This window comes from Ictalurus furcatus, chromosome 16 (genome assembly GCF_023375685.1).
Source record: "Ictalurus furcatus strain D&B chromosome 16, Billie_1.0, whole genome shotgun sequence".
Lineage (NCBI taxonomy): Eukaryota > Metazoa > Chordata > Actinopteri > Siluriformes > Ictaluridae > Ictalurus > Ictalurus furcatus.
Genome location: NC_071270.1, coordinates 7420053 through 7543605, shown reverse-complemented (window position 1 = coordinate 7543605; position 123553 = coordinate 7420053). Strand labels below are relative to the sequence as shown.

The 123553-nt window shown below is 40.9% G+C and overlaps 2 protein-coding genes across 7 annotated transcripts; both read left to right on the top strand.

Moving 5' to 3' along the window:
• Positions 1–19366: 19366 nt before the first annotated feature.
• Positions 19367–72436, top strand: slc4a5b (solute carrier family 4 member 5b). Its single transcript, XM_053645147.1, has 24 exons — positions 19367–20043; positions 21775–21901; positions 23806–23966; positions 24259–24408; positions 27939–28034; positions 38937–38992; positions 40918–41075; positions 41186–41273; positions 41393–41547; positions 41650–41778; positions 42317–42491; positions 43009–43142; positions 43347–43618; positions 43936–44000; positions 44261–44452; positions 47765–47878; positions 48485–48646; positions 50040–50218; positions 50344–50416; positions 61464–61532; positions 61886–62059; positions 63050–63220; positions 63538–63622; positions 70158–72436. The coding sequence occupies exons 1-24, from the start codon at positions 19950–19952 to the stop codon at positions 70172–70174; spliced, it is 3096 nt and encodes a 1031-aa protein (XP_053501122.1). The 5' UTR covers positions 19367–19949; the 3' UTR covers positions 70175–72436.
• A 7532-nt stretch (positions 72437–79968) lies between these two features.
• Positions 79969–106164, top strand: vps37bb (VPS37B subunit of ESCRT-I b). Of its 6 annotated transcripts, none has more exons than XR_008388131.1 (5): positions 80353–80489; positions 81190–81411; positions 86099–87672; positions 87757–89137; positions 89217–91859. XR_008388131.1 is itself a non-coding variant. In XM_053645339.1 (5 exons), exons 2-5 carry the CDS (start codon positions 81409–81411, stop codon positions 102063–102065), a joined length of 681 nt encoding a protein of 226 aa, XP_053501314.1. In that variant the 5' UTR covers positions 80353–80489; positions 81190–81408; the 3' UTR covers positions 102066–106164. The 6 variants fall into 6 exon arrangements, 3 of the variants coding, with proteins under 3 accessions (XP_053501313.1, XP_053501314.1, XP_053501312.1); XR_008388132.1 differs by having other exon boundaries at positions 86099–88242; positions 88449–89137; XM_053645339.1 differs by lacking the exons at positions 86099–87672; positions 87757–89137; positions 89217–91859 and adding exons at positions 93334–93505; positions 98896–98978; positions 101643–106164.
• Positions 106165–123553: the final 17389 nt, after the last annotated feature.

Here is a 123553-nt window from a genome sequence, read left to right as displayed (position 1 = left end):
GACCATATTGGTCAATCAACACTATGTTGTTCTAAATGGAAATTCCTTTTAGCCTTTACAGTCTAAGTACACTTAACTAAAGCCAAGCTGTTAGCCTGGACTCTAAGATTTCAGTCGGCATGCCCCAATGCTCCACCTAAACCTGGATTTTAGCCTGTACTAACCTGGTCGCAGATTTGTGGTAACATGGACTTCATGTAATCTACTAGAGCCAATAATTTCAGGGTACGTCAGAATGAATTCAAACATAACAATTTATTAACCAGGTAATTCCAATAATAATTCTTAATCCAATTCAAAAGATAACAAGCTGTCATAAAAAAAATATAAAAACATCACATAAAACACAAACAAGAGAATTAGAGATGTTTATCTGGCAATGAAACTACACACAACAATTGTGCAGGAGATCTGCCTACACATTCCCTGAATATTTGGCCAGCTCTCTCTAAATACCCAGATACTCTGTATGTCCACCAAATAGTGTTGCTTGTGATTAGAATTTGGGTCACTATTCAGGGGGTCAGTTGGCATTTGGCATGCAATATTTTCCTACCCCAGTTGGCAAAATACATTCGGGCCAGTTCCCGTTAGATTCTCACCTCCCGGAGACTTTCCACTCAGCCCACTTACATCTGCCATGCTTGACACGGATGCCTGTGGACTCACTGCCTGATTCTGGCCCGAATCAATCAGGCCAGATGCGGCAGTCGGTAACTGGCCGACACTGCCACAGTCACGCCGGAATCGGCCCGTCAATAATGCGCACAGGGCACCGGAGCTGGCACGATTTTTTTTTTGGTAGAATTAAATTTATACCTTCATTATTTTTTTTAATAACCTGTGTAACTACTTGTGTTGTATTACAGTAAATGTATAATGTCAACCTGTATATATTCCGGCATCAGGTGAAAAAATTAACATATATATACACACATGTATATACACATATATATGTATATATATACAGTATCTCACAAAAGTGAGTACACCCCTCATATTTTTTAAAATATTTGATTATATCTTTTAATGTGACAACACTCAAGAAATGACACTTTGCTACAATGTAAAGTAGTGAGTGTACAGCTTGTATAGCAGTGTACATTTGCTGTCCCCTCAAAATAACTCAACACACAATCATTAATGTCTAAACCGCTGGCAACAAAAGTGAGTACACCCTTGTGAAAATGTCCAAATTGGGCACAAAGTGTCAATATTTTGTGTGGCCATCATTATTTTCCAGCACTGCCTTAACCCTCTTTGGCATGGAGTTCACCAGAGCTTCACAGGAGCTGGTGGATGTTAGAGACCTTGTACTCCTCCACCTTCTGTTTGAGGATGCCCCACAGATGCTCAATAGGCTTTAGGTCTGGAGACATGCTTGGCCAGTCAATCACCTTCACCCTCAGCTTCTTTAGCAAGGCAGTGGTCTTCTTGGAGGTGTGTTTGGGGTCGTTATCATGCTGGAATATTGCATAATGATCATGCTCTGCTTCAGTATGTCACAGTACATGTTGGTATTCATGGTTTCCTCAATGAACTGTAGCTCTCCAGTGCCGGCAGCACTCATGCAGCCACAGACCATGACAGTCCCACCACCATGCTTGACTGTAGGCAAGACACACTTGTCTTTGTACTCCTCACCTGGTTGCCGCAACACACGCTTGACAACATCTGAACCAAATAACTTTATCTTGGTCTCATCAGACCACAGGTCATGGTTCTAGTAATCCATGTCCTTAGTTTTGTTATCTTCAGCAAACTGTTTGCGGGCTTTCCTGTGCATCATCTTTAGAAGAGGCTTCCTTCTTGGAAGACATCCATGCAGACCAATTTGATGCAGTGTGCGGCGTATGGTCTGAGCACTGCCAAGCTGACCCCCCACCCCTTCAACCTCTGCAGCAATGCTGGCAGCACTCATATGTCTATTTCCCAAAGCCAACCTCTGGATATGATGCTGAGCACGTGCACTCAACTTCTTTGGTCGACTATGGCAAGGCCTTTTCTGAGTGGAACCTGCTCTGTTAAACCGCTGTATGGTCTTAGCCACCGTGCTGCAGCTCAGTATCAGGGTCTTGGCAATCTTGTTATAGCCTAGGCCATCTTTATGTAGAGCAACAATTCTTTTTTTCAGATCCTCAGAGAGTTGTTTGCCATGAGGTGCCATGTTGAACTTCCAGTGACCAGTATGAGGGAGTGTGAGAGCGATGACACCAAATGTAACACACCTGCTCCCCATTCACACCTGAGACCTTGTAACACTAACTAAGTCACATGACACCGGGAGGGAAAATGGTTAATTGGGCCCAATTTGGACATTTTCACTTAGGGGTGTACTCACTTTTGTTGCCAGTGGTTTAGATATTAATGTCTGTGTGTTGAGTTACTTTGAGGGGACAGCAAATTTACACTGTTACACAAGCTGTACAATCACTACTTTACAGTGTAGCAAAGTGTCATTTCCTCAGTGTTGTCACATGAAAAGTTATAATCAAATATTTACAAAAATGTGAGGGGTGTACTCACTTTTGTGAGATACTATATATATATATATATATATATATATATATATATATATATATATATATATATATATACACACACAGTGGGGGACTAAGTTCTAAAGATGCTTGCCATGAAGGGGTTGAATAATCTGGAAACTGGAGAAATCATTATAATTTGCATTTTCAGTTGAATTTGGGGAAACCACTTGAAACATTTGTTGTGTTGAATAATTTAAATTGCTTTTGATTGATTTGTTCTTTGCAAACAGCTGAAAGTCTGTAAATTTTAACAATAAACCTGATTTGCAATGGGGTCGAATAATTTTGATTGCAACTCATTTTATATATATATATATATATATATATATATATATATATATATATATGTATATATATATACATATATATATATATAGTGGGGCAAATAAGTATTGAACGTGTCAACATTTTTTTCAGAAAATATATTTCCAATGAGGCTATTCACATGAAATTTTCACCAGACATCAGTATTAACTCAAGAAATCCGGAAATATAAAGAATTCACAACATTAAAGTCCATAAATAAAGTTATGTGTAATAAAGTGGAAATATATTTAATGATAATGATAATGAGTCTTTATTGGTCACATATTCATATGCAAAATTATTTTCTTCGCATATCCCAGCATGTTAGGAAGCTGGGGTCAGAGCACAGGGTCAGCCATGATACAGCACCCCTGGAGCAGAGAGGATTAAGGGCCTTGCTCAAGGGCCCAACAGCGGAAGCTTGGCAGTGCTGGGGCTTGAACCCCCAGCCTTCCGATCAGTAACCGCCAAGCCACCACAGAAAAAAATGTTGACGTGTCCGATACTTATTTCTCCCACTGTATTAGCGGTGTAACGATTCGATACGGATCACGATACTGGATTCACGAACCGATATGCATCACAATATTTTGAACAAATTTTAAAAATTGAAACTGAAATTCAAATAACAAATTTATTTCCAAAACATTAAGGGTTTGTTTGCATGTGTGTGTGTGTGTGTGTGTGTGTGTGTGTGTGTGTATATATATATATATATATATATATATATATATATATATATATATATATATATATATATATATATATATATATACACAGTATCTCACAAAAGTGAGTACACCCCTCACATTTTTGTAAATATTTGATTATATCTTTTCATGTGACAACACTGAAGAAATGACACTTTGCTACAATGTAAAGTAGTGAGTGTACAGCTTGTATAGCAGTGTACATTTGCTGTCCCCTCAAAATAACTCAACACACAATCATTAATGTCTAAACCGCTGGCAACAAAAGTGAGTACACCCTTGTGAAAATGTCCAAATTGGGCACAAAGTGTCAATATTTTGTGTGGCCATCATTATTTTCCAGCACTGCCTTAACCCTCTTTGGCATGGAGTTCACCAGAGCTTCACAGGTTGCCACTGGAGTCCTCTTCCACTCCTCCATGACGACATCACGGAGCTGGTGGATGTTAGAGACCTTGTGCTCCTCCACCTTCCATTTGAGAATGCCCCACAGATGCTCAATAGGGTTTAGGTCTGGAGACATGCTTGGCCGGTCCATCACCTTCACCCTCAGCTTCTTTAGCAAGGCAGTGGTCATCTTGGAGGTGTGTTTGGGGTCGTTATCATGCTGGAATACTGCATACTGATCATGCTCTGATTCAGTATATCACAGTACATGTTGGCATTCATGGTTCCCTCAATGAACTGTAGCTCCCCAGTGCCGGCAGCACTCATGCAGCCCCAGACCATGACACTCCCACCACCATGCTTGACTGTAGGCAAGACACACTTGTTTGTACTCCTCACCTGGTTGCCGTCACATACGCTTGACACCATCTGAACCAAATAAGTTTATCTTGGTCTCATCAGACCACAGGACATGGTTCCAGTAATCCATGTCCTTAGTCTGCTCGTCTTCAGCAAACTGTTTGTGGGCTTTCTTGTGCATCATCTTTAGAAGAGGATTCCTTCTGGGACGACAGCCATGCAGACCAATTTGATGCAGTGTGCGGCGTATGGTCTGAGCATTGACAGGCTGACCCCCCACCCCTTCAACCTCTGCAGCAATGCTGGCAGCACTCATACGTCTATTTCCCAAAGACAACCTCTGGATATGACGCTGAGCACGTGCACTCAACTTCTTGGCGAGGCCTGTTTGGAGTGGAACCTGTCCTGTTAAACCGCTGTATGGTCTTGGCCACCGTGCTGCAGCTCAGTGTCAGGGTCTTGGCAATCTTCTTATAGCCTAGGCCATCTTTATGTAGAGCAACAATTCTTTTTTTCAGATCCTCAGAGAGTTCTTTGCCATGAGGTGCCATGTTGAACTTCCAGTGACCAGTATGAGGGAGTGTGAGCGCGATGACACCAAATTTAACACACCTGCTCCCCATTCACACCTGAGACCTTGTAACACTAACAAGTCACATGACACTGGGGAGGGAAAATGGCTAATTGGGCCCAATTTGGACATTTTCACTTAGGGGTGTACTCACTTTTGTTGCCAGCGGTTTAGACATTAATGGCTGTGTTGAGTTATTTTGAGGGGACAGCAAATTTACACTGTTACACAAGCTGTACACTCACTACTTTACATTGTAGCAAAGTGTCATTTCTTCAGTGTTGTCACATGAAAAGTTATAATCAAATATTTACAAAAATGTGAGGGGTGTACTCACTTTTGTGAGATGTAATTATATATATATATATATATAATTTTTGGTATTTTCCATCTCATCCTTCTGCATCCCACTACAAGTGTTAAAGGGCTAAAGTCTGGAATCATCCTATCACCGTTGTCATCCCATTTTCTACAGTGGAAATGGATTCTGTATCCTAATCCAGCTCTAATCCAACATATGTATACCAAATGATTAGATGAACTGATCAATTTGAGTGAGAGAGAGAGAAATTACACCACCAGAATAAAGATGTATATTTGTAGAAATCTCTTGGACATCTACTGCCACGAGCTATTATATACAATAGTTTCAACAGACTATTCATTTTTTAAATGGTGGGGACAAAATCAGGGTTAGGGACCCCTGCATTCTCACACCAATTTGTACCTATGATCAGAAGTATATTACATTTACAATATTTTATTACTATTTGAATAATACATTGACATTTTCATTATAATTCCTTTTCACAATATTTTCAGTAAACTGTCCTAACAATTGCAAGGGTACAAAAGCAAGTATAAAAGCATCACTGCAACAAGGCAGTGCAGTGTGCATGCCACTTGTTGTGACTCATATAGACTATCTGCCCCAATCATCTTTTGTTATCCAGACCGCAGGCATTTGACCATTCACACACTGCTAGGGCTGCGAGTATTCATGGTTTACCAGGCTTTACAGTAGTGCATTGTTCATAATCTTGTTTTCCTCTTATAGATATCAATGCTTGTTGCACTTCTTATCTGTAACATGTCAGCTCTCTTCCAACTGTGAGTTAATGCTTCTTGGTTTTTAAGGTAAGGCTTTCTCTTATAAAATATAAATATGATATATTGGTTATTGAATTCCCCTGTACATTCAAATAGATTTTATTATTTATAATTTGGTTGGTCACTTTGAGTGATTGAGCTAGCTCAGCTCAATCACAAAAACTTATAGTAGAGCTACAAAATATTTTGTTATATTGTAACACAGGGAATGATTATTCAGGAACTATTCAAAATAAAACAAAATCTCCCAATCATGTATTTATAGAAAAACAAGAGATGAGTTAACACTTATAGTTGTGAATTGTGAACCTCTACAATGTTCATGTAAGTCCAGCTGAAAATGAGTAAACACTGTAAGAGTTAAATGAAATAGAAGAAGAAACCTTTTTTGTCATACATACATTACAGTACAGTGGAATTATTTTCTTTGCATATCCCAGCTTGTTAGGGATGCTCTATAATAAGGATGTTCTTATAAATTCTGAATGGGAATAATATAAAGTTATAGTTTAATAGTTTATCTGGGTGCAAAGTCTAAATTGTTACACCTTTTTGAAAATATCAGCTGCTTAGTAAAATAGCACTTGGTCATCATTGAATATTCAAAAAGGGTGTTACTACTTAAATCTCTTGGGGTAGATGACTCATCTCTGATCAGAGGAGATTCAGAGGCTTCAGTTACACTGTGTGCAATTCAGTAAGATGTAATGGTGTAATTAAGGTACTGTCCTTAATGTAAATTAAATTCATGCATAGTTTGAATTTGAAAATGGCATCCTGAAGTACATGCTTTATATCAATAAAATTTGACAGATAGTGAGAGATATGAAGATAAAGTGTGAAGCTGTGTGCATTTCCTAGTGGTTTGCAGGGTAATCAATAATACTGTCAGTGCTGTTTATTGACTTCCCCAAGAGCTGCTGTTCATTCAGCATGAAGGACGGTGATCTGATGATATTGAGGATACACATGTAATATTGTCTCATAGGAATGCCTGCATGTGAGTGCTCTTTTCTATAGAAAAATCTCTACTTTGTTTATTGTATTTGTTCTTGGTTTTATTATTTTAAAGGGACCATATTCTTTAATTCATTTATATTTCATTGTCTGAATGAGCTGTACTGATTATTTGCTATGTAAGGCAAGACATCCTATGTGGGTGGGGGGTTGGGGGGGGTTATATGACAGTGGGAGCCCTGTTTTAATTACATATTCATTGGCTTTTCCTCACATTGATCTGGTGATGTCCACATGCTGCTCGGCGTGGTCACAACGCAGTTATTTCTGAGCCTGTCTGAGACTTTACATCATAGAAGCAGATTTGCCATGAGATTTCCCACTTAAATTCCTTTTTGCCTACACAACCTCCATGTAACATTTCTCCTAGGTTCTTTGGGTTCGCTGTGAGTCCCGCCAGCCTCAGCTATCTCAGGACAGCCCTCAAATGCTGCATGTGCCGCTGCCAATCATTACTAGATGATAATGTCATCCCAATAAGCAGCAGCATAAGCAGCGTCTTAGCAAACATGTCCGTGCGGGCTCACAATAGGTAGGTGTGGGTTTATGTGGAGCAGTGTGGACACGGATAACCCATACTAATCCCACATGTGGGTTAGCCCAAGCAGGGCCTGCCGCAGTTTTCCCTTTCATGTTCAGCTGTGCATAACAGAAAAGATAATTCCCTTTATCTTCATTATAATGTCACAATTTGTCAACATTATTTTGCACTGCACAAGTACTCACAATTGTGTAGTCAAAAGAGGCATCCACCGCTAGGTAAAATGCAGGCTATAAATGGGGGAAAAAAATAGTATGAGGATCAAATACTGCCAGGAATTATAAACAATTAAAGATATATCTTACCATTAACACACTCTGCTCCACACTCCCACACAATGCTGGGTTATTTTTTCTACCCAAATGCTGGGTTGAGTCTTTTGGGTCATTTAGTTGGGTTATTTTCTCAGTCTTATTTGGGTAGTTTTGTGTAACCCAACTGCTGGGTTAGTGGCTGGGTCATTTTCACTGACAGTTTAATCAACACTTCTCCCCCACCCCAACACATCAGCCCAGATCCTTGAGTCAAATCAACTCAGCTCGGCTGTTGAATTCACCTCAGGTGGAGGTAGCGGTTTTCACACAGACAGACTGTTAGATATTTTTGGAGAAACACACTCAGAAAGGATGTGTTTATGAATACACTCAGAAAGGACCCTACACACTTTTGTGTTATTACTATTTCAACACATGTTGTGTTAAATTATCCAATAAATGTGTTAAAATAGAAAAAAAAAATTCACACCAGTGACCAACACAACATGTGTTAAATTATTTTCCAAACACGTTGCAGACTGCGCTGCCAACATCATCATCCAAATCTTAATATGCCTCAAAGTGAACGTTCGCTGCTTTGACCTTTTGATTGTCACCGCGGAGTCGGGAGTCCTGATGTGAGGAAACCAAATGACCACAGGTATGCTAGCGTTCATCACTATTTAGCGTTAATGCTGCTGAAAATGCCTGGCCGAGTTTGTGATATTTAGGCAGGGAGCTCTCGAAAATGTATTCATTGGAAAACAGTAACTCAGCAAGTGATAATTAACTTTACCTATCGCGACGGTTTCAAAAGTGAATACCATGTACTACTTCCTCAGTGTTGGCGTTACACGACTAGTGTCGTGTGTTTATGTTGACTGTGAAATATGGACTGAGGTTATTTTATAATTCTCTGGGTCTGCATCTTGGGGTCTGCATCTGGGTCTGCATCTTATCTGAGGCTCTGAGTTAGGGTTAGCTAGGTGGATGCTGTCACCATTGCTTTCACCAGTAGGGATGAGTGATGCTAACCTAGACGCACCTGAGGTAATAACATTACTTTAGCATACAGCTTGTGGTAATGTTAGACATTCCCATTCCCTTTTTGAAAGTTAACAATAACCTTGCATTACAGCTGTTCATAATGATGCAAGTCTTTTGGACAAGGCAAGCTGTAGTAATTAGCATTAGAAGGATGGCTAGGGCCTCATTTCTTCATGTATTCAGCAAATGTTAGTACTGGTTAACAAGTGCAGAATGTCAGTGGCATATGGAATTAGCTAGCTCAGTAATGTCAAAGCAAAAAATTCTTCACAAAGTTAACTTTACAAAAAGAGAGGCTGGGGGTTACAGTAGGTTGTAATGCTTTCCATTATCTCTATAATGTTGGTTGACCTAATTAGGTTATGCAAAAAAAATGGCTGTGAGGTGTTAAAGGCTGGAAAATAAATATTCACAAGTTAGCTAGATTTTCCTGGTGAGTCTACAGCACCATTTTGTTCACTGGGAGAGTGGAAGTTACATCTCACACAATTTAAGATTCTGTAATGCAATTTCTCATTTAAAGCCCAAAGGTATTTGTCCATATTTTCTGGCTAACATCTAACCAACATTTTTTGCTCTTTCACAGCTTTTCAAATGGAAGGGAGTGGGTCTTTTCTTCACAGATGGCAGGGAGGTTTGTAAGAAGCAAAACCAACACCAATTCTTACAATCTGTCAAATGTTTTAATGATTTTAATAAATGTCACCTGAATTTCATGCAATTGTCCGTTTATTTTGTGAGTATTTTAGTAGAATTTTAGCATACAAACAAATTGCATTTTAGGATGATTGTAAGGAGAAAAGTATAAACAACACATCTGTGTTATTTTTGTGTTATTTTTTTAACACATCTTTGTGTGGAATTGTGTACTAATACACTGATTGTGTTAAAAGCAACACAAAATGTGTTGTCCTTAACTAAACACGCAGGTGTTTTAAAAATTAACACATGATTGAGTGAAGGTTCGTATCAATATATTTATCCATAAAACCATCACTACACTGGAAAAAGCTAAATGTGCAATAACAGTCCAGTTTACATGACACTAAATGCAACGCTATCTTTGTTAGCTTTGGCTAACTTGGTTGTAATGCCCACTGGATAGTAAGTTGGTTACTCAGTTTTCTGAATGTTTTAAACATCTCCTTTTGATCAAAATCTGACATTTTCGTCTTAAATATATGACTTATTTGAGTCATTTACTTCAAAGTCTATATATAAACACCACTTTAGAAGCTCTAGCAATACATTTCTGAACACCTTCTTGTGTATAAATAAAGGAGATACCATGTTGACATATTTGTTTATAATGTGGTATATTTGACATTCTCAAAGGGTACAAATAACCCGGAAAATATTAACCCATTTATGAAATAAAATGAATCCAGCATTTTTGTAAAAATTAAACCTTTGAGTTAAAAAACAACCCATTTGCTGGGTTAAAATTAACAACCCAAATTGATGGGTTAGTTTAGCCCAAACTGTTTTTAACCCAGTGTTTTTTAGAGTGTAATGATGTTTATACTCAAGTTCCTTTTAATATACTTGGAACTGCTTGGTGGCCATGGCACTGACCCTGGCCTCTGGGAGAACAGACCCTGGCCCGGGAGCCTCCACTTCTCCCCGGGACGAACCTGGTGACCGCGGCAAAAGCCCTAACCCTAAGCCTAACCCTGGCCTCTGGGAGAACTGACCCCAGACCGGGAGGACACAGTTATAGAAGAGAAATGATTTATAATCACACTATCCAGTGTCACCAGGCCCAGACTGGCCATCGGTAGCACCAGGACAATTCCTGTTGGCCTGATGACTGATATGGCCTGCTGCCATGCTGTTTTTTTTATTTTATTTTTTAATTAACCAATTCATTTATGTATTTAATCATTATTGTTCTATATTATTGGTGTCGGATGTACTCAAATTATCTTTTCTGAATTCAGCACTCGATAATAAATCAATAATAAACCATGAATCTGTTAGTCTTGACTTGCAACACTACCATTCGTCTCAGCTCTGGCAAACAGTTCGAACAGAGTCAACAATGCACAGGATGGAGAGGAAGAGGCCAGGTGCTGCAGAGAGGAAAAGGGCACACAAAAGGAAACTTAGCGAATCAAGTATTAACCACAATTTCACTACTAGATTGAAAGTTTAATTTTTATAACTCCTCATACACTGTTCATCGAACTCTAACCAAAAACATGTCACAAAGCTTTTGCTGATCATGGGGCCGAAATTGGCTTGACCCCGGTATTGCTGCTTGCAGCTATATTTATTAGGGGTCAAGCCTCGAAGAGGCGAAGACCCCTATTGTTTTTGTTAGTTTTCTTCTTCTTCTTCTTCTTCTTCTTCTTTTTCTTCTTCTTCTTTTTTTTCTTGAAAAAGATTCATCTACTGGACCTTTCTGTAAATTACATCATTAATTGTTGTTACGTGCGAAAAGTGAGCGTCTTTTTTGTGCATTGTGAATGACTCATGGAATCATTTACTCAACCAATTCGCTCAAACATTGAATCATTCACAACTAAAACATATCTTATTATCCTTAAATGAGCATGCCTATGTACATGTCTACTAAAAGAGTGTTTAAGCAGTATGTTTTCCCACTCAATGCAGATCTACCATTTTGCAAATAAATGTTGTCAGGTACATAACCTGCAGAATTATTTTTTTCAGAAAATAAAATGTTATCCTGCAGGACAGATTAAGTGCTTGGGAACTTAATTTCTGCAGGAGGTCCTTCAGGATTTATAAAATCCTGCAGGATTTTCCCCTTGTGCAGCTAGTGTGCTGGAAATTCCTGCATGTTTCTATTGTACTGAAGGCTCCATCCTAAAACCTATAGGAATATCCTGGTCAGGTTTTTTGTAAGCTGGGTATGTTGGTGATGTCACTTGCAACCATAAAGCCTATTATATTAAAAACTTATAATAGGCTACCGATTAAGGTCAAATTAATTATGCTTCAACAAAAGCGTACAAACATGTAGTGCCCCCTACTGACCGGCATGTGCAGCTGCATGTCAGTGTCGAATTTTGCACGGGTAAGCACCACTTACATTTTCTTCAGAAAATATCAATTCTATTTCTTCTTCTTCTTCTTCTTCTTCTTCTTCTTCTTCTTCTTATTATTATTATTATTATTATTATTATTATTATTATTATTATTATTATTATAGACAATGATAAAATTAGTTTAAGGGCAGTTATAATTACCACTTATATATGTGCCAGTTTATGGAGGACTGTCATTTATATCTCTGTCTTTTTTGTCTCTCTTGTTCTCCATCTTGACAGAATGGACTATGAATATCATCACAGCAGCAAAAGAAGCAGATGCGGTAAAGACAATGATGGTGGGATGCCCTATTGCACCTTTTACTGTAGTGTAATATATTAAGATGTTTTGGATTTCCATTGTATTCAAGGGTAATAAAACTGACTATATTGACTGTCAAGTGCAATAACTATATAGTGCTGGTATAAGTACAGGATTAAAGTTGATCAGTTGTTGCAACTTGCTGCGGCTGTGAGCAGAACATAGACAAGGCAGAGACAGGATTGGTGCAAAAAGAGTGAATTTATTGAAGTGAGGGAAAAATGGCACAGTGTGGGTGTAGGTAGTGTGAGAAGTGCTAGCTTGGAGGGTCATGGGCCATGTTGGGGCACTAAGGAGACGTGTGTCAATGGGCGCTGCATGCCAGGTGTAGTGGAGTGGGCTGAGGGTGGCGGTGTCAAGAGGTCTGGGGCTTTCCCGTGGGTGCCGGGGATGAGAGCTCTTGGCACGGCACAGGTGGCGAATGTGGCTGTTGTTGCTGTCATTGGTCTCTGTAATAAAAAGACAGTCGCTGTTAGTAGAGACAAAGAAATTGCTCACCTCGCTGCAGTTGCAGGGCCCTTTTATACTCTCATGTCATCTCTGTGAGAGTGATGAGCCACCACAGTCACCCCTTTTTGGTTTTAGCTCTATTACATCACCCCGCCCCTTAGCCATGTGCTCACTCACCATCCACAACAGTGGTGTTGAAGTGCCACTGTCCTTTCAGCGCCCAGTTGACTATTGTGCGAGGAGTGTATATATATATATATATATATATATATATATATACACAGTATCTCACAAAAGTGAGTACACCCCTCACATTTTTGTAAATTTTCAATTATATCTTTTCATGTGACAACACTGAAGAAATGATACTTTGCTACAATGTAAAGTAATGAGTGTACAGCCTGTATAACAGTGTAAATTTACTGTCCCCTCAAAATAACTCAACACACAGCCATTAATGTCTAAACCAATGTTTGTGCCCTCCACTAATATTGGTACCCTTGGTAAATATGAGCAAAGAAGTCTGTAAAAAATTGCTTTTATTATTTAATCTTTCGATCTTTTGTTAAAATAATTCACAAAAATATTCTGCTCTCATGAATATCAAACAATTACAATCAAAACACAGTGTTATCAAAAAAATATATTTGTTAAATATAGGTGTGCAACAATTAATGGCACCCTTTTAGTCAATACTTTGTGCTACCTCTGCCAAGATAACAGCTCTGAGTCTTCTCCTATCATGGCTGATGAGGTTGGAGAATACATGGCAAAGGTTCTGAGACCATTTCTCCATACAGAATCTCTCTAGATCCTTCAAATTTCAAGGTCCATGCTGGTGGATTCTCCTCTTCAGGTCACCCCACAGGTTTTTTATGGGGTTCAAGTCAGGGGACTGGGATGGCCATGGCAGGACCTTGATTTTTGTGGTCAGTAAATCATTTTTGTCTTGATTTTGATCTATATTTTGGATCACTGTCCAACCACGGCCCTTTTTAAGCTTTCTGGCAGAGGCAGTCAGGTTTTCATTTAATGTCTATTGATATTTGATAGCGTCCATGATGCAATGTATCCTAACAAAATGTCCAGGTCCTCTGTCAGAAAAACAGCCCCAAAACATTAAAGAGCCACCACCATATTTAGTCGTGGGAATGACGTACTTTTCCATATGGCTACCTCTCTGTGTGCGCCAAAACCACCTATTGTGTTTATTTGCAAAAAGCTCTATTTTGGTTTCATCTGACCATAGAACGGATCCCATTTGATGTTCCAGTAGTGTCTGGCAAACTGAAGATGCTTGATTTTGTTTTTGGATGATAGTAGAGGCTTTTGTCTTGAAACCCTTCCAAACAACCTGTAGTGATGTAGGTGACTTCGGATTGTAGTTTTGGAGACTTTCTGACCCGATGAAGCAACTAACTTCTGCAATTCTCCAGCTGTGATCCTTGGAGATTTTTTGGCAACTCAAACCATCCTCTTCACAATGTGTTGAGACAATATAGACACAAGTCCAATTGCAGGTTGATTCATAACATTGACTGGAACTTCTTAATTATTGCCCTGATGGTGGAAATGGGCATTTTCAATGCTTTTGCAATTTTCTTGTAGCCACATTCCATTTTGTGAAGCTCAACAACATTTTACCGCACTTCACGGCTATATTACATGAACTTAAACATTGTAATGTTTAACCACAACTACTAGTCCAGGCTATTGTTATCTCAAAACTGGACTGCTGCAACTCACTACTCTCGGGCCTCCCAGCCAGCTCCATAAAACCCCTTCAAATGATTCAGAATGCAGCAGCACGCCTCGTCTTCAACCAGCCCAAGAGAACCCATGTCACACCCATCTTCATCTCCCTCTACAGGCTTCCTGTAGCCACCCGCATCAAATTCAAGGCCTTGATGCTCACCTACAAGACCTTGTCTGGAACAGCACCCTCCTACCTCAACTCTCTCCTGAAGGCTTACGTTCCCTCATGCAATCTGCGATCAATCAACGACCGATGCTGTAGAACCTACTCAACGTGGCTCAAGGTCCCTTTTAAGAACCTTCAAACTAACTGTTCCTCAGTGGTAGAATGAACTTCCAACCTCAATCCGGACCACAGAATCTGTCACCATCTTCAGGAAACAGCTAAAGACCCACCTCTTCTGTGAACACCTAACCAACCCATAAATAAATAAATAAATAAATAAATAAATAAATAACCCTTAGTCTGGCCCTTACAACTCTACTCTGTGCACTTTGTTTCTTCTGGAACTCAGTTAAAGATTTTGTGTGGTAGCACTACTTGTATTGTTCTCTGCTTGATACCACTTTGCTAGTATTATCTCATTTGTAAGTTGCTTTGGATGAAAGCGCCTGCTAAATGAATAAATATAAATGAATAAATGTGATGAATGACTAAGGGAATTTGGCCTATGTGTTACCTCACATTTATACCCCTGTGAAACAATTTCCTGATCGTAGTCACCCAGTTCTACTAAAAAATATGTAAAATATTAATGGGAACATATTTCAAATATATTTTTCTCATATGAATTCATATAATTCCAATAATTGTTGCACACCTATATTCAACAAAGATATTTTTTTGATAAATCTTTGTTGTGTTTGCAATTGTTTGAGATCCATGACAGCAAAGTATTTTTGTAAATTTTTTGAACAAAAGGTCAAAAGGTTAAACAACAAAGTAATAGCTTTTTTCTATTTTTTATTTTTTTATTTAAGTTTCTTGCTCTTCATCTTGCAAATCCAAAGTAATACACTGGATCGACAAGACATCTATTGTTTGAGTTTTTTTTTATTTGTTTGTTTGTTTGTTTCTTTAACATGCTTTTACAGTCTTTGTTTTCTTCCTCTCTCTTGGCTCAGAGCACCAGTCTGTTTACAGTGGTGTTCCAATGTCCCGAGGTTACAGAAAGAAGCAGTGCCAACGCAGACACACAACACGGCATGACCATGGGAGTCATGAAAGGCATGATCGTGAGTGCCACGAGCAAGTGGTAAAGTATGATCTATACAATGAAGGACATGATTCAGATGAACAGCTCTCAGATGTGAACTCTAACAGTAAGTTAAATGCTTAATTTTTCAGAAATGTTTTGCTTAATTTAATTTTAATTATAGCTTGAAATTTTGATCACTTGATGTAAGATCATTATACATGTCCTACTGGGGTCCTAACAAGACCTATATGCAACCTATATCAATCATGTGGCCACACGTCTGATTACTTGAATAAAATCCACTTTGGACTTCATTCACCACAAGCTTTCCTATGACTAGTCCCAACTGGCTTAACTGTTAAAAATGCAAGTATAGTTTAACACAATAGTTGATAAGAAAAAATATATTCTGACACGCCAAAACACAGCTTCACAAATAGTGTGTTGATCTTCACAAAATGGTAAGTGGCTATAAGAATACAGCAAAAGCATTGAAAATGCCCTTTTCCACCATCCGGGCAATAATTAAGAAGTTCCAGTCGACTGGAAATGTTATGAATCAACCTGGAATTGGACATGTGCGCACACAGAGAGATAGCTATATGGAAAAGTACCTCATGCCCACGGTTAAATATGGTGGTGGCTCTTTAATGTTTTGGGGCTGTTTTTCTGCCAGAGGACCTGTACATTTTGTTAGGATACATGACATCATGGACTCTATCAAATATCAACAGACATTAAATGAAAACCTGACTGCCTCTGCCAGAAAGCTTAAAATGTGCCATGGTTGAGTCTTCCACCAGGACACTCGTCCAAAACATACATCAAAATCAACACAAAAATGTTTTTAATACCCCATAAAAAACCTGTGGGGTGAACTGAAGAGGAGAATCCACCAGCATGGACCTTGAAATTTGAAGGATCTAGAGAGATTCTGTATGGAGAAATGGTCTCAGAACCGTTGTCATGTATTCTCCAACCTCATCAGGTACTATAGGAGAAGACTCAGAGCTGTTATCTTGGCAGAGGTAGCACAAAGTATTGACTAAAAGGGTGCCATTAATTGTTGCACACCTATATTTAACAAATATATTTTTTTTATAACACTGTGTTTTGTTATAAAGAGGGACTCGTTATTCCATTTATTTTCATCATATGTCTGTGAAACTTGTACCCATTAAAAGGGAACTCAGCATTGCATGAGTGCCATGCTTTGGGAAGAGCCCTCATGCATGACCAGTATCTAAAGCTTGTGTAACATCATGCCTATTTATAGGCCTACCGTGATCAGGTGGCATAGCAATTAAGCGTGCCGCATGATATAAAAACGGCACCGATGAACCACGCCATCAGCCTTATTATCTTCAGCGAGACTGCATGTCGGTCGTTTTTGTAATGCTTGCAAAAAGACTCTTCATTTCCTCTCTGTCTTTTCAAAAAAAAAAAAAAAGAAAAATCTCTTTACTTTTCTGTTCCTTTAAAAAAAAGAGAAAAGTATGAGTGAGAGAGAATTCAGGAAGTGTGTTACGCCTTGCTCTCGTTTCATCACGGGGGGGGGTTGGTACGACAACAACTTTCTGTGTGAAGTGTCTAGGAGTCTAATGGTGGAGCAAGCCAGGGCAGCCCTCGAGAGGTCTGACTGTGCGCATTGTGAACTCCATACAATTAGGCTTTCTCTCTTCTCGGCCGAAGGCAGTTGAGTTTCAAGGCATCGTGGATCTGGGCCTGGGGATCTCGTATGGATCTGGAAGACGAGCCAGAGATGAGTGCTGCTCTATCTCTTGCTCTGTCCTCCGGGTCAGGCTCTCTGCCTGATTTTGGAGCTCGCGTCGCAATTCCTCCTTCCGCTACGGAAAGCCAATAAATAAATAAATAAATAAATTCTTCTACTTGAAATGATTATTAAGGCTGGATAAGCTTTTTTCTCCCTAGTGAAAAGAAATCTCCCTCACACTGCAGAAAACTCCCCTTTTTTCCCAGAAGTGCATGACAAAATAACACGCTTCTGGGGAGAACCATACATTATAACCCTGTGATGTCTGATTATTCGGCCATCATGAATGAATGGCTTGGCTATTTAGCTATGCTGAAGATGGAGGAGGCGCTTGTGAGCTACCTCTCTCCATCAATGGCAGGTAATTTAGGGGGGCCGGCTTTGCCATCCAAGCCATGTAAGGCCACCTTGGCACTGGTGAGCAAGGCCTATGTGGCAGTGGGCCTTGCTTGTGGGTTTCTGCATACAATTGCAGTATTTCAGGCCTACCAAGCAGACCTGCTGAGTGAGCTTGATACTTCCTTCGCTTTCACCAGTTTCTTCCCCATCATGTTGAGTTTGCTCGGGCATCGAGTGTAGCTGCTATTGAGAGGGAGGCACACACAAGGCGAGTGTGGCAGCCCACCTCCCCCCGCGGAGAGCCAGGGGAATGGTCATAAATGGTCATGAGAATGGTCATAAAGGCCAAGCAGACAAAGAATGGGGCCAAGACAAAGTACTGAGGGGCCGCGGAGGGACGTATCAGGGAACATGAGGTTGTTAGGGCAGTTAGCCCTCAGTACTACTGTAGGGCCTCCCCTAGCCAAGGCTGTCAAAAGTTTTCAGTCTTCTCTGGTCAGCAAGCTGTCACAGGGCAATGACAATCTGATGCTTTCCCTCCAATAGAATGTGGAAAAGTTAACGTCATTAAAAGTCGTTAAGCATGGAAACTACTGCCAAATGTGTCTCCATGGGTTCTGTCTTCCGTAGAAAAGGGTTACCAGGTTCAGTTCCGTGCTCGACCCCCCCAGTTCAGAGGTGTGCTCATCACAGTAGTCATCACAGAGCAGAGCCCAACGTTAGCACAGGAAGTAGGATCCCTCTTGGACAAAGAGGCCATAGAACATGTACCCCATTCCCTGAGGAAGGGAGGTTTCTACAGCCGTTATTTCCTGGTCTGCACAAAAGGTGGGAGTATGCGGCCAATTTTATATCTGCGTCATCTCAACCATGCTCTTCGGACATACATACGGACATCTTATCGTTCCACAGATTCAGTTTGAGTAGTGGTTTGTGACAATAGATCTAAAAGATGCATATTTCTACATAGAAATATCGCCCTGTCACAGGAAGTTCTTGAGGATCACGTTTGGAGGCAATGCGTACCAATACAACCAGGATATACATTCCACCCCGGGCTCAAGTGTCTTGCAGTGACCCTCGGGCTCGGACCTTTTGAACAGGCCATGCTCTCAGTATGACGGCGTGGATATTCTCACGCAACAGTGAGTTCCATTTGAAATGGAACGTTTGGGTTAACACTGTTCCCTGAGAAGGGAACAAAACGCTGCGTAGCTTTGTCATACTGGGTCATGCCTGTGAACTGCGTCTTCGCTTCAGATAATAGAGGCTGACCTGATCATGGCAGGCCTATAAATAGGCATGATGTTAGACAAGCTTCAGATACCAGTCATGCAGGAAGGTGCTTCCCACAGCATAGAGCTCCCGTTCCCTACTCAGGGAACAGGGCTACATGCGTAACCCAGACGTTCAATTTATTTCTCAGTTGTTGAATATTTTTATTTTAAGTACAAATATTTACACATGTTAAGAAATTTGCTGGAAATTAAAGCAGTTGAATGTGAGAGAGTTTATATATATATATATATATATATATATATATATATATATATATATATATATATATATATATATATACATGTGTGTGTGTGTGTGTGTGTGTGTGTGTGTGTGTGTGTATACAGTGAGGGTAATAATTATTGAACACGCCTACATTTTTTTCAGTAAATATATTTCCAGTGAGGCTATTCACATAAAATTTCACCAGATATCAGTACTACAGCATTAAAGTCCATAAATAAAGTTATAAAGTGGGATGACACAGGAAAAAGTTTTATATATATTCTTTACATATATTTATATATGTTTTACTGGCAACAGTAAAATATTTCAGTTAGTTCATAGTAGTTACTGTTTATTTTAGCTGTGGATTATGACTCAGGAGGGGAATAGGAAAAATCAAGAGGAGGACTCACTGGAGGTGGAGCAGAAGAACACTTGCTAGGTCTTTCATGCATAAGGCACTTTATTTTGCTCTCGACTTTAGCTTTGCTTAGGCTTATACAAAAGTACTGGAGCACAAATCAACCAGCAAGATGTGTGGAAATGTTGCAGAACAAGGCACTGAATAATGAACTGGACAAGAAAGAAGAAAAGGTGAAAAGTAACAGTCAAGAGGAACAAAGGAGTTGAAGAAACCATAAGTTCACAGGAGATCTTTCTCTACACTCATGGTATTTCCTTAAAAATTGGTGAGATAACTTTAAAATGGATCAGAGAAGCTCAAATATTCCACTAGCATCTGTTCAAGTTTCAGTTCAGTCTTTTACCTCTGGTCTGGATGCCTGCACTTCTCTGTCAGGTAAAGCCATTACTTTACACACCATCTTGATTTCTCAGTGTCTTCATTTCAATCCCCTACACTGTTCTTCAAATACAGTAGCATGAATTGTCAAAATAAGATGTCTAGATGAGGCATGCTTTGTTTTATACTTGTGATATTTTGTTGGGAATTATTCTACTTGCTCCAGTGTTTTAGGGCACTGAGTCTCAACATTTCTTTAAAGTTCTTTTCCAGTCATATAGTAGTTCATGTAAAGTGCCTTACTCACAAAACCTAACTGAAGCTTGAGTTTAGTGCAATCAGAACAAAATGAGTCTCTTAATTTCCTCCCTAAAGTGTTTGATCACTCATTTCAATCAACTAAATTTAAGAATGCTGCTATCATGCAAGCAAGAATAATTACATTTCATTTAGTCAAGCTGCTGTAACTAAAGACTTTCATCCAATTCAAAATGAAAAGCACAGCAACACTTAAAGATAAGCTGTAATTTTCCATTCGGAAAATAGCATTCCACTGGCAGATATGGCTTTGGTTGAGCCAAAGGATCAGTAGGATTACTTGGTGGTTAACAACTAGAGAAAAACAACCACGTGCTAATAATCCTCTGGACCATGATGGCAGGGTGCCATGGGGTGGAAAAATAAGAAACTTGTGCTCACCAAAAATTCGGAGGACTTTTACAGCACACGTTTATATGCTATATTTTGCGATGTCATTATTATTTTAGTCTTTATTAATGATGGATAGGTTTCACTGATCTGGTTTAAAGATCAACTGTAACATAGATAAACTGTAGTTCACTGTCCAGGATAATAAATTCAAAGCTTTCAGTTAATGTTAGGCTTGTATAAGACTGATAGAAGGGATAGGGTTTTTGGGGCCCTTGAGTATTGGAATGGCTCAGCTGAATAGTCTAGCATTCCATATTCTAGTTAAAAATTTGAATGGTCATAAGACACATTCAGACAATACACGTATAATATTTTTTTGATGACGAGCATGCATGTTAACAAGGAAATATATGTCAGCCAAAATCTAAAATTTTTTGTGGCATAAACTTATATTACTTGCTGTGAAATATAAAGTATGGGTGTGTCAGAATAAATTTAACTATTCAAATAATTCAAATTACTTTCATAATATTGATGTGAACCTATATCTATTTGAGATCCTGTTTTCTACTTTGACCTCCTTACATAAAAGACTTCTTGTGCTAATGAGCATTGTCCCTTTATGTAGGAAGGCTCTGAATTAATGAGCTGGTCTGATTAAATTATGTTGTCTCCTCATCCATCCATCCATTTTCTGTACCGCTTATCCTGCACAGGGTCACGGGGAGCCTGGAACCTATCCTAGGGGAATCAGGGCACGAGGCGGGGGACACCATGGACGGGGTGCCCACCCACCACAGGGCACAATCACACACTCATTCACATACCCATTCACATGCTACAGACAATTTGGAAATGCCAATCACTGCCTACAACATGTTAGTTGTACTCGTACATTACCCGGAGGAGACCCTGAAGCACAGGGAGAACATGCAAACTCAGCACACATAGGGCGGATACGGGAATCAAACCCCCAACCCCGGAGGTGCGAGGCAAATGTGGTAACCACTAAGCCACCGTTATGTTGTCTCCTCATAATATTCCTTGATTTTTAAGTTATTTACTTCAGTAATGTTTTTAGCTAGCCTAACCACTTCTGGTTACGTGTGTGTGTGTGTGTGTCTGTCTGTCTGTCAGTGTCACCAGCTGCACAGAGACTGCGCTGTATCCTTGGAGAGGAAGATAACGCCACACCAACACTCTTCACAGAGATGGACACACTGTACCATGAAGGTGGAGAACTAGAGTGGAAGGAATCAGCAAGGTAGCTCACACACATCATTTTCATACACACAATCAGAGCCACAGTCATTTACACACACCTACTTACAACTTACTCTGAAATCTTAAAGGGTCTATACTGTGACCTTGTTTCTGTATTTTGGGAGTTTATACACAAAATCATCTTTGACATTGATTTGACTTTTTTGACATTGTCACTGTTAGAAACTGTTACTAGTCCAGGCTCTTGTTATCTCAAAACTGGACTACTGCAACTCACTACTCTTAGGCCTCCCGGCCAGCTCTATCAAACCCCTTCTTCAACCAGCCCAAGAGAACCCATGTCACACCCCTCTTCATCTCCCTCCACTGGCTTCCTGTAGCCGCCTGCATCAAATTCAAGGCCTTGATGCTCACCTACAAGACCTTGTCTGGAACAGCACCCTCCTACCTCAACTCTCTCCTGAAGGCTAATGTTCCCTCACGCAATCTGCGATCAATCAATGACTGACGCTTAGCAGAGCCAACTCAGCGTGGCTCAAGGTCTCTTTCAAGAACCTTCAATCTTACTGTTCCTCAGTGGTGGAATGAACTTCCAAAGACCCAGCTCTTCCGTGAACTTGTATTGTTCTCTGCTTGATATATCGCTTTGCTTGTATTTGCTCATTTGTAAGTCGCTTTGGATAAAAGCGTCTGCTAAATGTATGAATGTAAATGTAAATGTAGAGACAAGTGCCAATGGCTTTTTTTTCATGTCTGTCTGGAGAAGATCTTGTCTGAATGGTATTAGTAGAAGTAGTGCCCATGAAAGACCAGGGGAAAGGGCCAGCTGGAAATTCTACTGAACCTTGGTGAAGGTATCGACAAGATAGCTGAGTGCAATCTCTGCACAGATCATCGTCCAATTCCAATACCATGTCACATGCTGATCTGGGCATCTGATTTGTACAAGATCTGCCACTACTGTATTATTTCTTCAGGGGCAGAAATAAAGTCCTCCAAATCTTCTGCCCTGGACTATAATGCAGTCCAGGACTCACTTGAAGAGTCTTTGTTATCTGATTACTTCATATTGCTTCGATCATGCTGTGACATGAACAAATTGCTGCAATATGATAGTAAAGAATAATTTTTTCCCACACAGCATAAGAAACATTACATCAAATTACAAGGCTAGTAATACAAATCATAACATTTACCCCATGAGCAAACAGGCAATTAAGATAGTTGTCAGCTGAGCGTAGTGAAGAAACAAAAGTCTGGCATCATCGGTCTTGTTCATCAGTCTTTGCTTCTGGTAGTAGAGTAGCATTTATGAAGAATGTCAAGTTAGTCACAGCAATTATTTGTAGTCATTGCCTACACTCCTAGCTGATGACAAGTAAATTAAAACACACAACTCTTTCAGATGCTTGGGTTTAGTTGTGCATGCAGGCCAATTTTTGACAAGAGGAAAAATAACGAGAATTTAAAATCCCAATTCCAAAAAAGTTGGGATGCTGTGTAAAATGTAAATAAAAACAGAATGCAATGATGTGCAAATCTCATAAACCCATATGTTATTCACAATAGAACATAGAAAACACAAAATGTTATCAAAACTTTTCCAGCCTTTTGTGGCCCCGTCTCAGCTTTGAGATGTGTTGCAGCCATCAAATTCAAAATTACCTTATTTTCTCCTTAAAATGGTACATTTAATCAGTTTAAACATGTGATATGTTTTCTATATTCTATTGTGAATAACATATGGGTTTAAGAGATTTGCAAATCAATGCATTCTGTTTTATTTAGATTTTACAACGTCCCAACTTTTTTAGAATTGTGGTTGTAAACCATAATGTATGTTTAAAAAGAATTTTTTATGTTGATGAAAAATATATTAGTGAAAAGATACAATGCATAATTTTGATCTGACAGAAAGTGTTTATTAAGTGTGTGTTTTCACAGGTGGGTGAAGTTTGAGGAGAAAGTGGAGAAGGGAGGAGAACGATGGAGCAAGCCACATGTTTCCACACTGTCACTGCATAGTCTGTTTGAGCTGCGTACATGTTTACAGACTGGTAGCATCCTGTTGGACTTGGAGGGCTACTCTCTGCCTCAAATAGTTGGTGAGTTTAACCAGTGTGTGTGTGTGTGTGTGTGTGTGTGTGTGTGTGTGTGTTTTTTTAACTGTGAGTGTGTGTTTTTTTTAACTGTGTGTGAGTCTTTAACTTAAATTTGTAGTAGTAAGTCAAGGCAACTGATCTATTTCATCAGTATGACATCTATCACCATCACCATCAGACTTCGTGTAGTTGACTTGCCTCTAGGCATTCAATATGACCTGGATGAATAACCCACTTCATCTGCTTGTTTCCCTTAAGCGTTATAACTGGGTATCTGTATAATCTTCATGTTCAGATGAAATAGTGGACAAGCATATGCAGGATGGCCTGATAGACTCTGAGCTCAGAGAGAAGATCAGTTTCATCTTGCTGAGGAAGCATCGACACCAGACCAAGAAGCCCATCCATCGCTCACTGGCTGACATTGGAAAACCCAGTCCTTTAAGTAAAGGTCTTGACCTCTAATTTTTCAATGAATTGTGTTACTGATTTCCTGATGTGGGTCCCAGAATGGAATAAAAAAATATTGCCACCTTTGGAAAACCAAAAAAAGCTATGGAACCAATGCTTAGTTTTTCATTTGGCAGGCACTTTTGTCTAAAGTGTCTTACTGGTAGTGCAAAATGCATTGCAATCCAGTAATATGCTATAAGAATCTAAAATCAATGATACAGTGGTGCTCAAAAGTTTGTGAACCCTTTAGAATTTTCTGTATCTCTTATGAATACAGTGCCCTCCACTAATACTGCAACCCTTGGAAAATATGAGCAAAGAAGGCTGTGAAAAATTGTCTTTATTGTTTAACCTTTTGATATTTTGTTCAAAGAAGTCTGATCTCATGGATATCAAACAACTGCAAACAAAGCACAAGTTTATTAAAAAAAAATGTAAGTAAAATATAGATGTGCAAGTTATTGGCACCCCTATGAATTCATATGAGAAAAATATATTTGATGTATATTTCCATTGATATTTAATTTTTTTTTTTTAGTACTCCTGGGTGATTAAGAACAGGAAATTGTTTAACCATGACTTCCTCTTTCACAGGGTATAAATATGAGGTAACACATAGGCCAAATTTCCTTAGTCATTCATAACAGTGGGATAGACCAAGGAATATAGCTGTGATGTGTATCAAAAGGTTGTTGAGCTTCATAAAATGGCAACTGGCTATAAGAAAATAGCACAAGCATTGAAAATGCCCATTTCCACAATCAGGGTAATAATTAAGAAGTTCCAGTCAACTACAAATTATATGAATCAACCTGGAATTGGTCTATATTGTCTCAACGCACTGTGAAAAGGATGGGTTGAGTGGCCAAAAAATCTCCAAGGATCACATTTTGGGGAATTACAGAAGTTAGTTGCATCTTGTTGTCAAAAAGTCTCCAAAACTACAATCCGAAGTCACCTACATCACCACAAGTTGTTTGGAAAAGTTTCAAGATAAAAGCCTCTATCCAAAAACAAAGTCAAGCGTCTTCAGTTTGCCAGACACTACTGAAACTTCAAATGGGATCGGGTTCTATGGTCAGATGGAACCAAAATAGAACTTTTTGCCAATAAACACCAGAGGTGGTTTTGACTCACACAGAGAGGTAGACATATGGAAAAGTACCACATGCCCATGGTTAAATATGGTGGTGGCTCTTTAATGTTTTGGGGCTGTTTTTCTGACAGAGGACCTGTACATTTTGTTAGGATACATTGCATCATGGACTCTATTAAATATCTACAGATATTAAATGAAAACCTGACTGCCACTGCCAGAAAGTTTAAAATGGGCCATGGTTGGATCTTCCAGCAGGACAATGATCCAAAGCATGCATCAAAAAATGGTTTACTGACCGCAAAATCAAGGTTCTGCCATGGCCATCCCAGACCCCTGACTTGAACCCCATAGAAAACCTGTGCGGTGAATTGAAGAGAAGAGTCCACCAAGGACCTCGAAATGTGAAGGATGTGGAGAGATTCTATATGGAGGAATGGTCTCAGGTCCCTTGCCATGTATTCTCCAACCTCATCAGGCATTATAGGAGAAGACTCAGAGCTGTTATCTTGGCAAAGGGAGAAAGCACAAAGTATTGACTAAATTTGACTAAATTTAAAGTACTGACCTATATTTAACAGATATTTTTTGGATAAACCTGTGTTTTGTTTGCAATTGTTTAATATCCATGAGAGCAGAGTATTTTTTAAACAAAAGATCAAAAGGTTAAACAACAGAGACAATTTTTCACAGCCTTCTTTACTCATATTTACCAAGGGTGCCAACATTAGTGGAGGGAAATGTATATGACAAAAAATATTATATATAATAATATTATAATATTACTTGTTATACTGATATTATACTCATTTATTTATTGACGAAAATTATCCAATATTACATATCTGTGAGTGGCAAAAGTATGTGAAACTAGGATTAGCAGTTTAATTTGAAGGTGAAATTACATTCAGGTGATTTCAATCAATAGGATGATAGTCAGGTGTGAGTGAGCACCTTGTTTTATTTAAAGAAAAGGGATCTTTCAAAGTCTGATCTTCACAACACATGTTTGTAGAAGTGTATCATGGCACGAACAAATGAGATTTTGGAGGACCTCAGAAAGAGTTGTCGAAACTTATGAGGCTAGAAAAGGTTACAAAACCATCTCTAAATAGTTTGGACTCCACCATTCCACAATCTGACAGATTGTGTACAAATGGAAGAAATTTAAGACCATTGTTAACTTCCCCAGGAGTGGTCAACCAACAACGATCACTCCAAGAGCAAGACGTGCTCACTCCTGGAGAGGGTAACGATGTTCTTGAATTTCCTCCATTTGTACACAATCTGTCTGACTGTGCATTAGTGGAGTTCAAATTCTTTGGAGATGGCTTTGTAATGTTTTCCAGTCTGATGAGCATCAACAACTCTTTTAATGAGCTCCTCAGAAATCTCCTTTCTTTGTGCCATGATACACTTCCACAAACATGTGTTGTGAAGATCAGACTTTAACAGATTCCTGAACTTTAAATAAAACAGGGCACTTACTCACACCTGATTGTCATTTCATTGGTTGAAAAGGCCTGACACTAATTTCACCTTCAAATTAAACTACTAATCCTAGAGGTTTATATACTTTTCCACTGACAGATATGTAATATTGGAAAATTTTCCTCAATAAATAAATGGCCAAGTATAATATTTTTGTCTCATTTGTTTAATTGGGTTCTTTTTGTCTACTTTTAGGACATGCGTGAAAATCTGAAAATATATATGATATTCTGGGTCAAATTTATGCAGATATATAGACAATTATAAAGGGTGCACAAACTTTCAAGCACCACTGTATGCTACAATATGAGCGTAACCTTTCAGTGATGCTACATTATTTTTAAAAAATCCTTTTAAAATAGATATCTTATCCATAAAAATAATTATGTGACAAAATTGTTGTTCGTTAGTTATTTAGCACAGCCTTCCTTTGGTCAATTCTGGATGCATATAGGGAACATACAAAAGGATCTGTCAAGTCAAATCAATCCGATACATTTGCCTAGGCAAAATCTCTTTACATCCTTCATAGTTCAAGATCCTTACAGTTTTTCAGCAACTTCTCACAGGTTTTAGAAGGAATTCAGCTCAAGAGTCTGGCAAAACTGCAGTAAAACTTGTAGGACTTTTTTCATAACCTTTTAACACATCTTTACTAAGAGTGAAAAGAATTCTGAAGGTCAGTATATCCATCTTATATTAGTTTTAATATACTTTGAACCTCATTAAAAAAAAAAAACTCTGATTCTTCCATGCTATCTTATGTGTACTTTTGTGCAGTATGATGTGTTCTCATCTCACCCTTCTCTTCTTCTCTGCAGTGTCCTTTCTAATTTCTAATGTAACCTACACTCTGCAACCTCTCAATTTGTCTCTTGAGCTCTCTTTCTCTTTTCTTTTTTTTCCACTCTTCCCTATTTCCCTGGGTCTGTCAGATCGAAGTCCAAGTTGTAGCCATAGCTCCATGTATAACTTGCATCACTCCACTGAGGACTTGCAAGGTCACCAGAGTGGAACTGTGGGGAAACTATGTGAGTCTAGGTTTCTCACCCTAATGTAGTCTACTTCGTCACTAAAAATCTATATAAGGTTCTAAAAGTCATAAATGTCAATTGTACATGACAATGTATGCTTTGACGCTTCTATGGTAGCCTTTACAACATCATATCACACTTATGCATCTTATTTTGATGTGTGTAACATATGGAGATGTACAGAATTTAAAACATTGCACAGCAATGGTCCTAAATTTGTTCTTACACATAAATGCAAAATTATCGTATGCACAAATTATGATTCATCAACTTTTATAGGCAGTTTATATTTTATATATACAGTATCTCACAAAAGTGAGTACACCCCTCACATTTTTGTAAATATTTGATTATATCTTTTCATGTGACAACACTGAAGAAATGACACTTTGCTACAATGTAAAGTAGTGAGTGTACAGCTTGTAAAACAGTATAAATTTGCTGTCCCCTCAAAATAATTCAACACATAGCCATTAATGTCTAAACTGCTGGCAACAAAAGTGAGTACACCCCTAAGTGAAAATTGGGCCCAATTTGGGACCAATTAGCCATTTTCCCCTCCCCAGTGTCATGTGACTTGTTAGTGTTACAAGGTCTCAGGTGTGAATGGGGAGCAGGTGTGTTAAATTTGGTGTCATCGCTCTCACAGTCCCTCATACTGGTCACTGGAAGTTCAACAGGCACCTCATGGCAAAGAACTCTCTGAGGATCTGAAAAAATGAATTGTTGCTCTACATAAAGATGGCCTAGGCTATAAGAAGATTGCCAAGACCCTGACACTGAGCTGCAGCATGGTGGCCAAGACCATACAGCAGTTTAACAGGACAGGTTCCACTAAGAACAGGCCTTGCCATGGTTGACCAAAGAAGTTGAGTGCACGTGCTCAGCGTCATATCCAGAGGTTGTCTTTGGGAAATAGACGTATGAGTGCTGCCAGCATTGCTGCAGAGGTTGAAGGGGTGGGGGGTCAGCCTGTCAGTGCTCAGACCATACGCCGCACACTGCATCAAATTGGTCTGCATGGCTGTCATCCCAGAAGGAAGCCTCTTCTAAAGATGATGCACAAGAAAGCCTGCAAACAGTTTGCTGAAGACAAGCAGACTAAGGACATGGATTACTGGAACCATGTCCTGTGGTCTGATGAGACCAAGATAAACTTATTTCGTTCAGATGGTGCCAAGTGGGTGTGGCGGCAACCAGGTGAGGAGTACAAAGACAAGTGTGTCTTGCCTACAGTCAAGCATGGTGGTGGGAGTGTCATGGTCTGGGGCTGCATGAGTGCGACTAGCACTGGGGAGCTACAGTTCATTGAGGGAACCATGAATGCCAACATATACTGTGACATACTGAAGCAGAGCATGATCAGTATGCAGTATTCCAGCATGATAACGACCCCAAACACACCTCCAAGACAACCACTACCTTGCTAAAGAAGATGAGGGTGAAGGTGATGGACTGGCCAAGCATGTCTCCAGACCTAAACCCTATTGAGCATCTGTGGGGCATCCTCAAACGGAATGTGGAGGAGCACAAGGTCTCTAACATCCACCAGCTCTGTGATGTCGTCATGGAGGAGTGGAAGAGGACTTATATATATATTATATATATATATATATATATATATATATAAAAGCTGCTTTATGAAAAATAAATAAATTAATAATAATAATAATAATAATAATAATAATAATAATAATTGTGCACTCTTCCTTTACTTTAATTTAATCTCATGGCTGCAAGTGGCAAAAGGCAATACACATTCTGATAGAATCATGACACCAGTGGTTATTAAAATAGGGGAAGCACAACTTATATATCGACTATATATATTAGCATATTATGCTAATCTAAGACTAACAATAAACACAGATAATCCATTTTACTTTACAAAAACAGTTAAAAACTGGGACCTTTTGAATTAAAATCGTGGGTGTTGGTTTGCCCAGTATAGAGATACTTTTTCCTGTGCAAAACTGAGGTTAAAATTTTTTCATAATTCCAAATAAATCCACAAATAAATGTAGCGAGATTCACAAAAATTGTGAAATGAATAGAATAAGATCCACAAATATATGTTAGAAGTTTCACAAAAATGAATTACATTCACATTAAATAAAATGAGATTTGCATATATATATATATATATAAATTTAACAAATATGTTTTTATTTCACAAACACAACACATCTTGTGCAATTGTCCTGTGCAGGTGTGGATTCTTGCATGCATTTGTGGATTTTAAAACATTTCTAACAAATAAAGCAAACAAATAAAAACATCCATCATTTTCTGTACCGCTTATCCTATACAGGGTAGCGAAGAGCCTGGAGCCTATCCCAGGGAACTCGAGACACAAGGTTGCAAACCCACTACAGGGCACCAGAGCACACACACTCACACACTACGGACAATTTCAAATCAGCCTACAATGCATGTCTTTAGACTGGGGAGGGAAAACAGTACCCGTAGGAAACCCCCAAAGCACGAGGAGAACATGTAAACTCCATGCTCACATGGCAGAGGCAGGAATCAGACTCCCAACCCCGCAGGTACAGTGCCCTCCACTAATATTGGTCCCTTAGTAAATCTGAGCAAAGAATTCTGTGAAAATTGTCTTTATTGTTTAACCTTTTGATCTTTTGTTCAAAACATTAAAAAAAAATACTCTGCTCTCATGGATATCAAACAATTGCAAACAAAAATTTTTGTTAAATATATGTGTGCAACAAGTATTGGCACCCCTATGAATTCATATGAGAAATATATTTGAAGTATATTCCCATTGATATTTAAAAAAAAATAGTACAACTGGGTGACTAGGGATAGGAAATTGTTCAACCATGACTTCCTGTTTCACAGGGGTATAAATATGAGGTAACACACAGGCCAAATTCCCTTAGTCATTCATAAAAATGGGTAAGATCAAGGAATATAGCGGTGATGTGCAGCAAAAGTTTGTTGATCTTCACAAAATGGTAAGTGGCTATAAGAATATAGCAAAAGCATTGAAAATGCCCTTTTCCACCATCAGGGCAATAATTAAGAAGTTCCAGTCGACTGGAAATGTTATGAATCAACCTGGAATTGGACATGTGTGCACACAGAGAGGTAGCCATATGGAAAAGTACCACATGCCCAACGTTAAATATGGTGGTGGCTCTTTAATGTTTTGGGGCTGTTTTTCTGCCAGAGTACCTCGACAATTTGTTAGGATACATGGCATTATGGACTTTATGGACAGCTTTGAAATAAAAACCTGACTGCCTCCGCCAGAAAGCTTAAAATGGCTCAATGATTCAATACATGCACCGAAATCAACACAAAAATGGTTTACTAAACACAAAACCAAGGTCCTGCCATGGCCATCCCAGTCCCCTGACCATAGAAACCTTGAGGGGTGAATTGAAAAGGGGAATTCATCAGCATGGACCTTGAAATTTGAAGGATCTAGACAGATTCTTTGTGTAGGAATATTCTCAGATCCCTTGCCATGTATTCTCCAACCTCATCAGGCATTATAGGAGAAGACTCCGAGCTGTTATCTTGGCAAAGGGAGGTAGTATTGACTAAAAGCTGCCAATAATTGTTGGCACACCTATATTTAGCAAAGATATATATATATATTTTTTGATAAACCTATGTTTCATTTGCAATTGTTTGATATCCATGAGAGCAGAGTATTTTTGTGAATTTTTTAAACAAAAGATCTAAAGGTTTAACAGTAAAGACAAATGTTTCCAGCCTTCCTTGCTCATATTTTCCAAGGGTGCGAATATTAGTGGAGGGCACTGTACGAGGCAAATGTGCTAACCACTTAGCCCCCTAAATAAACTAATTAATAAATAAACCTTCCAGCATAGACCACTCCCACTTTAAAGCCATATAAGAAAACAGATACAACTATTTTGAATACAAAATAGATACAAATACAGATAATGCCACTGTGTGATACCCGTAATATGTAGTGAACTATAGGAAATTATGGTATCCAAAACTGAGGGCATAATCCTACTCAAACCACAAAGTGGTTTCAGTAATCAGTACTGGTAAGTCCAACATCTTTCATATCAATGAATAATAAGTGACCAGCTGTAATTCCAAAACTGCAATTAATGTGCACAAATTATATTTATATTGCATCATTTATGTGTTATGTTACTATGTGAGTTATGAATCTGTTATTGTGTAGGACAAATTTGCCTCATGTGGAACGTTTAGTCCATCAGACCTGTTATTTAGAGTGCTTCTTGAAAGTTTGTGAACCCTTTAGAATTTTCTACATTTATGCATAAAAATGACCTAAAATAAGTCCTAAAAGTACAACCCCAATTCCAAAAAAGTTGGGATGTTATGTAAAATGTAAATAAAAACAGAATGCAATGATTTGCAAATTTCATAAACCAATATGTTATTCACAATAGAAAATATTAAACATATCAAATGTTTAAACTGAGGAAATGTACCACTGTAAGAAAAAAATAAGGTAATTTTTAATTTGATGGCCACAACATGAGTCAAAAAAGTTAAGGGCAGGGGCAGCAAAAGGTTGGAAAAGTAAGTGTTACTAAAAAGAAATGTCTGGGTTACGCATATAACCCTGTTCCCTGAGAAGGCAACGAGACTTTGCGTGAGCTCCTTGTTGTGGGAAGCGTCCTCGAGCGTGATCAATATCTGAAACTTCTGTAACATCATGCCTATTTATAGGCCTGCCGTGATCAGGTGACATGGCAATTAAGCGTCTCGCATGATATTTAATTGACACTTGTGAACCGCGCCTTCAGTCTCTATTATCTGAAGTGAAGACGCAATTCACAGGCATGCCCCAGTATTTAAAAGCTATGCAACATCTCATTCCCTTCTCAGGGAACAGGGTAACCCAGACGTTCCCTTTCAAAGGGAACTCCTTTGACCTTAGTGCAGCTTTTGATACTATAGATCACACTATTCTCCTTGATAGATTAGAAAATGTTGTTGGTATTAAGGGAACAGTCCTCTCCTGGCTCAGGTCTTATCTGACCGATCGTTATCAGTTCGTAGATGTAAATGGTGAATTCTCCATGCGTACTGAGGTTACTTTTGGAGTTCCACAGGGTTCTGTTTTAGGCCCACTGCTCTTTACTTTATATATGCTACCCCTAGGTCAAATTATTCGTAAACATGGAATTAGCTTCCACTGTTATGCTGATGATACACAGTTGTATGTTTCAGCGAAGCCAGAGGACAGACAGAAGCTTAGTACAGCTGAGGATTGTGTAAAGGACATTAGACATTGGATGTTAACTAACTTCCTTCTACTTAATTCTGATAAAACAGAAATACTTTTATTAGGCCCACGTGTAGCTAGAAGTAATCTTTCTGATCACATGGTTACTCTGGGTGGTCTTTCTGTTTCATCATGTGCAGCAGTTAAAGACCTTGGAGTGATTATTGACTCCAGCCTATCATTTGATGCTCATGTAGATAATATTACTAGGATAGCCTTCTTTCATCTCAGAAATATTTCTAAAATAAGAAACATATTGTCACTACATGATGCGGAAATACTAGTTCATGCATTCGTCACCTCTAGATTAGATTACTGTAATGCCTTACTGTCTGGATGTTCCAGTAGGAATATAAATAAGCTCCAGTTAGTCCAGAATGCAGCTGCTAGAGTCCTAACTAGAACTAGAAGGTACGACCATATCACACCGATATTATCAATACTGCATTGGCTCCCAGTAAAATCTCGCATTAACTATAAAATACTTTTATTAACCTATAAAGCACTAAATGGTCTCGCGCCACAATATCTAAGCGACCTTTTGGTTTTATATAATCCGCCACGCCTACTTAGATCAAAAGATGCAGGCTATTTGACGGTACCTCGAATAGTGAAGGCTACAGCAGGGGGAAGAGCTTTCTCTTATAGAGCCCCACAGTTATGGAACAGTCTTCCTATTAGTGTTCGGGACTCAGACACAGTCTCAGTGTTTAAGTCTAGGCTTAAAACGTATTTGTTTACTCAAGCCTACCCTGACTAGATTCTGTTCTACTACTTCGCAGTCATAATTATCTTTTTTCTCCCTCTCTCCTTTCGCCGAGCCCCACATGAATTTATGGAGATACTAGAGATCCAGATCCTTTCTGCCTCTGGATGGAGCTCAAATCTTCTCTAATTCCAGACTGCTGGGACTACGGCTGCTCCTAAGGCCATACAGACTTCATATAAATCCATAATGAACTTTTTCACACTATCTGTTGTTACCCAGATGAGGATGGGTTCCCTTCTGAGTCGGGTTCCTCTCAAGGTTTCTTCCTCTTAAAACATCTTAGGGAGTTTTTCCTTGCCACCGTCGCCACTCAGTGGCTTGCTCAGTTGGGATAAATTCGCACCTTTAATATCTGTATACCATGTTGATATTTCTGTAAAGCTGCTTTGAGACAATGTCTATTGTAAAAAGCGCTATACAAATAAAATTGAATTGAATTGAATTGAAACTCCACGTTGCATTAGCTGAAGTCTGTGGGAACGAGAATACTCACTCCATCATACTGAAGGTATGGCCTGTTCTAAAAGATCCGAGCCCGAGGGTCACTGCAAGACACTCGAGCCGGGGGCCGGAATGTATATCCAGGCTGTAAAATCGAATGAATGTGTGCAACGTAGACCACCTTGCCACAGCACACACATCCTGTAAGGATATACCTTTGGACAAAGCCTTCGAGGAAGTAACCCCCGTAGTGGAATGAGCCCTTATGCCCAGAGGCATAGCAAGACCGCGCGCATCATAAGCAATAGAGATAGCTTCCACTATCCAATTAGAGATACGCTGCTTCAACACATCACCCCTACTGTCACCGCCAAAGCCAACCAGCAGCTGCTCTGACACATCACTGGCCGGACCGGTGGACGTTAGTACAGAGAGCCTTTACTGGACACAGTCAGTGCAATTTCTCTTGTTCTGGTATGAGGAACGGAGGAGGGCAGAAAGCCTGCAACACTACTAGCTGGGCGGCACATGTAAGAATATAATCCGGCCTAGGATACAGGAAGGCCTTGGCTAATCCAGGGGTAAAGTCAAGGCAGGAAGGGGCAACCGAGAGCTTGTAGATCTCCTACTTGCTTGAGAGATGTCAGGGACAGCAGAAGAGCCACCTTTAGAGTCAGAAGTTTCTCAGAGGCTGACTCTAAAAACTCAAATGCGGCACCTGACAGATCTTCCAGGACCACAGCAAGGTCCCAGGAAGGTATGCATGGTCTGCAGATGTGCTTCAGCTGCCTGACACCACACATAACCCTCGAAGTTAGAGGATGTTGCCCCACAGAGGCTCCATCAATAGGGGTGTGGCTGGCTGAAATGGCGGCCACATAGACCCTGATTGTAGGAGGAGGCAACCCCGCTGAGAAACGTCCTTTAAGAACTCCAGGACTGTAGCTATTGCGCAGTTCGCTGGGTCTAGCTATCGTTCCTCACACCACGAGACAAAAAGTTGCCACTTGAGCACATACAATTTCGTCATGGATGGTGTTCTAGCATTGTACATGGTCTCTACAACCTCAGTTGTGAGACCAGAATCTATGAGCTGGTGCCCCTCAGGGGCCAGACGCACAGTTTCCATAGTTCCGACCGAGGGTGATAAATCAGCCCTCCGGCTTGAGACAGTAGATCCCTGCAGATGGAAATCTCTGAAGGATCGCCATCTAGCAGGGATATTGTCTCTGAGAACTAAATTTGAGCTGGGCAATAAGGTGCTACTAGCAGCAGACGTAGACAGTCTTGGCAAACTCTCGCTAGAACTTGTGGGAGCAGAGCGATTAGGGAAAAGCATATAGATGTGACCTCGGCCATATGTGCACCATGGCGTCCAGCCCTAATGGTGCGGGAGGAGTGAGGGTGAATCACAGTGGGCAGTATGTTGTCTCCTCGGAGGCGAACACATCCACTTCTGCTTGACCAAACCTCCACCACATGGACCTCAGCCCCTGCCTCAGCAGGATGTCCCCAAGCTCTTCATGTGGGCAAGAACAACATCTCGATGTTGAACCGCCAGTTCCGGATCATGCTAGAATTAACCAGTCATCCAGGTAGTTTAGTACACGGATTCCCTGGAGTCACAATGGAGCCAGAATGACATCCAGGCACTTTGTGAAGGTGCGAGGGGATAAAGCTAGCCCAAAGGGAAGCACCCGATATTGGTATCCGTTGCCTCCAATGCAAACCTCAGGAAGTTCTTGTGACTAGGCAATATTTCTATGTGGAAATATGCACCTTTTAGATCTATCGTCACAAACCAGTCCTCAAACTGAATCTGTGGAACGATAAGTGCATAACGATAAGGGCATCAGCATCTTGAACCTGTATGTCCGAAGAGTACGGTTCAGATGACGCAGATTTAAAATTGGCTGCATACTCCTCTCTTTATTACGGACCAGGAAATAATGGCTGTAAAAACCTCCCTCTCTCAAGGAATGGGGTACATGTTCTATGGCTCCTTTGTCCAAGAGGGATCTTACTTCCCACGCTAATGTTGGGCTCTGCTATGTGCTGACTACTGTGATGAGCACACCTCTGAACCGGGGGGATCGAGCTCTGAACTCAGAACCCATGGAAACACATTTGGCAGTAGTTTCCATGCTGCCAGACGGTCTTTTAATGATGTTAACTTTTCCACGTTCTAATGGAGAGAAAGCATCAGATTTTTGTTGCCCTGTGACAGATTGCTGACCAGAGAACATTGAAAACTTGGGACAGCAAAATTTTAAATTCTTTTCAGAAACCATGGACACCGCATCCTCTAAACTAAAGAGGACTAAAGAGGAGAGGGACCATCTGGCTTTTTATCTCACTCAGTTCAAAAGCCTGCATCTCTGATGGTATGGGGGTGCATTAGTGCCTGTTGAATGGGCAGTTTGCACATCTGGAAATCCACCATCAATGGTGAAAGGTATAGAGCATATAAAGGTTTTAGAGCAACAAATGCTTCCATCCAGATTCCATCCCATCTTTACTTCTGAGAGACTGTGCCTTTTTAAGATACTCTTTTTATACCCAATAATGTTACTGACTTATTGCCAGTTAACCTAATTAGTTTCAAAATGTTCCTCTAGTTGTTTCTTTTTAGTAACACTTTCTTTTCCAGCCTTTTGTTGCCCCTGTCCCAAGTTTTTTAATATGGTTTGCAGCCATCAAATTCAAAATGACCTTATTTTTTTCCTTTAAATGGTACAATTCCTCAGTTTGATATGTAATAAAAAATAATAAAAACATTTGATATGTTTTCTATGTTCTCTTGTGAATAACATATGGGTTTATGAGATTTGCAAATCATTGCATTCTGTTTTTATTCACATTTTACACAGTGTCCCAACTTTTTTGGAATTGAGGTTGTACATAAAGAGAACCCAGTTAAACAAATGAGAAAAATATTATACTTGGTCATTTATTTATTGCGGAAAATGATCCAATATTACATATCTGTGAGTGGCAAAAGTATGTGAACCTTTGCTTTCAGTATCTGGTGTGACCCCCTTGTGCAGCAATAACTGCAACTAAATCTTTCTGGTAACTGTTGATCAGTCCTGCACATCGACTTGGAGGAATTTTAGCCCATTCTCCAGTACAGAACAGCTTCAACGGGATGTTGGTGTGTTTCCTCACATGAACTGCTTGCTTCAGGTTCTTCCACAACATTTCTATTGGATGAAGGTCAGGACTTTGACTTGGCCATTCCAAAACATTAACTTTAATCTTCTTTAACCATTCTTTGGTAGAAAGATTTCCTGACGTTTTCCTTTAGAATTTGCTCGTATAATTCAGAATTCATTGCTCCATCAAACTGTCCTAGCCCAGATGCAGCAAAACAGGACCAAATCATGTTACCACTACCCAAATCATGTTACTACATGATTCACAGATCAAATAAGGTTCTTATGCTGGAAAGCTGTTTTCCTTTCTCAAAACATAATGGTTCTCATTTTCAAACAAAAAGTTATATTTTGGTCTCATCTGTACACATTTTTTCCCAATAGTCTTCTGGCTTGTATAAGTTATCGTTATCAAACTGCAGACAGGCAGCAATGTTCTTTTTTAAGAGTAGTGACTTTCTCATTGCAACCCTGCCATGCACACCATTGTTCCATAAATCCATCCAGCCATCTTCCATTCCGCTTATCCTTTTCAAGGTCACGGGGAACCTGGAGCCTATCCCAGGGAGCCACACCATTGTTGTTCAGTATTATTCTGATAGTGGACTCATGAACATTAACATTATCCAATGCGCGAGAGGCCTTTAGTTGCTTAAAAGTTAACCTGGGTTCCTTTGTGACCTTGTAGACTATTACACGACTTGGTCTTTGAGTGATATTTGTTGGTTGACCACTCCTGGGGAGGGTAACAATGGTCTTGAATGGTCTTGAATCTGTCTGATCTATCTGACTGTGGATTGGTGGAGTCCAAACTCTTTAGAGATGGTTTTGTAACCTTTTCCAGCCTGATGAGCATCAACAACTCTTTTTCTGAGGTCCTCAGAAATCTCTTTTGCTCATTTCATGATATACTTCCACAAACATATATTGTGAAGATCAGACACACACACACTGATTGTCATCACATTGATTGAAAACACCTGACTCCAATTTCACTTTCAAATTAAAGTGCTAATACTAGAGGTTCACATACTTTTGCCACTCACAGATATGTAATATTGGATCATTTTCCTCAATCAATAAATGACCAAGTATTATATTTTTGTCTCATTTGTTTAACTGGGTTCTCTTTGTCTACTGTAGGACTTGAAAATCTGATTACATTTAGCTGATATATCTGAAGGGTTCACAAACTTTCAAGCACCATTGTACACTTAATTTAAATGACTTTTATAATCAAGTGAGTGATGTTTGTATTTCTTGTCTTTCAGATCATGTTCAGAGCCGTAGTTTGAATGATATCTCAATTACTCCAAGTTCTGACCAGGTGTGTTTTTTTTCTGTTTTGAAGGAACGTCTATGCTTTCAATGTGTCTGCACTGTTTAATGAATTAATTAAATAACTAGAAGAAATTTGAGAAGTGCTCCAATCTCACCAATGTCTTGGTTGGCATGATAGATATTGTAGAGGTTTTGGTAACAGTAGCACTGAACAGTTTTGAGTAACATGCCTGAGGTGGAATGTTCTTTTTTATAATTTTTATTTCATTCAAATTGAGTTGTAAGGCTCACTAGTGGTGGACTGGAAGTGTTTGCCAATTTGAATCCTGATGATGCCACAGCCATCCATGGCAGGAAGCCAAGGGAGAAAAATTGACCATCCTCTCTGGTTGCAAGGGACTGCATACTCACTCTTCCTTGTCAATCACATCCACACTAGCCAATTGTGTGAATCTGTGAGCTCATTATGAAGAACAGGACAAAAAGCACTTGCCTCCGAGTGTGTAACACTGCCTTGAGATGCCCTCTACCTGGTTTCTAGTGGTCACAAATTTATTGTGCTGAATCACATAAATCTTTATAGAGGCAAGGCTACATGGATGGATTACAACCCTAGTAACCACAGCTAGAAATATGGACTCCAACACACAAGACATTTCTGGCACTGCTTCCTGAAGGGAGGGTATGTCCACTGGGCCAAGGGGTCCCCCAGAGTGCTACTTTCATTAGTCAAAAATATACCAGGCAGGTCTAACTGTGCTCATACAAAGAGATACAAACAGATTCAGAGGAACAGAGGGATGTCCTCAGCAGAACAACGAGGCAGAGCAACATCCTTAGTAGGGCATCAAGGTTGGGAGATGGCCCCAGCCTGGTCAGAAGCCTGCTGAATTTTTTTTCAACGGGGCGTATAATTTGAGCCATGCCACTATGGCATTGATCCATTTATTATTTTCTTGTCGCTCCAACATCAGGCAGTTCTCTTGTAGGAGTCCCTGCTGAGATAAGAAAAAATCAGGCTGCATCTATTTTTCAGTCTGCCATTCTCTTAGCCAATCCATCTACTGGCATGCTGGAGGATGGTGGAATAAACCTAGAGAAAGGAAACCCATGCGGACACGGAAGTGACATGCAGAGAAACTTCACATAGACAGTAACCTGAGATCAAGATCAGGATGCCTGGTTTTAAGGCATTCAATCAGTTTTTTTGTTAAACCTTGTTTGACTATATACAGTAGGTAGAAATAATATCTTTGATGCTTGAGTCTTGGCTATCATAGATTCCCAAGCCACCGCCCCATAGCATTTGCTATCTGCTACAACAAAAATTCTTCAATAGTTTTTAATCCAAACAGTTTGCAACCTTCAACATTCTGAAACTTGATCTGAGACTATGACTGCCGTGCTTATTAACCAGTGTTAGATGCTGAGGTTTTGCAGTATTCATTTTTACTCCTCATATTCTTAGTTGTGTACTGGGGGCACTGAAACAAACAAATGTAAAAAACAGACTGAGAAATGTGTTTTAAATGTGGAAAAGTATGTGGCTTTTTGAAACTGGGTTCCAAGGAAACATGTCTTTCATGTGCTAGCACTTAGCGCTTATTGCTCCTGTAAGTATGTATGCTCTTAAATAAGTTCAGTGATTGCATAACAACATTGATCCACTCTTAGTCAACCACTGGAAGGATTTGGCCACATATGCAGAACCATCCGTCACTGATAATTAAATTATTAATTATACTTACTCTCAATGACCTACATGTGCACTATGGATAAAGCTCTGTGTTTTCTGATGATGAGATTAGATATACCTACTAAACGTGTAAGAAATCTAATGTAATTCCTATTTCTTTTTTTTATAGGTTATTTTTGACTAGGATACTAATAAACTGAGAAACACAGATTATGTGCTTCATGATCTTACTTTTAACCAATAATGGCTCACTATGTTGAAATGTTACCCACCAGCTCAAAAACAAGTTTATGAAGAAAATTCCTAGAGATGCTGAGGCATCCAATGTGTTGATTGGAGAGGTGGACTTCCTGGACAAGCCTTTTGTGGCCTTCGTCCGTCTTGCTCAAGCCACAACATTGGGTGGACTGACTGAAGTCCCTGTACCAACCAGGTAAAATATATATACTGTTGGTTTTATAGTTACATGTTTTTTCTATTTTTAAATCTTGAGTACTTAAAATGCTTTGTATTTCCTCAGCAATTTTATTGTTTTTTTCCTAGGTTTCTCTTCGTTTTGCTTGGCCCTCATGGCAAAGTCAAGTCCTACACTGAAATTGGCCGTGCCATTGCCACCCTTATGGTTGATGATGTACGAATAAATGGATAAAAGTTTTATAGTTTTAAATGATTTTGTGCCCCAAATTGTACGTAATGAATTAGGGAAATAATATATATATAATGTCATTATTTATTTAACTGTCTCTCCAGCTCTTCAGCAGTGTAGCCTATAAGGCCAAACACCGTGAAGACTTGATTGCAGGACTTGATGAGTTTTTGAATGAGGTGACAATTCTCCCACCAGGAGAGTGGGACCCAAAGATTCGTATTGAACCACCAAAGAAAGTTCCTTCAGCAGAGATGAGGTATGAGGATGTGAATCATGTGCAATGGACATGATTTTGAATATCTGTATTGATAAATAGGAATCAAAAAGTTAAATGAATTTGTTTTCTATTTTGCTGCAGAAAGTCAGTGTTTTCACTAAATGAACTGGCGCAAGCAAATGGAACTGCAGGAAGAGGAGGAACAGCTGATGATGATGAAGAGATGCCTGCCACTCATGAGCTGGGAGAGGAACTGAGCTTCACTGGGAGGTAACATTACCCAGTATACTATGACCCTAAATAGTCTTCTTGTAGATTTGGTCCTAGAAAAAAAAAAACAGCTAGGCATCATATGCATAGCTGTGTGAACTAGTGTTGCCAGTGGAGTGCTTCAACACTCTCTAAGGAGCTGATGGTATTAATTTATAAAATTATAAATCAATATTGGTACGTTCCAATTAGGATTAAGCTATAATACTGCATTTATTGTATTTAATGTTTCAAATATTGGTCAAAACAGAGGCATTTTGGAAAAACTGTTTTTATTCCAGGTTGTCCATGTTCAAAAAATTCTATGTTTGTGTGCTTATTTGTGCAAAGGAAATTTGATCAGTCTGGTAAAAAAAAAAAAAAAAAAGAAAAGAAAAGAAAAAAAAATACAGTATAAAACATTGTCTTGTAATTCAACATGTACTTCAACGGATTTTAACCATTTACTTGTTTTTTTGCGAGAAATATTATGAGCTGGCAGACTTAAATTATTTCTGCAGCATATTTTCTTTGACTTTGTGTATTGTGTATGTAACAGATTTTGTGGAGGTCTTTGGCTTGACATCAAACGAAAACTACCATGGCTGCTGAGTGACTTCTATGAGGGCTTTCACATCCAGTCTATCTCAGCTGTGCTCTTCATATACCTGGGATGCATCACTAATGCCATCACATTTGGAGGACTCTTAGGAGATGCCACCGACAACTACCAAGTACCGTTATTTCTTACAAAGCAGTACCAAGCTCATTCTAGTTCTTCCCACTCTCTGCATCTTATTTTTGCCTTTACTTAATTAATAATTGATCCATTTATTTTACCACAAGCAGGAGCTCCCAAATAGCTCCACTGGCTATGGCTTTTTATAAGTATTGACTGTTGCTGATGCCACATTAAAATATCAGCAGTGCCTTAGCCATACAATTTCTTTTGGAAAAGATGGCTTACAGAGAATATTCTTTCTCTCTCTCTCTCCCTCTCTCTCTCACTCTCTCTTTCTGTTGTTATGGAAAGACCCTAGGGGTTTTTGGTAACATACACAAGAAGTAATCTTTTTTTCTATGAGAGAACATGAAAAGCATTTTAAAATATTATAATCTTGTTATCATAATAGGACATACTCTCCCAGACTAGTGCAAGCATTAGGGGAAAAATTGGGTCTTAAGGTTATTTTAAAGAAATGTCTGGAATAACCTGATCTATAAGTTCTGAATTATTATTGTGTCCTCTAGGGTGTGATGGAGAGCTTTCTTGGCACAGCTCTAGCAGGAATGGTCTTCTGCTTTTTTGGCGGCCAACCCCTCATTATCCTGAGCTCCACAGGACCTATACTGGTCTTTGAAAAGCTGCTCTATGAATTCTGCAAGTTAGTTCAAAAAGCTATTACCACTACTACCACTGCTTCATATTTGTTGTTTTATTCATGTATGTCTACTGATTAATATGGATTACCTTTTCTATTCATCTGTAATTGGATATCAGTCATTAAAGACAGCCATTATGGCAAACAGCCTTATGTCCCTGACAGAGGTTTATTCTTTGAGTTCAGTTATATGTTTTCCATAATCAGGACTAATGGCATTGACTATATGGAGCTGCGCTTGTGGATTGGACTGCACTCCTGCCTTCAGTGTCTCATCCTTGTGGCCTCAGACGCTAGCTACATCATCAAGTACATGACCCGTTTTACTGAAGAGGGCTTCTCCAGCCTCATCTCCTTTATCTTCATCTCTGATGCTGTAAAGAAGATGGTGGGAACCTTTCAGTACTACCCTATTAACATGAACTTCAAGCCTGACTACATCACTACATACAAGTGTGAATGTCTGGCTCCAGACCAAGGTGAGCATCACTGAAGTATAAATTGACCTTACAGTTTATGGCCTTTTCGGTGCAGGAAAGGCTGGTTCTTGAAGTTCATCACCAGTTTACTGTAAGCTATTTGTGTATGGTTGTACTCCATATATTACATTTGTTGCATACATTACATACCTCTGTCTTATTTCCATATCAACTGATAGAAAGCCACAAGCTTTGTTTTCCTGTTTGTCATGTAGGTTCCATGTAGTGATTTACATGGGCAATGAAGACACAATTTTAAGTTGCATTCATGATTTCTTTTCATGCTGTAGTCTTATTTTTTGTTATTTTTGTAATAGGTGCTTCAATGGTTTTTAATTCATCTGCTCTACTTGGTCCAGACAACTTTACCGATTACTCTTTGGTAAGAGCAAGCTGGAAAACCATGAAGATTGCAATGTTCCTATTTTGTGGGGGTTTTTTGCTACAAATTTATGCTATGAAACATACTGTATCAACAATTGATAAGGTAGAATTAAATAATGTGGTTTGATTAATGGCTATACATTCCAGATAATTGATTTTTCATTTATTTGGCACGTTTTTACTCATTCAGTTTATCTCTTTTTCCATTTCCCTATATTTATTCCATGTATCATTGTATATGCTCTTTCTTCTACATAGTACAATTTCACAGTTCTGGACTGGAGTCAGCTGAGCAAAAATGAGTGTCTAAAGTATGGTGGATCTCTGGTGGGAAAATCCTGCAAGTATGTTCCTGACCTGGCTCTCATGTGCTTCGTCCTGTTTTTTGGCACCTATTCTATGACCATTTCACTCAAGAAGTTTAAGTCCAGCCGCTACTTCCCTACCAAGGTTTGAAGGAGCCAGCCAGAATATTGTAATATTATGACTTGAAGGTGACATAAGAGTTAAAAATAACTGGTATTTGTACAACCCCAGTTCCAAAAAATTTGGGACAGTATGGAAAATGCAAAAATACAAACAAAAATTCATTTTGAAAATTCAATTCACCCTGACTATATTGAAAACACATTAATAACAACATTATTTGATGTTTTACTTGTCAATTTAATTTATTTTTGAAAATATACACTCATTTCAAATCTGATGACTGCAACACACTCCAAAAACATTGGGACAGTCGACTGTGTAACATCACGGTCATGGATTTCACAGAGGCTGCGCTGGACTACAGCTCCCAGCAGCCACTGCACTACATCATGGTCACATGACCACCTGCACCTGAATCATATTCTAGTTAATGAGCACTATATACAGTATCTCACAAAAGTGAGTACACCCCTCACATTTTTGTAAATATTTGATTATATCATTTCATGTGACAACACTGAAGAAATGACACTTTGCTACAATGAAAAGTAGTGAGTGTACAGCTTGTGTAACAGTGTAAATTTGCTGTCCCCTCAAAATAACTCAACACACAGCCATTAATGTCTAAAGCACCGGCAACAAAAGTGAATACACCCCTAAGTGAAAATGTCCAAATTGGGCCAATTTAGCCATTTTCCTCTCCCCGGTGTCATGTGACTTATTAGTGTTACAAGGTCTCAGGTATGAATGGGGAGCAGGTGTGTTAAATTTGGTGTCATCGCTCTCACACTCCCTCATACTGGTCACTGGAATTTCAACATGGCACCTCATGGCAAAGAACTCTCTGAGGATCTGAAAAAAGAATTGTTGCTCTACATAAAGATGGCCTAGGCTATAAGAAGATTGCCAAGATCCTGACACTGAGCTGCAGCACGGTGGCCAAGACCATACAGCAGTTTAACAGGACAGGTTCCACTCAGAACAGGCCTCGCCATGGTTGACCAAAGAAGTTGAGTGCACATGCTCAGCGTCATATCCAGAGGTTGTCTTTGGCAACCAGGTGAGGAGTACAAAGACACGTGTGTCTTGCCTACAGTCAAGCATGGTGGTAGGAGTGTCATGGTCTGGGGCTGCATGAGTGCTGCCGGCACTGGGGAGCTACAGTTCATTGAGGGAACCATGAATGCCAACATGTACTGTGACATACTGAAGCAGGGCATGATCGGTATGCAGTATTCCAGCATGATAACGACCCCAAACACACTTCTAAGATGACCACTGCCTTGCTAAAGAAGCTGAGGGTGAAGGTGATGGACTGGCCAAGCATGTCTCCAGACCTAAACCCTATTGAGCATCTGTGGGGCATCCTCAAATGGAAGGTGGAGGAGCACAAGGTCTCTAACATCCACCAGCTCCGTGATGTCGTCATGGAGGAGTGGAAGAGGACTCCAGTGGCAACCTGTGAAGCTCTGGTGAACTCCATGCCCAAGAGGGTTAAGGCAGTGCTGGAAAATAATGGTGGTCACACAAAATATTGACACTTTGGGCTCAATTTGGACATTTTCACTTAGGGGTGTACTCACTTTTGTTGTCAGCGGTTTAGACATTAATGGCTGTGTGTTGAGTTATTTTGAGGGGACAGCAAATTTACACTGTTATGCAAGCTGCACACTCACTACTTTACATTGTAGCAAAGTGTCATTTCTTCAGTGTTGTCACATGAAAAGATATAATAAAATATTTACAAAAAATGTGAGGGGTGTACTCACTTTTGTGAGATACTGTGTATATATATATATATATATAATATATATATACTGCACTTTCGTCTTGCATTAATTGTCTCCTTGTGTCATTTTTATTCCACGTGTTTTTGCCACGTATTTATAGCTTCTTTTGTGTTTGTTTTGAGTATTATTAAACCTTTATCTGCATTTGCATCCGTCTACGCCTCAAAATCAGGACAGAAAGCAAGACCTTAACATGGATGCAGCAGTTCAAGAAGCCCTGTATGAAAGGGAAAAGCCGAGGTGGGAGAAGGAGGGGAAATTCTCCCTAATTCAAGCCAACCGGGAGTGGCTTGACATGATGTACTCCATCATGGGGCATGTCAAGGAGGAGCCTTCCAACCAGGCTGGAACCATCTCCCACCCTCCCTCCCCCACGGTGGATCTCGTCCAGCCTGCCGTGTCAACGGAGAATATTGTTCAGCCTCCCTGCACGTCTGAGGATGTTGCTCAGCATTCCTGTTTAGCTGAGGATGCCGGGCAGTCTCCCTGTTCAGCCGAAGATGTTGCTCTGCCTCCCGGTATGGCCAAGAGCTCCGATTTTCTCCCCTGCTCTGCCTCGGACGTCACTATGCCAGGCTCCGCTTGGGACATCGATCTGCCTTCCTACTCCACTGAGGATGTCGCTCCACCTTCCTGCTCAGTTAAGGACATCACTCTGAATTCATGCTTGGCTGAGGACGTTGCACTGCCATCCTGCTCCACTGAGGACCTTGCTGTGCCTCCGTGCTCCGCTGAAGACGTCCTTTTCTTTGCTTTGTGCTGTATGTCACTCAACCTTCCTGCTTCACGGAGAGCATCACTCCTCCCTCAGTCCTCATAGAGAGCGTTGCTCCTCCCTCTAGCTTCATGGGGAACGTCGCTTCCCCCTCAGGCTCCGCCTTGAGTTTCGTTCCTCCTGCTCGCTGTGCAGTAGTGATTGCTCCGCATTCAAGAAAGGCCTGGGATATCATGTCATCTCTCTACAATGCGGAAGAGACCGCCCCACACCTGAACCTCAGAGAGCATGCCAAGTTCCTGTCTTAGGTTGATGAAATGGCCTCTCAAGCCAAGTTCCTGTCCAAGGTCAACAATACGGCCTCCCAAACCCTGTACCTGTCTGAGGTTGACGTCACAACCGACAACGTTATTCTTGCACCCGAGTCTACTGACACGGCCAACCAAATTCTGCTCATGCCTGAGTCTGCCAACACAGCCAACCTAGTTTTGCTCAGGCCAGAGTCTGCTGACAAGGCCAACCAAGTTCTGCCATCCTGTTCCGCTGAGTCCTAAACTTTTTTGGAATGTGTTGCATCAATTTCAAAATAAACATTTACCTTCAAAATAATTTGCAGTTGATTAGGTAAAACAACAAACACATTGTCTTTATACGTTTTTTGTTTAAATACAGGTCAAAGTAAGTTTACAAATCATATTGGATATTAATGATACTAGGTGACATTTACTGTGAAAACCATGAGACCCATTCCTTTTCCTGCCTATCATATTTACATCATTTTTTATGTTTACCTTTTTTGACCCCTTAAATCCCAACCTCATCCCTCAGTGGCGTACCTTGATTGCAGATTTTGCCATTATTATATCCATTATGGTCTTCTGTGCCCTGGATTACCTGATGTCCCTGGAAACTCCCAAACTGCATGTACCCACTGAGATCAAGGTCACACAACTGTCCTTCTGTGTCATAATCATAATCTTAAAGAAAAGATTTTCTTTAATCACACTTCCTCTTTTAGAATGGATTTGAGATCATATCAAGTGCATAATTTACTACTGCAATGTTGTAGTGTGTGTTCTAAATGCTTTTTTCTTCTCTTACTTTAACTCCTTTTGTATGATTGTATGTCTGCTATTTATATTTCTTTCTTATTCCTTTCTATAAATGTGTAGCTTCGGAAACTCATCAGTGATTTTGCCATCTTCACATCAATCATGACTTTTGTTGGTCTTGATATTTTAATGGGGCTTGAAACACCTAAACTTATTGTACCTACAGAGTTTAAGGTATGATCTTGATTAGCTAACTGTGCTAAGTCAAGGGCTATTATTGGTGTACAATTTTGTATTTAATGCACACTATTTTCATTGCTGTGAATCTATAAAGATTGGTTTCTGATGCAGTTTAAAATACCCTTTAACTAAATTACATGTCTAAAAGCATGGGCTAACTTTAATGTCGGAAAAAAAACAGACTAGCCTTTCTTAACTACCTTTTTAAAACACAGCTTACCCTACTTCTCACTTGTGTCTATCTCTGTCACTATAGCCCACTCGGCCAGACCGTGGTTGGGTGGTCATGCCCATTGGGAAGAACCCTTGGTGGCTGTATTTAGGTAGCTTTGTGCCTGCACTTCTTGTTACCATCCTTATTTTCATGGATCAGCAGATCACTGCTGTTATTGTCAACCGCAAGGAGAACAAACTTAAGGTACAGTATAGTAATAGTCACTCTCGTTCTCTTATACATACATATACATCTCATATGAGTTGTACATCTCATATACTCATACAAATTGGTTATATTTGTGGATAAAATATAACCTGAAACCAGTGTGTTTGTAGAGCTGCAACAACTAATCAATAAAATCACTAATAATCGATTATGCAAATTGTTGTCTATGAATCTCATTATCGATTAGTTGGTCTGCGTGCGGCATAGGGTGTTTACTCATTACGTTACTTCTGTTCCGAAAACATACATCCTAGAATACAGACCAAAATTGTGTCCCAAATGCCGTACTATACATTTACACTATGTACTATATACTCTACCATATATTGTATGAATTTTATAAGGATAAAATTGTCTCAAATGGAACACTAGCAGGTTTTTTTACTAACCAGAAGTAGAAGCCGTTTCCCAGTCGATTGCACATGACGTCAAACACACGTAATGCGATGCCACTAGCTTTGGCAGACTACCCAGGGTCAACGAAAATTCATTTCTTGTTTACTGTTTGTCAACGGTATCTTTTATACCTAACATGACATCAGTCACCATCAAATGGAGGCGTAAGGCAGGAGAGCATTTTATATTAAATGCCACGGAGAAGTCTGTAACCTGTAAACTTTGCAAAGTGGAGCTTGTGTAGCATGGAAGCAGGACAGTGATGCACAAGCACAAACATGTTTATATCTAAAATGCTCCACTGTACAAGGGCTTGGAGAAACTGGTGCAAGTTGCTTAAAAGATTTAGTTAAATTCCACTTTATGGTCATTATATGTTGTATTTGCCTGCTTACAGTGTAAATTCTGTCATTTATTATAACGGAAGTGATCTATTAGTAATGAGGCCATGTTGTTCCACACTCACAGTGTAGATACGGTGATAAACAGTGGGAGCTCGAGTAAGATCTATAATGTCTAATTAAAGTTGTATGATCAAAGTAAACACAAGTAAAAAGGTTATATTATATCATATATAAGTATTTATGCATATATAAACAAACAGTTGTGTTAAAGTTTTATATTTTTTAAGTTTTATATGAGTGTTTATATTTGTAACACTCAGTTTGTTGATTTTATTTTAAATAAACAAAAGAATGGTACTGAAAGTCCCCCCCCCCCATCTGATTAATCAAACAAATATTTGACCGATTAAACATTTATGAAATTAATCGTTAGTTGCAGCCCTAATTTAATGCAATAGATAATACATTTTGTACATGTTTTATATAATTTTTTTGCCCTTACCACTGCATTTCATTCAAGACTTTATACCATAGCTTAGTGTATCTTAATTCAGTGTAAATTAGAGAGTGGGACATGTTTTATTTATTAACATGTTTTACGCATTTTTTCACATGTTGGACACGAGCAGAAAGGATGTGGCTACCATTTAGACATGTTTTGGGTGGGAATCCTCATGGCTGTCTGCTCTTTCCTGTGCTTGCCATGGTACGTAGCAGCTACAGTCATCTCCATTGCTCACATAGATTCCCTTAAGATGGAGAGTGAATGCAGTGCTCCAGGGGAGCAACCACAGTTCCTGGGAGTGCGGTAAGTGAACATTAAATTATTAAAAGTTATATATTCTGTTTAATTTACTGGGGGTTTTTTCCCTGCGTAATTTGTTTAAATAATTAAGTTGTATCTCTTCACATTTCTTCCCTTATTTTCCACAGAGAGCAGAGGTTGACAGGTATCCTGGTTTTTATACTCACTGGAGTTTCCATTTTTCTTGCTCCTATACTGCAGGTAAGTCTTGTGAACATGAGTTAGTCTACCTCAAAAAGTATCACTGTGTCAGAGATTGGGCATGCAGGTGGATGCAAGTGCAGTAAAAAGCTTTTATTGAGAGAGGCAGGCAGACAAATCCAAAATGTGATGCAAAATCAAAATCCGAAAACAGGAAGAGGTAGGGTAATCTACAAACAGTATAAACTAGGCGAGCTAACGAATTGTTGAAAGATTAGACCTATGCCTCCTTTATGGTCTCAGGCTATTCAGACATTCATAATAATAAATATGCAATACTCGCCATTGTTAATAAGACTATTAAAGGCTATTAAAGTTAAGCTATTTTTTTTAGCCTCATTTTGAGAGAAATTTATTCATTGAATCTCTCTGTTCTCTTTCAAACATTCTTTCAGTATCTCACTATGTGAAACGCCTCGGGCGTGACCGATCCTGGAAGCACCAATAACACCACGTCTGTCGGTTGACAGACCAATCATGACAGTGATGCGGTAGTGCCGCCCCCCTAATATATATAACTGCTGATGGACCCTACCTTATTCTCATTCTCTTCACCGTGAAAATTCTTTTGGTAGTTAGCCTCAGCAGATCCTCGCAGGGAGTGTCCACTGAACTGTTCACTTGGCTAGCCATTTTCAGGGAGTATTCACTGTCAAAGTGAATATTTTCTTTTGACTGTCTTCTTTCCTTTTTATTTTGGGATCCAATGCATCAAAATGGGTTCTCACTTCATGTCTCAAGCCATCACAGCCCCTTTTTATTTCCTGGTGTTCATGTCTCTGTCATGGCGACTGTGACCCCTTCCAGTAGCACAATGAAGGGAAAAGATCCCTCTCGCTCATGCGCGTGCAGGGTGTATGATTTCTTCCAAGCACTCTCACCCCCTGTGTATTGCGTGTCTAGGAGTTAGACACTCACAGGCTACACTTACTAATCCTGAGTGCTGCCCGCACTGTTCTCTGTTCCTGTTAAGGGTATTAGAGCGCCGAGTGCGAGGATGAAGATGATGAGAGGATTGCTTGTCTTTTGGAGGAGGATTTGGAGGGAGATGAAGAGGATGCAAGTTAGCACCTTGCATGGCAGCTCTGCTACCATTGGTGTGTGAATGGGTGAATGAGACACAGTGTAAAGCGCTTTGGATAAAAGCGCTATATAAGTGCAGACCATTTATAGAGATGTGCAGAAGAGCAGCTGCTAAACTTTCCATTTGCTGGCCAGCACAAGAGGTAGGCCAGAGCACGGAGAGAGACTTACAGATGTGGCCTGTAAGAATGCACGTTTTTCATGCAGTTTCACATGATTCGTCATGTGTGATCATGCAGCACCCTGCAGGCACACATCTTAGAATTTAAATTCATTTGTTGTGCTTCACACAATAACCACCGAGTGGTGCATTGAAGAACGTTCTGTAGCTGAACACATAGTACACTAAAAAATGGAACGTGTGGTCGGTTAGATTTAAGAAAAAAATATTACTTACTTAAATATTACATAAAAATATTATGTTCATGCTAAACCTAATTTAAACAAGTTTCTAATTACAAGACTCTAATTACAAGATTCAGTTATACAAAGTGAGTGTGATAGAGTCACGTAGTACAGGTACAATAACTATAGTATTTAAATTAATGTGACTACAGCAGGCTAGAATAGTGCAACTATAACATCCTTGGTGTAGTACACTAGCAACCATGGTTTGAGCCTCAGCCCAGTTGAGCATTTTGATTTAATACGCTTTTTTTGTGTGTGTGTGTAAAAAGTTGATTTGTGTGCATGTGTAAATATGAATGTCCTTTCTCAAAGTAGCACTGAATGAATTCCATCTATTCCTTTCTTGCCAATGGAAATTTTTGTTCTTTACTTAGATTTAAATTTCACTATTGGAAAAAAATGGTTTAAAGTGAACACAGAAGTCCACACACTGAAGAAAAGTTCATTGAATTTGAAATGCGTACATCGGTTCCACATGATTGAATTGAGTTACGTTAACATAATTTGTTTTTGTACATCAAACATGATTTGATCATATATTTTCAATGCCCTGAATAATATTAAACTCCACCTGAGCTGAGGATTGAACCGTGGCTGCTGGAGTTCTGCAACAGCCACATTACCGCTGCGTTATTGTCACCAGCAGCATCCAGTGAAGATCCCAAAACTGACTTTTAAAATGACCCAAACTAACATTTTATTCATAGCAAATTTCTAATACAAATAAACACTCAAATTATGAAATAAAATCCATTTATTTACCTATTTGAATGTTTTTGGAGCCCAAACAAATAATCTTAAAGAACAAGACGTAGACGTTTTGGCTTTGCATTCTAAAACTCAATAATTTAATCGTAATCCAATGACTCTATAATCTCACAATCATGAGAAAGGATGGTGAGATGCTTTAGGGGAGCAGCTGCCAAGGATGATCAAACAGATGTCGATCAAGCCTTGTTTCAGTGTATGGACTTCTGTGTTCACTTTAAACCAGTTTTTTCCAATAGTGAAACTTTAAATCTAAGAAAAGAACAAAAGTTTTCATTGGCAAGAAAGGAGAAGATGGAATTAATGCAACACTACTTTGAGGAAGAACATTCATATTTACACATGCGTACACAAATTGACTTTCTACACTGAAAAAAAATGTGTATTAAATCAAAACGCTCAACTTGGCTGAGGCTCAAACCCCAGTTGCTGGCATACTACACCAAGGACATTAACACTGCTCTATGCTAGCACACTGTAGCCATATTAATTTAAATACTATAGTTATTATACCTGTACTACGTGACTCGATCATGCTTACTTTGTATAATTGAAACTTGTAATTAGAAATTTATTTAAATTAGGTTTAGCATAATATTTTTATGTAAACCATACATAATATTTTTCTTAAATCCAACCAACCACATTCCATTTTTTTTTTGTGTACTATGTGTTCAGCTACAGTATGTTTTTCCATGCGCCACCTGGTGGTTATTGTTTGTACAACAAACAAATTTAAATTCTAAGAAGCCTGCCTGCAAGGTGCCATGCGATCACATGTGACAAATCACATGACACTGTGTGAAAAAATAGGCCACATGTGTAAAGGCATTTCCGTTCAGGACATATTTGCAGCAGAGAGTTGGGCTTCACCTCATACTTTTGTCCCGTTCTATAGGTTGGATGTTACAGAGCCGTCATTGGCACATTCTGTCCTAAGAATGTAAAAACAAAACAAACAAACAAAAAAAAAAAACACAACTCTCGCAAACAATCTGTTTTTTTGTTTTTTCCCCAAAAATGTTCCCACTTTATTCATGGAATAGTTAGAGTTTTTGTGTTTGTTACTTACATCACTAAGTTGGTTGGCATGCCTGCTTTGGACAGCATACAATATCTGCAGTACAGGAGTTGTCTATATCCCATAGTGAGATACTGAATGAATGTTTGAAAGAGAACTTAAGGTTACTTGCGTACCCCAGTTCTCTGATAACAGGAGTGAGGTATCTCACCACACGTCCCTCCTTGCAGTTGCATGGAGAAGAGATATGCTGAGAATAATGTAGGGACCACTGACAGTGCTATATATTAGGGAGGCAGGACTCCCGCATCACTGTCGTGATTGGTCTGTCAACCAATAGATGTGGTGTTATTGGTGCCAGGATCGGTCGCGCAAGAGGCATTTCCCATAGTGAGATACCTCACTCCTGTTATCAGAGAACCAGGGTTACATATGTAACTTAAAGTTTTATTTGGACCTTTATCCAGGTATGTGGTTAGGTCTAGGGCTGCAACAACAAATCAGTAATATTTGATTACAATAGTTGCCAACAAATTTCAGTTATCGAGTAACTGGTCTATGTTATGAAACTTACTGTGGCACACACTTAATGTCACTTCACTTCAAACAAATGTTTTGACTCAGCATTTCAAAGTTTAATCAAAGTACACAGTATGTATTTTTAAATTACAAGCTCAAATCCTGATTGACATAATTGATCAACTGGTCACACTGATATATAGTATATATGTATGAAACTGTAATAAATAAATAAATAAATAAATAAATAAATAAATAAATAAAGTCTGGAAAACCATGACCTTGTGTTACTTTGGCTATTGGATTGAAAAAAGTTGTAGATATAATATTCTCATGCCATGACAGATTGTGTGTTAAATATCAGTAATATTATATTTAGTGATCTATTATTTAAGTAAGCATAGTTAAGAGTTCTGTAGTACAGTGTTGGGGAAGCTTTGTTGAAACTATAGCTTTTCAGGCTATAATCATGTGAAAAATATGTACACCAAGGAAATTGTTGGCTTTTTTAACATATTTGGACAAGCAAACATTTGATCATCTTTGAAACAATGACTATTAACAAAGTTGGTACAGTCTATCAAATGACACATACAATTAACATTTTGTAATTTTAACAATTTAAAATAACGAAAAACAGGTCAGTCACATGGAAAAGTAACTACACACCTTCACATACATAAAATTAGAATCAGTTTTTCAAGATTCTGTGCGAATGATTAGAACACATCTAGTGTCATGTGTCTGGTGTTCCTTTTGCTACTGAAGTTTGTGGTGTAATCATGTCAAGAGCTAAAGAGTTCTGTAAGGCCTTCAGAAAAAAGTTTGAGGATGCCTATAAGTCTGGCAAGGGATTTAAAAAAGATCTCCAAATTATTTGAAATACATCATTCCACTGTAAGGAAAATCATCTACAAGTAGCGCAGATTTCAAAGAACTGCCAATTAGTCCAGGACTGGCTATCCCAGCAAATTCAGCCCAAGAGCAGACCGTCTGATGCAAAAATAAGTTTCAAAGAACCCCAAAATTTAATCAAAGGATCTGCTAGTAAGTCTTGCAGCTGTTGGTGTTAAAGTGCATGATTCTGCATTCAGAAAGAGATTTAAACCAAAAATTTGGTCTGCATAGGAGGCATGCCAGGAAAAAGCCTTTGCAAGACTACAGTTTGCCACTGAGCATATAGGCAAAGACCAGGCCTTTTGGAATAATGTGCTCTGGACAGATGAATCAAAGCTAGAGTTGTTTGGCCACAGTAACAGCAGACATATTTGGTGCAGACCAAAGACAGCTTTGGTGCAGACCAAAGACAAAGCACCTCAAACCAACTGTGAAGCACAGTGGTGGAAATATTGTGGTTTGGGGATGCTTTGCTGACTCATGGACTGGACAGCTTGCATTCATTGATTCAACTATGAATTCTGCATCATATCAAAGAGTACTTGTGTGTGAGGCCATCTGTCCAGAAGTTGAAGTTAAACCGAATGTGAACCTTTCAACAGGATAATGATCCTAAGCACACTAGCAAATCCACCAAGGAATGGCTCAAAAAGAAGAAATGGAGGGTTATGGAATGGTCTAGTTAAAGCCTGGATTTGAATTCCATTTAAATGTTGTGGGGGGATGTGAAATGGGCAGTACATGCAAGAAAACCCTCAAACATCTTGCAACTGAAAGAATATTGAACAGAAGGGTGGTCAAAATTTCCAGCAAACCTGTTAGGATTTGAGAAATGATATCCCGGATGAGCCCCCAGAAAACTGGATTTGAAAATAGAGAATCTCCAGGTTGCAATGTTAGGAAAAGAAAAAGAGAACAGGCACCCTCGCCCCGCCACACACTTCCCACACCCTTGGGAGAGTTTGCCAAATGACACACAGACATACAAAGTTCAAATGGCAAGAGAGGGGAGAGTGTTCACAGTAAACTTATCAAAGCCGATGTCAGAGACTGGTAGAGAATAATTTTCCTTGTGTTTTTGTTCAAGTATATCAGCTTTATCAATAGGCACTTTTTCAAAGATGATCAAATGTTTGCTTGTCTAAATATGTTTTTTTTTTTTTTAAATTCACATGACTGTACACGCTACACATAATTTGAAGTAGTTAAGCTACTGTCAAGCTACCTTTTTAAAAAAAGTAGTTAGCTACACTACAAGTTATTAAAAAGTAGGTAACTATTTGAAACTACTTAAATGGGCAACATTTTTTGTGTCATGATTGTGAATTAGCTTATGAATAACTGTGTATAATTATGCATAAAGAAATTAAACAATTAACATAAGATAGTTCAGAACAATTGTGACGTTATATAGTCTTGTTTTATTTATAGACCATGAAAGATACAATTAATATTCAAACTGTATATTAATAATATTAATAATTCTAATAATAATTCAAGCTGCAAGCAGCGAAGAACGGACCCGGGTGCACGTTGGGGCTGTTCTGCAAGGGGAATGCCATTCCATTTTTTTTAGCACTTATATGTTGTTAGGACTGTATCACAATGTAAAACATGTAATTTCCGGTTAGCAGTAGATGTTGCTATGACTATTACTGAATATTGGAATGTATATGTCTTCAGGCCAGGATTCATATCATATATGTGAAGTTTGGTACAGAATGAACATTGTATGCTTGAGTTATAACAACTTCCTGTTTAATAGCAGTACTAGCATTTGTGAGCACTTAGCTAAGTGTTGCTAGCATGTTTTAACATGTTTCTAGCATGTTGCTACCATGTTTAGAATTAGTTTGCATATTTTTATATGTTGCTAGGAATATATAACTCTAAAACATGTCACTTCCTGATGCCAGCAGGTGGCGCTATAATGTTAATGAGCATTGTCTTAAGGGCAGGACTCATGTCAAATATGTGAAGTTTGGTGCAGATTGAACATTATGTCTGAGTTCATGTGAAACATTTCAGTTCATGTTGGCAGCAGGTGGCGTTATGACTATAACTAAATATTGGCATGTGGATGTCTTCAGGCCAGGGTTCGTATCAAACATGTGAAGTCTGGTGCAGAAGGAACATTGTATGTCCGAGTTAGTGTAAAACATGTCAGTTCATGTTGCCAGCAGGTGGTGCTATGACTATAACTGAATATTGGCATGTGGATGTCTTCACGCCAGGGTTCGTAGCAAACGTGAAGTTTTGGGAAGATTATCGAGCCATTTTGCCACACTCAATTCTGGAACCCCTATCAGATGTAAATTTTCACCCGTTCTGATGCGTCTGCAAAGTTTCATGAGTTTTCGGGTATGTTTAGGCCCTCTAAAATGCGATTAATTTGAGAAAATAATAATAATAATAAACGTAGCAGATCCAATAGGGCCTCGCACTACTGGTGCTTTGGCCCTTATGAATAAAAATATATGGCAGAAACAGGAAGGAAGAGCTTTAATAGGAATCCAAGGAAATGATTTATGCAAATATTGTAGAGAACAAGAAACTGTAGAGCATGTCATATTTCATTGTAGAAGGTATATACAGGAGAGAAGGGAATTAATACAATATTTAAACAGTAATGGACATAAAGATAGAGAGTTGGAGTATCTATTAGGAATAGAGGTTAATAGAGATCGGTTAGGATATAGGGTTTTAATATAATACATGTGTAGTACAGGTTTGAGTGATAGAATTTAAATAGATCAAAGAACAGATTTGTGTTGTAATGCATCAGTCTGGATCCAGAGGGAATCCGTGTGGAAGCTGGAAGAGCTGAACACGCAGCTCCAGCTGACACCTGGGTCCTGATGGATCTAGACTTGGGGTAAATGAGTCATTTTTTTAAGGGATTAAGAGAAAGGCATGGAATACGATGCATTAAACCAAACAGTAGGTGGGGGAATGTGGTCATGACACCAGCCCCTATTAAAATAAAAAAAAAGCCTTACCGCAAAGTTTCCTTTGTGTTCTGTCATTACCAAACCATTTATTTTGTGCTGTTTTCTGGTTTTGATTTTTCCCCTTTGCTTACGTTTTGGATTACTGTTTTGCCTTTGATACCCTGTTTGCTCATCGTTCGACCCTGGACTGTGTTTGACCACGAGTTTTGCATTACGATTTTGGATTTGTCTGCTTTCTTAAAAGGAACGCAGACTGTGAAGACTTGTAGGCCTTAACACGCAGTAATTGCACTCTCCTACTAAAATAAGTTGTTAGAAACACATGAAATATGTTAATTTCTTCAAAAATCCTTAATACTTAACATATTTTAACCTACGGAGGCCGCCATTATGTGACATGTGCAGTGCACGCTGAGTTGATGACGTAAAATGGTTGAACATGAGCACTCAAAAGTATTAACTGTTCTTGAACCATTTGGAGTACATGCATGGTTTGGGTATCTTTTGAAAGGTGGACTAAATATTTTTTACATAATTGGATTGTCTGGACTTTTGCCAGTGTAACAGGACTGTTTTTATCAGGACGTTATTGATCAGTCGATTACTATGAGGCTTCATATGAGGTCAGTTGCCTCCATTTTGTAAGTGGATTTTAGCTGCTGTTGTCACTGTATCTCAAAATGGTTTATATCAATCGAATCACAAGAATCTTAGCTTTCCAAAGATATGTGTACCTTCATACACACAGAAGCTGTGTAGATAACATACAGTGCATCCAGAAAGTATTCACAGCACTTCACTTTTCCCACATTTTGTTATGTTACAGCCTTATTCCAAAAGGGATTAAATTAATTATTTTCCTCAAAATTCTACAAACAATAGCCCATAATGACAACGTGAAAGAAGTTTGTTTGAAATCTTTGCAAATTTATTTTTTTAAAAAAGCACATGTACATAAGTATTCACAGCTCAATACTTTGTTGAAGCACCTTTGGCACCAATTACAGCCTCAAGTCTTTTTGAGTAAGATGCTACAAGCTTGGCACACCTATTTTTAGGCAGTTTCTCCCATTCTTCTTTGCAGGACCTCTTAAGCTCCATTAGGTTGGATGGGGAGCGTCGGTGCACAGCCATTTTCAGATCTCTCTAGAGATGTTCAATCGGGTTCAAGTCTGGGCTCCGGCTGGGCCACTCAAGTACATTCACAAAGTTGTCCTGTAGCCACTCCTTTGTTATCTTGTCTGTGAGCTTAGGGTCATTGTCCTGTTGGCAGATGAACCTTCACCCCAGTTTGAGGTCCAGAGCTCTCTAGAGCAGGTTTTCATCAAGGATGTCTCTGTACATTGCTGCATTCATCTTTCCCTTGATCCTGACTAGTCTCCCAGTTCCTGCCGCTGAAAAAACATCCCCACAGCATGATGCTGCCACTACCATGCTTCACTGTAGGGATGGTATTGGCCAGGTGATGACTGGTGCCTGGTTTCCTCCAGACATGACGCTTGGCAAAAGAGTTCAATCTTTGTTCAATCTTTGGTCTGAGAGTCCTTCAGGTGCCTTCTGGCAAACTCCAGGTGGGCTGTCATGTGCCTTTTACTGAGGAGTGGCTTCCGTCTGGCCACTCTACCATTCAGGCCTGATTGATGGAGTGCTGCAGAGATGGTTGTTCTTCTGGAAGGTTCACCTCTCTCCACAGAGACATTCTGGAGCTCTGTTAGAGTGACCATCGGGTTTTTGGTCACCTCCCTGACTAAGGCCCTTCTCCCCCGATTGCTCAGTTTGGCCAGGCGGCCAGCTCTAGAAAGAGTCCTGCTGGTTCCAAACTTCTTCCATTTACGGATGATGGAGGCCACTGTGCTCATTGGGACCTTCAATGCTGCAGAAATTTTTCTGTACCCTTCCCCAGACCTGTGCCTTGATACAATCCTGTCTCAGAGGACTACAGACAATTCCTTGGACTTCATGGCTTGGTTTGTGCTATGAGATGCATTGTTAACTGTGGGACCTTATATAGACAGGTGTGTGCCTTTCCAAAAAATGTCCAAACAACTGAATTTACCACAGGTGGACTCCAATCAAGTTGTAGAGACATCTCAAGGATGATCAGTGGAAACAGGATGCACCTGAGCTCAATTTTAAGTGTCATGTCAAAGGCTGTGAATACACATTTACATGTGCTTTTTTTGTTTTTTATTTTTAATAAATTTGCAAAGATTTCAAACAAACTTCTTTCATGTTGTCATTATGGGGTATTGTTTGTAGAATTTTGAGGAAAATAATGAATTTAATCCATTTTGGAATAAGGCTGTAACATAACAAAATGTGGGAAAAGTGAAGCCGTGTGAATACTTTCCGGATGCACTGTAGATCTGCACATAATATCCCGACAGTGCACTGGCCATCGGAATTTTAACAGGATAAAGGATACGACGGCGAGATGGCTGATAATCTCTAAAAAATTATTGATATTAGAATACGTTTCATCAGAAAACGATAGATTAATCCAAATGCTTACCTTGAACAACAAACACTCTTGGTTGGCATAGACGTGCAGTTGCCACACAGACACGATGGATTTTGCAACACTATCGCCTCCTCGCCTCTCTGATCGTCTTCATTTTGATGTACATTTTGAGTAATGTCTTCTGTATTAGCCTCCTCGCTTCTGTTATGCTCGGGTTCAAATTGAAAAGGCTGAAGACTGTAGTTAATATCGCTGTAGGGTCGCTGGAGTGTGCAGATTAAATGAGTTTTAAAAAGGAACCCTTTTTAGATTTGTTCTTCGTATTTCCAATTTTACTGTTAAAAGATGGGAAATTAATTTTAAAAAAAAAAAATCCAAGAATTCAGGATTTAAATGTTTATTTTTTTGTGAAACAGTCCATCTTTGTTTTGTGGAAATTGAAAAAAAAAGGATGAAAAAAGGGGAGGGGGGTTAGTTTTTAGTTTTCTGTTAAGTAGATATGAATTGAATGGATGATGCATGTATTAGACAAGTTTTCCACATATGTTTCTGTCCTAAGAGCTTAATTTAACTAACTACAAATTGAGTTTACAGTATTCATTGTTTAACTGTTTTGGTCTAAGGTCTTTTCCTGGATAGACACATGATGCATTAAAGGCCTATGCCTATAAGATCATAGCTTTTTTTTTCCATTTAAAGCATTATGAAACTGTATTACATCCTCATTCTAATTAGCACCATTATGCCATTTTAGGGTCTACTTTTCTCATCAAAGTATAGTACTGAAGCTGAAACAAGTAGCTGTTGACTTTAGAATATTGCATTTGAGCCAACAGGATAAAACAAGATAAAACAGTTGCTAGTGAAGGATATATAAAAACAGCATATAACTGAAACCTTTGCTATGGTAATATTTTAACCAATCTGCTTTTTTTCTAGTATATTCCCATGCCAGTACTTTATGGCATATTCCTGTACATGGGAGTAGCCTCTCTCAGTGGCATTCAGGTGCATACACACACACACACACACACACACACACACACACACACACACATTGACACAGACATAATTATTAATGTAGGTAATTGATTCCATGCCTACTCCTAAACCTAACTCAAACCTTAACCTCCATTTTTTGTTTTTTTAAATAAAAGATGCATTTAAAAAGTATTTTTCCTCATGGGGACCAGCCAAATGTCAGATATTCCTATATGTGTGGGGACACTGCAAGGTATAAAAACATAAACAACCCCCATCCTGACCACACATACACATTGCTGTTCATTTCTATGTTTATAAGTTTCTTTAGATTACATTTCCTCAGTGTTAATGTAAAACATCTTAATCATATCGTTTAGTTTTGGGAGAGGATGAAGCTTATCCTGATGCCCGCCAAGCACCAGCCAGACTTTGTTTTCCTCCGCCATGTACCTCTGCGCCGGGTGCATCTTTTCACCTTAGTCCAGATTACTTGCCTGGCTGTGCTCTGGATCCTCAAGTCTACTGTGGCAGCAATTATTTTCCCTGTCATGGTAAAATCTATGCTTTTTTCTGTCCTCCAGATTCATGGATTACAGTATATTAGAAAAAAAAGAATACATTGGTATTGTATTAGATATCAAGCAGTAGTCATTCAACTTGTATAATTTTGTCCTTTCATATTACTCCACTTGTCATATGTATTTAACATTGACTTTGAGCCATTTGGCAGAATACAATCCAATATATGTTACATGTTAAAGTTGCCAATAATAATAAGACTAAATTTCTAAAAGTTGCCCAGATGGTTGTGAGAGATAGTCGTAGGAAGGAGAGAGAGAGAGAGAGAGAGAGAGAGAGAGAGAGAGAGAGAAAGAGATTGATTGATTGATTGATTGATTGATTGGTTAAACTAAACATACAAAGTTTTGTAACGAATGCCAGTGCAGCAAACGCTACTCAACTAGCAGTCATTCAAACCAATCGTAAAAGGTGGTGCAATCGTAAAAGGTTGAAAATAACAAACTGCAGTGCCAAAGCAGACATGTAGCCACAAAATTCAAGAGTCATCAAACATATCAACTAATATCAGAGCACCAAAACCATTAGATTAACACCCACCTTGACATATGTCAGGGTTACTCGAATGAAAGGCAAACATCTTCAACATTTTGACACAAGTCCAACTAGACATCTAACATTACCTAGATAATGGAAAAGCATTGTATGGAAATACTTGTGAACCATTCTTTTTGCATTTTCAGTTTGTTGGTATATTCAAATTTTAAACCTCTTATCAAAGTGATGGAGTTCATGATGCCCTAGGGAAGTGGTAGCTCAGCAGTTAAGACATTGGCGTTCTGATCGGAAGGTTGTGAGTTCAAATCCCAGCACTGCCAAGCTACCACTGTTGGGCCATTCAGCAAGGCCCTTAACCCTCAACTGCTCAGTTGTATAAATTAGATAATTGTAATTCGCTCTAGGTAAGGGTGTCTGCAAAATGCTGTAATGTAATGTAACTTGGAGATATGTCTTATTTGCAGATCCTGGGACTGATGGTAGTGAGAAAGATGCTCGACCTTGTCTTCTCCCAGCATGACCTGGCCTGGCTGGATGACATCCTCCCTGAGAAGGACAAGAAGAAAAAGGATGATGAGAAAAAGAAGAAAGTGAGAAAGAAAGCCAAATGCAGAGATCATGACAGTGATGAGGAGGTTAGTGAACAAATAAATCCTGTTTCACAAACATGCTAACATGCTTTAAAACATTCATGTGCTCTGATGTGTTTTAATGTTTTGTAATTAATCACTGCATTTTTTCACTTTGTTTTCACAGTGCTGCTAAAGAGGCACTGTGTAACTTTTACTGCAGTCTGTATGAGTCATTTATTTAATCTACAGTTCCTATGTACCAGTCCCAGCATGGCATTTGATTTAGTTGGTGTGTCCTGCATGTATACTCTGCTAAATGTTGTGTGTTTACATAAATTTAAGTGTACGGCAGTAGATTGTGGTTTCTGTGTCTCTCCCAGTTGAAATGTCCCGGTGATAGTCTTACCTCAGTGAAGATACCAAAGGAGCCACCAGAATGTACATCATCCTCCCCTGACCCTAACTGTGAGTGAACCTTAAAGTTCCTGCTTCTGATGTCATAAATAGCTATGTCTGACATGATGTATAATCTGATATGGTCTGATATGGAGTGCATATGGTGTATGCACCTCTGGGGTTGGGGGTTCGATTACCGCATACACCCTGTGTGTGCAGAATTTGCATGTTCTCCCCATGCTTCTGGGGTTTCCTCCAGGTACTCCAGTTTCCTTCCCCAGTCCAAGGGCATGCATTGTAGGCTGATTGGCATCTCTAAATTTACCGTAGTGTGTGAATGGGTGTGAACGCGATTGTACCCTGCAATGGTTTGGCACCCCGTCCAGGGTGTCCCCTGCCTTGTGCCCTTGGTTTCCTGAGATAGGCTCCAGGCTCCCCCTTACCCTGTGTAGGATAAGCATATGGATGGATATGAATATGATGGATGGATGGATTTGGAGATATGAAGAAGCTGACCTAAATAGCATAGTGCATCTGTCTGCTTTTGGACAATACCCATTGTGTTATGTTATATTTTATTATATTTATTGATCCAAAGATAGTAAAATAACTAAACACAAAATATTAATATTAAATATTTTGTTAATGTCAAAATTAACTAGTGAGTTATTAAAAATGTCTAGACAAGCAAGCTTTAAAATATAAATGAAATTTGGACATTTCTGACATGATCATCAAGTGACTTAACCTTACTGTGTTTTAAAAAATGTTTATTGGTTTTATTTTAATGTTGCACTTAAATCTGATTAAAGAGCAAAAATAAATTTAATTATAATTTATCTGCACTTATCTGAATGTCTGAATATTCAATACTTTCATCAGTATTGTCACAACCAACAAGGGATTTGGAAGCCAGAAAGAAAACACAGACATAAGGGCAAAGGTTTAAATGGGTTTTATTGACTGAATATGCAGGAAGGCAGGCAGGCAGGGAGGGAGGGAGGATGGTTGAGACATGGACTTGGAGTAAAGTAGAAACAAGATTACACTAGGAACAAAGCATGAGGAAACAAAAGGAGAGCATAAACTCTGAGAGGCCTTAGCATTAGTAGTGCACTGTGCAGGTAGTGACCTGCCCTGAGTGACTGGAGCTCCAGGGTTTGTTTTTGCTGCAGACTGATGAATTCACTGATTTAAGCAATGACCACAGTGAGGCCAGAGGTGGGAGAAACAACTATGGTGAAGCAGAGAGGCAGAATGACATCCTCAGCTGAGCAGGGAGGCGGAGCAATGTCTTCAGCGGAGCAATGTCTTCAGCGAGCAAGGAGGCGGCGCAATGTCCGATGTGGGGCAGGAAGGGTGGGAAATGGCTCCAGTCAGGATGGGAGCCCTCTCCCCAAAAAACTGGTTGCACAAAAAACCTGTCTGCTGTATCCATGTTTAGGTGAAGTGTTCTGTCTGCAGCCCCAATGTGAAGGAACAATGGGTTAGGAATACAGGACAGGCTGTGGGGTCTACTGAGAAGCATTGTGGTGGAAGCAGAAGGGGTTCTATGAGGGGAGCTGGTGCCTGGGGAACTGGTAGTGGAGAACTGGTATGGGCTGGGCTGGGGACTAGGAGACATCTGGGTAAGCTGGGCTGAAATACAGTTTAGCAGCTGCCTGGTGATCTTGTTCTGGCTCGCCAAGGTGAGGTTGTTCTCAGCGTGTTCAAGGAAATCACATTGGCTAGAGAGGGCCAAAAGCAGGGGATCTGATTCTGCTGGGTCCACGTTGGCCAGATCATTCTGTTACAACCAACAAGGTATTTGGGATCCAGAAGCAGAACACATTATTGATGGAAAATTGCAGGAAGAGATGTTTGGTGAAGGAGCGTGGCTTGGTGCATCTGTCAGGCCAGGATTTGAACTTGGCTTGGCGGCATCAGAGTCTGTGAACCATAGGGAAGGCGAAGCAGGGCTGAGTGTAGCAGTATGCAGGCAGGCAGGGTGAGACACGGACTAGGAGTACAGGAGAAACAGGATTAAACAGGGAATAAAACATGAGGAAACAAAATCAGAGCATTGTAGCATCATGCAATATAGCATGACCAGTCTGATGGATAGATAAATAGAGTACTTGTAGAGCTGATTAGATAAATAGACAGACAATCAATACTTGTAGAGTTGATTAGATAGATAGGGTGCCAATGCTTGTAGACTTGACATCACTAGAATACCCCTAACACAATTCTAATCATTGAGCTGAGTGTTTTGATATGTCACATGTTTAGGTTGTGGTAGTTTTTGTGACTCCCCTTACAGTAGGGGAAATAAGTATTGGATGCATGAACATTTTTTTTAAAGTAAATATATTTCCAATGAGGCTATTCACATGATATTTTCACCAGACATCAGTATTGACTCAAGAAATCTGGAAATATAAAGAGTTTGTCACGTAATGGAGGCATAGACAGAAGCAAATGCAGGTATGGCAGTTTAACGAAACAACAACAAGGGTCAATCGATCAGGCAAACAGTCCAAACTAGGCAAGGCAAAGAGACAAGGTCATAAACAAGAACAAGGTCAAAACCAGGATAAATGAACACGGTAATAAGGCTTTGTAACGACAGAGATAGAAGGCAACTGAGCGTATACTTCACAAAGAGTGAATGCATAGAAGGTCCTTTTAAAATGTGGTCGTAATTGTGTTGTGAAATGGTTGCAGGTGTGCGTGATTAGAATGAAGGTGAGTGTTCTGGGAATTGCGGTCCATGGCGGCCATGTTTGTAGGCCACAGTGCAGGATGGGAAATGTAGTCACTGGTTTGCTGTGATATGACAGAACCCCCCCAAGGGCGCTGCTCTCGGATTGCCAGAAAACACTCCCCTCCCCTGGCAGTAATGGTCCTCTGGGCAAATGTCTTCACAGCCCCTCAGGCCCCGAGGCAGACATTGTCCAACAGACAGAGGGGCAAGCTCACCAGGGCCACCAGACAGCACCCAGGCATGAGAAGCTGGGTCATCAGCTTCAGCAGGGCGAGAAGGCAGAGCAGTGTCCTCAGTAGAACATGGAGGCAGAGCGAAATCCTCAGCGGAGCAGGATGGCAGAGAGACATCCTCGGCCAAGCAGGAAGGCGGAGCAATGTCTGAAGCAAAGCCTAGCATAGTGACATCCGAGGCTCAACAGGGAAGAAATGCGGAGTTCCTGGCCGCACAGGAAGGTGGAGCAACGTCTTCAGCTGAACAGGACACTGAGCGGCATCCTCAGCTAAGCAGGGATGCTGAGTGACGTCCTCAGCAGAGCAGGATGGCAGAGTGATGTCCTCAGTGGAGCAGGATGGCAGAGCTTGGTTGGCTGTGTCATCAGTCTCAAGCATGAGAATAACTTGGTTGGTTGTGACATCGGCTTTAGGCGTGAGCAGAACTTGGTTGTCCATCTCTTCAACCGCTAGCTGGAACTTGGCGTGGGAGACTGTCTCTTCAACCTCTAGCTGGAACTTTGTATGGGAGGCCGTCTCTTCGACCTCGGTCAGGAACGGGGCTTGAGAGGCTGTCTCGTCGACCTTGGACAGGGACTTGGCTTGAGAAGCCGTCTCGTTGACCTCGGACAGGAACTTGGCATGGGAGCCCGTCTCTTCAACCTCAGTCAGGAATGTGGCATGGGAGGCCGTCTCTTCAACCTCTAGCTGGAACTTGGCATGGGAGGTAGTCTGTTCGACCTCTAGCTGGAACTTGACGTGGGAGGCCGCCTCGTCAACCTCTAGCTGGAATTTGGCGTGGGAGGCCGCCTTGTCGACCTCAGTCAGGAATGTGGCATGGGAGGCCGTCCCTTCGACATCAGACAGGAACGTGTCTTGGGAGGCCGTCCCTTCGACCTCTGACAGGAACGTGTCTTGGGAGGCCGTCCCTTCGACCTCGGTCAGGAACCTGGTGTGTGAGTCCGTCCCTTCAACTTAGGACAGGAACGTGTCTTGGGAGGCTGTCCCATCGACCTCACACAGGAATGTCTGTTGGGAGGCCGTCCCTTCCACCTGAGACAGGAACGTCCATTGGGAGGCATCCTTTTGACCTCGGACAGGAATGTCTACTGGGAGGCCTTCCCTTCGGCCTCGGACAGGAATGTGTCTTGGGAGGCCATACCTTTAACCTCGGACAGGAACGTGTCTTGGGAGGCTGTGCCTTCGACCTCGGACAGGAACATGGCATGGGAGGTCGTGCCTTTGACCTCGGACAGGAACATGTCTTGGGAGGCCGTGCCTTCGACCTCGGACAGGAACGTGTCTTGGGAGGCTGTCCCTTTGACCCCGGACAGGAATGTGTCTTGGGAGGCCGTCTTTAACCTCGGACAGGAACGTCTTTTGGGAGGCAGTCCCTTCGACCTCGGACAGGAACGTGGCTTGGGAGGTCGCCTCGTCGAACTCGGACAGGAACTTCACTTTATGCTGGAGCTCTGGAGATGAGAAAACCTCATGGGTCTCGTGCTGGAGCTCTGGGGAGGAAGTGCCCATGTTGACCTCCAACTGGGGCTTTGGAGAGAAGGTCGCCACAGTGCAGGATGGGAAATGTAGTCACTGGTTTGCTGTGATATGACAGAATTCACAACATTAAAGTCCATAAATGAAGTTATGTGTAATAAAGTGGAATGAGACATGAAAAACATATTGAACACACTAACTGAAATTTATTTAATACTTAGTGGAGAAGGCTTTGTTTGTAATGACAGCTTCAAGACACTTCCTGTATGTAGAAATTAATAGGCTGCAGTATTCATGTGTGATTTTGGCCCAGTCTTCTTAACATATTGTCTTTAAATCTTGTTCAGTTGGATTCAAGTCAGGTGATTGACTGGGTCATTCTAATGGCTTGATTTTTTTTTTTTTTTTGAGTTTCCTTTGCTGTATTCTTTGGATCGTTGTCATGCTGGAAGGTCCACCCACGTCTCATCTTCATCATGGATGGCAGCAGAATCTTCTCAAGAATCTGCTGGTGAAGGGCTCCATTCATTCTGCCAGTACCACGTGATGAAAAACAGTCCCACACCATGATGCTTCCACCTCCAAACTTGGTATAGTGTTTTAAGGTTGATGTACAGTGCCATTTCTTCTCCAAACATGGTGTGTAGTACGACAGCCAAAAAGTTCAATTTTGCTCTTGTCTGACCAGACTACACTCTCCCAGTATTTCATAGGCTTGTCCAAATGAATTGTAGCCAACTTTAAACGAGCTTCAACATGCCTTTTCTTTAGTAATGGAGTCTTGAGGAGTGAGCATGAGCAGTGGAGTGCATTGCCTATTTTTTTCTCTGTGATGATGACTCCTGCTGCCTCCAAGAGTTTCTGGAGCTCTTTCCGAGTGGTCCTTGGCTTTTGGGCTACTCTTCTGACTATTCTTCTGACTCTCTGGTCAAAAATATTTCGAGGAGCTCCTGTGCATGGCTGGTTGATGACAGAGTGATGTTGCTTCCACTTGCAGATAATGGCCCCAGTGGTGCTTACTGGAGGATTCAGAGGTTTTGAAATATGTCTGTATCTGATTCCATCAATATGTTTTGCAACATTAAGGTTGTGCAGGTCTTGGGAGAGCTTGTTGCTTTTACCCATCATGAGATATTTCTTGTGTGACACCTTAGTATCGAAAAGCCTTTTTTATAAACCATCAATTTACTAACCCAGCTGATATTAAGGTCTGCAATGGACTGTGTACCCCGCCTTGTGCCCGATGCTCCCTGGGATAGGCTCCAGGTTGGGGCCTGAGTCCTTGGGGACTCAGGGCACAAAAGTGGGGGACACCCTGGACAGGGTGCCAACCCAATCTCACACACACATTCACTCACATACAAGTCACAGATAATTGAATTTGTTTCATCCATCCTTTCACCTTTCTGTAAACCCTGAACCATCATTTTCCTAATGCTGCTGCTCATTATCATGTTATATGTAAGCTTATTGCTCCCTTTTGGGTTTGCAAATTGGTTATAACAGATGTCCTTCCTGTGTCACACTGGTCAAATCTAACACAACCTAATACAGCTGTTGAAATGTCAAGGTGCCATTGAAAATTTACATTGGGTAATTTTCAAAGTTCGTGACTTCAATAAAACTAGTTCCCATGTTTAATTGTCATGTTAGGTAACTTATTATTATTATTATTACTATTATTATTATTATTATTATTATTATTATTATTATTATTATTATTAGGCACACGGTGGCTTAGTGGTTAGCACATTTGACTCACATCTCCAGGGTCGGGGATTCGATTCCTGCTACAGCCCTGTGTGTGCGGAGTTTGCATGTTCTCCCCATGCAGCGGGGGTTTCCTCCCCCAGTCCAAAGACATGCATGGTAGGCTGATTGGCATGTCCAAAGTGTCTGTACAGCATGAATTGGTGTGTGTACGTGATTGTGCCCTAGATGTATTGGCACCCCATCCAGGGTGTACCCCGCCTTGTGCCCGATGCTCCCTGGGATAGGCCCCAGGTTCCCCGTGACCCACTAGGACAAGTGGTATAGAATATGGATTGATTTATTTATTTATGTTTATTTATTTTATTTATTTATTTTTAATTGTCAGAGCAAGCCTGGCCTGTTGAATGTGTTATAACTCCTGTTCACCTTTCCTCAGCATCACTCTGCACATGAAGATCTCCTGCCATCCATCTCCACCTCAGCCACTCTCCCATGTATAGGTGGAGCCCAGATACAAGGGGATGGATTTACCAGCAGCAGCATGAGACTGGCAGTGAAACCACATTACGTTGAAATAAGAATATTTGTTGTTTGAGTGGAAATGTTTATTAAAGGTGGAATAATACAGGAAAAAATTGTGTCTAACCTAAAACTTCATGTGCTTTGCCTTAAGTGTCTAATGAATATAAAATTATTTTCATCTCTAGTGAACATGTGAAATTTTATAAACAACAACTGCTTAGGTCAGTTAACAGCAGCCTTTATATTACATAGCACATAAATGAACTTCAGAACTCTCTACTAGAAGAACAGCTACTATATAGCACAATAATCAGTCATTTATTAAATAAACCACAACGTCAGGCTTTGGTGTTGCTTTGTGCGTAATAAAACCAGGTAATTGAATCTGAAAATAATCTATTTCTTCAGTAGACCCTGGATTTAATTAAAAAGTAACTATAAGAATGTACTAAAAGTAACTTAGATTGATTGTTGACTTAAAATATATATTTGAAGTTTAATAGGATTTAAAATCAACTTATGTGTTACAATATTAGCATATGTTTGAAATTGATAGTTATTGTTAGTTGTTTACACTAATTCCTCTATTTTAATGAATGTACTAATCCCTCCACTAATATTGGCACCCTTGGTAAATATGAGCAAATAAGGATGTGAAAAATTGCCTTCATTGTTTAACCTTTTGATCTTTTGTTAAAAAAAAAAACACAAAAATATTCTGTTTTCATGGATATCAAACAATTGCAAATAAAACACAGGCTTATGAAAAAATACCTTTGTGAAATATATGTGTGCAACAATTATTGGGACCCTTTTAGTCAATACTTTGTGCTACCTCCCTTTGCCAAGATAACAGCTCTGAGGCAAGGGATTTGAGACCATTCCTTCATATATAGAATCTCTCCAGATCCTTCAAATTTTGAGGTCCAAACTGGTGGACTCGCCTCTTCAGTTCACCCCCCAGGTTTTCTATGGGTTTCAGGTAAGGGGACTGGGATGGCCATGGCAGGGCCTTGATTCTGTGGTCAGTAAACCATTTTTGTGTTGATTTTAATACATGTTTTGGGTCATTGTACTCCTGGAAGATCCAACAACTGGACATTTTAAGCTTTCTGGCAGAGGCAGTCAGGTTTTCATTTAATGTCTGTTGATATTTGATAGAGTCCATGATGCCCTGTATCCTAACAAAATGTCCAGGTCCTTTGGCAGAAAAACAGCTCCAAAACATTAAAAAGTCACCACCATACTTAACCTTGGGCATGTGGTACTTTTCCATATGGCTATCTCTCTGTGTGCGCCAAAACCACCTCTGGTGTTTATTGGCAAAAGGTTCTATTTTGGTTTCATCTGACCATAGAACCTGATCCTATTTGAAGTTCCAGTAGTGTCTGGCAAACTGAAAACACTTGATATTGTTTTTGGATGAGAGTACAGGCTTTTTTCTTGAAACCATTCCAAACAACTTATGGTGATGTAGGTGACTTCAGATTTTAGTTTTGGAGACTTTCTGACCACAGGATGAAAGTAACTTCTGCAATTATCCAGCTGTGAACCCACTCTTCACAGTGTGTTGAGAAAATATAGACACACATCCTCTTCTTCTAGGTTGATTCATAACATTTCCAGTTGACTGGAACTTTATTGCCCTGATAGTGGAAATAGGCATTTTCAATGCTTGTGCTATATTCTTATAGCCACTTCCCATTTTGTTAAGCTCAACAACATTTTGCTGCAAATCACAGCTGTATTCCTTAGTCTTACCCATTGATATGAATGACTAAGGGTATTTGGCCCATGTGTTACCTCATATTTATACACCTGTGAAACAGGAAGTCATGATTGAACAATTTCCTGTTCCTAGTCACCCAGGTGTACTAAAAAAAATGTAGAATAGGGAATATATTTCAAATATATTTTTCTCATATGAGTCCATAGGGGTGCCAATAATTGTTGCACACCTATATTTAACGAAGATTTTTTTTTTTTTTGATAAACCTGTGTTATGTTTGCAATCGTTTGATATCCATGAGAGCAGAGAATTTTTGTGCATTTTTTTAAAACATCAAAAGGTTAAACAATTTCACAGCCTTCTTTGCTCATATTTACCAAGGGTGCCAATATTAGTGGAGGGCACTGTATGTGTGAATGTGCAGTCAATTTGTGAAGTCATGTAATGTATGTTAGAAATAAAGATATTTTAAAAATCAAAAAATACTCTAATATTGGAATCTTCCTCTATATCAACTCAAATCAGTGGACTCCTGAAAAAAAACAAGCTAACATCAAGGAAAAATGCATTCTGAACACATTAAATAATATGGTTATATTGAAATAATTATGCACACATACAGGTGCATCTTTAAAAAAAAAATAGAATAGCTTGGAAAATTTAAAAATATTTCACATAAAGTGAAATATTTGAAGATTTTTTTTTTTAATCTTGTTGATTATGGCTTACAGCTCATGGAAATCAAAAATCCAGTATCTGAAAATATTAGAATAAAGAATGTATAATACAGAAATGTCGACCTTATGAAAAGTAGGTTAATTTATGCACTCACTACTTGGTCAGGGCCCCTTTTGCACAAATTACTGCATCAGTGCGGCATGACATGGAGGCAATCAGCCTGTGGCACTGCTGAGGTGTTATGGAAGCCCAGGTTGCTTTGATAGTGGAAAACAAGTTTTTTAAGTAGTGTCTAGACAACCACCTTTAAACACAAGCACTTGTCAGTGACTACGTTTACATGGACAGCAGTAATCTAATTATTGACCTTACTCTGATCAAGATAATAATGTGATTAAGGTGTTTACATGAGTCGCTTTTAGAATACTCCTGTCATGTTCCCGTTTTACATGTTTTAGAACATAATTAGATTAACAGCCCGCGTCATTATGTCACCGCGCCATGCCGTCCGACGTCCCTCCAGAATTTCATGTATCAACATACAGTTCGTCTTCGTTATGGTACCGTATACAGTTTTGGGTGTTTTTATTTAATTTTTTACGAACGCTAAGTGCAGTTAATTATTTGTCATGTTATACATGCTAATAGACAACTGCTTGAAGCCGTGGGCTGCGTCTCAAACTGCGTACTTACCGTCTATATAGTAGCCGAGATACATGTATTTTTCCCCACTACAGGCCTATAGTAGGCAAATATGCGGTTTGGGACGCAGCCGAACTCTCTTGTTCGCCGTAAAATGTTGAGAACCGCCGTGTGTGATCGTGTCCTGTCGCGGTGAATGCGGTGAAAACTCTCACTCGACGTTCATAATGTGATTAAGGTGTTTACATGTCTGTAATACATGTCCATAATGCGACTAAAACAGGAGTACTCCACATGTCTTAATTCGATTAGAGCTTAATTTGAGTATGACCTTAATTAGATTAAGGTAAGTAAAAATTGCTGTTTACATGGTAGTTTCTTAATCAAACTATGGTCTTACTCGGGTTAAGAGTGAATTATTGTTGTCCATGTAAACACAGCTAGTGTCATTTGTTAAAATGGCTTTCACCTTAAGCAGTTCATAAAATATCATTTGTGTTATAACCACAGGAACGAGGGGAGCCAGAAGCAAAATACAGACACAAGGAAGAAGCTTAAACGGGTATTTATTCAATGTTGGGCAGATATGATTGTGTAGGAAGAAGCGTGATCGAAGCCGGGATTCGCACACGTATCTGCAGCGTGGAGGTCGGATGCTCAGTCGATGCGCCACGGAGGAGGGAGAGCAATAGGGTGTGTGACCGGGCTGACAGGCTGTTGTCGAAGACGGGGTTCTAACTCTGGTTGGTGAATCGGTGTGTCACGGCGAAACGACGCTGAGCAGACTGTGAGCAAGCAGACAGAGCGAACGTGCAAACGTGGACCTGAAGCACAGGGAAAACACAGAGGAGGGCAACAGGATTAAGTGACAAAAAAAACACTGGACAACAAACTCTGAAAATAAACGCGCGTAGGCCTGCGGTGTTACCGCAATAGCCGGCACAAACTACTGCGGTTAAACCAGCCGCTCTTCATGAAAGCACAGTTAATCTAGCCGCACATAAATTTTAGGGGCGCGGCTTTTACAAACTTAGCGGTAACGGCACCGAAAGCAGAAAATGAGCGTCCGCGATATCTTACACAACAAAGCAAATTAACAATGATCATTTAAATTAAGTAACAAAACCAAAAATTGACCGCATTTCTGAGTTTTCAGACTAAAAGTTTTTTTTTTAAATAATTCTTTACATTATAAAAGTTTAAATACACGTTGTAAAACATTAAGCTGAATAAAAATACATTTACTAAAACATCTTTTTAAAAACTATAGGTTTATTGTTGCTGCTGCTGTTATTATAAATCTAAACATAAATACATTTTAAAACGTGTAGATGGTTTATTAACAGAAGTCTGACAATAAAATATTACAATTTTACTTCGACTTAAGACTGAAGTAAAAGGGACATTTCAAATTGATAGATAATCATACCCACTCAGAACAGTTCATAAGCACCTACTCTATGCTCTGAATAAAGATCAATTAATTTTGCTGTAGAATTTTAAAGTAATTGCAATTAAAAATCGCCAGATCTGTCAATATAATTACCCCAGAAGGTACTTTTTTATCTAATATAAAATGGACATTTCAAATTGGTAGACAATCAAACCCAGTCAGATCAGTGCAAAGAGACATACTCTATGTTCACAATAAAGATCAATTAATTCTACAATAGACTTTTAAACTTTGTTCTTCAAATTCATTGGATCTGTCAATATAATTGCGCCTGGAGGCAAGATTTAATCCATTATGAAATGGATTTGGTAGACAAATGAAATTGGTAGACAATTAAACCCAGTCAGATCAATTCATATGGATTTTACTGTAGAATCTTTAAGTAATTGCTCTTCAAATCACTGAATCTGTCAATATGTTTGAACTAGGAGGCACTTTTTAATCGATTATAAAAAATGGACCTTTCAAATTGCTAGATGATCAAACCCACTGAAATCAGCTCACAGTGAGTTACTCGATGTTCGCAATAAAGATCAATTACTTTCCCTGTAGAATTTTGGAGAAAATGTGCCATTATTCCTCATCAGTGGCTTTTAGAGACATGAAATCAAATCAAGTAGAAAGAATAAATGATCAATTCTCACAGGGGATCTCCCAGACTATATGCACACCTCATATGAAACAGGATGTTATCAAAAATAATGTCATTAAATTCTTTTACCTAAATAAAATCAATATTTAGTATGACAACCCTTTGCCTTTAAAACAGTCATAAAATAATTTTTTGGTGATGAAGAATCCAATCTAAACACTTTTGCACAGTACTGAATATATGTTATCACATCTATATGTAATATATTTTTTACACATATTTCTATCTTTGTTATAGATTTTTATTTTATGACTTGTACATTATCAAGCAGTTTTAAAACACAAAATTAAATGGTTGCAGAAAAATGTTTGTATGTCATTAAAGAAAGCAGCATATTATGTAAGAGACCACTTTTCAGACAGAAAACACAATGAAGGCTACTTGTGTAACATTTCCACATAATGGAGGTTTAAGACAAATGCAAGTGCAGTAAAACACGTTTATTAGAGAGATAGGCAGACAAATCCAAAACGGTAATCCAAAGCGCGGTCTAATAACATGCAAAAGGTCAGGCGATATACAAACAGGCATAAATAGGGCGAGGCTAGAATCAGAGTCAAGAACGAGAAACAAGGTCATTAAACATGAAACGAAACGAGAAACAAGGAAACAATCGCTTGGTAATGAGATAAACTCAATACTACGCAATGTGCTACAAGACACGAGTGGTTTAAATGAGAAACGTAATCATGGGTTAAACATAGGATAGCGGAAACTAATGATGACACACATTCGGGAAACAAATGTGTGGGAAACAAATGACAAAATAGAGGCGGAGACAGAACATAACCATAACAAAAGCACGTGTCCAATGTAAACAAAAGTCAATGTCATTGAAGACCGAAAAGCATGCGTTCGCTAAGAGCTTGCGCACCAAGCTCGCGCACAAGCTTGCGCTTCGTTTTTCCGAGCATGCTGCAATAGTGCAGCGCTGACTCAAGGGGTAATCGTGACAGAACCACCCCCCCCCCCCCAATTTCAGCAGACTCGGGCGTGAGCAAAATGTGGTTGTCCATGTTAACAGACTTGGGCATGAGCAGAACGTGGTTGTCCATATCAACAGACTCGGGCGTGATCAGAACTTGGTTGTTCATGACGTCGGCTTCAGGCGTGAGCAGGACCTTGTTGGTCATGACGTTGGCTTCAGGCGTGAGCAGAACCTGGTTGGTCATGACGTCGGCTTCTGGCGTGAGCAGAACCTGGTTGGTCGTGATGTCGGCTTCTGGCGTGAGCAGAACCTGGTTGGTCGTGCCGTTGGCTTCAGGTATGAGCAGAACCTGGTTGGTCATGACGTCAGTTTCAAACTGGAATTTAGCGTGACAATTATTGTCACCTCGTTGACCTTTAGCTGGAACTTGGCGAAAGAGGTCACCTCGTCGACCTCAGACAGTAACTTGGTGTGGGAGGTCACCTCGTCGACCTCAGGCAGGAACATGTCTTGGGGGCTCTGTGGTGGAAACCACCTCATGGATCTCAGGCTGTAGCTAGGGGGCAGAGGTCGCCACATTGACCTCTGCCTGGAGCTCTGTATATGAGACCACCTCATGGGTCTCATACTGGAGCTCTGGGGAGGAGGTCGTCACGTGGACCTCCAACTGGTGCCCTGCAGGTGAGACCCCCTCGTGGATCTCGAGCTGGAGCTCTGGAGCCGAGATTGCTAATTTGACCTCTAACTGGAGCTCAGCAGGTGAGACCACTTCGTTGGTCTCAGGTTGGAGCTCTGGTGAGGCCACCCTCTTTGCCTGCATATAGTAGTGGGTGAACGGCAGGGCAGGTTTATCAGCCTTAGATTATGGACTCCCGAACATCATCATAAATGCTCTCACAAACTGGGTTATACTCTCAAGTTCCCTGTATTCCTTGGCCAATAGGAGCTGTAGTACAAAAACTACAATTTCAAAATATTTATTTAACACTGAACATTTTTTTTTTCATTCCAGCAGGCATAGGCTACCAACAAGGCACAATATAACTTTAAATAAATAAATTAGTAAAATAAAAATATATTTATGTGGTCATCTTTGACCCCCCCTTGAATAGCTTATGTTAGGCCTATAACTGACTGCTGAAAGAATGTAATACTCTGTAGCCTACAACAAAAAAGTGCATTAAAAAGTGCATTGACAAGAGTGCAAAAAATGGTTATATTCGGTTATATACGGCTGATTATATTCGGGATATATACCGCTCGCGTCCCTGTACACCTCGCGGAGTATTATAGTAGATATAGTATAGTTAGATACGTTGTTAATGTTATGTTCCCTTAAATAAATACGTCTTTACCTGCTTCCGTACTCTACTCCCTTACGTCTCGCAATGTGATAGAATACTCCGGAACAGAAACAAAACAAACGCACGTGTCCACAGTAAACAATGTCACGGTTGTCAACATCCGAAAAGCATGCACTCATGCACGTAACTCGTGCATGCACGCGCTCCCTCATCGCTCCGAGCGTGCTGCCGGAAGTGGAGGTCGTGAATTCGCGCATCTCACTCTGGTTGCTAGGCTATTTGGCGTGTCATCAAACACGTCATTGTTCGGTCAAATTTATTCTGCCTTTTCGAACACCATAAGTGATTTTTTTGCTATTTTCGGCCGAATATTTTTGGTTGCCGAACATCCAATGTGTCCAACGTAAACAAAAGTGAATGTCATTGAAGACCGAAAAGCTAAGAGCTCGTGCATGAGCTTGTGCTTTGGTTTTCCGAGCACGCTGCAATAGTGCAACGCTGACACAAGGGGAAATCATGACAGCTGGGTTTTGCTACAAAAATAAGAAGCAAGTGTGACAGTCAAAGTCTCCAGAAGAACTGTGGCTGGATCTGCAAGCTGCTCAATAAAACATACCAGCTAATTTCCTTAGAGACTACGTTTTTTTTTTTTTTGTCACACCAAATATTGACTTTGTTTCAGTTACTACTATTTACTGCTCTTTACTGCATATATTTTTTTTTAAATGTAGAAACATGTAATTTAATTTTTTTTGAAGGCATCTTTGCTCTACAGCATTTCTTTCTGTAATGTATACATATATTGCTAAATAGAACTATGTATAAAAACCATGCAAGTCTCTAAAATGGAGACATATTACAGCATGTGTGAGCATTCTGATGATTTTGGATGCATTTCACATGATGTGTGCATATAGTATGGAAGTTTCCTTACAAGAACTGTCCAATATTTTTTTTCTACTTATTAGAATTGATGTCTGTATAGACCTGTATAGACCTCTGAAGTGGAATAATGTCATATTTCTCCAAAATTCTAAAGTAAAATTTATTGAACTTTATTGTGAACATCGAGTAACTCACTGTGCACAATTATATTGACAAATCAGGTGATTTTTAAGACTTAAAAAAAAAAACTTTAAACATCAATCTTTCAGATCAATGGATGTTTATTGTGAGCATAGCATAGGTCACTGTGAACCGATTTCAGTGGGTTTGATCATCTAGCAATTTGAAATGTCCATTTTTATGATCAAATAAAAAGTATATCCTAGTTCAAACATACTGACAGATTTAGTGATTTGAAGAGCATTTACCTAAAAATTCCACAGTAAAATTAAGTGATAATTATTGCAAGCATAGGTGATGTCTATCTGAACTGATATGACTTGATTTGATTGTCTACCAATTTGAAATGTCCATTTTGTAATGGATCAAAAAGTGCCTCCTGTCTCAAACATATTGACAGATCCAATGACTTTAAAGAGCAATTACTTTAAAATTCTGCAGTAGAATTAATTGATCTTTATTGTGAGCATAGAGTAGGTCCCTATGAACTGATCTGACTGGGTTTTATTTTCTACCAATGTGAAATGTCCATTTAATAATGGATTAAAAAGTGCCTCCTGTCTCAATTATATTGACAGATCCAATGAATTTGCTTGAGATGAACCTGGACAGGCTTGTCATCGCCAAGGTCCTCTGGCACACTAGAAGGCAAGTCCTTGCTGCTGGTAGGCTGAGTGGAGGCTGGACAGAACCTATGGGAATGTTGTAGTGCATGCGCAGTCAAAAATGAACAAATCACTTTCTGAGACAACTCATTGTTCCCGAGTCATATTAAAGATTTGTTCAAAATGAATGAATCATTCATGAATGACACATCACTACTCTAACTTAACCTAAAACAACCAGCAGAGAACATATAGGTTCTCACAAAAAACCTCCCTGCAACGTTCTGGGAAGGTGAATTTTTGGTTACAAAAATAGAACCTAAAAATAACCATTAGCGAATGTTATGTATAGTTTCTCTTTAGGTTGTTACAAAATAACCTCCCTGCAACGTTCTGGGAAGGTTAGATTTTGGCTACAAAACAAAAGAACCTAAATGGAACGTTCCTAGAATTTTATTATTTGGTTCCCAAAAAAAATTATCAAATGAGAATCATATGCTAACATTAGGGGAACGTTCTGTGTTTGCTGGGTTGTAGCTCAAATATACTGTGGTAGACAACTAAAATAACTTTTTTGTCCAGATATTATGTCCAAATATTTATGGACATGAATGTATATGTATACAGATAGGAAAAAAAATATATATTCCATTTTTACATTTGGGGCTCCACAGACATGTGTACAGCAAAGAAGCAGAAAGAAGAATCAACTGGCCAATATGGACACCAAACTAGCTAGCTTATGCAGTTTAGACAGACAGCATGTATTGACGTCCCTAATTGAATTCGGAGGACCTCCTAGTTGAGAAGACAAAGGGAGGGTGGGGTATAGCTGAGAAGACTGCCCCGAGTTCACGAGGAGGAATTTTGAGTTGAGGGTGCGTTTTCTTTAGCTTTTCCAGGTCGGATACTGGGAATTACAAGTTACAAGTTACGACCTCTAGTCGAACGCAGCATTAGCTACAAACGAGTATGAATTACATCATAATTACGTTAGTCTGCTACTCACGCGCTCTTATTGGATAAGAATTCCAGTTCCGGTTGATGGAATAACAGTGTTTGTTGGTGGAATAGAAATGGGAGAAATATTTGGGTTTACGAGCAAATTTAGTTCATATTCAATGACAAAGCTAAACGAATTGCTTGAGGATGATGACAAGCTCAATGAAATTGTCAAAGAAATGGACGAGGTAAGCGCTTGCTTTCAACCAATACAATCGAGATCTTTGCAGGACTCTCTTCCTTGCAAAACGCCTCTCCTTTGTCACATATTTATCTCGCTGTAAATATACTGCCGCCATTTATTATTGCTGATACTAGCTAATGTTCAACTGTATTGGAGAGATGATCAGAGTCATGAAAGTGAGCTACTGTAAGTAGCTAGACAGATTTATACTTGATTTTGTCTCTTTAAATTTGCTTCTGTTATGTAATATGTTTCCAAGACTACTTTTGCAATGTCATGTAGAACCATGGATCTCAAAGAGGGCTCCCAGACTCTATAATACTATTTATTTATTTATTTATTTTACAGTGTCGAAATTGCTTTTACTATGAACTAGTATCAAGTTTGTTATGGTTATTTAGTTTAATTTATTTGGTCACGTAGTTGTGCGCCTAACTGATTTGTCACGTGAAATGTAAGGGTCTAATCTAATTCCCCAGCAAACACAGAACGTTCCCCTAACGTTATCATATGGTTCCCGTTTGGTTATTTTTTTGGGGAACCAAATAATAACGTTTTAGGGTCAGTCTCTGTAGGGTTTTTTTTTGTAACCAAAAACTAACATTCCCAGAACCGACAACCAACACAGAACCTGTACAGAATGTTTTCTAATGGTTATTTTTAGGTCAGCTTAGAGAATTTACATTTCCTTCAACCACTGGCAGATCCAGGGGTGGGGCCAGAGGGGCACTGACTGGCCCCAGCTGAAATCTGATTGGCCCCTGAAATGCCCTTGTCCTGTCAATCATCTCTGATCTATGTCAGAGCACTCAATCAGCTGAGTCGGTGTGTCTGAAATTCAGCTGGAGTAACAGTTTCTTTCTACCGCATCTCATAATGGCTGGTGTTAGAGAGTGCATTCATCCTCGTACACTTAAGCTTTAATGGTAAGTACCAATTCAACACTTTAACTAATTTCTCAAAGGACATTAGTGTTGCTGTTACTTCTCTTCTCTTTAGCACTATTCAAACGGGACTGGTTTAATAAACGTAGTTTGAGTTACAATTCTTATAACCCATGTCTGTGATTCCATGTACCAATTTGGACGGGACTAACATCTTCGTGTTCTTGTTGATTATTATTTATTTCTTTGCCGGGTACCAAAAACATGTACAGCCATACTGAATTGCAAGCAGAAAACATGTGCATAAGAGCTTCTAGGGTAGTTCACGTTAGGCAAAACGCACAAGGAAAAGTGTTGTGAAAAAATATTATCTGCAATTACAGACATTCACATTCAACCAATGCTGGCAACCAACCAAAAGTTGGCACCCCATGAAATTAAATAATCACCAAAACTATGCCATATGTTTGTACTCATTTGTGCTGCAAAAACGAATGTTTTTGCTGGTTTGGTGTTTAAGATATTAAATATAATTTTTGGCTGTGTAACATCACTCTCCACCCCATGTCGCTCAAATCGCTCCAAATTGGTGCCATTTGTTTGTGCCATTAAAATGAACAGTGTATCTATTTCCCTTCCCTAGAAATACCAAATATAATTTGGGGCAGTGACGTCACTCTCCGTTCCATGCCGTCCAAATCGCTTCACACTGTTGGCGTTCATTCGTGCTCGATTTGTGCTGTTTTGTGCTGTAGAAAGAAACATCATAACTTATTCCAATCCTTAGACATTACAAAATCTCTGGCGGAGCAGTGAATTCTTGCAAGCCACTCACCATCCATCTCGTCCAAATACCTGTCTTGTTCGTTTGTGCTCCTGCGGTGCTGGTTTGATACTGTTGCTGTCGTTGGTTTTTGTTTTGTTTTTTAGATATGGAAAAGTTTTTATTGGCAGTGACTTCATCAAGCTCCAAATCCCACACATAGAGTACAGACCAAAGTTGTGTCCCAAATAGGGCTGCAAAAACTAATCGATGATGAAAATAATTGACAACGAATTTCATTATCGATTAGTTGGGTCTGTGACGTCATTGATGGGGGTTATCCATAGTGACATCACTTCACAATGTTGAAAAATGCATTTCAATGAATAAAACACATTTGAAAAACAGCGGCAGTCACAGAGTGAGCTGCTGCGGGAAAAGTACACGATCCAGGTTGTCCGAAACGTGAGAATGTTGTATAGTAAGGGCTTCAACAAACTTGTAAGTGTATTAATGTGGCTTGTCGTGTCAGATGCTGCGACAGATGCGTGAGCTGTTTAATGTGTTTCAGACATGTTTTCTTCAGTGCAGAAATTACACTTATGTTTATTCCTTAGTTGTAAATATTAGAAATTCACGCCAGTATTTCCATTTTATATAAAGGCTCGTCCTAATCGATTATTCGGGGGGGGGGGGGAGCAAACTTTCAGTACCATGTTTTCCCCCATTTATTTAAAAAAAAAAAATCCACAAACTGAGTGTTACAAATATAAACTTCAGACTAGAACTTTACACAACTGTTATATAAGACTGAAAAGAACCCAATACACACACACCAGAATATATATTATTCATTTAGGACTGTAGTTTACTTCATTGATATTTGTGCATCCATAAAAAGTAATGCATAAATACTATTATATAATATAAACTTGTGTTTGTATGTACATAATAGTATTTATGCATTACTTTTTATGGATGCACAAATATCACTGAATTAAACTACAGTCCTAAATTAATAATAAAAACTCACTTTTACTTCACCTTGTGGTTTGTTACTCACTGCCTTTAGACATTGTTTTACTTGTGTTTTTTGATCGTCGTGTTTTAATTAGATTTTACAGATCTTACTCGCGCTCCCACTCTGTATCACCGCGGCTACTCCCGTGAGTGAAGAGCAACGCGCCCTCGTTACTAATCGATCGCTTCCGTTATAATAAATGACAAAAGTTACACTGCAAGTGCCTAATACAGCATATAATAATAAACTGAAATTAAACTAAACCTTTTAAGCAACTCGCACCAGTTTCCCCAAGCTCTTGCACACAGTGGAGCATTTTGGATATGAACATAAGTTTGTACTCGTGCATCGCTGTCGTGTGTCCCCTCTACATAAACTCCGCTTTATAAAGTTTGATATTCTCTGCGGTGTTTAATATAAAATGCTCTCCTGCCTTAGAGGACTTGGAGGTCGCACACTTTCTTCCTTAGCCACTTGACGATTACGCCTCCATCTGATGGTGACTGAGGTCATGTTCGGTATGAAAGGTAATGTTGACAAACAGTAAACTGAAGAAAGTCATGGTCGGTGACTCTGGGTATCTGCTAAAGCTAGCGGCATCACATTATGTGCGTATGACATAATGTGCCACAGACTGGGAAACGGCTGCTACTTCCGGGTTGTGTTAAAAAAAAAAAACGCTCGTGTTCCATTGGAGACGATATTACCCGTCTAAAATTCATACACTAGAAGCTAGAGTACATAATGCATAGTGCAAGTGTATAGTACATAATTTGGGACACAACTTTAGTATTTACTCTCCGATGCATGTTTTCAGAACAGAAGTAACATAGTGAGTAAATGCACCCCATGCCGTGCACAGACCAACTAATCAATAATGAGATTCATTGACAATGATTTTCATAAGCAATTATTATCTATTTTATCGATTAGTTGTTGCAGCTGTATTAATATTTTTAAAAATCATTTGCACAGTGTATAGCATAGCCCACATAGGTACATTTAATACATTTTTCATAGCCTTCAATTTGCACAATGTTTGAAGGAAAACATTGGGCAGAATGTGAAATAACATGTTTTTTTGAAAAAATACAGAAAATAAAAATGGCCCTTTTTTAACCCAACTATTCGAAGAAATAATCAACAGATTATTCGATTATCAAAATAATCATTAGTTGCAGCCCTTGTCCAAAATGGCTACTGTGGTAATGTCGCATCACACACCACGTTAATGTTTCTGCTTGAGTGGGCACTATGACAAGTACAACATTTTGTATACAAGTGTAATAATAACAGTTACAGTATTCATTTGTATTTACAGCCTACAATATAGCGGGAGATTTTATCTTAATACACAAATTACCTAATCATAATCAAACGCTTTATATGGTGTTCTGTTAGTTTGGTGCGGGTTTGTTTAAGCGTGGCAAAATCCAGTCAGGCGAATTTCACTTCGGGTTCTGCCGCTGTGATGGATCTTGTTGGGAAACCAAGTGTTACACCGGCGCTCTGGGAACATTTTGGATATGTGCCTAACGAGAGGGGTGAACCAATAAATTTGGATAAAGCCATATGTCGGCTTTGTTGGGGGGGGTTAAATGCCAAACACCAGCCTACAAATCTCAGGAGCCATCTCCAGGCATGTCTCACAGGCAGGTTTTTTTTATTTTATTTAATACTGAGATTTATATCTTATCTGTTACTGTCCTACTGGTATTTCTTTCAAAGCTAACCACACCTAATCAGTAACAAAAACCTATCTTCATCAAAAAAGAAAGCACAAAGTGCACAAACCTCTACTAGTCAAACACCACCCAAAGCTAACAAAGAACTAAATATAGAACATTCCTTAATATCAAAAGGAAAGAAGGCATAAAAACACTGCAACATAAGGCTAGAGAACAGGCCATGGAAAGCTAACCATATAGAATATATAGATGCAGAGATCTTACAATCCCGCAGTCGGAGTCCATCTCCTAAGAGTAGGAGTAGAGTCCAAGTTCCAGTGCTACCAATTTGACAAGTAACAGTATTATTCAGTGAAACTGTCGAGGTGTTAAAGCAAATTTTGCAGAACCTCAACTACTAGCCATGTTATTTAACCCTGTTGCATTTTGTCTGCAAGAAACACACGTATCACTAAATAGTCAAATATCCTAAAACGGTTTAAGTTTTAATGCAAATGGACCAAACATGCAATGTCCTTCAGGAGGAATAAGCGTCTTGGTTCATCGCAATATAATTCAGTCAAGTCACAATAGATACTAATCTACAAGCATTAGCTGTACGTTTAACCCTCCATAGGGCCATCACATTGTGTTCAATTTACTTGTCTCTACATACACCTGTTACACTTCAAGATCTAAACAGTCTTGCTGATCAACTCCCAACCAGACCCGGATTGGCTAATCGGGACCACCGGGAGAATTCCTGGTGCAAGGCGGCGCTGAAAAGGCAAGATTAAAAAAAAGAAAGCTCTTCAACGTGACGCGGCCAAATGTACAAAACTGAGCAGCTTGTTCACCAGCACACCAAATGAGGACAATGAGACGACCAATAAGCTAACGTTAAGCTAGTTAGGAGCAGTGCAAGATGCTAGCAGCCGTGCAGAACAATGTTGTCTGCAAACCACCGTTCATGCTTATGTATTGTGGTGACGGGCCAGCAGCCGGTGCACAAGAAACAAAGATCGCTCCTCCCGCGACTGCCGCGGTGGTGCTGAAGAGACAGCTCAGCTTCAGTACCACCAATGTTTTGGACAGCTGGAGAGCACAAGGTGGCAGGGCGGGGCCGCCGACACACACACGGCCTGTGAATGGTGCGCTGCACGGAAGAATTCTACCATCCAGCAGGAGAGGGGAGAACATAAAAGGCAGATATTCCGCTCGGAGGGGGAGAGAAGACTCTCGGGGTGTACGAGCTAACCTACGCTGTGTGTTTTCCAGGCAATCCAGACGTGAGCGAAGACTCCGCCCCTGACTGCACCTGTGGCTGTTCCTAACGGTGAAACGGGATCCCCGCTACTTGGGAAACCCCCAGCATGCCCTCGGCAACCCCGCAGCGAGTAAGCATTTCACCTCACACCCCCACTTCAACACACATGCGCACCCACACCCTCTCATGAACTATTTGTGAATAAAGATTTCTCCACGAGTGGCACCGAAACCGCCTCCTGTGTGTCTGTGCTCCATCCCCGCTGGCTAGATTCCCTACACTGGTGGAGAATGCGGGCATGAGCACAGACTCGCCAGGAGACTCGCCCAGAGCCTACAGGTTGTGACCCGGGAGCTGCTGGCCCTGAAAGCAAGGACCCCTGTGGCCGCCCCTCCCCGCCCAGATCCCAGCCGAGAATCCCAGGGCCTTCTTCCAAACTTGACGGGTCGCCCACCGAGAGGGCTGGGGTATCAAAGAATGGCCGCGCATCCTTGGTCCGCTGCTCACCGGAGAGGTGCGCACAGCTTATTATGCCCTCGCTCCAGAGGACGCAGGGGACTACAGAGCAGTACAGAGAGAGATCCTGGCATGGTGTGGGCGGAACCCCCTCCAGACGGCGGCGGAGTTTCACCAGTGGAGCTACAGGCCCGGAGCCAAGCCACGGGGACAGATGGATACCCTCCTGCGCCTCACCAAGAGGTGGCTCCAGCCAGACCTGTACACCACCACCGAGGTTGTAGAGAGGTTGGCCGTGGACCAGTTCTTGAGGACTCTGCCACCCACCAAATGTCAGGCCGTGGGAATGCAAGGCCCTGGGACACCCAGGGAACTACTGACCGCCCTGGAACGCACCCTGCCCACCCTGGTGTTTGGCGAGGATGGACAGCACCACCAACACAGCCCAGACTATGGGACACCCGAGGACGAGCCCAGGCCGACAGGGGTTTGACAAGGAAGCGCGAGTGCGACAGGCCTACATGGCCCGAGGCGAGGAGGATGCCGGGACAGAAGGTACGCTGCACACACCCTCTAACCTGCTTTCGTCTGTATTCCAACAGGTAAACTGGCAGGGGAACTTCAGGCGGGAACAGACGACAGGAGGATGACCGCCTGAAACACTGCTGGGCCCAGGTGCGTCAGATAGAAGGGGTCGACCAGAGTCCGAACCAGAGGCTCCCTTCCTCCTACTTCCTCGTCAGGGGAGGCCTCCTGTATCAACGAGCCAGCTGCCGAGGGGAAATCGTGGACCTCCTGGTAGTCCCCAAGACCAAGACGCAGACGCTGATGCACCTGGCCCATGCCCACCCGCTCGGGGGCCACCTGGGGGCACGAAACACCCTAGAGAAGCTAAAAGACGATTTTGTCTGGCCAGGGATGGATGCAGAGGTCTGGGGCTTCTGCCAACAGTGACCCCAGTGCCAGCGCACTGCCCCACGGAGGCCCCCGCCAGCCCCCCTTATCCATCTGCCCATCATAGGCATCCCCTTTGATAGGGTCGGCATGGACCCTATACCCCGAGGTGGTGCCGCTACGCAAAGCCACCTCCCGTAACATTGCGAGAGAACTGATGCTCCTGTTCAGCTAGGTGGGGATACCAAAGGACATCTTAACCGACCAAGGTACGCCTTTCGTCTCCAAACTAATGTCTGATCTGTGTCTGCTGTTGCAGGTTAAGCACCTAAAGGCGTCCGTTTACCACCCACAGACCGACGGGCTCATCGAGAGGTTCAACCAAACCTTGAAGCAGATGCTACGATGGGTGGTAGACATGGAGGGGAGAGATTGGGACCTTCGCTGTCCGGGAGTTCCCCCATGCCTCCACGGGCTTCACCCCCTTCGAACTCCTCTTTGGACGGCAACTTCGGGGACTGCTGGACGTGGCCCGGGAAGCCTGGGAAGAACAGCCCTCCCCGTTCTACTCAGTCGTCGATTACGTACAGGAAATGCCGGGGAGAATTGACCGAGTGGCCCCAATCGTCCAGGAGGAGCGGAAACGAGTGTACAACCGGCCGGCGCAACCCCGGGAATTCCAACCTGGCGACCAGGTGCTCCTACTGATGCCATTCAGCTCCTGCAAATTCCTAGCCCGGTGGCAAGGGCCATACACAGTCCTTGAGCGGAAGGGGGCCGTAAACTTATTGCCTGCAACAGCCCGGTAAGTGAGCGGAGACACAAACGTACCACGTGAACCTGCTAAAGAAATGGGTAGAGTCGGCGCCAATAGTTTCTGCGTTCATTGCACGGGACACAGGTCATGACGAGGGTACCTTGGTCCAGCTGGGGGAAGACCTCACTCCCGGGCAAAGACAGGAGCTGTCGAGTTGGTGGGTCAATTCACGGATGTGTTCTCTACCTCCCCAGGAATGATGCAGCTGGTCCACCATGAGATCAAGACCCGGCCAGGAGTGGTGGTGCGGCAGCGGCCCTATCGTGTCCTGGAGGCCCGCCGCAAGGCTATCGAGGAGGACATCGGCCGAATGATGCGGGACAACATCATCAAGGAGTCCAATAGTATGCGCCTATGCAATGACTTCTAGAAGCTGAACCAGGTCTCGGAGTTCGACAGCTATCCACTCCCCCGAGTGGACGATCTAGTGGAATGATTGGGGAGGGCCTGGGTCATATCCACCCTGGACCTGACCAAGGGATACTGGCAACTGGCCCTGGCCCCAGAGGCGAGACCAAAGACTGCCTTCAGCACGGCGAACAGCCATTGGCAATACCGGGTTCTCATCTTCGGGCTCCACGGGGTGTCCGCAACGTTCCAGCGACTGATGGACATTGTCCTGCATCCCCATCGTCCCTTCGCATCCGCCTACCTGGACGATGTAGTCATCCATTCCTCCACCTGGTCGGACCACCTGTTCCATCTGGGGGAGGTCCTGAAAGAGCTCCGGAAGGCCGGGCTGATAGCGAACCCCAAAAAGTGCCACCTAGGGCTGACTGAGGCACAGTACCTCGTGTACCGTATTGGCCGGGGCCTAGTAAAGCCCCAGACGAAGAAAATTGAGGCACTAAGAGACTATCCCCGGCCTACATCAGAAAAACAGGTACGTGCCTTCTTGGGGTTGGTGGGGCATTGCCGCAGATTTGTACCTTACTTCTCCTCTGTACCCTCCCCCCTCTCAGATCTTATGAAGAAGGGCTAGTCGGACCGGGTGAAGTGGTCTGCAGAGGCGGAGCGGGCCTTCCAAGCCCTGAAAGAAGCCCTCACCAGCGCCCCAGTGCTACGCAACCCAGACTTCGCCCTTCCATTCTCCGTGCACACAGATGCATCCGAAACCGGGCTGGACGCTGTTCTCTCACAGACCTTCGGCGGAGAACACCACCGGTCCTCTACATCAGTTGAAAGTTATCCCCAGCTGAGAGGAAATATGCGGCCATGGAAAGAGAGGCCTTGGCAATAAAGTGGGCCATCGAAAAGCTGCGATACTACCTGGCCGGTCGGCACTTCATCCTGGTGACAGACCACGCCCCACTGCAGTGGATGGCCAAAGCCAAGGACACTAATGCCAGGGTAACCCGATGGTTCCTCTCGTTGCAGGATTTCTCTTTCCAGGTCCAGCACCAGGCGGGGACCCACACACCAGCACCAGGCCTCTCGCGAAGGGATGCACTGTGGGCCGGACACGCGGCAGCAGTAGGCTCGGAGCTGAGGGGGGGTACTGTGGCGACCGGCCAACAGCCGGCGCACAAGAAACAAAGATCGCTCCTCCCGCGAATGCCATGGTGGTGCTGAAGAGACAGCTCCGCTTCAGCACCACCAATGTTTTGGACTGCCGGAGAGCAGGAGGCAGCGGGGCAGGGCCGCCGACACACACACTGCCTGTGAATGGTGTGCGGCACAGAAGAATTCAACATCCAGCAGGCAAGGGGAGAATATAAAAGGCCGATATTCCGCTCGGAGGGGGAGAGAAGACTCTCGGGGTGTACGCACTAACCTATGCTGTGTGTTTTCCAGGCAATCCAGACGCAAGTGAAGACTCACTGACGCGGCTGTTCCTAATGGCGAAACGGGATCCCCACTACTCGGGGAAACCCCTAGCACGCCCTTGGCAACCCTGCGGCGACTAAGCATTTCACCTCACACCCCCACTTTGACGCGCACCCACACCCTCTCACGAACTATTTGTGAATAAAGATTTCTCCACAAGTGGCACCGAAACTGCCTCCTGTGTGTCTGTGCTCCGTCCCCGCTGGCTAGATTCCCTACAGTATCAAAATTTTTCTTGTGGCTCTTCAGCAGCAGCAGCCCCTATTGCTCATTGAATGAATATAGGAATTAGAAGAATTAATATTTATGAAGCGTATGGTGTAGGCTGCACCTGCTCAATAAAAAATGCCCTGAGATAATGAATGATACCAGATGATTCAGCACTACATTATTGAAACTGTCTTGACTTGACCAAAAAGCTTTGTAAAAAGGGGAGATTTGTGGTGAGAAATATGACAATTTGTAAAATTTGATTTAGCGTCAGAAGCAGAGCCAGGACCCAGTTGTAGGCCTATGCAGGAGATTGATGCTGTCACTGTGGAAGACACAGGTAAGCTGTTGTACCACAGTGTGTGAATAAGCAAACATGATCACATTAGTTACAATAGGCCTATAACAACTTTCTATGCCCAAGTGTTAGTGACATTATGTTTTTTATCAAAAGATAGTAGCCTAAATATACAATGCCCATGATTGAAAGGGAATGGGACAAAAGTCTTATGAAATAAGCCTACATATTTTGCCATTTGGATATTTTAGTAGTTTAAATTAAAACGTGCTTTCCATGTCAAATATGTTAAAGCTTACGGAATGCTTTTTATGGTGATTAAGGTGCAATCGAGTTTAGGGATACAGAAGGAAGTGTGAAAGGGAGAGCAGAGTCTAGGACAGACTAAAGATGTCCCCTCTGGAGGGTTACATTGTCAGGACAGTTAGTGAAATGCCACAAGGAACTGATGAGGATCCTTCCGTGGACCAGAAGGATATCGAACTAGAGAGCAAAACTTGTTCCTTCTGTAAAAACTGTGGCATTTGTGTTCATCTCATCCTCTCTCAGTACAATCGTCTAACTGATGCCTACCATGTGCTCGCCTACAAGTTGCTATTAACACTGTCCATCACACAAGTAGCCTGTGAGAGAAGCTTCTCAACAGTGAAATTCATAAAAAAAAAACCAGACTCAGGAGCACTTTAACCTAGAAGAACCTTGAGGCATTTATGCTCATGTGCACTGAGAAAAAATTTGCATGTCTTTGGACAATGACACTGTGATAAACAAAGTTGCAGAGACCACTGCATTGCTCAGGCGTTTATTAATGTTTTAGGGTTGGCCATGTTTCCTTGAAGCTACACTTATGCAGAGGAAAAAGAGATGAAGCTGTCATTAGAAAGTTATACTGTAAAAAGAATTCTTGCAGAGAACAGTGCAATACTTCTTTTTATTCTTTATTTGTGTTTAAGGATTGGATATCTGTGAACAATTTTGCACAGAATATATATTCAGATCTATTGCAGAAAAGGACATTGTGATGTTTTAAAGAATAGTGTTGGAGATTTACCCTTTAATGTTCTCATATTTGTGTTGAAGTTGTAAAGCAGCCGTTTTCTTAACTTATGCAAAGGAAAAAGAGATGATGGTGTCATTAGAAAGTGCAATACATTTTTTTATTCGTTATTATTTATTTATTTATTTATTTATTTATTTTATATTTGTATTTATTTGATATTTTTTCATTTCAAGGGTTAGATATGTATTAACACTTTTTTTTTTTTTTTTTTTACAGAAAATAGATTCTGATACTGTCAAACATTACATTGTTTTCTTGTAAAGATCACTGTTGTTAAATAAATCTTCACTGTGAAGTAACATTTAGGCTACTGTATTTGCACTGAATTGGAAATTATGATATTTTTGAAAATTACAAGCCCGTAGAGAACAGTGCACTATTGCAGACTTATATACTGAGGTTTTAATTACATTATTTTAATATTGTCAGTCGTGAACTAAAGTGGGCCGGGCTGAAAATGACTCCCACTCTGGCCCTCCTCCCAACCCCCTACATACTTGCAGATGACTTCAATGTCAAACTTAAAGCAAATCTAAGTAATCTGGCCTTTACACCATTATTCCAAGCAGAATGTTCTTATCTGTACGAAGCTAGATATAAAGCTATCAAACCTTTTGGAATATGCATTAAACCATACTTGGAGAATTTGAACATCAAACTGGACAACATAAGACAGTATAATTTTTGGCCTGCTCCCACCTGGACCTTGGAAAAAGACCAATTATTATGGCATTGGCACAACTAAAAAAGGCAGAAACATTTCCCAATCAGCAGGAATCCTTGGAACTGAAATGTAGTTCCCCACTTCATAGTATAGTATTCATGGATAGATCCAAAATGAATAACAGTGTATCAGCAGCAGTGGTGATTGGAGATCAACAATATGGCATGCATATTCCAGAACCGAGCTCTACACAGCTGAGGCCCGAGTGCTGCAACTGGCAATGGAAAACATTGAGCAGGATCGAGGATGAAACTTTTTAATCGCTTCAGACTCAGTCTTGCCTTCAAGCACTTTAATCCATGGAGACTGATCATCCCATAATCATAAACATTTTGACTAAAATACATTGATTGTAGAAGAAGGATTTCAACGTTATACTCTGTTGGATGCCGAAACATATTGGTCTGGCGGGAAATAAAGTAGATATGGCTGCAAAAGAGGCATTAAACTTGGAGGTCTCTGAATGTCTGATACCACCCTCTGACATCAGGCCATTAATAAACTCGTATCACCAATGAGTGGCAATCAAAATGGAATGAGTGCAACAGCAATAAATTATATGAAATAAACCCCAGGATCCAAAGAAATTACTCTTAAAACTTGCATGACCAAATAGTGTTTACCAGATGCCGATTGGGCCATTCAAGACCAACACATGCATTTTTATTGTCTGGTGAAGATCCTCCCATATGTATCCTCCACATGTATACCTTGTCAAACCCCTATGATCATCAAGCACATTTTACTGAATTGTAAAACTTTTGGAACTATCAGACTTGTTTAATAGATATTTTCTTAAAAGTGATATTTAAAAAAAAATAAAGAAAAGAAAAGAAGGTGTGTCATATTTAATATTGTAAATATTGATTGATGAACCTTTTTGTTGGCCATTTGAATAGCTTGGTTGCTGACATGGCTTTAAAAATAAATATGTGCTCACTGATCTCCTTCTAACTTCAGATGCAGGAAATGCAGCAGACTAAAGAGATGACCCTCGCCAGTAACCGCAGTCTCGCAGAGCAGAACCTCAGCTTCCAGCCCAGTTTGGAACAACAGAAAATGCAGTTAACCAAGTGCTACTGCTGTTTACAGGAGCTCTATGAGGCCTACCAGCTCCACAAATGCACTCTTGGTTAGTTAATCACACTCAAGGTCTCTGTGTAATAGAGCTACTTACTGTAGATTAAACAGTACTTTTGTCCTGTTCTCTATTCATCCCAGCATTGTCAAAAGGTAAAATATTTAACTTTAATCAGACATGATGAACCAAACTATTTATTAGAATTCCATGCAACCTTCAGGGGACTCTTCTGGCTTCAACTGTTGGTCATGATTTTCTGGACCTGCTACACAGGTCCAGCAGTTTACATAAGCAATTAATGACTTTAATGGTGACATCATCAGTCTATCATTCATTCATGTTCAGGAACCGTTTTTTTTATCCTGGTCAGGGTTGCAGTTGCTCCAGAACCTATCCTGGGAACACTGGGTATGAGGAAGGAATGCACCCTGAATGGAATGCCACTCCACCACTGTGCACCATGTGCACACACAATCCGCCTTCAGGCAGGTTTTTGGGAGGGGGGAGGAAACTGGTCAATATAGAGGAAGCCCACACAGACATAGAGAGAACATCCAAAACTCAAACCCAAACAGTGCTTTGTTGGGGTGGCATCTAAACCACGGTCCACCAGTTAACAATGCCTGCTTTAGATATATTGTAAGAATTGTCACTTGGTTTTAGAACAGTATTTTCTCTGTAAAACCAGTGTGGAGATCATAAAGGCTTACATTATTTTCCTCATCTGGGTTTCTTAAGTGTTAATTCCCTACAGCACACTAAGTTTCTCCTCTGTTTAATTAATTTTGCACCAGAGATGGAAACTCGAGTCTGCAACTTAGACTCGAGTCGCATTTAAGTCACTTGACTTGGACTTGAAGAAAGAGACTCGTGGAAAAAAAAACACATCTCATTTTGGTTTGGCATTCCCGATTACGTTCTCTCTTTACTTCTCCACATAACTGCATCAAACACCACATTTTTCCATTCATTCCTTATTCATTCCCTATCATTATGTATCAGTATATATCAGTATATTTCTGCAGCAGCAGAAATTATCACAACAATTCATCTCTAAGCACACCAAGCCAGCATTATTATATATACGCGTGACTCACTGGAAGGCACGCGTTTCATAACCCATTGGAAAAGTGCTGTTATATACAACCCCAATTACAAAAAAGACAGTGTGGAAAATGCAAAAAAAACAGTCTTTTTGAAAATTCAGTTTACCCTGCCCTATATTGAAATCTCATTATTAACACATTATTTGATGTTTTACTTTGTGAATTTAATTTAGTTTTGAAAATGTACACTAATTTCAAATCTAATGACTGCAACACAATCCAAAAAAGTTTGGACAGTCGACTATTTACCACTGTGTAACATCAACTTTTCTTTCAATAACACTTAAGCATTTGGGGACTGAGTGAAGACAACAGTTGCTTAAGTTTAGCAAGCGGAATTTTCCCCATAAATCCGTTATGCATTTCTTCAGCTGCGCAACTGTACGGGGCCTTCGTTGAATTATTGTGCACTTCATAATTTGCCTCATATTCTCAATCAGAGACAGGTCAGGACTGCAGGCAGGCCACGCTAGCACCCGCACCCTCTGCTTACGCAACCATGTGCTTGTAATCTGGGCAGAATGTGGTCTGGCATTGTCCTGCTCTGGATGCCAGCATATGTTGCTCCAAAATGTGTACATATCTTTCTGCATTAATGGTGCCCTCACAGATGTGCAAGTTACCCATGCCATGACAGAAGCTGGATTTTGGACCTGACACTGATCACAGTTTGGCTGGTCCTTTTCCTCTTTGGCCTGGAGAACACGATGGCTGTTTTGTCAAAAACTATTTGAAATGTTGACTCACTGTACCACAAAACACGATTCCACTGTGCTACTGTCCATCTCAGATGAGACCGAGCCCAGAGAAGTCAGCGGTGCTTCTAGACAGTGTTGATGTATGGCTTCTGCTTTGCATTGTAAAGCCTTAACTTGCATTTGTGGATGCAACAGCGAATGGTGTTGACTGAGAAAGGTTTACCAAAGTATTCCCGAGCACATTTCAGGATATCCATTACAGACTCATAGTGGTTAAGACCGTGAAGTCTGAGGGGATCATGTGCATTCAGCAGTGGTTTTTGGCCTTGCCCTTTATGCACCAAGATTTGACCGGATTCTGTGAATCTCTTAATTATATTGTGCACTGTAGAAGGTGAAATGCCCAAAATCCTACTGATTTGTCTTTGAGGAATGTTCTCAGAGTGTTGGATTATTCACTGATGCATCTGTTGGCAGATTGGCAAGCCTCGACCCATCCTTGCTCTTGAAGGATTAGGCCTTTTTTGGAGGCTACATAAGCTACTTTTCTGAACTTGCATTTCCACTGCAGTTTTGTGGCACCTCAATGTGTCACCTCAATCTTCCACTTGCCTTCACGCAGGAATAATGTCGTATTATTAAAGCCCTGTACAAATACGCGGTCAGGCCATATTCCAAATGCCTTTCCTGTTCATTGAACATGGACCCTATTAAGGATGTAAAATAACGGCATTCTAGAACATACGTAGTGTTTTACAAATAAGTTAGATTAGTCACCGCTACAGGAGTAACTTCAATAAACACCTGTTTGGAAATCGGTAACAAACGAGATTTAAAAATCTAAGACAGAAATCTTTGTTGTAATTTTATCTGTAATGAGATAAATGATGCATCATTTTCAATTAATAGAATATGACCATATACAAAGTATGTATTGAAGGACACACATTTATTCAGGCACAATACAGAACCACTCGTTAAGGAGAATCCATACTCCCTCAGTGCGTGACTCGCATTTAGTATCGGCTCTGCTCGCTTGGAACCTCGACCGAGTTGGTACTAAAAAAAGTACCAGTTTCCAGGTGCTATCCACTGTGGAAAGCCCCCCAAAAGCGAGCTGGGTCGAGGCGTACCATGCGAGGAAAAGCGCCATTATATACTATGATTAGATGATTTCCTCACCTGTTTCACATCACCTTCTTATTTCAACTTGTCAAATCACTATTAGTCCTAAATTGCCCTTGTCCCAACTTTGTTTGGAACGTGTTGCATCAATTTCAAAATGAAGGTTTATCTTCAAAAAACTGTAGTTCATTGAGTAAAACATCAAATACCTTGTATTTATGTGCTTTTTGTTTAAATACAAGTCAAGGTATATTTACAAATCACTCATCTTTGTTTTTATTAGCATTTTCCATATTGTCCCAACTTTTTGTTGGGACAATAAACGATAACAGTATAGTGAAGTCTTACCTTGTGATAATCACAGAGTTTAAGCTGTTCTTTACTGAGGAATGGGCTAAAATTCCTCCAAGACAATATGCAGGACTGTTCAACAGTTACTGGAAATGTTTGGTTGCAGTTATTGCTGCACAGGGAGGGGGTCACACCACATACTGAAAGGTTCACATACTTTTGCCACTCACAAATATGTAATTTTGGATCACTGTCTTCAATAAATGACCAAGTATAATGTTTGGTATTATTTGTTTAATTGGGTTCTCTTTATCTACTTGTAGGACTTGTGTGAAAATCTGATGATGTTTTAGGTCATATTTTGCAGAAATATAGAAAATTCTAAAGGGTTCACAAACTTTCAAGCACCACTGTAACTTGTTTTGTGGATGTTCCACAACATTAAATCTTAAAAAGCTTGTTCTTTGCTAAATGATAAATTGTGATTATTGGCAAAACACGTCTGGACATGCTGTTATTGGAAATTAATTAACTTTCTGGTGGTAACAGTAACTTTGCTTCACATTAGGCCGCTTCACACCACCCCACCATTAATTATTTTCTTACACAGCACACCCCAAGTAATTTACAAATTATATATTTTCTGTAGTCTGAAGTGCCCTAATACAGTCCCTTCAGAAAATATTGGAATGGCGAGGCCAATGCTATTGCTTTTGCTATTCACTGAAGACATTTGGGTTTGAGCTCAAAAGATGAACATGGGATGATGGATCAGCATTTCAGTTTTCATTTGGTGATATTTACATCTATTGTTAAACAACTTGGAAAATGGCACCTTTTGTTTGAATCCACCCATTTATCAAGTGATCAGAAACACTGGAAAATGTCACTGATATGACATGAAGACCAGAGAGCTGTCTATGGGAGAAAAGCAAGACATTTTGAAGCTGTGAAAAGAGGGAAAATCATAAAACACCTGTGGATTGTTTGTTTTTCAGGACATTGCAAATGACTAACAACTAGACACTGAACAGTTCAGCTGAGGGAAACAACAGCAGAGATGACAAACATTGTGAGACGTGTAAAGAAAAACCACAAAACAGTAGTCAGTGATATCACCAACAACCTCCATAGGGCAGGGGTGAATGTATCACAATCCACTATTTGAAGATGTCAAAAAGAGAAATATAGACTCCATACCACAAGATTAACCGTTCCTCAGCAGTAAGAATCGTAAGAAATACTTTAAAGAAATACAGAGATGAGACAAAAAAGTTCTTGAACCAAGATTAACCTCTACCAAAGTGAAGGAAAAGCCCAAGTGTTGCAAAAGAAAAGACCTGCACATGATCCTAAACATACAAGCTCATTTGTTGAAGATGTAACTCATGATGATAGCAGCAGAAATAATTCAGAAGTCTACAGAAACATTCTGTCTGCCAATTTACAGAGAAATGCATCCAAATATTAAGTGTTCTTTACTTTAAGACTCTGTTCCTATAATTTGGCTCACCTAAAAATTGGGCTGTCTGCCACTAAAGGTGCTATGTTCAAAGTTGTTTAATGCATCTATATGTAAATACTGAAGGCCAACACAGAGAGAATGAGGAGGAGCTTCTTCCCACAGGCCATTTGGGCCCTCAGCCAAGACAACACCTAGGACTAGACCTTGGATTTTTTGCACCCATGCCATCTTCATTCCTGTTAATATACCCATATTACCCCATATTTATAAATATTTATTATACTGTATGTTAGCTATTTCACTGCAATGCCCAATGTTGCACAGCATTGTATTGTACATATCTGCACTTTATTCCACATATAGTCCATATTTTTTCTGTCATCTATCTTTTATATCCTTTATTATATTTTTAGATTTGACTTTTTCTATAAAATTCTGGTTTATGTAAATTGTTTTTATGTCCCCGGACAGTCATAAAAAGCATTTCACTGCACGTTGCACTGCGTATGGTTGTGTGTGTAATCAATAAAATTTGAAATTGAAATATCAGGAAATTAATTTCTGATCTATAGTCTCATATACATCCTTTGATAACCAACCCAAATGTCTTCAGTGCATTGCAAAAACAAAAAACAAAAATGCCCATGTTCCAGTATTTTCAGAGGGGACTGTATATGCTTTAATTTTGTAAAACCTAATGTGTACATGACTGTGCATGAATCATTTGGATAATGTTATTGCTTTGTGTTTGCTCAGATCACAACTCAGGGAAAAGCTCACTGGACACACTTTTAGCCCTGCTACAAGCTGAAGGAGCAAAAATTGAAGAGGAAACAGAGGTAAAATCAGTTTCAGCATCAATATCATGATTATTTCAGTATCAGTGTTATTCTGTATCTGCTATAAATGATTGTCTGTACAGTGAAATTAAGGTATGTAGCAAAGGTATGTACAGTAGATAAGAGAGTGATCCTACATTCACACTAGCAAGCAACAAAGCATCAGGTAACCAGTTTCTACATACATGCATGACACGGAGCAGTGATTTTAGCCATAGTCCAACAACTGGCATTTGAAATGGAGATTATCTTAGTTCAATGCAAATTAGGTATGTGGTCCGGTATTTCCTCAGTTCCCCACTCATAACCTTCCTGCAATTAGTTCCCATTTGCTGTTTAATGTGCAAAAATGGAAGACAGATTTATATCCATGCTTATATCTTATCCTGCCATGTGACCTCTCATTAAATGTGTGTAGAATAAAGAAAAATTGGAAGCTTGGAAGAAAATTGAAAGATTGGAAGTAATTAGCAGAAATTGTTGGTTCATCAGGTGTCTGTGCATAGCTAGTACTGTTAGCATGCATTGCTAATCTTACAACAAAGCTAGGATGTAACCTAAATTAAACAATTTTCACACTGATTTTTGCATTATTTAATTTGTATTTGACTAGTTAGCTTTAGATACTATATATAGATACAGTGGATATAAAAAGTCTATACACCCCTGTAAAAGTAGCAGGGTTTTATAAAGTGAAAGAATGACACTAAGATAAATCATGTCAGATCTTTTTCCACCTTTAATCAGTCCCTCCAGGATTTCGATCGCAGAAATTAACACAAAATCAAATAAACTCCGCAATATTCAGAGGAAGTTACCGCAGATTTAGGCCAAGATGCACCGTATGACATCATCACAACGCACATTCAGTCAAAGCCCTCTTCGATTCACGTGCGTCAAACATGAGTACATCTAAAAGGTCTCATTTACCAACAAAGATCACTGCAAAAGACCATGCAAAAAACTTTTTGCTATTTCTGCAAGTTTTCTGCAAAAAAGCACAAAAAACACAAAACATTTCGCAAATGTTTTTTTTTTTAAGCTGCAACAAAATCAAGCATTTTTGACCACAACAATCTAAAAAAAAAATCAACAAAATCCTGTACGGACTGTTTAATGTGAAATTGCAAAGTATACAAATAAAAAAAACAATCAGAACCTTTTTAGGGGAAAAGAGAAAAATAAAAACCTAGATACATAAGTGATTAATACTTTGATTTTATTATACCACTTTTTGTGCAAGAGTCTGTCAGCATGGCGCATCTTGACTTGGCAACATTTTCCACACTTCCACACAAAAACATTTTAGAGCCAGCAAATTGTGAGGGCATCTCCTGTGCACAGCCCGGATCAGCTCACCCCACAGATTTTTAGTTGGATTCAGGTCTGGGCTCTGGATAGGTTATTCGGAAACATTGATCTTCTTTTGGTTAAGCCATTCCTTTGTTGATTTGGATGTATGCTTTGGGTCATTGCTGTGCTGATAGGTGAAATTCTTTTTCATCTTCAGGTCACTAGCAGACACCTGAAGGTTTTGCACTAAAGTCAACTGGTATTTGTAGCCATTCATGATTTGCTTCACCTTGGTAAAAGCCCCAATTCTGGCTGAAGAAAAGCAGCCCTAAAGCATGATTCTGCCACCACCATGATTTACCATGGGTATAAGTGGCGGTGATTTTTGCACCAAACATGCCTTTTGGAATTATGGACTTATTACACCTTTTGGAATTGGACTCACCAGACCATAACACATTTTGCCACATGGTTTTAGTAGAGCTTGGAAGCGCTTTCTCACAAAAACATCCATCTAGCTACCCTACTCTATAGCCCGTACATGTGAATAATATATGAGAGATGGTTGTCACATTCAGAGAGTAATAAGTACTTGTCCAATATTCCTGCAGCTCCTTTAACATTGCCATAGGTCTCTTAGCAGCCTCCCTGGTAAGTTTTTGTCTTGTCCTTTTTGGAGGAATGTCCTGTTCTTGGTAATGCCAGTGTGGTGCTCCATTTTCTCTACTTGTTGTTGATGGACTTCACGGTGTTTTAAGGTACATCTAATGTTTTGAAATTCTATTATACCCCTCTCCTCATCCATACTTAACAAGTGAGATGCCACGCATACTTTGTAAGCTCTTTGTGGACCACGGTTTCAGCAGTCAGATGTAACCAAGAAGATGCCAAGAAAATCCTACAGAAACAGCTGGTCTTTAATTGGGGTTAATCAGAATAATTTCACTGACAGCTGTAAGATAATTACTGTTGAACATGAGATTGAATCTGATTGGTTGAATCTGAACATAGCCACATCCCTAATCATAAAAGGGTGTGCACACTTATGCAACCAGGTTGTTGTAAGTTTTAGGTTTTATTTTTGTTGTCTTGCACCCCCCCCAATGTTTCTGATTGTTTTTCACTTTGTTTTTATGTTGTCATTTCACATTTTTATATCCTTTGTGCAAACAATTCTCATTGGAACACAAGTGACATGAGTGACTTGCTAGTGTGAATGTAGGATGAGGAATGTATATAGGTTTTTGGACCCACTAATGGATCATGAGGGTTATGTGGTTAAGCCAAAGCAAATTACCATCCCTGTATTCCTATCTACTTTACTTCAATACAAGGAGATTATTATTCTGAATTACCTCATTGTTATTTTAGAACATGGCCGACTCCTTCCTCACTGGTGATTTGTCGCTGGACACCTTCATTGAAACCTATCAGAGCAAGAGAAAGCTGGCCCATTTGCGGCGTGTGAAGATTGATAAGCTGCAGGAGATGGTGCTCAAATGTTTCCAGATGCCACAGGCATCAGTCGAGCATGTTCAGTCTCAGACACCCACTTCCACCCCTCCCTTCGATGGCCAGGTTAATGGCTTCCCAGTTCCTATGAGGGCCGCACCTTCAACTTCAATCCAGCTGACTGGGCAGCAGCCCACTTTACCCTATCCAGCAACTCCTTACCCTCCTGTCCAAATGCCCAACATGGTGCCATCCTACACGGGTCCACTGACACAGCAGTACACACCAGCATTTCCTCAGAGGCCTGGTCTTCCCCCGAGGACTGGCTTCATCATGCAGTGAAATAATACTAAAGTATTTTTAAATGTAAACGAATAACCCGGGCATTTACCCTGTTGCTAAAGAAGAAGTTTGTATGTTAGCACTTTGGTCTTGTACAGGTTTATCCTCAAGTGTTGATGGATTATTATAAACTGTTCTTGCTTTTTGTTTGTTTGTTTGTTTATTTGTTTGTTTTGGGGTAACTGCAGTCTGTATGTTTTTCAGTGGGAAATTTTTGTAGACGTATCCACAAAATGGACCAGTCCATGTCCAACTAAATAGAAATCTAATTCTCTAAAGAAAATAGTCCTTTAGAAATATCATGGTAAAACCATCAAATGATTGCACTGAATCTGCAAGAAATGTCATTTCTTCATGTACCCAAGTTTTACATATCAGTGAGAGATCAGTTAAAATTTTTCAGAAGCACCAAATTACATACTCATTAGAAAGAAACATAGATATGTATATTTGCAACATTTTGGAGGGAAATGTAAATTAGATAAGTAAGTAGTATGCTGTGCATGTAAGGAAATAAGTATGACACATTGTAAAAGTAAAGCAAAGAAAAAAAACCTACCATATTATCAACTAAAATTTTGGATTCTACTGACCAGCAACCAAAGACACTTTTCCTTTCCGAATACCCTAAATCATATTACCACAAAACCATAAAATTCCAAAAATATATTGTGTTTCATAAGAGATTTTGTTTTGGTTTTGTGGTATTCTGATTTAAACATGCTGAAAACTAAACATTTCAGCACATATGCAGTTATTCATTGCCATTCTATCTGTCTTAAGGCTGTACCATTACTATAATTAGAGGTAGCACACAAAATAGCATTAAACTAGGAACCTATCTAATTCAAATGATGGAGTTACAGGACTTGCAGTGTTATAAATGACATTTGTACTATGCAGCTCTTTCTAAACTTCCCCAACTTGTTATTTCATCCAACAGTGGAACTCTAGGTGCCTGTACAAAGCCATGGCAAAGTTGTACATCATTAAATACATCCTAGATATGGGCAGGTCTCAAAAGCTATATATTTGACAAAAAAAAAATACTGTATGATTTATGATCAGTTTTGTCTATGATGAAATTATTGGTGATGAGTAAAGTCTTTCTGCATTCAAGTGAACAGCCATAACTCAAGCGTGCCTTGGAGAAAAGTTTAGTTGTTTTTTTTTTCTCCCATTGATTTTCAAACCATGATTTTTTCCTTGGTGTCTATCAGTCACAGAAGGTGTTATAGCATAATGCACAGTTCTCAGTACTCTGTGATACACTATGTAGAACACTTAAGTATAATATGTTTTAATTCTTTCTTTAGTGGTGAATTTTTGAAGGTATTTGTCTTTTATAAAAATGCTAATTAAAAGAAAATCAGTCAAGTCTATTGAAATGTCTCAACAATTTTTGAGTAACATTTGCCAGAATCTGCACCACTGTTTTTCTCTAGTGGGGGAAAAAAAATACAGAAAGGAAGTTCCAGTTAATGACCTTTGTTAAACAAATCTTTCACCAAAATGCCATTTGCACAAATGAACTGATTTTTATGTAGAAAACACCAGAAATCTCGATCATTTGCAAGAGAAATCTTATTAAACCCAGTTTAGAAAAGAACAACTTCTTTTTAAATATTATTATTTTATTATTATACATGTGCATATTTATCAATATTTATTATTATTAGGAATGAACAACTTATGTAAAATTCAAATTATGAAGCACACAAAAATGAACATTACAAAACAGATTAAATTCAAATTAAAATAATAACAGATTAATTATCAAATGCAAATCTACTCCTCTCCTTCTCCCTCCGCTTCAACCGAGTCAACAACGACCACTTCATAATCTTTCTCCAGATCTGTCAAAACTTCACACACATCTAAAAATTCTTCCTCCTATCCATTTGCATACATCAGGTTGAACTTGTGATTCAGGCAGGCACAGGCCTTGGCAATGGCAGTGTTGCTTAATGTGCACACAGCCCTCTGTACTTTGGCAAGGTCACCACCTGGAGTCAAGGTTGGTGACTGACAGTTGATGCCAAACTTGAACCATTCAGTGGAATATTTTTGTTGAATCTTTATAAAACACCAGCACAAATTACAACACTTAACATTCCCTAGAAAATAAAAGAAAATTCTAATGATTGTGTTATTACCACTGTATCAAATGTGTGTGAACAAATTATTTTTCTGATGAACTACAATATATACCGTTATTGATAACAGTTACAGATAACTGATCAGACTCTGTCCTCATTTCACCATCAAAAATGACACCAGTCTGCTCTTGCAAATATAGGTGACCAACTTCATTGTTCACATTAACATGCAGGTACCTGAGTTCATTTTGTTTAATTACATCTTTAATGGTTCACTGTCTTTTACAAGTCTACTTGTAAAAGTATTTTGTAAAAGTCTACTTCTATGTATATAATTAAATGTGTTTTGTGTTGTTATTTTGATTTTATAAATCTTTTTATTTACAATATTGTTGCTGTTATTATTTCTGTTATAATACTGCTGTTGTTATTCAGAACCATACTACTATCTTACAATCATTAAAATTCAATACACTTACTATTTAGATTTTTCCCCCGCTTTACATTGACAGCTGTCAGTTGTTATATTCAAGCTTACACTGTCATACAGTCCATACAGTAAATTGTAGTGCAATCTGAGGTTTGCCTATGGTATCTATATAATTCAACAGTACATTTTCATATTTAATATCTGCAAGTGCCCTGGACAAGCAAATTTCTTGTGAAGGCTATTAGTTTATTATCCTGGGGGACAAATAGGTTTAACAACCAGATAAAGAGAAAAGCATTTCAAAGGAGGAAACTCCGCATCGACCCTAAGCACACGTCATTCTACCAGAGAATGGTTAAAGAAGAATAAAGTTAATGTTTAGGAATGGCCAAGTTAAAGATCTGACTTTAATCCAATAGAAATGTTGTGGAAGGACCCGAAGCATGCAGTTCATGTGAGGAAACCCACCAACATCCCAGCATTGAAGCTGTTCTATACTGAAGAATGGGCTAAAATTCCTCCAAGCCGATGTGCAGGACTGATCAAAGCTTAATGGAAATGTTTAGTTGCAGCTATTGCTACACAAGGGGGTCACACCAGATACTGAAAGCAAAGGTTCACATACTTTTGTCATTCATAGACATATCTTCCAGAAATATGGAATTTCATTGTTACGCAAATGATACCCAGTTGTACCTACCTCTGAAACTTGGGGATATCCATACCCTCTTTGATTGCATTAAAGATGTCATTTTTTTATTCAACTCTTAAAGATAGACATATCACTCTGTTGTAAAGAGTAGCTTTTCTCAGTTGACATGTACTGCTAAATTAAATTCTATCTCCACATTTAAGGATTTGGAGACAGTTTTGCATGCTTTTAGTACATCATGTCTTAATTATTGCAATTCCCTTTACATGGGAGTTAGTTAGTCTTCACTTTCATGTCTGAAACGTCCTAAAATGCCACTGCTAGACCTCTTACAGGTACAAGAAAAAGAGACCGTATTTTACCATCCATGGCATCTCTACACTGGCTTCTGGTCAAGTATAGAATTGATTTCAAAATTTTACTGTTTGTTTTTGAGGCACTATATGGTCTGGGTACACAATACATCAGTGATATGATGAGTCCTTCAGGCAGGGCATTTAGATCTACTGATAAATTACTGTTAACCATCGCACGTTAATTATTAAAACATAAGGGTGACCGTGCATTCTCAGTAGCTTCCCCTAGACTGTGGAATATGCTACCTTTTAGAGTAAGATCTGCTTCAACCATTGAATAATTTAAATCTTGCCTTAAAACCCATCTTTTCTCCTTGGCATACAACTGTATCTAACCCTTCTTAAAGTCATGTGTCTACTTATCATTTTAACAAGGGGATTTATAATTTGTATATTTTATTCTTTTTACTGTGTTTTGTTTTATGTTACCCTGTCTTGTGCTGTAATTGTTGATGTTGAACCTCGATTCTTTTCAGCTGTATAGCCCTTTGGTCAGCTTCTGCTGCTGTTAAATGTGGTCTACAAATAAATTGAATTGAATTGAATTTCTGGGGATTTTAATCATGTGTCACTCTCCACTACATTACAAGTTCCACCAGTTTGTCAGTTGGTGGATAACAAACTACATCAATTTCTGCATGAACACTATAGTTCCAAGCAGAAGGAACAGATGAGGTGGGTGCAGAGGGAGTTAAAGGTGAGACAGAGGCAGAACAACAAATCCCACAGAAGGAACCCGGAGGGTAGGCTTCAGCATAACAAAGCAAATGAAGTGTGGGCTGGCATGAAGCAGATCACAAGCTTCAAAGATAAACAACAACCTGTGGGGGCAGTCTAAAAAGTGGTAAAGAGCTGAATTTGTTCTTTAATAGGTTCAGCTTGACACCCTCCCCTATGATTTCCTCCACTCCCCAAGACCAAACATCTTTTCTCACCCTGTCATCTACACCAGTTCTCCCCTGCTCATCTCACAACCATTCACCCCTCATCATGCCACAGTCTTCTTCAAAGGACTCATACCTCTACCTAGGTCACTACTGGCCAGGTGAAGAGACAGTTAGAGAAGCTGAACCTTGGGAAATCTGCAGGGCCTGACAGAATCAGTCCCATGGTACTGAATGTTTGTGCGAGCCAACTGTGTGGGATCCTCCAGCACCTCTTGAACCTGAGCATTCAGGTTGAAGGTGCCAGAGCTGTGGAAAACATCCTGGCTTTAACTATAGACCAGTAGCCCTAACCCGAGTGCCTGCTGATTAGCACCGAAGCAACACAGGAAACCATGGGGTGGAAACCATCTCCCCCTTCCTCTTTACCCTGTACACCACAGACTTTCAGTATAGACTGTATCTCTGCCAACTTCAAAAATTTTCTAATGACTCTGTGGTGGTTGGGTGCATGAAGGATGGACAGGAAGAGGAGTACAGGGACCTGGCCAACAACTCCATGGAGTGGTGTGGGAAGAACAATCTGCTCCTCAGTGTGGCCAAGACCAAGGAAATGGAGGTGGACTACAGGAGTAAGAGGACCACAACTAACCCCATTACCATCATGGGCCAGGGCGTCGAGTAGGTTGACACCTACAGATACCTTGGTGTCCGTCTCAACAACAAGCTGGACTTGAAGGTCAACTCAGAAGCTTTGTACAGGAAAGGGATGAGCAGACTCTACTGAGGACGCTCAGGTCCTTTAATGTTTGCAGCAAGATTTTAAAGATCTTCTACCAGTCTATGGTAGCCAGTGCAGTCTTCTTTGCAGTAGTATGCTGAAAAGGCAGCATCTGAGCTGGAGTTGCAAAAAATTCAATTCATTTTTTTTTCTATAACACCTTTAATAATGAACATTGTCACAAAGGAGCTTTACAGAAATATATAAATTCAGGATATATATCTTAAATGTATGAATTTATCCCTAATGAGCAAGCCAGAGGTGACAGTGGCAAGGAAAAACTCCCTGAGATGATATGAGAACGCAACCTTGAGAGGAAACAGACTCAAAAGGGAACCGATCCTTATCTGGGTGACAACGGATAGTGTAATTATAAATAAATCCCTTCTATAACTGTGTACTACATAGTCAGTTAGTGCAATTATGTAACTAGAAATTTCATTACAGATTTCACATGAAGTCTATTTAGTTGAACATATCCACTTTTCACTGATAGAAAGTTGAGTACAAAACTGTTTGTGGCAATTGCAGTCCTAAAGCTATCATAACAATTGTACTCCTAAGCCATCATAACATAACTGTTCATATGTATTGTTGTCCAAAGCCATCTTCATGCTTTTTAAGTGGTAGCATCCTCAGTAATCTCAATGATCTTTAGGCTGCATCGTGTGTTGCCATCCTCAGCAGCAGCGAGTGATTTCCAACTGATGAGAACTCCCACCAGAAGTAGAGCATCAGGATGGATTGGGTTGGTCCGGAGAGCAGAAGGGGTCAGGATCGCTGGAATCTCAGGAGTAGCACGTGTAGCTTGATGGAGAGAAAGAAAGGAAGAGCGGGAGATCATTATCTGCTCCGTTACCCAAGAAAAAAATAATTACAAAAGGCATGACTAAACTACTGTTTTCAGCCTGGACTTATATACTGAGACTGTGTCTGAGCCCCAAACACTAATTGTAAGGCTGTTCCATAACTGCGGGTCTTTGTAAGAGAAAGCTCTACCCACTGCTGTAGTCTTCACTATTCGAGGTACCAACAAATAGCCTGCACTTTTTGATCAAAGTAGGTGTGGCATGAGACCATTCAGTGCTGTATAGGTCAATAGTAGTATTTAATAATCAATGCAAAATTTGATTGGGAGCCAATGCAGTGTGGATAAGATGGGAGTCATGTGGTCATATCTTTTGGTTCTAGTAAGGACTCTTGCAGCTGCATTCTGGAGTAACTGGAGCTTGTTTATGCACCTGCTGGAATAGCTAGACAGGAAGGCATTACAATAATCTAACCTAGAGGTAACAAAAGCATGAACAAATTTTTCTGTATCGTGTAATGACATTATATTTCTTATCTTAGCAATATTTCTGAGATGAAAGTAGGCTATCCTAGTAATATTATCTACATGAACTTCAAATGAAAGACTGGAGTCAATAATCACATCAAGGTCTTTTACTGCTGCACATGATGAAACAGAAAGGCCATCCAGTGTTACTATGTAATCATAAAGCTTATTTCTAGCTGCATGTGGTCCTAGTACAAGTACTTCTGGAAGAATTAAGTAAAAGGAAGTTGATGAACATCCAGTGTCTAATGTCCCTTACACAGTCCTTAACTTTTTTAAGCTGGTGTCTGTCATCTGGCTTTGCTGAAACATACAACTGTGTGTCATCAGCATAACATATGTTATGAAGCTAATACTATGTTTATAAATAATTTTGCCCAGAGGTAGTATATATAAAGAAAAGAGAAGTCGGCCTAAAACAGAACTCTATGGAACACCAAACTTTACCTTAGTATGTGTAGATAAATCACCATTTACATCTACAAACTGATTACGATCAGTCAAATAATAACTGAGCCAGGAGAGGCACGTTCCCTTAACACCAACCACATTTTCAACATTTTCTTCAAAAACTGCTCTAAGGTCAAGCAACACGAGCAACTGACACAACCCAGATCAAAGGCCAGTAGTAGGTCATTTACCACATTAACTAACGCTGTCTCTGTGAGGCTTCAATCCTGACTGATACATTTCATGAATGTTATTCCTATGTAGGTATGAGCATAGCTGCTGTGCTAGAACATTTTCTAAGATCTTGGAGATAAAGGGTAGATTTGATATTGGCCTATAAATGGACAATTGACAGGGGCCGAGGTCAGGTTTTTTTAATCAGGGGTTTGATAACTGCTGGTAAAACATTCTAATTGTTAATCTGATATCTACAGGGTTAGTTATAAAACTGTTTTTAAATTAATAGTCAAAAATTTTTGCCTGATATTTTCAATTTTTCCATTGAAAACAATTCATGAAATCATTGCTGTTATATAATGATTGTGTTCATGTTTGTGTTGTGGTCTTATTCCTAATTAATTTTGCTACAGTATTAAATGCTAAGAGATGCATTGATTTAGCAACACTAAGAGATTTTCTATAGTTCAGGAGGCTCTCCTTCCGTGCTGTTTGAAATACTATCAATTTATTTTGACGTCATTTACATTCTAATTTTCCAGTGGTCTGTTTTAAGGTGTGAGTATAATCATTATGCCAGGGTGCTACCCTTTTCTCTCTAATTGTATTTGTTTCAAGTGGAGCTACCTTTTCTAGCAATAAAACTGTGCAGCAGCTGACGTGAATGTACGTTTGATGCAGTAGCGTGTCAACATGCATATATTATGACTAAGACACATTTTAAATTAGATGAGATTATGATCTGAGATAGCTTCAGAATGCAGAAATGTGACTGTTTTCTACATTTAATCTGAATGTTAGTATTAGATCAAGAGTGTGACCACCATTATGAGTGGGTCCTATTACATTCTGATTGACCCCTACTGAATCATGGTTATCAGAATGAATATTAAAGTCTACAACAATTAATGCTTTGTCTAAAGAAACAACCGAGATGAAATCTGCAAATTCACAAATGAATTCAGAATATGACCCTGGGGGTCTGTAAATAATAATTAGCAAAATCAACTCTGTAGATGTTGTGCTAGTATCAGTGGTGTAAAGTATTTAAGTAAGTGTACATTGTTACTGTACTTTAGTATATTTTTGGCTACTTTGTACTTTGACTGAGTATCAATGATTTCAGCAACTTTTAATCTCTACTCGACTACATTTTTAAATAAATATAGGTACTCTTTACTCCACTATATTTCAACTGACAATGACCTTTACTCGTTTCATTTTGCATGGCAACCTAACTTTTTCTGCAGTGGCTTGTTTCTGGTATGTAAGAGGTGATATCACCATCTACAGGGTACGAAGGTACTAGATCTTGTGCGTTTTGCCCCTACCCAGCAAACGAGGCTACTCCACGCGAATGTGACTGCAGCTAGTTGCCAAATCGCAAGGGTTTCATATATCAGATGAGGACGTGGCTGCAGCCAGTGGTGAGGCTAAAGCCAGCACATCTAGTGCCAGCACTAACGACCATACATGGCCTTATTTAAAATTTTTCATTTGTTTAAAAGTTATTTAAAAGTTTTCGTTTGTTGGTGTACAGAATGACTCTTATAAGATGCAGGGTCTGCTTTCTTTGACACGAATCACCAAAATAAGTGCCTTTAAGAATTCAACATCAAATTTGAAGAAACACATTGAGGTAATAGTTAATTTAATGTTAATTTAATATAAAGTTAGCTAGAGAGCAATATGCCATATTTAACCTTATAACTGTATTTTCGGCATATTTTAACACTTTTACTCAGGTGGTATTGGAATTGGTGACTTGTAACTTCTAATGGAGTCATTTTCACAGTAATTTTTACTCAAGTACAGTTTTCAGGTACTCGACACCTCTGGCTAGTATAAAGAGCTTCAAACGTGTTGAATTTATGACTAGGTTTTTGTGTGATGCGTAGATTATCATTAGAAATTAGTATGATTCCTTCTCCTCTGCCAGATGGACAGGGCTGATGTATATAACTGTACCCAGGAGGACTAGCTTCATTTAATGCTGTGTACGTATTTGGTTTAATCCACATTTCTGTTACACAGTGCATTAAACAAATCAGTAATGGTTTTATTGATAATAAGTGCTTTAGATGTAAGAGATATAATATTTAGCACTCCTAGCTTCAGATCAATGGTGCTTGCTGTACATTCAGTATGATCCAATTTTATGTTAATTAGGTTAGTAAAACAAACTTTCTGAGTATTTCTACAATTTTGTTTAGCTCGGGGTCTCGATATTTTGGAACCTGGGTCAAGATTCGGTGCAGCTATTAGACAGTTAGCCTGCCTCCCTGGCCTTGGCTCTGTATTGTCACTGATTACCTAGACAAGTTCTGAAACTACGTGCTACAGTATGCGGCAATAAATGAGAGCAGCACGTTCCAAGTGGGATGGATACTGTCCCGTCCTAACAGGCCAGCCCTGCCCTCAAAACTACTCCAATTATTTATAATGCCCACATTGTTTTTGGAGCACTACCTGGACATCTAGCAGTTCAGTGACCATAACCTGCTGTGAGCTACATTGCTACGCTGTATTGGCAAACTACTGCACTGGACATTGCCGTCGCTAATTTACACACCTCTACAATGTTACTCTTAATAACCTCTGACTGCCTAAGGCATATATCATTAGCTCCTACATAAAAAACTATAATTGAAAACCTATGCTTGCCTAAGACCTAAGATTTGACCTCTTGTGTCTGGCACCCTGATTCCCTGTATACACCTAACTAAACCTGCTGGAGCCCCTAAAGGCCTAGCTAATTTCACATGCCTTAAGATAGACTCTCATATAACCAGAGCTTTTTCAGGTTTCTCAGCAGGTGCTTCACTGAGGAGAGTAAACCTGTTTGACACATGAAGCAGAAAGTGCTCCCATGGGCGAGCCTTACCATTAGCTTTGGCTTTGCTATCATGCCATAGATTCGTCACCCATTCATCCCGCTGTGAGGGCTCTAATGCAGTAGTTGGGGATTTGATAAAACTTCGCCTAAGGTATTCAGACTTTCCCCTACAGAAATTATGCTGCGTTTACTCTCGCTAACCCTCTCTAGAGTCTGGAGGTACACCTCTGAGGCCTGTTTCACACTGGATGTGTGAACAGAGCAGAAGCAGCTAATTTTTTCGGCACCCATGGCAACAACTTAGAGCATTCACACTGCACACCTAGGTGGCACGACAGCACATAGCAGGAGCAGAACAGAAGAGGCAAGTCGTTTCGGCGCCGAGTCTATTTTTGCTGCGCTGCTCACACTGAATTAAAGTGACAGTGCATTGTTCCTTGTCAAAATAAACATGGGTTGCAAGGGCGTAACAACTGGTAAGCAAGTAATGCAACTGCATCAGGGCCTGCGAAGTTCGCAAGTATTACATATGGGCCCTATCATCCATAAGCATGACATGTGTTTACATTAGTATACCCATGAAAACCATACAATGCCTGGCAAATGGTGATTTAAATACCATGTATATGTATCAAACTTCTGCTTGATATTGTGTCTTTGACATCATTACCCAAGTATATAACACAGTACCAGAAAACAATTATAATATATATGTATTTCTATAAAACAATTTAAACAAACTATAAGAAGTTTTTTAATAAGGATTGATGGATTTTAGTTTGATTTACCAAAAAAATAGGCACTGGGGATTCTGGGACATTACTAGTCATTGCAAACGTGTAGTATATGCAAAACAGAACCTAGTTGAATTTGAGTTAAACAGCGATGCCATGGAGTTTAATTATAGACACAAAAGTGGCTTTCAGAACTAAAAACTAAAAGAAGCGGTGGAGGAACAAAAAAATAAACTGCAAAAAATAGGACATTTCTTTAAAAAGCTAAGGAGGAATAGATTGAATGAGCAGGAGAATGAGGAACCTGCAGCAACAGTTGGCAGCAGAAGCAGCTCGCTGGCTAATATTCAGTACCAGCACATGCAACAGTAATGAAGATGGAGAAAATGTGGAGGAGGAAGAGAGTGAGACATCTGTAGCAACCATTTGCAGGACCAGCAGCTCGGTGGCTGGTGCCTGCACAAGCAGGTCATCGAACAGCACTGGAGAAGGTGAAAGTGTTGCATTATATAAGTGTCCCAATGACATGGGGCTTAAGGGGCTCCCACATGACTAGATCTTAAAGATTTGATCGAAAACTTTGCCCAGAGGAAAGCCCAGAAATTGCCGCTACAGTCATGGAGTCATGGAGTCATAGCAGTCATGGAGCCGATATATATATATATATATAGCGGCTCCATGACTGTTTAGCTTGGCCATTTTATTGACCAGAGACTCAGAACGTGAGCCGGCACTTGGTGGCAGCTGTCAGTCACCACTTCTTCAGCACTTTCCGCTTGTAGCTCACTTTCCCAGCAGATAGCCCAATGATTTGTGCACTGGTGTAGGTGGCATTAATCTAGCTTGCACTTCAGCTGGCGTGCACTCCTCTTTTCGCCTTGGACTCGATTTTTGGCTCTTTTATTTTCTATCCTTTATCCATTTGGATAGTTGGCCAAGCTCATTACTGTTTCTCCCTTTGTACCGAGCCCTCCCTGTAACAGTATGTCCACACCAGAACGTGAATCTGTGAATCTGGAGTGGATAGGGGAGATCGTGGCTGGCCAAGTCACGGCGCTAGGGAAACATGAGCAGGCCAGGGGCTACCCTATTCACCAAGGTCTAGGTGGTCTCGGAGTGGATAGGGCAGATCCAGGCCCTGCTGCAGCTCCAGGTTGCCTCCTCTATAGGCACTGCCCTGGCAGTAGGCCCCCAATCTGAGCCCCCAGGGCCAGTTTCCACTGTGGTCATGGAGAAACATTTCCTGTTCCACAGACTTGTGCATGGCAGCCAGGAGGGTGCAACCCCTTTATTTTACAATGCTCCCTTGTCTTTGACAGGCAACCCTCCCAATTACCCTCAGAGAAGGCTAAGATAGTCTATATAATTGCCCTATTGACCCGTAGAGCTGTGTCCTGGGCCATTGCGGCTGGCAGCACCGGTCTGGTTCTCATCTTTGGGCATGTAGCCATTTGAGTGCCAGTTTGGATATCCTGCACCCATGTTTGCTGAGCAGGAGGAGGAGGTGGGGGTCCTGGCAGCAGAACAAATGGTGCTCCAGTATTGCAGGGTCTGGCAGCAGGCCAAAACAGCTCTGCAAGCAGCCGCCCAGAGGAGCACAGCGAACCATAAGAGGCGCATGGCTCCCACATTTATTCATTTTTACATTTATTAATTTAGCCGTCGCTTTTCGCCAGTAAGTGTGGCTGGCAACTAAAGACTTGCCGTTGTGGGTGGAATAAAAAAAAAAACTGGTGCTTCGGTATATTGGCCCATTTAAAATCCTGAGAAGGATAAATCATGTGGTTCACCGGTTGGATCTCCCCCAATCCATGAAGATCAGCCAGACATTCCACATCTACAGACTTAAGCCAATGCTTTGTAGTCCCTTGGGTACTTCAGCTGAGCCTGCCCCGCCCCCGCCCTATATTGTGGATGGTTTCCTCGTCTGTGGTACTGTGGATCCTGGACTCCATGTCTGGGGCGGCACCCAGTATACTGCCAGCAATGCCAGCTTCTGACTTTGAATTTCCCAAATTATGTTAATAGATACCCCTTCTCCCTACGAGGGCACTAAATTGAAAAACTGGCAGACCATAAGCCTGAGGAGAGTAAGTAGCTGAGGCTTATGTTGTCCCAGGTCACTGCCAGGTGACCTCCCATGGCACACTTATGCCAGAGGCCAACGGGGCAGCCTCCCTTGTCCACCACCACTCCACCATCATCGTCATGCTCAAGCTAGAGGCCAATGGAATGGCCTCCCACACCATGCTCAAGCTAAAGGCTGCCTGGACTGCCTCCCAAGCCATGCTTACTCCAGATGCGGACATTCTGGACCTTTTCAGCCTTATTATAGAAAATAAATTGATTCATGTATATTTACTGTAGTAACATCGATCTTACAGAAACCAGCATAGGGAGGAGAGAAACCCAATGATGAATGATGAAAACCCAACCTGTTGAATTCACACTGTTGTTTTTAGACACTAGTTAATCTTGATTTTCATTCATGTTTGCTGTGATTAAACCAGGAAGACACCAATGTGAAAACATTTTAGGGCATTTTAGAAAGCTTGAAAAAAGTGAGGCCTGTGGGGCCCAGGTACATAACCTGGCCTAGGCCAAGAATTTTTTTCAGTTTTGGAATGCCCATTTCTAACAAGCCAAACAAAACCAAAATTTCTGCTCATGAAAAAAAATGTGCCGTGTAGTGAAACTTCTTGTTGCTGAAAAAAAATTAGTTTGATTTTCATTTCAAATTGTCCTGTAGATGAGCAGATTTAGCTAAGGGGCTAACATTGTACATCTGTAAATCTTGAATATATGTTGTCGCGACGGACCGACAGCCGGCGCACATAATAAGAAAGTCGCTCCTTCCCCAACTGCCGCACCGGCACGAAGCGGACAGCCTCGTGCCAAACACACCGTCAGCCAGAAGGACCGTCACGGTGGGGCGGGACCGTTGACGCTACACCGGCCGGTGATTGGGGAGTTCGTCGGGGAAATTCCACCACTCAGGCGACGGCAGAGGAGGATAAAAGGATGCGCTTCCAGCCGTGCGGGGAGAACGGCTAAGAGACAGATATCCTCTCTCAAATCTCTAATTCTCTCTAATTTTCTCTCTCTCTCCTTCTCTCCCTGAAGGTGCGAGCGCGGACGAGACCGCCGGGTGGTGAGATCGCGTTCAACGGTGGATGACGGCACGGGAGACCTACGTTCCCGACACGCCCTCGAGAAGGTCACAACGCCAGCCACACCCCCACGAAACCCCTCGCACTCACACACCCTCACCTCCTCACAACAGACAACTCACACACGGACAAATAAAGCACCCATTTTGACTGCAACCTGTCTCTTGTGGGTCTGTGCTCCGCCCTCCCCCGGGCTAATTCCCCTACACTGGTGGAGGATGCAGGCATGGTGTGGGCGAACCCCCTACCAGGCAGCGACAGAGTTCCATCGCTGGGCTTATCGACCGGGGGCCCGACCACGCAGACAGCTGAACACCCTTATTCGGATAACTAAAAGGTGGCTCCGGCCGGATCAGCATACCGCCGCGGAGGTGGCGGAAAAAGTGGCTGCAGACCGTTTCCTGAGGGCATTACCCCGCACCGAACGCCAGGCCGTAGGGGCGCAAGCACCGACAACGCCCCAGGAGCTCCTAACCGCCCTGGAGCGAACCATGGCCACCCTTGAGTGCCACCCAGTCCGACCGCCAGCCCCGTCCCGGCACCTGGAGGACTCGCCAGAGGTCGCCCGTTCATGTAACCCCCGTGGACGAGCCCATGCCTACAGAGCCGGAGATGGAACCTGCCCGGCCGCTTCCGAAGCCATGGTTAGCGGGCTGCGCCCTCCATCTACAACAGCCGCCGGAGGCCCCCTCTCTGACGGTGTGGGTCGAGGGGAACCCGGTAACCGCCCTGCTGGACACCGGGAGCACAGTGACCCTCGCCCGGCCCTCCATTCTACCCAAAGGGCGTTGCCCGGAGGGGGTTCTCACCATAACCTGCGTCCATGGGGACACCCGGGAAGTTCCCGCAGCCAAGGTCCAGATCCGGGGCGAAGCCGGGGCCTGGCCCCTCCAGGTGGGCCTGATCCCCAAGCTCCCGGTGCCCCTGCTCCTTGGACAGGACTGGCCAGGATTCCAGACGGGCCCGACAGCCGAGCCCAGCAGGCCGCGGCGAAGCACGAAGAGGACCCGGGCCTGGCAGGCTTACTTGGCCCAGGACAACGGAGACTCCACCACGGAAGGTAAGGCCCCCCAACCCACTAACCCTCTGTGTTCTGTCTTTCACCAGGTGAACCGGGAGGGGAAGTTCGGACGGGAGCAGAAGGAGGACGACCGCCTGAAGCATTGCTGGGCCCAGGTGCGAGTGATAGAGGGGGTCAACCAGAGCCCTGACCTGAGACTCCCTACTTCGTACTTTCTCGTCTGGGGCGGTCTCCTCTATCAGCGGGCCTGCCGCCGCGGGGAGCAGGTGGACCTACTGGTGGTGCCCAAACCCAAGACTCCAACCATACTGCATCTGGCTCATACCCATCCCCTCGGGCCCATGAAACACCCTGGAGAAGCTGAGGGACCGCTTTGTGTGGCCCGGGATGGACGCGGTGGTCCGGGCCTTCTGCCAGCAATGCCCGCAGTGCCAGCGCACTGCCCCACGGAGGCCCCCACCGGCGCCCCTTATCCCTCTGCCCATTATCAGCGTCCCGTTCGAGCGAGTGGGCATGGACCTCGTGGGCCCCCTTCCCAAGTCTGCCCGGGGCCATAAGTACATCTTGGTCATTGTTGACTACGCCACCCGGTACCCCGAGGCGGTGCCGCTGCGCAAAGCCACCTCACAGAACATCGCCAGGGAGTTGGTACTCCTGTTCAGTCGGGTGGGGATTCCAAAGGACGTACTGACTGACCAAGGTACGCCTTTTGTGTCTAAATTAATGGCCGATTTGTGTCGACTGTTACAGGTGAAGCACCTTAAGACGTTGGTCTACCACCCGCAAACCGACGGGCTGGTCGAGAGGTTCAACCAGACGCTCAAACGGATGCTGCGCCGGGTGGTGGACGAGGAGGGGAGGAACTGGGACCTCCTCCTCCCCTACGTGCTCTTCGCCGTCCGAGAGTGCCCCCAGGCGTCCACGGGCTTCACCCCCTTTGAGCTCCTGTTCGGACGGCGCCCGCGGGGACTGTTGGACATGGCTCGCGAAGCCTGGGAGGAGCAACCGTCCCCCTTCCGCTCAGTCATCGAATATGTGCAGGAGATGCAAGCGAGGATCGACCGGGTAGCTCCAATAGTCCGGGAGCGCATGCACACCGCGCAGGAGGAGCAGCAAAGGGTATACAACCGCCCAGCACAGCCCTGAGAATTCCAGCCGTGGGATCGGGTCCTCCTGTTAGTACCCAGAAGCGCCTGTAAGTTCCTGGCCCAGTGGCAAGGCCCGTATACAGTCCTCGAGCGCCGGGGCCCTGTCAACTACCGCCTGCAACAGCCCAGTAAGCGAGCGGAGGAGAAGCTCTACCACGTAAACCTGCTAAAGAAGTGGGTAGAACCGGCCCCGGTAGTGTCGGCGTACGCGGCCCGGGACACGGACCATGGCAAGCGTACCTTGGTCGGTTTGGGGGAGGACCTTACCCCCGCCCAGAGACAGGAGCTCGCTGAGTTGGTAGACCAATTCTTTGATGTGTTTTCGGCCTCCCCAGGGATGACCCAGCTGGTCCACCACGAGATCAAAACTCCTCCCGGCGTAGTGGTGAGACAAAGGCCCTACCATGTTCCATAGGCCCGACGCAAAGCCATCGAGGAAGAAATTGGTCGAATGCTGCGGGATCACATCATAGAGGAGTCCAGCAGCCCCTGGTCCAGCCCCATCGTCGTCGTGCCGAAGCCGGACGGGAGCATGCGGCTTTGCAACGACTTCCGGAGGCTGAACCAGGTATCGGAGTTCGACAGTTACCCCCTCCCCCGAGTGGACGACCTCGTCGAGAGACTGGGGAGGGCCCGGTTCATATCTACCTTGGACCTGACCAAGGGCTACTGGCAAGTTGCGCTAGCGCCGGACGCAAGACCCAAGACGGCCTTTAGCACTGCCACCGGCCACTGGCAGTACCGGGTTCTCCCCTTTGGGCTACACGGGGCACCCGCAACGTTCCAGAGGTTGATGGACATCCTCCTGTGGCCCCACCGTATGTTTGCAGCTGCCTACCTGGACGACGTAGTCATCCACTCCTCCACATGGGCCGACCACCTGTTTCATCTAGGGGAGGTCCTGAAGGTGCTCCGGGAGGCCGGCCTGACAGCCAAATCCAAGAAGTGCCACCTAGGGCTGACTGAGGCCCAGTACCTGGGATACCGCATTGGCCGAGGGATGCTGAAGCCACAGACAAAGAAAATCGAGGCCGTAAAGGACTACCCCCGACCAACATCGAAGAAACAGGTACGTGCCTTCTTGGGGTTGGCGGGGTACTACCGGAGGTTCGTGCCTAACTTCTCTGCTGTAGCTTCCCCCCTCTCAGATCTCACGAAGAAGGGCCAGCCAGACCGGGTCAGGTGGTCGGCCGACGCAGAGAGGGCCTTCCAAGCCCTGAAAGGTGCCCTCACCAGCGCGCCGGTACTGCACAACCTGGACTTTGCCCTCCCATTCACGGTGCACACTGATGCGTCCGAGACCGGGCTTGGCGCCGTCCTCTCGCAAACCTTCGACGGAGAAGAACACCCGGTCCTCTATATCAGCCGGAAGTTGTCCCCCGCTGAGAGGAAATACGCAGCCGTCGAGCGAGAGGCCCTGGCAATAAAGTGGGCCATCGAGGAGCTGCGGTACTACCTGGCTGGCCGGCACTTCGTCCTCGTAACGGACCACACCCCCCTACAGTGGATGGCCAAGGCCAAAGACACAAACGCCCGGGTAACACGCTGGTTCCTCGCCTTACAGGATTTCTCGTTTCAGGTTCAGCACCTGGCAGGGGCCCAACATGGTAATGCAGATGGGCTCTCGCGACGAGACGCACTCTGGGCCCACCACCGAGCGGCAGTAGGCTCGGAGCTGAGGTGGGGGTACTGTCGCGACGGACCGACAGCTGGCGCACATAATAAGAAAGTCGCTCCTTCCCCAACTGCCGCACCGGCATGAAGCGGACAGCCTCGTGCCAAACACACCGTCAGCCAGAAGGACCGTCACGGTGGGGCGGGACCGTTGACGCTACACTGGCCGGCGATTGGGGAGTCCGTCGGGGAAATTCCACCACTCAGGTGACGGCGGAGGAGGATAAAAGGACGCGCTTCCGGCCGCGCGGGGAGAACGGCTAAGAGACAGACTCCGTGCGTGCTCTTCAGTGGCATATAGGCACGCCAACATTGAGCACGACGGTATCCTCTCTCAAATCTCTAATCCCTTTCTCTCTCTCTCCTTCTCTCCCTGAAGGTGCGAGCGCGGACGAGACCGCCGGGTGGTGAGATCGCGTTCAACGGTGGATGACGGCACGGGAGACCGACACGCCCTCGAGAAGGTCACAACGCCAGCCACACCCCCACGAAACCCCTTGCACTCACACACCCTCACCTCCTCACGACAGACAACTCACACACGGACAAATAAAGCACCCATTTTGACTGCAACTTGTCTCTTGTGGGTCTGTGCTCCGCCCTCCCCCGGGCTAATTCCCCTACAATGTGTAACTAATATGGATGGACTAAGATTTATACATCTTTTTATTTAGACATCTGAATATAAACTTTTACTAGAGTCTAAAATAGCCATGGAAAGTGGAAAGTAATTGTGCCGGCAGATGCTACAACTACTTCACACTGAGCTTATTTTAGAGAAAAAAAAAAAACACAAAATGTCTCTCTTATATGAGCCTTACCAGTTTGCTATTTTGACTAGTCCAACACTAGATCAACAATTTTTTTTGCCAATGGTATAATGGCCTCTTGCACAGTTGTTGGTTGTATCCTCTTTTCCAGTAATGAGCTGTTCCTGGTGAAAGACCTGTCTGTAGGCTTCAGTACAAACCTCCTCTTAACAGAAAGAAACATGCATATCCAGACTTTTGTTATGCTGTCATTTAGCATCTTGTCATATGTATTTCCAATATAAATTGCAACGAGATATTTTAAAACATTAATGCATATGTACAGAGGCAATTACAACACAAGGCAAAGGGTGTTATTCCAAGTACATGACACTGCAGAATGGAGGAAACTTAGCAAAACAAAGTTACAATATATAGTTATTTATATACAACAGATAGTTCTGGTCCACTAATTTGATTGGTTGAGTGACATTCCAAGAGTGCCTATATTTATTATAACAACACTGGGACATTTTACTGTGTGTATAACTCTGCTTGTCTGTGTTCACAACATAAAATTACACTTCCTAGTTCAAAACGATTACTACAGTAGTGTTAGTGGCAACATTAGTGGACACGGCAATTAATCCATCCATCCATCCATCTTCAACCGCTTACTCCTTTTCAGGGTCACGGGGGAGCCTGGAGCCTATCCCAGGGAGCATCGGGCACAAGGCGGGGTACACCCTGGACAGGGTGCCAGTCCATCGCAGGGCACACAATCACACACACATTCACACACCCATTCATACGACACGGCAATTAATACTTTTCAGAATATGACTTTTTCAAAATATGTGAGCTAGTTTTGGTGAGCTTGCACCCACTGCAGCCTCAGCTTTCTGTTCTTAGTTGACAGAAGAGGAACTCGTGGTCATCTGTCGTAAATCATCTGCCTCAAGGTTTGACATGTTGTGCATTCTGAGATGCTTTTCTGCTCATCACATTTGTACAGAGTGGTTTTCTGAGTTACTGTAGCGCCTATATGTCAGCTCAAACCAATCTGGCCATTCGCCATTGACCTCTCTCATCAAAAAGGCTTTTCCATCTGCAGAAATGCTGCTCACTGGGTGCTTTTTCTTTATTGCACCATTCTGAATAAATTCTAGATACTGTTGTGCGTGAAAATCCCAGGAGATCAGCAGTTATAGAAATACTCAAACTAGCCATAAATACTCAAACCAAAGCATCTGGCACCAACAATCAGACCATGGTCAAAATCACTGTGATCACATTTTTTATCCATTCTGATGGTTGATGTGAGCATTACCCAAAGCTGCTGGCCGGTATCTGCATTATTTTATGCATTGCACTCCTGCCACATGATTGGCTGATTAAATAATTGCATGATCATTCATGAATGAGTAGGTATACAGTTGTTCCTAATAAAATGCTCAGTCAGTGTATATGATGTAGGAGTTTTCATGCTTTACGATTAGATTCACACAGGCTTCACATTATTATTATTATTATTATTATTATAATACATTATATTACCACATTATTATAGGGCGATACATTTCACATTTTTGAAGATATTAAAGTATTTGGCAGTATTTTATTTTCAAAAGCAACTCACCCCCAATCACCAACGGTGAATGAATGAACAAAGCCCAGTCCATAGGATGATAATATTTTTAATTGTGGTATTTATCAGTAGACAATGGTTTATTACTTGTATGTATGTGTAAGTGCCTTCGTTAACATTATTTCTTGTGCGTTATCGTGTTGGTTGATTAAAACACTTCCCTGAGTTTGGGGGAAATTTACTGTCTACTGGTATCTCCTATATATCTCCTATATTTTTGTGCCTTATTGCTTCTATTAAATAAGATACTGATTAAAAAAAATATTCTTTTTATACCAAACGAGAGAGAGAGCCGATTTCTGCTGATGTCGTGGGCCTAAACACCTCCCCTTCTCTACAGACACAATCGGGCATGCAAGTCACATGGTAATATGGTACAGTTAACTGAGCCGCGTCCTCTGCCTGATTAATTAATGATTTACTGGTCAATTCAAATTCCTGCAAAAACATCACATATTACAAAACTTGCATGCCCATGGTTATAATGAACAAACACTAACTGGCAAATTTTTACCATAACATAAAAGGCAAAATATTAAAAAGGCTGTTATTATGAGTATTATGAATTATGGTCATCTAAAGCTTCAAAATTTTGTCTCCTTGTTGGAAGGTTCCTTTTTTAAGATCAACTGATCAGATATTTTTTCTCTAGTCCGGTAACAGGGCCATTTTTAAAATGTGGACATTCTATGTAGTTTCTATATCCTAAAGAATTTAAAGCCTGAATAGGCCTACTTGATGGGACTATTCTATCTATATCCTTTTTTCCCCCCGAATGAATCAATCCCTGGCTTAGGATAGAGTAAAAACTGTTTAATAGTTGCTTCTTTTTTGTGATTACAATGTTGATTGCTAGGATTCTGAATTTTTGCACATTTTTTCTAAAGTTTATAATTGTCATAAAGCGAAGTGACCACTTGTGATCAGATTTCTTTATCATTTCCACAGGCAAACAGCTGTCACACATATATTATGGCACCAGAAATGTCCTGCAAATGTATGGTGCCCGCCACTAATATTGGCACCTTTGGTGAAAATGAGCAAAGAAGGCTGTTAAGAACTGTCTTTATTGTTTAACCTTTTTCCAAAACTACAATCCGAAGTCAACTACATCACCATAAGTTGTTTGGAAGGGTTTCAAGAAAAAAGCCTCTACTCTCATCCAAAGACTCATGCATCTTCAGTTTGCCAGACACTACTGGAACTTCAAATGGGATTGGGTTCTATGGTCAGATGAAACCAAAATAGAGTTTTTTGTCAATAAACACCAGAGGTGGTTTTGGCACACACAAATACCTCATGCCTGTTGCCCCACAAGTTTAGTGTACTGTAGAGGGGAGGGG

Bases quoted from the DNA above. Each gene is read 5' to 3' on its own strand.
- slc4a5b (XM_053645147.1), top strand. From the start codon at position 19,950: ATGGATCAGAGAAGCTCAAATATTCCACTAGCATCTGTTCAAGTTTCA. The intron at 24,409-27,938 runs GTAAAGGTCTTG...TGGGTCTGTCAG, and splicing joins TGGAAAACCCAGTCCTTTAA to ATCGAAGTCCAAGTTGTAGC. The intron at 48,647-50,039 runs GTACAGTATAGT...GGACACGAGCAG, and splicing joins GCAAGGAGAACAAACTTAAG to AAAGGATGTGGCTACCATTT.
- vps37bb (XM_053645337.1), top strand. From the start codon at position 86,194: ATGCCCTCGGCAACCCCGCAGCGA. The intron at 86,218-86,357 runs GTAAGCATTTCA...CCCGCTGGCTAG, and splicing joins CCTCGGCAACCCCGCAGCGA to ATTCCCTACACTGGTGGAGA.